This window comes from Ambystoma mexicanum, chromosome 1p, assembly GCF_040938575.1.
Source record: "Ambystoma mexicanum isolate Mex_15411 chromosome 1p, UKY_AmexF1_1, whole genome shotgun sequence".
In the NCBI taxonomy this organism is placed as follows: Eukaryota; Metazoa; Chordata; class Amphibia; order Caudata; family Ambystomatidae; genus Ambystoma; species Ambystoma mexicanum.
The window spans coordinates 806,899,575-807,043,753 of record NC_090921.1 but is presented as its reverse complement, the minus strand read 5'-3'; the positions used below and the strand labels follow the sequence as shown (position 1 = coordinate 807,043,753).

At 45.9% G+C, this 144,179-nt stretch overlaps 1 long non-coding RNA gene across 1 annotated transcript; it reads left to right on the top strand.

The window, feature by feature from the left end:
- Positions 1-25,732: 25,732 nt before the first annotated feature.
- On the top strand, positions 25,733-104,244 carry LOC138581143 (uncharacterized). The gene is made up of 3 exons (XR_011304452.1): positions 25,733-25,976; positions 27,035-27,104; positions 104,195-104,244. It is a non-coding gene; the product is annotated as an uncharacterized lncRNA (long non-coding RNA).
- The last annotated feature ends 39,935 nt before the right edge of the window (positions 104,245-144,179 follow it).

Below are 144,179 nucleotides of genomic sequence, written 5' to 3'. Positions count from 1 at the left end.
GCATTGAATGAATGATTTTGGTAAGCAAAATGAACGTGGCACCGCCGCCGTAATAATACTGCTTTCAATCCAATTATATGGATTGAAAGCACTATTATTACAGGGTCGGGGGTCGCATTGAGCGCCGTTTCCGGGTCCCGGCCACTTCTACACCCGATTGGCTACCGGCGGCAGCCAATAAGGTGGAGAATATGACAGGACCCGGAAAGAATCTCAAAATTCCTGAGATTCACGGGACTTTTCCGGAGACCCGGAGAAATGCTTAAAATTCCGGAGTCTCCGGAAAAATTCCGGAGGTTAGGCAGGTATGTCCAGGGCACACGAGACACCACTTGATCAGGACATGGCCAACGCCGAGTACCCCAGCTAGTGTACAATAACCACACCATTGCCAACATGCACTGTCATTATGTGTACACCACCTGAGTACCGTACTTCAGGCCACAAGGACAATCAGCATGCTGCTGCTTCCAATGTATAACATGCAGGAGTCATATATTCTTCATACATGCAGTGTACAGGCTACACTCACGACATCACTACAACTACACAGCAACCTGACCTTCACACAATCAGTAATATGCATCCACTCAAAAGAGAAAATTCCTTGCAAGTTAGAGCAATGAAGATAAAAACTAAGTCAGTCTTCAACAATGGGTGACTATGGGATATAGGGGGGTCGCATCCCTGCAAGAGATGGAGTCCCACAAAGAAATGACGTCGTTGAAACAATCAACCTATGGAGAAAGAGTTGCACACTGAGGAATCCTGTTCTAGATGATATACTCAAAGCGACCACAAGATGTCCCTGTAGGTGTAGGCTAAGAAAGTGGCCGCTAGCAGTTACTGGGAGAGCATGAGAGTAGGATGAACATCAAACTATTGAAGTCAATATTCTACGGTGATAAACTTCCCATGTTATTTTGTTTTAACAGCAATACAGTCTTGAATGAATTAATATGCCTTAGTGCCATATATGCACATGGTAAGAAAGGTTGTATGTGATATTATCATTTTTAAAATATTGTGTTTTAGAAATGTTGAAAAAATAAAGAGTGCTTAAGTATTGTGCTCTGATAAAAATGAAGGCTGACGTTTGCTATCATTTGACTGCCACTCGCCCATCTGAACGATTAATGCTAATTTCGTTGTTTAACTGCCCCCTTTTCATGGAAGCCTCCTGCTCAGAGCCAGTCCTGGCAGATATACACAGAGGCTGCATTTCCGGTCTCATTCCTAGATAAGCGCCCGGGCCAGGGGGTCCCTTGCCTCTCCTTGAAGCCATCAAGACACGGGGCGGCCTCTTCACACAATAGGAACGGCGGCTGCCTTTTCTGATATTAACCCTTTGTGCCGATCGCTCGTAGGACATGATGTGAGGAGAGGGGATTCATAGATTACTGAGGCTCTCTTCCCCTTTCCATTCTTAATCACAAAGGCCCTTGTTTCCCCCGTTCACCACGCCCCGGCCGGCGCCCTCCCTGCGGTATTCATTTACACATCCATTAAACACTCAGCAGCCTTTGGCCTGCGGATTACTTAACACTGGGTGGATTTACATGTCCCCCCCACCCCATTCCCCCCACAAGCGACGCCAGTCCCGTCCCACCCACTCGATGCTCCGCCCGTTTAATTAGGAACAGGTCCAACACTGGCAGTCACTGAAAGTAACTCCACACAGGCAGCGAAGACGCTCTGCAGTGTCTCGGGCCTCCACCGAGCATCCCGTGACTCTTATTTGGGGATGGCACCTCGGTCGGGTGTCCCTGCACCCTATTCTAGTGTACAGTCTGATCTCTGACCTTAACTGCACCTTTGCTTTCTCAAGGATCTGCACTCTGTGGCTGGAGCCCAAGACTGACTTTAACCCATTCTCCTGCAAGAGACAACTGCACAAGAAGGCTATGGAAATGTGGGGGCACCATTTAGCCCCCACCCTAAATTAAGCACCGTGAATAAATTGGGCTCTGGAGGACGCACGGAAAAGGAGCCCTTTAAACAATCACACGTATTTATGGGCAACATAGAGTGCAGTCCTCGCCTCACCCGAGATAACCAAACAGGTAAGCAATTAGCACAAAAGGGGCAGGGGTGGAGGGGTGAGGGGGGTTTATGGCTTGACCTGGATAACAATTTAAGAAACATCCAGCCCAAACGAACTCTCCCCAAATACTTGCTCCCATGCAATGCTTGCATTAGTAAAACATGTTAAATCTATTCACTCTGCCTTGAGTGAAATGGTTTATTTGTAAAATGTGTGTAATGTGATAATATCTAATGATATTTCATGGAAATGAAATGGTGTGTGTCTATATATATCTATTTTGATGTATGCGTAAACGTTTTCTAAACTAATGACACAATAAAATAAAAAAATATAAAACATGTCCCATCGTCCCATCGTATCTTTTTCAATAGGAAACAATATTCTGCAGATCAGCATTTCTTCATTTTCATTTTAACCTTTTAGCTCGACCTGCAGCACATTGATGGCGAGAGAGAAATGACCTCACCAGCACCAGCAAGCATGGGGTGCAGTATATCACTCAGGCATGCATAAAGCAACATCTCAAGGCATTGGTGAGCACAGGAAGATACTCCATGCGTGTATTACGCTTGCTCTTCACTCAATCCCATTGCTAGCATGCTCCAAACTTGCCACTCCTAGGCAGGTGCTGATAAAGGCTCAGAATCTCACACACTGGGCCATGGGTGTCAGAGTCCAGAGTAGCTGTGCATAGATATTTCACTCAGTGGACATACTCAATGACCTGCCTTCTTTTTAATGGATGTCCATATGATGCCCCTTCTAGTTCCTCCTAACTGAATGCTGTTGTGTTCCACTGCAATGCTTCTCAGGCTGTCTCCCGGATGATACATTGCCATGTTACTGCACAGCAATATGACACTCGCATAGAACCACTGTTTCAGAAATGTACCTTTTCTTTTATATCTGACACATCCAAATAATGGTAACTATCATCACCACTTCGTAGTAATCTGGGACCGTATTTAGCTCCTGTCTGTATCGCCTCTAATTAATTATTCATGTGATGCACCGAATATGCTTGCTATGCCATCTCTAGAACTGTGTCCATAATGTATTTTGTTATTTCTTTTTTTCCCTGCACTGCATTGGTTCTCTGTCTCCTGTGCTGCAATCACTTCTTACCGGCAGCCAGTGGTATAATCATTCCCCAAAACGTTGTTCACAGAAACAGAGACAACAAAATAAAACAGAAATTGAATAATACTGGTGCATAATGTCGTTCTACATTCTGTTTAAACAAGAATATCGTGGCCACGGGCTGGTGGGGAGGTCTCGAAGGGGAGTGTGGGGTTAAGGAGTGTCACCCTCTAAGGGTTAGTAGACCAGCTGCGTCCTTCCTTTCTGTGAGTGTATGCATAGCTCCCAAATCACATGCTTTTGGCGGGTGTCACCCGCCTTGCAATCTGCTGACTCACCCGTCAAGGCCCTATACGTGCATTCACTTCAATGGGTTTGTTTGTTTTGTTTGACTTATTTATATGTATAGCGCTGGAAACCCAGAGGTAGATGGGCGCTTCGAGGAGACGGTTACATAGTGTGATATATACAATTTTAATATACAACAATTTACAGAGTTCACAAACATAATTACGCAGAAGGAGGTGTACACACATATCTTGGGGGTACGTGTTACTCTTTGTACAGTAGCCAACCGATAACATGTTTCCTGAAGATCTGGAAGGACTAAATGGTTTTAATGTTGAGTGGTAGGGTGTTCCAGAGTTGGGAGGCACGTGCTGTGAAACTTGCACCTCCAGCTCTATTTAAGGAGAATCTAGGCACTGTCAAGCATAAAGTGTTGGAGGATCTAGTGGTTCTAGTGGCTGGTTTCATGGTAAATTTATTGGTGAGATATGGTGGGGCTAGGTGGTTTAGTGCCTTGTATGTGAGGCAAATGGTTTTCAGATCAATTTTTTGTTGTATGGAGAGCCATTTGCACGATTTCCTAGCGGTGGATATGTGCTCTCGCCTGGGGATGTTAAGTGCTGCGCGTAGTGCATTGTTTTGAAGTACCTTTAATTTGTTAATTATAGATTGGTTAGCACCTAGGTACAGGCTATTGCAATAGTCCAGTTTGGATTGTATGAGTACTCTAGCAAGAGTAAGGCAACTATTAGATGATAGGTAGGGTCTACTGCCCCTAATTAGCTTTCCGGTGTAAGCGGAGGCTGAGGCGATCATGTTGGTTTGTTTGGTGAGGTTAGAGTTGGCATCAAGGTAAAAGCAGAGAGTTTTCATGCTTTTAGCAATAGGGATGGTGTGACCGTCAATAATGATGTTGTTGTAGTTAGGATTGAGTTTAGACAGGTTACCGGGAGAGCCGACAAGGAGGAGCTCTGTCTTCTCATCATTCAGGCAAAGGCCATGAGAGGCCATCCACGCCTGAATGATGGAGAAGATTTCATTAATCCTGGTGACGTCCGCATAGTAGTTGCCTGTGATGGTGAGGAGTATCTGGGTGTCATCTGCATAGTTCGTGTAGGTGACACCCAGATGGTCTAGTTGGTCAAATAGTGGCTTCGTAAATATGTTATACAAAGTGGGGGGGACACAGGAGCCTTGTGGGACCCCGCATGTGATAGGGATGGGGTGTGCTGAAGCTGTTGTAGAGAAAACCCGCATGGTTCTGTTCGCCAAAAAGGATTGTATCCATGTGACGGCAGAGGAGGAGAAGTGAGCTGCGGTGGCTAGGTGGCTGCAGAGGATTTTGTGATCGACCAAGTTAAAGGCAGCTGAAAGGTCTACGAGGAGTAGGATAGCAGTATTACCTTTGTCTTTGATATCGTCAATCTGACTTTTGAGATCAACAAGGGCAGTTTCTGTTCCATGTTGAGGTCTGAAGCCAGATTGACGTATTCCTAGCAGTTGGTTGGATTCCAGATATTCCTGAATTTGGAGGTAGGCGACACTGTCCAGAATTTTTAATAGGAATGGGACTGTGGTGATGGGTCTGTAGTTGGTGGGTATGATTGGGTCAAGTGATTGTTTTTTAAGAGCGGGAGAAACCATGAGTGTTTTAGGTTGCTGGGGACAGAGTTATTAATGAATGAGAGGTTGATAAGTTTGGTGATGAAGGGAGATAGATCTCTAGCTGCGTCTTTTATGATCTGGGCGGGACAGCTGTCCGCTTTGCAGTTCGAAGGTTTTAAGGAGGTAATGATTTTTTGAACTTCTATTGTAGTTACTTTCTTGAATGTGAAGACCGATTTGGTATCGATGGGCGTTGGTGAGCTAGGGATGGTAAACTTGTTGTTGGAGAGTTGTTGACGTTTGTCCTCAGGTTTAGTTTGGAGTCCTGTGATTTTGTTGTTAAGGGCGTTTTGGATGCTGGTGCACTAAGGTTTGTCTTTCAAGCAGGTGTCTATGGGTGGAATGGGATTTTCTAGTTCTTTTAGAATTTTAAATAATTCTTTACTGGAGGACCCTGCCTGATCAATCCTGACGTTGTATGCATCTTTTTTGGTGTGAATTATCTCACTTTTATATAAAGCAGATATGTTTGTGAGATTTGATTTATTTTCCGCAGAGGGATTCGTTTTCCATAGGAGTTGTGCCTTAGCTTTCTTTTTTCTGAGTAGCTTGAGTTCGGCGGTCTACCACGAGTTCAGATGAGCTCTTGGCTTATCTTTGTGCAATTTCAGGGGGGCAATGGTATCCATCGCATTGGCCATGGAGTCATTGAAGGTGTCAATCAATAAGTTTAAATCAGCATTGGCTGGCAGTGCGTTGAGGGTGGGTAGGATCAGGGGTAGTAGGGCCTCTGCAGTAATGTTTCGCTTGTTTCCGGTAGGACAGGCTGGTGCCATGGGGCACTTTCTGGGTGCTACATGATTAATGTTAACTTCAAGAAGGCTGAGATATTGATCTGTCCATGCAAGAGGTTGGGGGTCCTTGCAGATTATGTTGCAATTGTAGGTCGCTATCCAGTCGATAATTCTACCTTTCTGGTGGGTGGGGAGGACATTGAGTTGTGCAAAGCTATGTTCTGTTAGGGCATTGGCTAAGGATGCAGCAGAGGCTTCATTGGCGTAGTGGTAACCAAGTTTAAAGTCTCTGAGGATAATAATTTGTGCTGATGGCTTGGAGTTTTCAGCAATGGGCAAGGTGATGTCTTCTTCAAAGACCCCAGGGGGAATGGGGGTCTATAAATGAGGTAAAAGGTAATCGTGCTTGTGGGGGAGTTTTGCAACTTGACTGTGAGTAGCTCGCAGGATTTGTGTGACACTGAGGAGACTGATCTAAAGTCTAAGGAAGATTTGGAGATGATCGCTATGCCTCCTCTCCTAGCGTTGGGTCTATCAGCTCTCAGGATAGAGTAATTATCAGGGATGGCTAGCGATAAGTATGGTCCGGACACTTCATGAAGCCAGGTTTTGGTTAAGGCTAGGAAGTCAAGATCATTAGTTAGAATGATGTTGGTGATTTCTGTGGGGTGGGCAGCAAGGGATCTGACATTAAGTAAGGCTACTTTCAGTGGGAGTAGTTTGGGCTTATTGGGTGCCTTGTGTTTCTTGTTGGTTTTGGTGTTGGGTTTGGCAGTGGACCTGCTGGTTGTAATGGGGAGCCTAGTGCCTAGTCTATAGTTGCGGGCTGTGAGGTTAGGAATGAAAGTGGGGGTAGGTCCTGGAGGTTCGGGTAGTGTGGAGGGCTTGGTGTTCGGTTTGGTGTGGTTAGGCTTAGTAATGGGTGAGGTGCTGCCTGGAACATTGGGTCTAGGGTAGCTGAGGGTTTTTTATCAGCGTTGGCTGCGATGCCGGTGTTTATGGGGGAGGTGGAAGGCGAGTCGTAAGTGGGTGGGAAGGGGGCAGGGGTGGTAGGAAGGGCGTGGGGCAGGGGATAGGGTAGTGTCTTGGACATCCAAGTTTGGCTAGGCCGTCTTTGAAGGCTATGTAATTGTTACCGCTGCAGTGTACGTTATCCAGCGTGACACAGAAGGGGAACATGATCAGAGAGAACCAGGTGATCATGGTCTGGCTACAGGGTTGCTCAGTTCTGGTGGCCTGAGTTGTAGAACTCGTTGGATGAGCAACACAAGCTAGGGCTTGCAGATAGCTAATTTGACCTGGGTAGAGGGCAGGCCTATAGGGCAACACCTAGATTCAAAATAATACACTTGAGCTAAAATGCAGTGGGGCAACACCTAGATTCAAAATAATACACTTAAGTTAAAATGCAGTGGGGCAACACCTAGATTCAAGATAATACACTTAAGCTAGAATGCTTCTGACCCACCTCCCACAAAATGGGGTGTTTTCACCCACCTTGCTGACACAAAAGGCTGAGAGCTATGGTGTATGTATTCCATTTTTTCTGTCATGAAATCTGTACACAATGTTAAAGAATTACTTCACAGTTTAAAGCGCAATGCTGCACGCTTCATTTCACTAGCCTGAAACACTAGTTCATCTAAGCACTCAAAATGAGCTCCATGGTGTGGTAAGGGATCCGGTTTTGGAAATTAAGTTTAAAAGACTGGTAAGCATCGTGGTCAATTGTGTTGGAAAAGGCTTTGAAGAAGTCGTCTGCGATGCCGCCCAGGCCTGGAACTTTATTAGGCCTAAGAGGCTAAATTGGTGTCAACACGACTGGTTCCATAATCGGCATATTCAGGTATGAGCTCATCAAGTTTAGCTGTGCATAGGCACCTACAAAAGCTCCTAAATGCCACCATGTTTGCTGATCTTTTGAACAAATGTGTCCCTGTGCATTCTGGACGTTGCCTACATATTGTGAGGTTTGTGATGTCCATAATCTAGCAGCAAGCAATTCATCAGCCTGGCTTCAGCATTCATAATAGTGCTACCTACATTCTAATGAGGTTGCTTTTGTAAGTATATAGTAAGTTCAATTGTCATAATATCTTTCAATAGTTGAAAATGTTTCCTGGTTGGTTTTGGTTTATGAGGATTTTCTAGACTCTTAAACTCAGTCCTCAGTTCTTACTGTTTTGGTTAATCTCATCTTTCCCCCACCAATGAGATTACTTCCCCATGGACCACTACCTCAAATGTTGCCTATTACTGGATTCCGATGGATTCCCTGGGGGGCTTTTAGAAAAAAAAACAGGCTATACGCCTCCACAGTTCCTCCTTTAGAATCGGGTTCTTTAGCAAGGCAGCATCAAGGTAGCATCAAAAGGCCTGTTTTCAGTGATGTCACACTTACAGGGGGAAAATAGCAAAGATATTAACTGGGCATGGTCTGAGTTTGGAAAGAATGTTCTGGTTTTGTTTCACCGTCCCTATTGATTATTCTGGGGAGAAAAAAATGTGGATGTATACTAATTGGCCGTGGCAGAATTCTTCGTGACAGAATTGACCGTGGTCAATTCGGCCACGAGGACAATTTTGCTGCAGCCAAATCTGGCCAAACTTTAATGATCAAATTGGGTAATTCCAAAAATATAATGTCTCTGTGGGAGTGACGAATATGAGGATAACATGAGTAGTCTGTGTCGTATGCATGGAGGGAGTTCTATATACCAGTGATGCCCAACTGTGTAGATTTGTTTATAAGTGGCTTTGGCTTGGTCTTTGAATGTACATCCTTATCAGATAATGGGCCCCATTACGAGTTTGCCAGTAAAAAAAGGAAATTACTGGCATGCCGGTGCTACCCTGTCCATGTAGCACTGCTTTCAGAATCAACGGTATATTCTGAGTCAGCGTGCAAGCGCATTCCGGCATGCCAGTAGCAGTAGCACCGGCATGCCGCTAATGGCCCCCAAACCCTTGATAGCAGCATTCACGATGCCGCAGGCACCGACACCTACAATGCCGTTATTATCGGTATGACGATCCATTGCAATCCTCAGTCTACAGCAGTACAACAGGAGAACTGAGTAGGCAGCAAGAATCCTGAGGAACATGTCATCCAGGCAAGGCACCGTCTGTCGCCGGAAACCAAGATTCAGTGACATCGAGCTCAACATGTTGGCCGACACACTGGTCAAACATGTGGACGTGGTCTTCTGTGCTGATCTGCGGCAGCCAGCACATCTATGAAAGAAAGACACATGGGAAGAGGTGGCCCGCAAGCTGTCGGCAGTGGGGACAACACTGCGGATTGTCTGCGATTGCCACAAGCGATGGGACGATCATCTGCGAAACCTCCTTGCTGTAAAGCGCAGCTAGGGCATGGCCACAAGAGGCAGACCGCCATGTTCCCTCAAATTGACATCCTGGGAGGAGACCCTTAGCACCGTGATCCACATGGAATGAATTGAGGGTGTCAGAAATGCGAAGATAGGAGTTCCGACAACAGATGATGATGGTGAGTGTCCCTTGCCGTAATACGAAATGCACACCACACACCATCATCCCCAAAGGCAATGGCAAAGTGCAATAGCTAAGTAGACGGCATCAGATTCCTGCAGCATTTGCACCCACCGAAAGCCACCACCCACACAACTGCATTGTCTCTGCCACGAACACATTAAACAAACCCCACTGACACACCGACACATGACCCCTGTATTGCCACACAAGTACCATCTGCATGCACACACACACACACACATCAATGTACAACTGCAGACATCACCACTGTGCCCCCTCACGGCAAGATACACACTTCACCACCACCTGATGCACACCTGTCACACCTACGATGTGCATACGCACAAAGTAAACATGGATGCATCAACGTACTGAATGGGAGCACATCAATCCCATAATGAAACCGCACATGCCATATAGCCCCTGTGGCATGGCCACAACACGCAAGCCACAACATACCTGTACCCCACCCAACAGACACCGTGCAGAACATGGTCGCACCAGAAGAATGCACCCACACTGCATTCCCCCATTCTTGTGTGGACCATGCCAGTCGATCAAAGATGTCCATGAGAACGTGCATGACTCAGAATGTACTAGCATCAATGTATGTCAGATGGATGCACACCCATAACTAATGCCCTTCCTCACTGTCCCCCACAGGAACAGAGAGTGGGGGTGAAAATGCCACAACTCTACAGAGAGCCGCTGCACGTCGGCGTCACGGACAAGACACTACTTCCAGCCAGGAGCCATCTACCTCCACAGCAAGACAGAAGCTTGGCACTACATCCACCAACAGGAAGCACAAGCTGGCCATCAGCCACCATCAACCTCCATCAAGGCCCCACGGCACACACCCACTGCTGCCGGCGTTGCCCCCCATCAAACATCTACACCTGTGCCACAGGAGTCACTTCCAGTGGAAGAGCCAGAATCCCCCGTGGCCTGCGAGCAGGAAGAGGCACTATCTGCAGTGCGTAGTGAGCAGGGTGAGGCTACTCAATCAGCACTGCCCAGTTAGGAAGAGGAGGCAGTGTCCCCAGGCCACAGCAAGCATGAGAAGGCCCACTCAACACCACTCAGGCAGGCAAGCACAGGTGCCACACCTGAAGAAGGCTCTGGTGCACACGGCACAGTGGAGGCCAGTGAGCCAGACACCCACAGCGAAGATGCCGGGTTTAGCCCTGCAAGCACTCACAGCTCACCTCCCCTGTCAGTACCTGGTCTACAGGACATCAGGGACCTCAAGGGGTGACTGTCACGCATGGAAGGGCACCAGCAGGCAATGCAGGCCCTGGTGACACAGTATGTGCCAGACGCTGAACAGACTCGCCAGGCAATGCAAGAAGCCCTGCAAGACACGGCAAGGATGGTCAGCAGAGCCGTCTACCGCATGGCCAGGCGTGTGCGGGAAGGCAATGCTGTGATGTCTGCCATGGCCCAGGCCATCACACGGTTGGCTACCTCCATTGCCGAACAGCGCAACATCACCATAACCTGGACCATCCACCAGCACAACACCAGCCAGCTGGACTTAAACGAGCCTTGTGCGACACAGTAACTCGTTCACCGTACAGAGGCTGAACTCCTTACTCCAAAAAGGGAGCGTGAATAGGACTAGTCACTTGTGCACGTGAGGATGGAGTAGTTGTCGAGGTGTAGTGGGGGAGGGGGTGTTGGGGTATTGGGTGTAGGGGTAGTGGGGGAGGGGGTGTTGGTGTGTTGGGTGTGGGGGTAATGGGGAAGGGGTTGTGGGGTCAAGTAGTGGTAGGTAGTAATGCACATTTGCAAATAGTTATACATTCTTCAATACTGCTGGTGTGAAAAAGAAAAACACATGAGTGGACATTGCTTCTTGAGCGTGGGTCTATTTAATTGTGTACAGTGCCCAGTGTGACGCGTGCCCAGCGCCTTCTCTTTTCCAGTCCATCACATCAGAAGTGGGCAATTAAATCTTGCCGTATCGCACGTCCTTCATTAACATTGTGCCACTGGGGAATTCCACCATCTTCCTCATCATCATCCTCAGGTGGCATCATATCCATGTCAGGGGGCAGGGGGACGTTGCGCTGGATGCACATGTTGTGTAGCATGGCACATACCAACACAATTCTTCCCACCTTCTCAGGCCCGTACATGAAGGCCCCCCCCGACCTGCTGAGGCAGCGGAACTAGGCCTTCAACATGCCAAATGTCTGCTGAATGGTGACACGAGTGTGTACGTGTGCACGGTTGTAGTCCTCTTTGTTCCTGTTCACTGGTTGCCTGATGGGGGTCATGAGCCAACCCTTCAGGGGATACCCGGAATCACCTGCAAAGGAGGAAGAGTATGGATACTTGGGGTTATTTTACTAATCCCATGTTGGCACTGCCTGTACAGTGTTCATCATCAAGAGCTACTAAGGATGCATTACTGTACCTGACATGTCCATTTTTCAATGAGCCAGGTTAAGTGTACTTAGTGGTGAACCATGGGTGGGGGAATAGGTGCATTTGCGGTTCCAAGGACCATTCAATGTGAACCTGCACTCTCACATGTCAATTCCAAATTTCCGGATGGGCTCAGATTTCATTGATGTTTTATCAATGGAAATGGACTGTGCATGTACAGTGGATAATCACGCATTGGCATAATTGGCTTCATGTCACACAGTGGTCTCCCCGGTATGCATTCTACTCAGGCATGTCTCCATTTACATGTCTTTCGACACCCTCCTCCATATGAATAGGTTACATTTACATTTCTGGTATAACCCACGAGTGAAGGGTGAAGGGTTACATTTCTGTGATACGGCTTGGTGGTGTTTGGCATGGTGGAACAAAGGTACTTTGGATGAGTCCTGCTCCTGTCAAACATATATTGGCGGTAGTCAATGATAGCTGGTTGTACTTGGAGGTTTCCCTTAAGGTGAAGTGGTATTACCCAAATTGTTCGTTTACAATTGTTCGAATGAACAATTGACCGAATTTAAAGGGTCACAATTGACCTTTTCACAATTGACCGTATGTATATGTATATATATATATATATCTATATATATAGGGGTTTTGGGGGTTTGGCGTTGGGTTGGGGTTGTGGGGGGTTCCCCCCACATATATGTTACAATTGACCTTCACAATTCAGTCAATTGTGAAAAGGTCAATTGTAATTCGAACAGTTATAAAACGAACAATTTGTATACAACCGGTGAAGTGACGGGCATATGGATCTGGGGTGTACCTGTGGACTGAGTGCTGTGACTGACATTATTCAGTGTGGCAGATGGGTTTCTCTCAGGCAGGGCAGCATGACTCGTGATTCCTCTACTGAAATCATGTAATTCATGCATTGTCATTACAGGGTGGTGCATTGTGGTACATGTGGGTTATGTTTTCTGATGTTTCTGATACATGTACTGGTGTGTGCAATGTATCTGTTCATTGCATGTGCACACAGCTGTGTAGGCCTTGCACATCTGCAAGCATTGGCTGCGATGCACATTGTGTTTAATTTACTGTTGTTGTGCTGGTTGGGAATGTGGAGGTTGCTAGGTCTGATTCCTCATCCGACTTTGCCTTCTATTGCCCGACCCAGTGTCTGGTAATGTTTACGCCTATTTGCAGGAGTGATTATGGATTAGTGCATGCTGTGTGCACTTGTGCTCCTCATGCATGCAATCCTATGCTATGTTCCAATACCCCTCATGTCCCAGCCAGCAGACACGTTCACTATGCTTGGGAATCCCCCCCACCCCAATCAACACTCCTCATGTCCCAGCCAGCAGACACGTTCACTATGCTTGGGAATCCCCCCCACTCAACACCCCGCATGGACCTGTGGTTACACTCACCCAGCAGCCAGGTACGTTTTAAACCAAGTTGTCCCATGTAGCGGGGAAGTGTGGTGTTGCACAGCACCATTGCGCCATGTGTGGAGCCAGGAAATCTTGCAGAGCAATGAGTGATGATTTTGCGTGCATCGCACACCATCTGTAGATTGAGGGAATGGTACAGCTTCCTGTTGCGGTACACTACGTCCACAGCATGCCAGACAACCAGCTCCACATGTGAGCAGTCGAGGGCAACAATTACATTTGGCATGTCTGCCAGTGCATAGAATGCTATTTTGGTTACATTCACCTCCTCCGCAGTCTGTGGTAACTTCATGTGGTTGCTTGCATATTTCAGGAGTGCACCTGTCACCTGCGTCAGCACACAGGAGAAACAGGTTTGCGAGATTCAATGCAGCTGCCCCACTCTGTGCTGATATGTGCCTGTGTCTAAGACGTGTAGCACAGAGACTACTGTCAGCAAGGGGGGGATGGCTGTCCGGATATTGATCAGGCTCACCAGGTCATCCTGAATGAGGTCCACTATTGTGGTGATGGTGTACCTGTCCAGCCGATACAGGGTGTGGATTTGAGCAGGGGTTAGGTTGAATGGGCTGGCCCTAGGCGAGGGATTGGTGGCTGACTGCAGGGAACAACTGCCTGCACAATGGGTATGTGCTGGCTCACCCTCCTTCCCCTCCTGTGCGTCCGCTGCATTCACTGCCTCCACAATGAGTAGCAGTGCAGGCATGTCCTCCAGCTCCAGTACTGCAAGTGCTAATGGTAGCATTGTCTATTCGGGAGGGGTGTGGTGTGTGGGAGTGCTCCTTTTGTGCTGTGCCAGACTCAATTGCTTCCACCTGTGCTCATTGTGTGAATATGTGGCAGGTTTGTACATGCCTGATTGCTGTTAACGCCTGCACCGCGATGCTGGTGTAAACGGCATCATTGAATCCCTTACTACCGGCATTTCCATGACGGTAATTGCATGTCCGTGCACCTCTTAATGTGCACTTCACTGCGGCATGCGGGTGTCACTGGCACGGCTGCCGCTGGTCGACGTTCATAGTGGCAAGGGTGAGGCCAGTCACGGCGGGTCCCTGCCGATGCGGGTGACACCGGCATCGCGGCTCGTAATACTCCGGTCCGGTAAACGATGCCGGTATTACCGTACCGGCATCGATTTTACCGGACAGGCAACCTTGTAATGAGGCCCAATCTCTTATTTTGCTGACCAGAGCATGTGGAAATCCCCTGCTGATATAATTTTCCCTCTTTAAATGCTGCCAGGGAATCCTGACAGTTTGACAGGAAAGGTTCCTGCCAGGCATTCAAGGCATATATTGATGCCACTCTCAAGCTTGAACCATAATATGATCCTTTAACCCTTATAGACCTGCTTGCTGCATCACAGTGAACCCACATTTTCATTCATTTATTTATTGTGCATTTGGAAGGCGCTTATACAACAAGTAAATTGAGTTTCAAAGCGCCCAATGAACTGGAAGGAGCTCTGAAACACCAGTGCAACAATAGCTGTCTTGTTGCTGGCTGGGGACTGCCAAATCAATGGGTAGAGTTTATGTCTAAGTTGGTCTTGTCATTCTACATACGTCTCCTCCATATACTGTATGCCAAGTTGGGTATTCATGGCAGTGGATCAGATCTTTGTCCTCTTGTTCATTGCATTTGAACCCCTCGCGTTCCATGGCATGACCTTTATCATTGTCTGGGTAGTCGATTGTTTATATTGAGTGATCAACAACTATCAAGGCAGCCATTTTTTGAAAAACATTGGGCCTTATTACGAGTTTGCTGGTCTGGATACAACGATACCGGTTAGCTTACCGGTACTGTTGTATCCAGACCAGCAAACTCTGAGTTGTGCTCGCGGGTGCCTTTCATTCTGCCAGGTCTGATCTGGTGGAATGAAAGGCACCTGCGAGCACAGCATTTCGGATGCACAGGCACTGTTGATAAGGCTGTAATGACCCGGTAATTGCCCATTTCTGGGCACTGGAAAAAATGCAACTCCGGAGGCAGCCGTGTCTGTTTTACAGGCACGGTTACGGCCAGGGTTGTAATAAGGCCCATTATGTGGCAAAGAGTGTGAAGAGTCCAACTACTGGGGGAACCCCCAGCAAGGCACCGTGAGTGTAGCATTTCTAAGCACCAAACTGCTAACCTTTAGGAATCTGAAATTGTGATCAATTGTTGGGCCTTGTGACCCATCCGTTAAGGTTTACTCCATAGTGGTGTGATAAATAATACCAAACTATATTACCAAAAGCAGCTACATTTTTTAAGAAATGCATTGTGTGATAAGTGATATTAAGTGTGTCTCTATGGGGTAAATACTCCTGGCAGCAGAAAGTACACTCTGCTACGTAAATTAAACCCACATAGCATCTCCCCGGCCCCATTACTAACACCCCCCTGCAACACTTCCCCTGGGGAAAAGCGTAAGTCAAGACAACATATCCCAATCAATTTTGACCCACACCTAAATAGTTCGATTCTCATAGCCCACTCCACACATCTCTAACATGTTTAACATAACAGTAGCATGGAAGTCTCACTGCAGACTTTTACATTCTGGTCTTCATCTGGGATCATAGGAAACCAGCATATAATGTGGCAAAGAGGAAGAACTATACACATTAAGAACACCCTCTGTGTGCCCAGTAGACTCAACATTGACTGGGCATTACCCAATGACTCTGAACTGGGCTTCGAAACCTCCCCAGAGTTCAACTGCTCTTCCTCATTGAGACCCTCCTTTTTGAGGATAATTTACATTTCCAACACTCTACCAATCCAGTCTATCAGTTGCTGCAGTTGGTTTCCTGGCCCAATTCAAGGTAGAAGATTGTATGAGATTGATTGTCCAGCTAGAACTACGAGCCCCGTTGACACCGCCGTCTGTAGAAAATTAGATACATATTCAACTTTGCATTGATTTCAGACAACTCTCTTCTTTTGATAAGTGTGACTTCGGCCATGTCTTGATAGATTGCAACATGTGACCTGTTGTAACACAATGGTGTGTATCTTCTTGCTTCCACAGATATGCAACCTTCCCATTGAAATGGGCGCAGCTTGCCCACTATGTACCAAATTCCAGCTCTGGCATCCTGTCACAGACACTCCACATGGTGAGCTCTCCCTATTGAAATCTTCTTAGGACTTGGAATGTCCAAGATTTGTCCGCAGAGGTCCTGCAAACATCACATAATACCTGTCTCTTCCAAACCCTATTGGTAGATAATCAGGGAAGGAAGGATTTACAAGATCCACACAGGGCCGGTTCCTGCGAGACACGCGCAAGATCATAAAGTCTCTTGGTGGATTCCTCCTGCTGATTTCTCCATTCCTCAAGGCAGTCTCACTTGTGGACACTCATCAATCGCGTGGATCTATGTGCATTTTTGCGATATCTTTGGTGAGTTTGTAAAGTTGCTTTTGAAAAGATTCAGGCAATGCATCTTGGAATGCCTGCAGGAAATGGTGCAGTTAATCCTTAGGGAGTGCTGCCTTTTGGTGAAGTGAGGAGGACCATTCAGGGTGGCTGTGAACTCCAGTCAGGTGCTATAGCCAAAGGGGTACTGCTGATTGAATTTTCAGACTAACGGCACCCTTCTGTAAAGGATGCAGAACTTCCATTGCAATCAGTGCACCTCACAGACGTACCCCTAGAGAACTGGGGTTTAATTAAACAAATCCACCCTTGTTTGGTGTACTTGGAACTGTAGGTTCCTTTACACACCTGGTTTGCCGCGAGGCGTCATGCATTGATAGACTGTGTGGACCGGTCCATATGGAAGAGAGCCTGCGGACCCAGGCTGCTGCCCCCGGCTGATGGTGAGAGCAACGAGGGGCGCAGCAGCAGATTCGATGAGTGAGCACCAAGAAGGAAGCGGACGGGCCACCACTTGACCCCTGCTGTTTGAAGCCTTGTACCTCAGATGTGAAGCCCTCTTCCCATGACACCTTAACCAATGCAGCTTTAGTCTATGTGTGATGTGATGTGCTGGACCCTGGCCTTTGCATGTGTTGGGTTAACACATGGGTGCGCTTCTGTGCATGCAGTTCCCTTCATGCAATTTTGATTCTTTTTCTCAGTGGACGTCAATGTAACATGAAATTCCAGGTGAACTCAGGTTTCCGTGTGACATTTAAATTTGTATCAAAATGGATCGTAAATTCCTCCCTCCATGTGAGGCACAGGAATGCAGTGATTATGAATCTCATACATGATGATTTGTGTGGGATAAAAGCTAAGTAACATAGCATAAGATAAAATGAATATAGTGAATACAACTCTAAAATAGAACAAATGAGATGCCCAAAATTAGCCCCTCCCTATCAGCAAAGTGTACAAGTGAGGAATGACACCTTAAAGTGTGATTTGGGGACGTTTGGAATGTGCATTAAAAGCTGAGAAGCTGGGTAATGTAACATAACATAAATCTCACATACTTTTCTAAAGGTAGACATTTAAGGGCCCCAAAAGTAGGCCCTCACTATCAGAGGAGTGTATCAATGAGGGATCACACCTTAAAAGTGTGATTCGGCAATGTATGGGAGTCCCGTTGAAAACTGTGCAAAGTGATACGCATAACACACACAATTCTGTAAGATGCCATTTGAGAGATCCAAAAATGAACCCCCCACTTATGAGAGAAGAATACTAATGGGAAGTTGAAGATTAAATGTGTGATTCGAGATATTTAAAAATTCGCAAAAAGCCCCAATACATAATGTTATGTCACATGACATAAAACCACACAGCACAACATAACATAAGTACAGCATTAAGCACTGCAAGATGACATTTAAGACTTCCAAAATGTAGCCTCTCAATATCAGCGAAGTATACCAACAAAGAATGTCACTCAGTGACCCCTTGGACATCCCCCCAGCAGGCTCCACACTGCAGGCTCTCTCCCAGCTGCCATCTTGGGCTGATAGCACCCGGGTGTTGCAACCTTTTCATGTGGAGGGACTCCAAGAAGACACTTGGTTAATAGGTATTCAGGGTCCTGTTTTGTTTGTGCTGCTTATGTTTTGGGGACAGTGTGTTCCTTGAGTCTAGCAGTGTTTCTTCTTTAAGTTTCTAAGAAGCCTTCCAAGACGTTTCCCTCCATTCTGTCCAGTAGTTATAGCCACAACACGTGGATTCACTGCTTCTGTGAGAGCAACAGGAAGGGTGGAAGAATCTTGATGGTTTGAGCTCGGGTCAGGGGAGAACAGGAAGGACCATTGGGAATAGGGGAATAAGGGGAGCACGTGAATGAATTGAGAGTGCTCTCTAATGCTCTACCATACTGTCCTTTCTGTTATTTAGGGCATATTTAGATATGCGACAAGGCGACAATGTCTCTATCTTAGCTGTGTGTAGGCACCTAAAAAAGGTCCTAAATGCCACCAATGGTTGTTGGTCTATTGAACAAATGTGTCCCTGTGCATTCTGGACGTTGCCTACATATTGTGAGGTTTGTGATGTCCATAATCTAGCAGCAAGCAATTCATCAGCCTGGCTTCAGCATTAATAATAGTGCTGCCTACATTCTAATGACGTATATAGTATGAGGTATATGAAGTATATAGTAAGTTCAATTGTTCTAATATCTTTTAATTGTTGAACATTTTTCCGGGTTGGTTTTTATGTGTGAGGTTTTTCTAGACTCTTAAGCTCAGTCCTCAGTTTTTGCTGTGTTTGTTTTGGTTAATCTCGTCTATGCCCCACCACAGAGATCACTACGCCATAGATCACTTCCTTGAATGCTGCCTATTACTGGATTCCGATGGATCCCCTGGGGGGCTTTCAGAAAAAGCAGGCTATACGCCCCCACAGTTCCTCCTTTAGAACCGGGTTTTGCAGCAAGGTAGCATCAAAAGATCTGTTTCCAGTGGTCTCACACTTACAGGGGGAAAGTAACAAAGATAATAACTGGGCGTGGTCTGAGATTGGAAAGAATCTTCTGGTTTCGTTTCCCTGTCCCTAGTGATTATTCTGGGGCCACAGCAATATAAAGTCTCTCTGGGAGGGACGAATATGAGAATAAATGAGCGCTCAGCAAGCATTTATTAACGGAAAGTGAAACATCATAAATGGTTAAACTAGTGGAGCACTCAGAGTTGAGCACTTTCACTAAACCAGTGCTCAACAAACCCTCAATTCGTCATGTTGAGAACTTGTTGAGTATGCAAATGACTTCTTTTGCATCAGTATAGTTGAGCTTTGGATGAGTGCTTACAAATTGTAGACGGAATTGAGCACAGGTTGAGTGTAACTCTACATTTTCAGTTGAGGGTTTGTTCAGTATTTAAATGTTTTAGTTAATTTGTGGTTTTTAAGAGTGTTGTTGAGCACTGACTGAACGTTTTCCAAAAATAAGTTGAGCACAGATTGATGTTGAAAAATGCTGCTCCTCTCCAACCTTCATAACACTTCACATTTTCACTATGAGCACCAGCCAACTCCATCCAGGTGAGGCTCACGGGAGTCAGCGGGAGCTCGTGATGGACAGCAGGTGGAAGTCAGAACTATCACACCAAGAAATGTTGCAGGACCACAGTGCTGAGTTCTGCCCATATTGGCCCCTCACTGCTTGTGAAACAAATCCCCTTTGTAAATCAGTATGGCTCTATCTGCTTTTTAATGCCCACCTAAGGTCTCACTTGCCCTTCAGTGCTGATTTCTGCCCCCATTTGCCCTTCAATAACCACTCCCGACTCAATGTTTTAGTTTGGGTCCATGTGCCAATTAGTGCCAATTTCTAGTCCAATTTTTGATTCAGTATTTTTTTCTCACTTACCTCGGAGTATATATTTCAATTCACATGTTCACCTCAGTTGCCAGATGTGCTCAGTGCCCCTTTCTAGTGCTATTTGTCACTTTAACCCCTTCTGTTCATATTGCCCTCCAGTTGACAGTAGTTTTCCCAGTTTCCACTCATTGCCAGATTCTACCACATTTGTCCCTGAGCATCCATGTGTAGTCACATTTGCCCCATAGTACCATTTTGTCCCTCAATGTCTATTTTGGGTCCCATTTTCCTCTGAGTACCAATTTATTGGAGCATATGTGCTTCGGTGCCCAGATGCAGTTCATTTGCCTCCTCCCAGTGCCAGCACCCAGTTCAACATTTGACAGTTAAGAATGTGATTCTGCAGCAGAATAGCTGAGGCTTTTCCCCTTTCCAATCCAATGTATGCAGAAGAAACTTTAAAAACATATAATGATATAAATATAAAGAGTTTAGGGAGTCTCCTGCAAAAGTCAGGATTGTTGGATGGTATGGTGCCAGATCCTGACGCTATGTTCCCCATAGCAAACATGTCCTCTCCCATTTGCATTCCAGTAGCCGTTTTTGGTCCCACATGTCACTGTGCCATTCTCTGGTTCCAATTGCCATCATGATTCAATTTTGGTCCTAATATCATCTTGGTGGCTGGTTAAACACCTATTTGCATCGCACTGCCTATTTCTGGTCTTATTTTCTCTTTCTTTTTCCATTTCTGACCCATTGGCCTATCAATGATCAGCTTTGACCGCATTATCTCAATCTGTAGCTCCAAAAAATTCTGGTTCAACTTGACACTCATTATCCGGAGTTCATCATCTGTGCCTCTCAATGGCCAGCTCTGGACCTATTTGTACCTCAGGACAAGGTGTTGCACCTTTGTACAGCAACCCCCATTTCTGGTCGCATTTGCAGCTCAGTGCCTGATAATGGTCCTACCTGCCCCTCAGTATCCAAATGCACCACCTGTGCCTCTCAGTACCCATTCATGGTCACATTTACTCCCTATGTCCTTGTCCTTTTTGCCCATCATTACACTGTATCAATCCTGGGTAACAATTGAGCGCCCTTTGGCAGTCCCATTTGACTCTGAATTCTCGGGTCTGGTCTCATTTGCTCCTCAGATCCCATTTAGGTCGAATTTGTTCCTCAGTTACTATTTCAGATTCCAATTGCCCTCATTGGCCACTTCTACTCCATTTGCATTTTCAAAGCACTGTGACATATGCAGAGATGCTCAATCTTTGTTACCAGCCCCATAACCAATCATATATCATCGTCTCTCCTCTCCTGGTTGGTGGGTTGAGTATCCCCTACTTATCAATGTATCCACTGTCATTCGTCCACCCACGCATACCACGGCATTAATCCATCTATAAAACCATAGTCAACCACTTATACATTCGACCATGTTTACCCATTCTTCCATTACTGCTACCCCATTCAGCCATATTCATCAACTTATCCATTCATCCTCAAGTCATGTTAATTCATCATTAATTCATCCTTTCAATATTCATCCACTCATCCAACCACACAACTGCACGCGCCTACATTGCCAGCCAATGATATTCACCCTCCTATCTATACAACCATATTCTGTTATTTATTCATCCACAGATCTTCACACAAGCACCCGTCCATGCATCTGTAAAACCAAATGTACCCACTAATTGATGCATCTGATAAACCATCACCCTCTCATCTGTATACATATTCCACCTTAACCATCCACCCACACTTCCACATTCACCCACTCAAACACCCGTAGAACCATATTTATCCATCCATAAACCCAGGCATCACCTACCCCAAAAACCATGTTAACCCACTCACCTACTTGTGCTTACAAAAAATTCCAGACCTACTGGCTTTGCCAATGCGTATTTGCTGTGTTCAATCGTGATCTGTTTGTGGTCTCTCTCTTTCATAATCTGCTCTGTTTGCTGTCCCTCAAGGCCTTTGCGCCCCATCCCCTGTGAAACAATTTTTAACTCCATGTCCATCTCTGTCCCTCACCCAATCTCTGCCCTCAACCCCACATAACCTGTATGTTTTCCCCTCTACAACATCTCTCCCTGCTTTCCTATTTTTCACTCAGGGCACTGCACTTTATTTACATATAGACGTGTTTCCCATCATTTCGGGAGTTAAATCCCACACCCACCATAAAAATGCATTTATTTAAAAAATGTATGCCATGATATGTTACTAAACGATCTGCCCCAGAAAAATTGCATGTTTTCTGTTCTTATGGAGACCCTAGGCACTGAAACAGTATGGGCTGCACTCGAAACATCTCCTCCTAAAGTTTGCTGGCGAGAGAAAAAGAGAAATAAAAAAAAGTGGAAAGTGTAGAAAAAAGGGTAAAACAGGATGGAGAGCAAGATGGGGTAATGTAGGCACAAAATTAAATGAAGAGATAAAATGAATTGAACAGGAATAAAGCCATCAGAGCACCTCTGCCAACCCTCTCAGTTCACTTCTGCACATGGAGCTGCCTTGACGAAAGACAGATGCGGTTTCAACTCTACATATATAAATCGTGCTCAGTGGCAACTTTTCAGAGCGAACGCTGTGAGACCAAACAAGACAACTTGAATTTTAGCATTTCACTGGCACTGGGCTGATTGGCAGTATCATCTCCCGGCATGCCCTAGGCACCATGCTACGTGATGACGACAGCCTCCAGCCTGCACTTCACCATTGTGGAATGAGTCCGCACCTCGAAACCGGCATGGCAAAGCTTAAATTACTTTAAAAAGTGTGCTCTTTTCTGTTGAGGGGTGTTTTTTTTACGAGCTGCACTTCACCATTGTGGAATGAGTCCGCACCTCGAAACCGGCATGGCAAAGCTTAAATTACTTTAAAAAGTGTGCTCTTTTCTGTTGAGGGGTGTTTTTTTACGAGCTGCAGAATGCATCCTTGTCACTGGGCAGACCAAGCCATTTCCACGCAGCATACAAAACGGCTTGACCTTTATCTTTCAGAGGCTCGTGCATCGTGAACGTTTTTGAAATCATGTTAAGGAGTTGTTGCCAGTGCCTTAAGTGGGCAGTCTCCAGAAAGCGGGGCTGAGCCCTGGCCCTGCCAGTGCCCCCATTCCCGCCACGCTATGGCGGGACATTTTATCCTGTCACGGCTGTAGCTGCGTCTGGAAGATGCACCCGCCATTTTAAAGTCTGACAGCTGTGTGATTGACAGAAGTGGCAGCCAGCCACAGCATCCCTGAAACTGCAGTTTCAGCGATGCTGTGGCTGGCTGGCACTTCTGTCAGTCACTGTCACTTCCTCTTGTGACCTCTCACACGAGGGGTCACACGAGGAAGTTATGGCCTCTTTGTTTCCCCTCTCTAAGTCACCGACCCTCGGCGATCGTGGGGGCCGCGTGATCTAATCTGCAGATTAGATCACGAAGCCCCCTGTTTTGCAGAGGGCCAAAGACACCTCGGGCTCATTGATCGCAGTGTAGAGCACAGATCACTGAGTCGTCTTTGTCCATTGGCAAAGCTTTATAAAAGATGGCTTGAATTGTGTATGTTTCAAGCCATCTTTTATAAACATAGAAATATGTTGCATATTTCTATGTTTATAAAAGATAGCTTGAAAAGAACACAAACCATAGTAAGTCACGCATGCACATATATAAATGCTTACATACATTTATATATTTGTTTGCGCACCTTACTATGGTTTGTGAACTTTTGAGGCCACGACCACTTGGAAGCTATGCCCCCAAATGAGGCCCCCCCCCTCAATTTCTTACCCCACTTAAAGCACTGGTTGTTGCAAGGTTATGGAGCGAGTTCAGGCATTAGGCTGTCTGATACAGAGCACAAGGTAAGAACATTAGGAACATTCATGGGGGCTGATGAGATTGAGGAGTACGAGCTGAGAGTGATGTAGGGTTGATTGGAGATGAACTGTGGTTGAGTCTTGGAAGATTCGGGTGAGTGTGATATAGAGAACATGGGGGTTAAATTGACAGCTGTGAGTGTGTGTGATGGGGCTAATGGGAGTAAGAGTGATGTAGGTGAGATGAATGATGGATGGGGGTGCGAGTGATATGGGGTGAGGGTAATGAGGAAGAGGGCTGGTCTAGTGATGTGATGGGGAGAGTGAAGTGATGGGGGAGGGAGAGTGAAGTGATCGGGAGAGTGGTGTGATGGGGAGAGTGAAGTGATGGGGAGTGTGAAGTGATTTGGGAGAGCAAAGTGATGGGGAGAGGGAGAGCGTGAAGTGATGGCGAGAGCATGAAGTGATGGGTAGAGTGTATAGTGATGGGGAGAGCAAAGTTATGGGGAGAGCAGTGTTGTGATTGGTGTTAGAGGGGTGTGATCGGGGTATCTGATGTAAATGGACGGGAGAGGGATGGGAGTTGAATGGGCGGGCGAGAGATGTGATGGGGAGAGGGATGTGCTGTGACTCCAATCACACCTAGTTACATTTGAAAACATTGCTGTCATGGGTGTGAAATTGAATCCTGCTGTGCACTTAACTTGCTTCTAGTGTAAATAACACATACAATATTTTTTGTGATACAGGTTTGATGTGCAAAAAGCAAGTAGGCACAGTATCAGTGCAGTGATCACCAAAATGAGGCTGTTGAACATGAAATGGCCTGACCGGTCTAGATGTACCCATATCGGGCAATGCATTTCAGGGTGACCAGCAAGTGATCAGTGAACAGTTAAGTAAATCAGGCTGTGTGATCAATGAATGGGGCTAGTTTTCTGGACGAGGGACAATGAGTTTACTCTGAGTGTTGAACCGGGGAGACTCTGTGAATGCTGAACCGGGGAGACTCTCCAAGTGCTCAGCTGGGAAGGCTCAATGAAAGCTCAACTTATTGAGCATTGGTTCAAGTTGATCAAACTCATTTGCATGTGAAAATCTCTACAAGCACTCAATTGAAGTTCAACTAAATGCAACTGGCTCAGTTAAGGCTCAACTTTAGTGAGCACTGGTTGAAGTTAAGCAATCTAATTTGCATGTGAAAATCTCTACCAGCGCTCATGATGAGGCTCAATTTCGCTTCAATTGAGCACTAGTTTAAAGCTCCTGGTTGAGCTCTCTCTACATTTTTTGGTAGGGATAGTCTGTGTCTTTTCTATGGAGGGAATTCTACATATCAGTGATGCCCAACTGAGTAAATGTGTTTGAGTTACTTAGGCATGGCGTTTGAATGCACACCCTTATCAGATAATCTGTCTTTTCTTTCTGACAAGGCCCTGCTGAAATCCCCAGCTAATATAATTTCGCCTCTTTAAATGTTGCCAGGGAATCCCGAAGGTTCGACAAGAAAGGTTCAGGCAATGCATCTTGGAATGCCTGCAGGAATTGGTGCAGATCCTCCTTAGGAAGTGCTGCCTTTTCTTAGACTGAGGAAGACAGGATCATTTCCGTAACTGCCGTTGGTCTGCCTGTTCTCTGTTGTTAATGCCCTTGGTGCCTTTTGGCCAACATTTTATAAGCACCAGCTGCTTGTGGGGTTTTTGGTGCCTCCTCACAGGATGGCTGTGAACTCCAGTCAGGTGCTATAGCCAGAGGGGTATTGTTGATTGAATTTTCAGACTGCAGGCACCCCATACCTGCCTAACCTCTGGATTTTTCCCGGAGACTCCGGAATTTTAAGCATTTCTCCGGGTGTCTGGGAAAGACCCTGGAATCTCAGGAATTTTGTTGCCTTTTCCGGGTCCCATCTTATTCTCCACCTGGTTGGCTGACGCCGGTAGTCAATCGGGTGGAGGTGTGGGCGGAACCCGGAAACGGCGCAAAATGTTCGTGCCTGCACCAGTATATGAGGCCGCTGCTGGCGGCTTGCTTTTACTGACTTTCCCGACCCCAGTGTGTCCTGGCCAAAGTGGTTCCAGTCAGACCATCCGTCACTGTCAGCGACGCAGCAGAAGAGCAGAGGGAGCTGCCGTGAGCTCACCGAGCCTGCCTGCAGTGCTGCAGCCTGCCATCTGTGTGCCGGGACGTGCCAACTGCCTGAGACTGTGAGCGAGGATCGGGATCCTCAAATTGAAGTAAGTGGCAGTGCTGGCAGTGCTAGTATTTCATTTTTGGTTTGGATTGAAAGCAGTATTATTACAGCAGCGGTGCCGCATTCATTTTGCCTAAGCAAAATGAACGCGCCGCCGCCGTAATAATGCTACTTTCAATTCCGTGTCATTGGATTGAAAACAGCATCATTACGGCGGCGCGTTCCTTTTGCTTACTATAGCATTGAATGAATGATTTTCAATGCTATAGTAACCAAAATGAACGCAGCACCACCGCTGTAATAATAGTGCTTTCAATCCAATGACACGGATTGAAAGTAGTGTTCACCATATATGCATCAGTTATATATTTCTTATTTGCGCACTGTGACCTGGGAAGATGTAAACTATTCATAGAAGGCCACTGTTGGAAATTGGGATTTATAACAAATTATTTCTAACTATCAGCATTCCGTACTTCCCAAAAAGACTTTTTTTTTTAAAAGTATGATGTCATCATGTTGCACGCAGTACCCCCACTAGGAACCACCACGACAACATTGGGCCTGGACAATCAGTATTCTGAAACAGCAAGAACGCAATCCTTTTCCTTACATTGGATTTGCACCATTGATCGTGCTAAGATTCTATTTTTGAACCTCAACCCCCTGCTAAAAAATATAAACATTTGATGCACTGATATCGCAACTGGGGTTATTATTATTTATTTATTTCAATTTCTAATGCACACAATCCGTGCCATTGGATTGAAAGCTGTATTATTACCATTTTGCTGCTTCATCCATACATTGTCATGTAGCACACGTAGTTGTACATTGGTGTGGCAGCCAACAGTGGTAAAGGTGGAACTGGAAGCTGGAAGTGACAAGCACTGGCAATTTCGGGACTGCAAGTTCCAGGGAAAACCTTTGTATTGGTTCTTGGAGTTTAAAACCTGCACACATGTTAACGTTACCTGATGGTGGTTCTTCAGTTTGATGGGTCTTTTTGGTTTATGATTGCCTGGAAGTAATTCTATATTTTCAAGCTTTCTGGTGTTCCATGTCTCACAAGAGGTTTACTTTCGCGTCTTTCCTCAACAGACAATGCATCAGTGCATCAACTCAGCCCCAGATCATTGTCCCCGCCTATAGAAGCACAGAACATTGTACGGTAGGTGACAGGGGTATGGTTGCCTGGCATTAATGAAAACCACAAATCTGTTCCTTTGCAATGCTGCTGCAAGCCGTTTCCCTAGTGCAGGAAGGGGGCATGCAGCAGCACTGTAGAGCTGTATATTTTGTTTACTAATCATTCTCCCACACTTGTATATTGGTTGGCTTGTTTTTATTTGGCTATTATTTGCAACCTGGGAAGGGGCTTGGCAACCTGTGGATTTCCGGTTGATTTGGTCTGCAACTCTCACACCTTCACCATTTTCTATTGTGGGTAGCCTGGTAGGGGTTGTGGACCCAAAATATATGGAGCGCAAAAGGTTGGAAACTCTTATGTACTGAATGTTAAGGGGCGTAATCCGCTGGATTTTGTACAGTAAGCTGGCACACAAGGATCACAAGGGAGTGTGCTTTGCCGAAATGGGACGCTGCTATAAATCTTTATTTGACTTCCATTAACAGGCATAAAGAGCAGAGGGCACAAGATCTTTACGCCAGCAAAAGTTTAATCCTAAACTATGGAGGCAGGGCAAGGAGTCGCAGCAATCGGCCATATTAAGAAAAAGATTAAATATTCGTGCAAGTGGTCGGAACTCTATGCACAAACGTATTCGGCCTTCACGGCCTCTCGCAAGGGCTCAGTTTGCATACTGCAAAGTTTGCACCTGCGATGTGTCACTGCGACATAAAGGCCTTGGGGACTGTACCACACATGTACACTCTATTAAGCATGTGGCTGCTATGAAGGCAGCAAACGATCCATGCCAGCGCCACCTGTTTGCAGGTACACTCAGTCAAGGTGGTGTAGATGAAGCAGTTACGAATGCGGAGGCCCTTTTTACGGCTTTTATTTTGGAGCACATCCTCCCCATTGCCACCGGTGATAATGCTGGCCCCCTCTTCCGTCGTATGTTCCCACAGTGCGCTGTTCCTAAAAATATTCATGTGGCAGGAGCAAAACCACTGCCATTATCAAAAAGCGTTGGCCCCAGACACTGTGACATCTTTGCTGCAGTCCCTGGTATGTCAGCCATTCACACTGGCCATCGATGGTGGCAATGACACTGATGACAAATTGTTTCCCCTGCTGCTCAGGCGCTTTGACTCTTCTTGTGGCCAAGTTGTGGTCAGCATATTGGATATACCGATATGCAACATTGCCACAGCAGATGCGGTTTTCCAAGCCATTGAGACCTCATTCAAAAAATACAAGATTAGCTCGGACTGGCTGTATGGGTTGTCTGTGGACAACACCTCCATGAACATGGGGACGTATCACTCCTTGAGGACTCTAACTTTTCCAAAAAGTCCTCAGGTATTTGTACTTGGGTGCCTATGCCCTCTTCTCCACTTGGCAGCAAAAAAAAGGTTCTTCCGCACACAGTGTGGATGTTGATCATGTTATTAACTCTATATATATATATATATATATATATATGTACTTTGCATGCAGCTCTAAAAGGAAGGAAATGCTGAAATGCTTTGAGCTAGCAGGTGTAGAGTACAGGGAAATTATAAAACATGTCCCCACACGATGGTTGTCTTTGGGAAAAGCCCTAGATCGCATCCCCCAAGAGGTGCCACTGTTTATCATTCTTTGGTTCTGAAGACTGTGAGAAAAGTAAAGGGGCAGAACAATTGTGTGATAAGATTTCTGATCCGAAAACTGAACTTTATTTAGCTTTTGTGGCCTCATACTGTCCCCTTTTTGAAAATATGAACACTCTCTTGCAATCAGAACATCCAGTGTTGCACAGATTATACCCTGCAAGGGAGAGTTTGCTGAGAGAGCTACTTTCTAGGTTTGTTAAACTGCCCATAATAGCAGAAAGTAGAAGTCTCTTGAATGTGGACTATGAATGCGAAGGCAATCTGCTGGAAAACAACAAGACTGTCATTGGGTTTGCCACAAAGCAATTCATTAGGCAGTATGAGGATGAGCTGCTGCCAAGTACACTGCAAAGGTTTTATGCAGATGTAGGGATGTGTTATATTCAGTGAGTCACCTACATTAGGAAAAAGCTTCCATGGGAGGACCAAATAATGAAGTGCGCTGTCTTCCTAAATCCCATTCAGAGGCAAAGCTGTGATGGAGACTGCCTTGAAGACATGATGAGGCACTTATCAAACCTTTTGAAGGCTAGTGAGGTAGACCAGCTAGGTGCAGAGTTCAGAGAGTACCAGCTAATGCAGCTCCCAGATGAGCAATTGCAAAGTGATAGATTAGACATTTTTTGGGACTGAATTTCAAAATTGGAAAGCCGTGTGACTGGCAAATATCAATTCCCACTGCTCAGCAAAATTGCCAAGGCAGTGCTAAATTATATCACACAGCAATGCAGACTCTGAGAGGATTTTCTGCATGGTTAAGAAAAACAAGACTGAATTCCGTGCCTCTCTTGCTGCCGATAGAACTCTTGGAAACATTATCAAATGCAAGGTGAATATGTTAAGTGGCAAGCACTGTAATGACATAGATTTTACAAAGCCATTGCTCAGAAAGGTGCAATCTGCATATACTGTGGAGATTCATGGTGAGAAGACATAATGTTCTTGTCTTCATAGTTGAACAAGCAATTAATTGTTAATCGAGGGAAATGTTGCCAAGAAGCATAAACTTAGTGCTGCAATACATTTGATATTGCCTGTCTTTGGACATTGACATTTATTGCATTCCACTGTAAAGGGCAAACTGCAAAAATGTTTCTAATGACAGCTACAACAACCGAGTTTACCTTTTTGACTGGATGGGGCGTGTGGGCAGAGCCGTGTGGAAATGGGCAGAGTCTTGGGTGGCTGTGGGCGGGGCATAAATCTCAGGAATTTTGATGTAGGCAGGTATGTTAAATGTTCAAGGTATTTGTACCGCGCACCGTCACCAACAGAGTTGGTCCCCAGGCGCTCTGGCGGATCTGTAAATGATAAAGGTGGGATGGGTTAGTAAGGTGAAGAGGGAGTAGGATAGTGAGAGGAGTGGTGTTCTGTTGGCAGCTTCAACTCGGTAGACACCAGGTGCTGAGCTTTGGTGCAGGTATTGGATCGGTGTCAGTCCACGTGTGCTGTTGCTTCGGCTTATGTGTTGTTGCAGTGTTGTGAAGTGCGTGCGGCTTGTGGTGCGAGAGATGGTTGTGTGAGTTTTTGGGTGAGATAGGTATGCAGAGTTTGAGGTTATATTGGTTAGTGGGTTACCTGACCTTTAGCATGCTAACAGTCACAGTTTTGTCTAAGTGTGGCACTTGTTGGCCTTCGCAATCCTGTCTAGATGCAGCGCCGGCTGGTGTTCACAGTTCTAAGTGTGGCACATGTTAACATTCAACATCCACACAGGTATGGGGCACCCTTCTGTAAAATACGGGGAGCCTCTATTTTAATCAGTGCAACTCACAGACGTTCCCCTAGAGAACTGGGGTTTAATTAAACAAATCCACCCTTGTTTGGTGTACTTGGAACTGTAGGTTCCTTTACACACCTGGTTTGCTGCGAGGCGTCATGCATTTATAGACTGTGTGGACCGGTCCATATGGAAGAGAGCCTGCGGACCCAGGCTGCTGCCCCCGGCTGATGGTGAGAGCAACGAGGGGCGCAGCAGCAGATTCGACGAGTGAGCAACAAGAAGGAAGCGGACGGGCCACCACTTGACCCCTGCTGTTTGAAGCCTTGTACCTCAGATGTGAAGCCCTCTTCCCATGACACCTTAACCAATGCAGCTTTAGTCTATGTGTGATGTGATGTGCTGGACCCTGGCCTTTGCATGTGTTGGGTTAACACATGGGTGCGCTTCTGTGCATGCAGTTCCCTTCATGCAATTTTGATTCTTTTTCTCAGTGGACGTCAATGTAACATGAAATTCCAGGTGAACTCAGGTTTCCGTGTGACATTTAAATTTGTATCAAAATGGATCGTAAATTCCTCCCTCCATGTGAGGCACAGGAATGCAGTGATTATGAATCTCATACATGATGATTTGTGTGGGATAAAAGCTAAGTAACATAGCCTATGGAGAAGGAGTTGCAAAACGGAGGATTCCTGGTCTAGATGATATACTCAAAATCACCACCAGGTGTCCCTTCAGGCTAAGAAAGTGACCGCTAGCAGTTACTGGGAGAGCATGTTAGAGGGATAACCATCAAACTACTGAAGTCAATATTCTACAGTGATTAACTTGCCATGATGTTTGCAAAGCAATACAATCTTGCATCAATGAATATACATTAGTGCCATATATACAGATGGTAAGAAAGTTTGTATGTGATATTATCATGTTTTAAATATCGTATTGTAGAAATGTTGAAAAAATTAATCGTGCTTACGTATTGTGCTCTGATAAAAAGGAAGGCTATCATTTGACTGCCAATGCTAATTTAGGAGCTTGGTCCATTTCGTTGTTTAACTGCCCCATGAACGGGCTTGCCCCCTTTTCATGGAAGCCTCCTGCTCAGAGCCAGCCCTAGCAGATATACACAGAGCTGCATTTCCGGTCTCATTCCTAGATCAGCGCCCGGGCCAGGGGGTCCCTTGCCTCTCCTTGAAGCCATCAAGACACGGGGCGGCCTCTTCACACAATAGGAACAGCGGCTGCCTTTTCGGATATTTACCCTTTGTGCCGATCGCTCGTAGGACATGATGTGAGGAGAGGGGATTCATAGATTACAGAGGCTCTCTTCCCCTTTCCATTCTTAATCACAAAGGCCCTTGTTTCCCCCCTTCGGCACGCCCTGGCGCCCTCCCTGCGGTATTCATTTACACATCCATTAAACGCTCAGCAGCCTTTGGCCTGCGGATTACTTAACACCGGGTGGATTTACATGTCCCCCCACCCCCCACCCCACACCCCATTCCCCCAACAAGCGACGCCAGTCCCGTCCCACCCACTCGATGCTCCGCCCGTTTAATTAGGAGCAGGTCCAACACTGGGAGTCACTGAAACTCCACACAGGCAGCGAAGGGCACACGCTCTGCAGTGTCTCGGGCCTCCACCGAGGCTCCCGTGACTTATGCAATGAAATGGTATGTGTGTATATCTATTTTGTGTCCACATTTTGATAAACGTGTTAACGTTTTCTAAACTAATGACACAATAAAATAAAAAAATAAAAAATGTTTGTTCCCATTACATCTATTTCCATAGAAACAACATATTCTGCAGATCAGAAGCTCTCTTCTTGTTTTCATTTTAACATTTGCATTCAGCTGACTCACCCGCCAAGGCCCTGTACGCTCATTCACTTCAATGGGTTCTCACCCGCCCCTCGCAAAAAAGGGGGTGTTTTCTCCCACCTTGCTGGCACATAAGGCTGAGCGCTATGGCGCATGTATTCCATTCCATTTCTTCTGTCATGACATCTGTACACAATGTTAAAGAATGACTTCGCAGTTTAAAGCGCAATGCTGCACGCTTCATTTCACTAGCAGGAAACTCTGTATTTCATGCACGATAACCACTTCTTTCCTTTGGAAATGGGGCTGTAAAGCAGGCCTCTGCGATTGAAAATCTCTTCCACACTTTGCACAGGATGAAGCAGCGCGATTCTTACCTCGCTGGTAAGCAGTGACACATTTCCGCACGGCTTTCAGCTGCGCTGCTTGGTTAATCACTGCATGACATTTCTCCGTTCATTTCAATGAAGGCCTTAACAAAATGACCAATATTTGATTTCCCCATCTCCAGCACATGGATGATTCCCAAAGATTTTAGGAGCGATATTTTAAAATCTGCCATTGTTTTTTTTATTAGACCACAATATTAAAGCACTCCTTTTTTTTTCAATGACATTTCTGCAACACAGTGTTTTAAAAACGATAATACCACATACAAACATAAAAAGTAAGATGGTGCCTAGAGGGATAAGGACTGTCGTAAGTTATGGTGAGCTCTATATAGCTTGACACCAACCTTGGCCAATAATGGCCTGAGAAGGCGAGGAATATAGGATAACGTGTTAATAGTCTCAAGAAATTGGGTCTCTTGTATATGAAACTTCATTGCTCATTGTGACAACAAAAGAATGAGTACATTAGGGAGAGCAAACCCCAAACTTAATATACCTTTCAGGTGTTGCGAGATTGGAATGATGCCACAGGTGATCAGGCTTGCCAAAGATCACACAGTGTGGCTAAAAACTGATACAAATGCCAGTGCCGTGAAATATTTTCTCCTCTGTAGCCACTCTCCCCACAGAGAGTTTATTCTAAAATGAAATCTCTGGGAGGCAAATTACTCTCTTGCCAGATGTGAAATTAAGTCGTCCCCTCTTTTGCGTGATACACTATGCATTTTTAAAGAAACTAAAGCAGCATGCTGGGGGATTACTCTGCTAGAGAGTCTCTCCCTTCAAAGGGGAGATTTTATTCTGATACATACTCCCCCATTAAGGGAGCAAGTTTATTCTGCTACAGAGTCTTTCCCTGCAAGGGCTAGAGTTGATATTGCCTGAGAGTCTCCCCATCAAGTAGGAGAATGTATTATGCTACAGAGTTTCCCACATCAAGGTGGAGCATTTATTCTGTTACAGGGTCCCCCCTTAAATGATGGGGAGGCTCAACAATATTTCAATGCAGAGTGCTCCCTTTGCTGACAGGACGTTTCCAGGACCCTGCTCAGAAGTGTGGAGACTTGGTTTTTAAAATGCCAGATGGTGGAGGATTTAACATGGGGGGAAATTAATTTCTTTTCATGGGTAGAACGTAGTTAAAATGAGGAGTTTCCCTGTCAGAAAAAGTTCTCCCTGGGAGAATTTATTTCAAGGTAAAGTTTCCTGGGGGAGACCTTGTTACAAGGGAGGGTTTATTTCGTGACACTGGCTGTTTACCAAAATGAACAACGTCCTGCTAGAGTACATGTATCTATGTCGGTAGGTAGTTATTACATTATAACATATCAAGCAATGGTTTCATAGGTTGCAGTCTTCAGAAGGATTGCTATACATTTGCTGCTATTTGTTTTTCTGTAGTTAATAGATAAGAGTAAAAATGTAAAGGTCAGACATGCAGAGTCAGGGGAAAGCTGATCTGCAGGGATGGAGATATTTTATCATGTCCCCTGGCAAAGGGATGTATACTAATTGACCTTTTCACAACTGGCCTCGGGAGAATTGACCTAATTTAAAAGGAATATTAGGACATATATGCGGGGGGAAACCCCTGCATCTCCCACCCAATCTAAAATCCCCTGCAACTCCTTAGCCAATCCCCTTATATTATTTATAATCCAAAACCAACCCAATACACAACTAAAATAATATACAGGTCAATTGTGCAGAAGGTCAATTAGGACCACTATAATTGGGTCAATTAGGACAAAAGGTCAAGTGTAAAAGGTCAATTTGGGTAATACTGTGGCATGCATGGTGTTAGTAGGTTAGCTCTGCAATGCAATAATAGAACTGTGTGCATATTTTCCTTACCACCTTTAGTGTTTGCAGGTTGATGGAATACATATTGCAATTGATGTCCATCCCAAACCACTTCCCGAGAGAGGGCTCTGAGGAAAGGGCGGAGATATGTGACAATTTCACCAGCCTCTGGGTATGTGAGATGGGATGCTCACAGGGGCCAGGTTGCACCACCCGCAGCGGTGATGCTGCAATCAGAGGTGGCAGATGGGGGATTCCTGGACCACTCTGACATTGCTCCATCGCTGTTGCAGAAAGCTGACCTGTGAAGTCTAAGGGATGCCTCGACTTATCACTGAAGTTGCTGGTTTATTGCCCAGTGTACTACTTATACAACTCCTAATCAATCCAGTGTGCTGGCGGCCAGGCTACAATTTACTGTAGCAGCGGAAAATAGGATCCATGCGATTACCGCACGTAACAAATACTGACTGCAAAAACAATGATTTCTTTTCGATTCAAGCAATTATATGCAGGGGAGACGCCCGCAGCGCCCTCCCCATACCTCCCATACATCATTGATTACCCTTACCCACACCCCCATGTATAATTGCTGCGAAAATCGGGAAAAAAACCAGAGGCATTTTTGCATTCAGTATTTTTGCACTCGCAGTAAACGAGTGATACCAGGAAAATACTGTGCTTATTTCAGCAATGTGAAATGCATCACAGACTCTGCATCAGCCGGATTGTGTAATGCTGCACGAGGGTCATACTCCTGCCGGTATTTGAATCATTATGTATGTCTAATCCAGGATGGGAGATGGGCGTTCTGAGAGCTCTGTCTGAACTAGTCCCGGCCCATACTATACATACATATTTTCCACAGGTGCAATCGCTCCCAGTAAGCACGGGCGAGGGGGGCAACACGAGCACAATAAAAGCTACAAACACCTTAGCTTTGGTACAGGTATTTAGGAGTGGACAGGAGAGACACAGAGACTGTGCGAGAAAGGAGGTTTGCAAGATCAGAGAAATGGAGCAGAAGCGTGATTAAAGGAGGATGGCTGGAGAAAGGGAAAGAAAGCTAGGAGAGAGTACTGGGAGGAAGGCTGGGAAGAGAATGTATATAGATATTAGAGAGGTGGCGGGCTGGAGTTTTGAGGAATGTGGAGGAAGGAACATCACAGAGGAGGTTGGAAGGAGTTGTCAGAAAGGATAGAGAGTGAGCATTGCAGAGGAGGTTGGAAGGTGTTTTCAGAAGAAGGTGAGATGCGTAATCAGGGGGAGGCTGAAGGAAACTGTAAGGCGGTAGATGGAGAGAATATTAAGGAGGCGGCTGGGCGTACCATCAAAGCAGCTGTTGCCGGTAGGGCCAAGAAGGAACTGTAGGAGGCACAAGAAAGTAGAGAGGAGGAGAAACACAGGATTTCTAATCATTAAGGACAAAGATGCGGCCAGGGTTTCCAGGCCAGGAATACAGCCCGGGATAGGGAGGTGGGAAACAACATAGAATAGACATGGCGAGATTATTGATCCTGTGGCCGAAGCTCTGAGGGAGGGTTTGTCAGTCATTATGAAATCCCAGCTTCTGCCCTTGCCAGATTTAGAGTGCAGACCCACATGGGCACCACGATCCCTGGGAGGGACCTCCCAACATATCAAGGGCAGGGCAGCAGAGGACTGGATCACACAGACCTAAGAGACCAGAAAGAAGTGTTTGGGGGAATAAAATAAAAAAACAGGCTGCGAATGAACTCGGAACTGATTACATTCAAGGAGGGAGGCTGGACCGAGATTTACAAATCTGATAACTTCTAAGTCATCTTTTCTTTATTGCTGAATCACTTAGGTTGAGCTCAAGAATCCAAGGCGCTGTTATTTTTAAACCAGGATGGATTCAAGTTGCCTATCGTTGCTTATTTGTCCCACCCTGTAAATATCCTTAATAAGCCCTTCTTTAAGTATACCCCTATGGGCTTCATTACAGGTTTGTTCGTATCGCGGCTGTAAATTCGCAGAAATATCACCAAATGGATTTACTGATACCTTCGCTTGGTCTGACGGAATTACCACCAGATTACAAGTGGCAGTATGACCGTGTTAGTCCCCATTTATGGAGTCCATAGGACTTCATGGGGATTTCAGCAGAATTACCACCAGCGGTAATTCAGCCAAAATTGTCATTTTTGGGCAGTAAGGTGACACATTTTCTCCAGCGTTTTGCTGGAGGTCTCGCCTCCATCTTACCTCCAAAACTATAGTTCAGCAATGTGATAATGCTGTGGTAATGCAGTGGTAACTTTTTTACCACTGCATTACTGCCTCTTTTTGGCCACACCACCAAACTCACAAGGATGCCAATTTGTCTGCCTGTTGTTGATCTTGCTCGGTTTTGGAACCGGACACATAAATCAGCCTAATCATCGGCACCGAGTGGCACTCTACTGGGGCTGGGTGATATTCTCCAAATGATTGATGAAGGGTGTGCCATTATTATGGTATTGGGAGGTATTTCAGAACCATTACTGGTGTATGGTTTTGGAAAGCCAATCTTGTATGCCTGCAAAGGTTTTTCACACTATGCTGTAGCCAAACTCTCACTTTGCAATGAGACTTCAATTTATGCCATCAAGGATTTGGTGTAAAGTACAATTAACAACAACAGAGATTGACAAGTACTAGAATGTCCAAACAAATGAATGTATATGGGATGCATCGCCCACTACAGTATGTTATTTGGATATCAGAGGGCACTGAGGAGTTCTGTGGCACGGAATTTCAGGGTGAATTACAATATTCTTTTTTAAAATATAGTAGGTGATATATCCTTTATAATACATAGCCACATGCTGTCATCCACCTTTAAAACCCGGTCAATTTCTTAATGTAATCTAATCTAGGTGATCTTCCAGTTGTTGACAATTGCAATCAATGTAGAATCTGTTTGGATTACAAAAACACTAATATGCCACTTCTAATACCTTAATTAATGGCATCTAAAAAAACCTTTGTGCATTGAAATAAATGATAACATGCAGAAATATTCGGGTTCACTTGTGTTAAAATCCAGCAGTGCACAACATGAACATACTACAATTAACAGTTCCTTATCAATCCATGGTTGCAAGAAGAAAGTAATTGGGCAAGCTGACCACTGCTTTATTTAAGTGCTGCATTGACAGGTGGATTTGTGCCCTGTTCTGACTCAACCAGCTGGCATTGTAACGTTATGACTAAACAGAAATAAGTTATTACAGTGCATGAATGTCCTTTTCTTATTACAGTTCAGAAGTATTTAAAGGCTGGATATTGCAGGCTGTTATGTACTATAAGCAGATACTATTCATCACAAACGCACGTGTGTTAAGATCAAGACAATTCAAACCAAGCAAACAATAGCTACACATAGAAAAAACTGTTTCGGTAACGCCATTATTGATGCAGTTTTCAGGGCAACACTGTCAAAGTATTCGAAAGTGGAGAAAAGGATGTTAACCACTAATCACAGCACTTATAGCATTACATTGCCGCACAAACTACATTATTACAGTGTTCACAATGTGACGGGTGAGTAACCCTACCCTCTAGGTTATTTGTAGGGCAGTTCAAACAGTGCCTTTGGCTTGACCGGCTTGGCCGTAGGAAAACACAGGCTTGAAGGTGCCCTAAAAAGCAGAGAGTATTTATCTTGAGGTCAATCCAAATCATGAAAAAGTTATGCCAACCTAGTGTTCCTGCAGGGAAGAGGCAGACTACCAAGACTATATTTCTAAAGGGGGGCCTCCAGACTGGAATCCTTTACCCAGGCCCCACCACCCAAGGCAAGAAAAGCTGCAGATGGATTTCAAGTCCTATGTATTTCAATGGGAACATGGGAACTAACGGACCTATAAGCAACTCACCCCCTGAGCTCCGAATGGAAGAACCAACAGCCCAAGCAACAGAGCATTGTTGGGGACAACATGGCTCACCAGTTGGTTCTACAGTAGGAGACTCACTGGTCACGGTTGCACGGCTTCTTCCAACAGTCAGGTCGGACAACACCAGGCACCTTTGGATGGGGTTAAGGCAGCGTGACTTTGATTGGCACAAGGCAGACAGACCCCACAGAAGCCGCAGGTGGTATAAGTGAATAATTCAACCCCTCGCAGGGCCATGGGGCACTCAGCAGGGGGACAGTTGGATTTCGGTTGTAGGCATGACCCTTTTCATGTTGAAGAGCAGTAGCATCAAGGAGGTTAGGTCCTAGTTGTGCAGAGAATATGCTTGAAGAGTTCGCAGCTCCAAGGCCCAGTCCATTTGTCCTGTAAAGCTCTTAGCCCAATAAGATCCATGATTGGTACTACTTTGTCTAGAGGTTAAATCAATCTGAGAGTCCTTCTGGTTATACTATGATACCAGTGCTTGTCCACAGCTTGTACTGCCCCCATGTTGGACTTTACATCTGCTATCACGTGAGTGCCTTTCTTCTCCTGATGCCTAATAGATAGTCCACCATGTTTTAGGTGGGTGTAGGGATGGTGGTTTCCAAATCATCCTTCACCAGAACCAAAGGGCCTCTCACTTAATGGCCATAGATGAACTCAAAGAGGATGAAAATGATGCCCTCTTGAGACAGTGCTCTGTACGCAAATAAGGGACATGGCAGAATAAGATCTCATTTCAAGGGCTGTTCCAAAGCACTTATCATGTTCTTACGGGTTATGTTGAATCTTTCAACTAAGCCATTGGCTTGTGGGTGGCATATAATTGAAAACCTGTAGGTATTACTGCATTAGTTCTACGTAGCATTCATGTGGTTGGACATGAAGTTGGTTCCCCTATCAGATATAAATTCTTTTGGAAAGCCAACTCTAATAAAAATACCAAGAAGAGCCTTAGCAAATGACTTGGTAGTAACACTTTGCAGTGGAATGAGGGTATCTGTTGACGTGGTCAACCACTAATATAAATTATTCCCTGAGGAAGTAGGAGTGTCAGTGGGACCAACAACGTTGATCTCTATCTTCTCAAAAAGAATACATACAACAGGGAGGGCCACAAATGTTTCATGGATCTTGGAGCAAGTCTTGCCTGATAACCGACAAGTGGCGCAACGTCTGCAGTGGCCTTCCACTTGAACCCCCTTCTTAGGGTAGGTAGTAGAAGTAAAGAGACATGCTCGTTTTAGTCTTCTTTGAAAGCCAGATTTATTGAACGTTGTGCTTCTTTATTCCTTGAATAACAACTCTGTAGAGTGCATTTTGTTGGGTCTAATACAGAAAATGGAACAGGAGAAGACGAAGCCTCCTCTGTTTCCTATATTGGAAACTTTGGAACCGGGAAACTAGGGCTCAAATACACATTTTCCACATTTCCTACATTAAGTGATCCTGAGTAAATCACTTTTCATCACTGTGCCTTATTTTCCTTAACTATCTGTAGTGAATGTGTCAATCATATGGGTTTATAATCTGTAGTGTTGCTTCATAAATAGTTATCATATTAACCATGTATTTAATGCATACTGGTAGGGAGGCAGAATGCCAAGTGAGTTTTTGTTGTTGTAGAATGGAGGGTGGAGGGGTGCTAGGTATGGATTTTGTATAGTGTAGAGGCAGGACCAGGTATGGGCTTAGGCCCGGCATGGGTCCTTTGCCATGCCAGCCCATGTTTGGCTCTTAAAAGAAAGCCAGACCCCTTTACTCCGCTATGGCTCAGCTCTATAAATGAAGTCTCCAGCTTTCCTACCTCATTACATTGCTATAAATGTATGGGATGGGAGGAGATGTATACCGCTGCCAAATTACAAACTAGGGCATGCAGAACCCTGGGCTCAAAACCCAGTTCTGTAAACTAAGGTAGGGTTAACCCCTTCTTCCAATTGTGGCTGGGGTAAGGTACTTGTACAACAAAAAGAGTTGCACCATTTGGGCATTCATAGTTTTACATTTTTGTAATTTAATTTCTATAAAGTCGTGTATCTACACCTGATATCCCACTCAACATGACTGGCGTGACCACCTAAAAAGCACAAAGTTAGTTCAGACAGTCCTTAATAAATAGAAACTGTATTTATCTACATGATCTGCTAAGAACATATGTAACAACGTACAACATCAATTTAACACATTCAATTAAGTATAACCCAGGGACAGCACCTGGGGTGGTTTAGATAGTATTACATCCAAATAGAAAGTCCACAGTCTCGGATGGTATCCCTTAGTGCCAAGGTAAGTGTCAAAATGAGTAAGAAGAAATAATAAGTGAAAAGACAACGAAACCACCCAGTATGAGGTAAATAAAGAATCTAGGAGCTTGGTTCCTCTTTCTCACTGATTCCATCCATAGAATATATCCAATTTTAATCAATCATAGGTTTATCTTTGAGTTCACCTCCAATTTCTAAAAAACATACTTCCTTTCTGCAATCAGTAAGTGGGATAAGCCATAGAAAAATATAATATACAATCCAATTTCTCAATTCAATATGTGTATTGTTCTACAATTGTTTTTTGCACCCCTAAATGTCTTGCATATGCTATTCTACAGTTTCTAGGGTTCATTTGTGTATAACAGGGTCCTCCAAAAGTGCTTGTAACAGGTTTGTAGCATCAAGATGGTCTGAGTGGAATCGGCGATCAATAATGTGAATAAAGTCGCCTTCGTCAGGTCTTCATGGACTTTGTAAATATATACATATATGTGTGTTTTAGCGGCATGCAAGTGTTTGACCAAACATCATTTGAGAAGCCATTTTTTCACCCTGGTTCACATATCTTAAATATGAGGAAAGGGGGTACTCAGGCAGCTACACCTTACTCGGTCAGATAGTGGCAACAGCAAAGCTGGCACTGCACTTGATGTGTGGTGACAGGAACTAGTCCTGCAGTCTATAGATCCCCCATTATTTTCAATGAAAGGGTGGTCTCTGTTATCTAGAGGCAAGATAAAATGACAACATAATGTAAGGGAATGCTGTGTGCTGTTAGGGGGGAGTGAGTAAAAAACCAATATCCGGTGCAAGGTCTCACATGGTGCCACGGGATTGGGATATTACACCTCTTTGGGTACTACTGACCCCATGTGTGGGCGGTGAGGCATTGTGGATGGCATGCGTTAGCATCGTGGTGCGTTAGTATACAGCGGATCAGGGTATGAGTACTATTGAAGTGTAGCTTGAAGGTAGTAGTCCAAGCCCCTGTCCATACCCGTATACGTTGAAACATGTCATATCATTTCAGCAGAGGACTTCAATAAGTGGATTCGGCGTGCAGCGCTCCCATTCGGTCAATGGCAATCTGGAGGTAGAGAGAGCATAACGAAGTATAAGGACAGTATGGATAGTGAGCGTGCGCATCTTAGTGCATTAGTGTAGGGGAACTGATCTGGGTATGAGTACTAACGGAGAGTTACTAGAGCGTAGTGAGTCAAACCCTTGTTCACACCAATGCCAGCATGCCATTTCATTTGCAGAGGAGGACTTCAATAAATAGATTAGGCCTGGAGCACTCCTGTTCGGTCAGTGACAATCTAGAGGTAGAGAAGGCATTATGCTGAGTGAGGTACTCAATGTATTGTTTCGCATAGTGAAAATTAATTATCTACATGGGCACACCTTCAGTGACAAGCTGCATGATTACCTGTTGGTGTTGTCTTGTCTTGCAATTCCGTGGCGGCTTACTGTGAACCAGAGGCATCGCTATCCACGTTGTTATGGAAGAGGGTAAGAATGATTGGCCCAGCAGGTCTGGTGTTAACCAGGTATTGATGTGACCTGCAGGTTTGGCCTTGCACAGGGCCAGTGGGGGTACAATGTTCACTGCCTTAGAGAGCGTAGTTGTGTAAATGTTTGCATGGATGTTAGGGTCATCTGAGTGAATGTGTTTAGGTTATAGTTGCGAGAGGAGGGGCGAGATGGAATATTTGGTCATCTTGCGTGTGCTGCAGGCCCATGTGGGAGGGGCAAGGGTGGGGCGTGTGGAGAGCGGGAAGGTGAATGCCAGTATATGATGGTCTGACCAGGGAAATAGGGTATAAAGGGGGAGTTGCTCTTCTCCTCCTTCTGTACCTCTCTGCTGCTTTTGATCCGGTGGATCATGATTGTGGTTGAGAGGCTCCAGAAAGGTGTGAATTTCTCTCCTGAGGTGGCAGCCTGATCTCGCTCCTTCCTGTCAGGCCGGTTGGGCTGGATCATCAGCTATGATGGTACTGCTGATCCAGTGGAAATAAAGTGTAGGGTGCCACTGGGCTTTTGTCTCTCATCCACCTTATAGAATCTTTTACCAAACCCTTGTTGGACCTCCTGGATGAGAAAGGCATTATGTACACAAACTATGCGGATGATACGAAATTTGTTTTTCCTATTTTAGGCAACTATGCAATAGATGTAGCTTTGATCAACCCAACATACACACTCATCCAAGGCTGGATGGTGATAGCTATCTTTTCAGAAAAAAAGAACTTCTTTAAGTCTAGGATTCAGAAAGCTTGCAATGATTCAGCTGAATTATTTACAATTCTGAGACAGCTCGAGAGCCCGCAGTATCAATACAAAAGGATTCTGATTGGTTTAATAGCATCCAAGACACCCTTATTGTCAAACTGGATATTAAATTATGCCTCCTAGTGTAAACGATTGTATGTATATTGGCCTACGCCAAGTCGCATAAAACTGTACGCAAATAACTCTCTACAGCAAGGTCTTGACCTTAGAAATTGATGTAAGTCGCCATCTTGAATCAAACCGCCATTTTAGGTTCTCTTGCTGTTTAAGAGTAACCCTGAACATCAAAATGGTGGACGATGCCATTTCGAACATAATCTGGTCGGCATGACCTCCGTAAAGCTAATGTATAACTTGCCTGCAGGCCACTTGTTAGGGTCGTGAACTGAGACCTTGTCGTTCTGTTGACCTGCATGTAAATGGGTTACCTGTATCAACGGAACTGATCTATGCACATATAAATGAATAAATAAGAGTTGACCTGCCAGAGACCCTAGACCTGTTACACATTCATGGAATGGTTAACCCGTGAAGGGGTTGGACAACAGGCTGAAGAAATGTATAAAAGCCTGAATGTCCCAATGTACACTCTCTCACTGAATACTTCGAACCCCGTTGAAGTTCGTTGTGTTACACTGAGGGCCGATAGCTATCTGACCTGTCATTTGACTTTGTTATTGCCTGACCTTAAAATAAAGTACTTCGTATGTTCTTTTGTAACCAGTGTTTGGTGTGTTTCCTTTGGGTTTCCCGGCCTCATATTATTTTTTCTCTTTTCACAGTTGGCACCCGAATAGGGACCCTCAAGATTGATGCCGGAACATTGAAGGTTGAAGCATACTATCGGACCGGGATCGGACAGTGTGATACTACGGGCCTGATTGAACGAGACGCAGCACCTCTACAGCGCTGCACGATCCGATCCCTGGACGATAGCCGTGCAGTCTGAGACGGCATCTTGACGAGGGTCCACTTTTGAGGCGGGCAGATTTGCCGAAATCACCAAACACAAGGTAAAATTCGTTAGGTAAGTTCTTTGATAAACCGTACGGTCCTCCTCAGGTTTGGTCAGGTGAGTGGTGACCCGACTCTTAATTTAACCCCGACAATTTGAATTTGGCGCATTGTATCTGCAGACACAATTATTGACCAGGTAACACCAAGTTTTTGAGAAATGCCTGGGAAATTGTCTAGCTGCTTTAGGGCATTTTTCCGTAGCGATCGACAATCTTTGGAATTTAGCCGCCCGGCACCACAGGAGGGGTCGCCGGCATTTACTTTGTATTGTAAACATGGCATTGGAAGTGTAGTATTTAATATTTGGCACAGACAAACCAGACATGCCTCCGAACTTCAGTGGCCAATCAACGGTAATTTTGAGATCCCTCGTATTGAATACTTAGAGTCGGTCTTTTTAAAGAAAAAGGCCAGACCACAGCATTTGATGTTCTGCAGAATTGGAAAAAAGAAGCGTTGCAGCAGCTTAAGAGTAGGGAAAAACATGCGCGCCGTCATAAAACGAACGCTGAAAAGGCGTTGCTGTATGATCAGGACAAACAGTCTGAGTCAGTTAAGAATATGGATAGGGCTTTCTCACTCGGTATTCAGAAAATGTATCCTTCTAAAGACCTTCATGTTTCTGACGAGTTTCTCAATAAATTGTTAAATGAGCGAAGGCCTGGTGCCTCTGCACCACCTCCGTATGATCTTCTTCCTGTTGCTTTGCCTCTTCCTGCTGTTATTCCTGCTCTCCCTGCTTAACCTGTTGTTCCTATTATTCCGGCTGTTGTTCCTCCGCCTGCTCTACTACCTCTTCCCATTGCACCAGTAATAACACCTCCATTGAATCTGCCTGCACCTCCACTTCCGAGTGGTTCTGTACCGACTATAGTTGATCGGGGTGCGGGGTCGAAGGTTGTTACTCGTAATACTGTCCCGACAGATAAAAAGCGGGATTTGCTTGCATGGGCTAAGCATTCTATGGAGAGAGATGACCGAGCTAATGTTTTTGCCACACTGTCTAATATGGATAATTTTCCTGAGAAAAATGTTTTTATTGAAGGTTTAGGGATTCATTTGTGTGTAATGTGGGGTAAATTAAATAATGTGGATCTCCCACAAGGGCTGAGGGATCTGAATACTTTAGCACTATCCAGAGATACTGTGGAGAAAGCACATGAGCATGTTGAGAGGTTGTTTGAGTATAGGAGAGATTTGGAGAAGTTACGGAATGAGGGTGATGAAGAAGAGAGTATGTATATACAGAAACGATTTCTTCCGTGTCGTAAATGGGCATCTGAGGAAGCACAAATTTGTACAAGAGATGCGATTAGATGGATTTCGGATTTATCAATAACTCCGGTTGAGGTATATGACACATATAGTCAATACACGCTAGAAATGCAGAGAAAGGTGATTCAGGTAATGGTAGAGTACCTGCAGGATGAATGAGTGAGGAAGAAGGTTAGTTGTCCCACAGAGATACTAGGTATTTATAAGAGAGCTTTTTCGCTTGACACTTCTTCGACTGCCTTTGCGCTGGACTTAGCTCTGTTGCTTAGTAAGTGTTCGGAGTTGCCTATATCTCAGTTGCCTATGAGAGAGGTGTCTCTGACATTTGTCCCAAAAGTTGAGATTGCCGCTAATGCTGCAGCAGGTATACCTGCTGTGGACATTCCTGCACATTATGTATCACAGTTTGTTCACGTCCCATTTTCGCGACAAGAAGTGAACACTATTAGGCAATCTATTCCCGATATTAGGAAAAATCCGACAGGATTCTATAAAGAGATAGAGTCCGTTTTACAGTCCTCAGTGTTCACCCTGGGCGATATTGATTTGTTATTCCCTGTACTCCTGCCCGTAGATTTGTGGAAACAGATTAGAACAATAGATGATGCACTTGGGTTGGGAGATACGTGGGCTAATATAACTAGGCTTGACGGGGAAAGGCCAGCTGGTGAGAGACCGCCTCAGGTGATGCTCACTTTGCCTGACAGAATCATTGGGAAATTAAAAACTATAATTCCCGAAAAAATACTTATTTGGGACAAGCTTACAGCCTGTGTCCAAGGAAAATCTGAGGGTGCCACCGAGTTCTTGAATCGGTTTGAACAAGTATTCTTGGACTTCAGTGGACAGGATTTAGGCACAGAATCTGGGAAAAGGTTATTTGTGGACAAATTTGTGCATGGATTGCTGCCTGGCATCCAGTCACAGATTATGTCTTCCGAGAGCGCTTGGCAGGCGAAATCCCAATCAGAAGTACTGCACATGGCTCAGTACTATGAGAATCGTGTCGATAATGAAAAAGATAGAGTAGAAAAGAGAAAAGGATACTTAAAGACTAAAGTATTGTTACAACAAATTGTTAGAGGCCCCAGAGGGGGTAATTCGCAGATTAGAGGTCAGTATGTTCCACAAGGGAATGTGCCCTTGGGTCCTGTGAACATTAACCAGTGTGCCTATTGTCGCCAGGATAGTCATTGGCGTGCACAATGCCCCGTCCTTCGACAGAGGTCGAATAACACACTTGGGAGTATGGGTAGACGACCCAGAGGTCGCCCTGGGGTGGGGGGCCCTGGTAGAGGTCAGTTTTCACAGGATCCCCAGCAACCTTTTTCACAGGACAATCAGACTTCGAGTGTGGATACTAGAAACATATTCGATCACCCTTCTGCTGCTTACCTCTCTGAGGAGCTTCCTTCTGATGATATTTTGTTTCGTTAGGATTGCCCGAAGCAGGGTTTGGAATCTACACCTATTCCCGTTAGTCAGAAAGGTCCCTACATTGAAATGGTAGTGGGAAATAGGAAACATCAGTTCTTGATAGATACTGGAGCACAAAAGTGCTCCATTGATCATTCTCGGGTTCCAAACATTCCATTGTCAGGGCAAACCAATGTTTCCATAGGGTTTTCTGGCACACCAGTCATTTGTCCAGTTTCTTCGCCGGTACCTATTTCTTTTGGTCCCTTTACAGACCATTGTCCCTTTCATTTGACTTCAAATTGTGGAGAGAATTTGTTGGGGTGTAATCTGTTGAAGGAATTAAATGCAGTAATTTACTGTTCACCTGATGGAGTGCGTTTGACAATTTCACCACAACAGTTTTCTGTTTCACAATTCTTGACTAGACCTTTGCCACCAGAATTTAGTAATGTCCCGGAGTGTTTGTGGGTGGCTGACAACAATGATGTCGGTGTTCTACAGATTGAGCCTGTTAGAATTGTCTTGAAACATGGTATTAAGCTGACACGTATTCCGCAGTATAAGATCTCGGTTGAAGGTGAGCGAGCTTTGCAGAGCATTGTTTCCGTGCATCGTGGGGTGATTGAGGAGATTACGGGAAGTTTGTGCAATAGTCCGATCCTACCCATGTACAAAAAAGGCGATAATGCTATTCCGTTTCGTTTTATAATTGATTTGTGTGCCATCAATAGAGTTGTCGCTCCACAATTTCCAATTGTGCCTGATGTGACGACGATATTAACTATGATTCCAGCTATGGCTACTTAATTCAGTGTTGTGGACCTGATGAATGCCTTCTTCAGTATTCCTATACACAAGGACAGTAGATATTCGTTCGCGTTCACATTTACTCGTGCACCTCAAGGTTACACACGAGAGTCCTAGCATTTACAGTAGGGCCTTGAAAGAACAGCTTGATACTCTTGAATTACCCCCCTACTTGTACGCTGCTTCAGTACGTTGACGACTTGCTTTTAGCAGCAGATTCTGAGAGCTCTTGTAAAGAGGGCTCGGTATTGTTGCTCATCCATCTAGCTAAGAATGGTCACAAAAATTCGCTTAAAAAGTTTCAATATTGTTGCCAGGAGGTCGCCTATTTAGGCTACCTCCTGTCAAAGGAGGGAAGAAGATTGACACCTGAAAGAATAAAACACATTTCTGGCATGTCTGTCCCAAATACACAGAAGGAAGTCAGAGCCTTAACAGGTAAGGCCTCTTACTGTAGGCTATGGATCCCGAACTTTTCACTAGTGATAAAACCGATGTTGGCTTTGACAAAGAAGGGCATTTCTTCGCCAGTGCCATGGAAATCGGAACATCAACGATCATTTGAGCTTCTCAAGACTGCATTATACTCTGCACCAGTTTTGGGTACACCAAATTATAGCAAGGCCTTTGTGTTGTTTGAGCATGAATGTGATGGATGTGCTTTGGCTGTATTAACGCAGGAACATGGAGGGAAGAATAGGCCGTGCGGCTACTACTCTTCCGCCCTTGATCCTGTCGCATGCGCTTTGCCAAGATGTTTGCGAGCTGTCGCTGCTGCTGCCGCGTCTGTACACAGAGTGAGGGAATGGTCCTAGGCCATGATCTAACCCTGATGGTACCTCACTCTGTAGATGTTCTATTGAACAAAACCCAAATGCAACACCTCACTTCCACACGATTGACGAGATATGAGTTAATTTTATTTGCTCCCCACATACAAATTAGGAGTAGTTGTGTTCTTAATCCGTCTGAACTCCTACCTTTCCCGCAAAATACTGTTTGTGGTGATGATGAGTCACATGACTGCCTGTATACTACTGAACAAGAAACGAAGGGCAGAATTGATCTTAAGGACACTCCTTTGGATAATGCGCAAGGAGAGCTATTTTGTGATGGCTCCTGTTTCAAACTTCCAGATGGTACATCCACAGCTGCTTATGCAGTCACCACATTGAGTACGCTTGTAGAGACTAAGCGAATTACACATAACTCCGCGCAGGCCGCAGAGATTGTAGCATTAACCCGAGCTTGTGAGCTTTCCGAAGGGCTAACAGTGAATATATATTCTGACAGTCAGTATGCCTTTGGGGTGGCTCACAACTTTGGGAGACTTTGGTCAGAAAGAGGGTTTCTAACTTCACATGGGACCAAGATTCAACACGGCCCCCTGATAGTACAAATGCTCTTGGCGCTCGCGCTCCCTAGTCAGTTAGCGATCATGAAATGCGCAGCGCATCGCAAGATCACAGACGAAGTAGGAAAAGGGAATGCTTTCGCTGATCAGATAGCCAGACAAACTGCCACAGATCTTCGCACAGAAATGTATGCTCTAAGAGAAACTAGGGATGTCTATGTAATGGACGAGGATATTGGGTCTGTGCGGGATATCCAAGCTGATGCCACAATGGAAGAATCTAAGAAATGGGCTGAAGGCTTGGGGAAATTAGATGATGACTGGTGTTGGGTGAACACAGTTGAAGGGAAATGGTTACTTCCTAATGCCTACATAGTTATGATGGTTACTATGGCACACGGTCCCACACGTGTGTGCTCAACAGATTACGAAAATGTTAGAGAAAGTCTGAGTAAATGATAAGATCTCGTAAATTGCTCAGCATTATGTCCAAAATTGTATGATTTGCCTACAGCACAATGTGGGGAAGGGGACGGTAACTCCAAGGGGTAGCTTTGGGCCTCCTTCTGTCCCGTTTGAGGTGATACATTTTGATTTTATTGATATGGAGCGGTGCAATAGTTCAAAATATGTCCTTGTGGTCATTTGTGCCTTCAGTAAATGGGTTGAGGCTTTCCCTGTCGAAGATGCCACAGCCATGACCACTGCAAAAAGTATGGTAAAAGAATATTTCCCGCGGTTTGGGTTGCCAAGAGTCATCTGGTCGGACAATGGTCCACATTTTGTTGCTGCTGTAATTTTACAGATATGTACGGCACTACATATTGATAAACGATTTCATTCGGCTAGACATCCTCAAAGTGCCGGGTTGGTGGAGAGACATAACGGTATCCTAAAGAACAAACTCGCTAAAACGAGTGCCGGTACCAAACTAAAATGGCCGGACGCTGTACCGATCGTGTTATTAGCCATGCGCACTACCCCTCAAACTAAGGCTGGGCTCTCTCCATTTGAGGTGGTGATGGGGAGACCTGCCAATATTTGGGGTCTTCCGAAACCTAAAGCACTGAGAAATGTTGAGAATGTATTGCTTTCAGACTACTGTAAGCAGTTGACTAAAAATCTGTATTTCATTTATCATCAGGTACGATCAGCTTTACCTGTACGTTTCGAAGGCCCAGGACACAACATTCGGCCTGGAAGCTGGGTCCTGGTGAGAGCATATGAATGGTCCTCTTGCCTCGCGCCTCGCTGGCGGGGACCATTTCAGGTTTTGTTGGTCACCCAAACGGCAGTGCGGGTGGCTGGAAAGAAGAACTGGATACATGCGACGCATGTCAAGAAACTTCCTCACCCGACGCCGCACGCTACAGAAGAAACAGAACCCCTCGCTAACGCTGCAATCAATAATCCTGGAGCAGCAAATAGCACTGTGAGTGAATTGGAGAATCTTTCTGAGCCCGTGGGGCTTGGGGAACCGTCCATTTTGTCTCCACACTCTTTGGAAAAGTCATTTCCGGAAACCATTGCTTCGAATTCTGCAACTTCCGTTGCCTCTGATACGTTGCTTCCCTCAGGGAGTGACGTTACCTTATTTTCGGATCAAACATTACCGGGAACCTCCAGATATAATCTTCGACGGAGATAGACCCACAGCACGGTTTGACTGTGCATTCGAAAGAAGGAAAGAATCGTCAAGGGCTTGCCTTTTTGCCCAAATCTGAGAAAGGGGGGTTCTGACGGCTAGGGTTGGGGAAGGACTAGGAAGCCGCGCGACCGGGGGGTCGCCAGCAATGAACAGTGGGGTTTCCATCCGAAGACCGCGATGCCTGCCACCGCTACTGCCAGTATTGGACTTGTAAATAAGGGGGTGACCAACTTGGACAATGAACAATGTGCCTGGGCCCCGAAAACGTATTGCTGTGTCTTGATGTTAATAATTGGGATTTTTGTAGTAACTGCTTTAGGATTCTGGTACGTCGAGGAGATTTATCGTCTAGAGCCTCTTTTGCCAACTGAAATTGCACCTACTGTTTTTGCTCCTTTTGTACACCTGCATACTCTGTCACCTAGGGACTCTCAGCATAGACAGAAGTATCACAATAATATTATGATGTTAATAATGAATTCAACACATGCCATTTTTAACAAAACCAATTGTTGGGTCTGTTCACATTTACCGCAACATGGGGATAAGGGGCTAGGTTGGTATATTCATCCCTTACCTTTGACGACTGCTTGTTATGCCTCTCTCAGAGCACTGTTCTTTGGCCGATGGAATGATAGCATCTCGGGGAACTTCGATGGAACTAATTTGAATGATTTTGAGAAATGTGTTCTGACTCCCCTGGGATGCTCGCTTTTCGCAAATAGGAGCAAACCCAACGTTGCTTCTATTAGGCCTTCTGATAGACTATCTCGTCCTTTCCAATCTTTAGTTTCCTTTAAAATGGCTCCGATAGGCAATAAGGATGCCATGCCTCCTTCTTACTCTGATAACCATAGCCCCGTTTCAGTTTCTTTCTGCATACAGAGGAATGGTACCCGGTCAATGGGAGATTTTAAAGGCTGTGCCAACGTTGCAAATTTGACTGGGGAAGACAGACCTTTGTATGTGGGCGAACCTGTCTATTTCGTTTGCTGTAATGTAGCATTTCCATGGTTACACAGAGATTGGCAGGGAACCTGTTATTTAGGGATCCTGTTACCTGGGGTATTCATAGCAAGTACTTTGGAAGTTTCAAAGGCTCGTCCACGACGGGACGAGAATGGTGATACCCCCGCACAAGTGATGGGAGATATAGCAAAATCAGTTGTGCCATTTTGGGGGCAGATAGCAAATTCCGAAGACATCAGGAGACTAGCGAGAGTACTGGAGAGAACCATCAACCGGACCACATATATACTCTATAACATGACATTAGAGCAGAAAGCGATAAGATTAGTAGCACTCCAGAACCGGATGGCATTAGATGTCATTCTGGCTGAACGTGGTGGAGTATGTGAATTAGTGGGGTCCGCTTGCTGTGTTTTTGTACCAGACTCCTCCCCAACTATTTTTAAAGCAATTCAGAATCTGCATGTCCTTAGCTCAGAAGTGCATGTTCCCGAAGGGAACTGCAATCTTAGTGCTTGGTTTTGGGATTTCTTGCGATCTTGGGGTTGGAAGATACTTTCAGTCTTGTTGATCATTTTGGGAGTTCTGCTATTCCTTTGTTGTTGTATCCAATGTCTGCCTAGTATATGTTCGATGCTAGGGGGATGTTGTGTTCAGGCGATAGGTATGATAGGACACAAAGTATATGCCCCGGATAAAACTTCCAAGGAGTATGTGTTTAAAAGAGATTTTAGTGAACGACCTGATGGCCATAGATATCTCTGACAGCGATCCAGGGTGTATGGACGATGACGTATGGAGTTACTTGCAAGGAGATCAGAAGTAGTCTTAGCACTTGGCATAGGCCAAAAGGAGGGTTTGTCAAACTGGATATTAAATTATGCCTCCTAGTGTAAACGATTGTATGTATATTGGCCTACGCCAAGTCGCATAAAACTGTACGCGAATAACTCTCTACGGCAAGGTCTTGACCTTAGAAATTGATGTACGTCGCCATCTTGAATCAAACTGCCATTTTAGGTTCTCTTGCTGTTTAAGAGTCACCCTGAACATCAAAATGGTGGACGATGCCATTTCGAACATAATCTGGTCGGCATGACCTCCGTACAGCTAATGTATAAGTTGCCTGCAGGCCACTTGTTAGGGTCGTGAACTGAGACCTTGTCCTTCTGTTGACCTGCATGTAAATGGGTTACCTGTATCAACGGAACTAATCTATGCACATACAAATGAATAAATTAGAGTTGACCTGGCAGAGACCCTAGACCTGTTACACATTCATGGAATGGTTAACCCGTGAAGGGGTTGGACAACAGGCTGAAGACATGTATAAAAGCCTGAATGTCCCAATGTACACTCTCTCACTGAATACATCGAACCCTGTTGAAGTTCGTTGTGTTACGCTGAGGGCCGATAGCTATCTGACCTGTCATTTGACTTTGTTATTGCTTGACCTTAAAATAAAGTACTTTGTATGTTCTTCTGTAACCAGTGTTTGGTGTGTTTCCTTTGGGTTTCCCGGCCTCATATTATTTTTTCTCTTTTCACAGTATGGGTACAATTCTTAAGTTGCAATCTGGCATGCTTTGTCATGCCCTCCAGCTATTCCATTGCCTTGTAATGTCTCTAGTGAGTCTTTTACCTTCTCCCCAGGGACAGAGGAGGAAGTGGCAGAGATAATAGCAGCTCTTAAACCCACTGCATGTAAAGTTGACTGCTGTCCAGCAGCAATTGTTAAAGATTGTGCTGCTGCTCTTATTCCACTGCCTACCAAATATATGAATTCTTCCTTCAGCTCTGGGAATGTTCTACGCTTGATTAAAAAGGCTTGGATAACGCCTTTGCTGAAAAAGCCATCCCTGGAAAAATCAGTACCCACAAATTTTAGGCCAACTACTAATGCGCCTTTTCTGCTTTAGATCCTGGATAGAGTAGCGTATTTGCAGTTACACAAACATCTTGAGAAATTTGGCTTGCTGGGAAAAAGGCAGCCTGGCTTCAGATCTGCACATGGAACTGAAACTGCATTGAGGTTGGCCAGGATCTTCAGCAATGAGGGTACTGCTGATCCGGTGGAAATAAGGTGTGAGGTGCAACAGGGCTCTTGTCTCTCACTCACCTTATAGAATCTTTTCACCAAACCCTTGTTCGAACTCCTGGATGAGAAAGACATTATGTACACAAACTAGGCAGATGGTACGAAAGTCGCTCTTCCTATTTCAGGGAACTATGCCACAGATTTAGCTTCGATCAACCCAACATACACACTCATCCAAGGCTGGATGGTGTATAGCTCTCTGGCATTGAATGACGCAAAAACGATGGTGCTTCCAGTGGGGACTTCCTTCCATCTGAAAAAACTTGATTACAATACATTTGATATTTCTGCTACTTGCACTGGGATGCCTGATCAAGTTAAAACTTGGGGGGGGGAGGGGGTTTACCTATATGCACACTTGACTATGAAGACTTATGTCAGCAGCATTGTTTCCAGTTGCTCTTATTACCTGAGACTGCTTGGCCAGATTTGTCCTTTTCTAAGCAGACTTGTGCCGTGATTGCCAAGGCAATTATTGGCTCAAAACTTTACTATGGCTGTAGCTTGCTGCAGGGTGTCTGTCAAAAAAACATAACTAGACTGCAGAGTCTACAAAATGGAGGTGTTCGAGTCGTACAGGGTCTGGCTTGCAAAGATCAAGTCTCTGAGGCACAGAGACAGATCCACTGGTTCCCAGTTAGATCTTGTATTCTTTTTAGGACTCTGGTTATGACTCATAAATGCCATCTATGGGGCCAGTCTGAAGTATCTGAATTTTTGCTACCAGAATGCAGGACTTTGAGGTCAAATAATTCTTGTCTGTTGCTTGCTCCACTTTTCAGTTTGCAGCAGGTTGGCCATACGGCCATTGAGTACTCAGCCCCAGTAATGTGAAATAAACTGCCTCCTGACTGAAGATGTACTAAATCATTGGAACAGTTTAAATCCCTGCTGAAAACACATCTTTTCTCATAGTTCTATTCTTGTGGTCTCTGTTGCATATGTTCTGTTTAAATTGATCTTGGTTGTGTGTTTGCCCTGTCATTTTTTTTGAATTATGTATTTGTGTATATGTGGGCCTCTATGCCTATGGGCCGTCTCGGCACATTGTAAATTAATGAATAAAAATATGACAAACCTTGGTATCATGTGAGTACCAACCATCACAGATCGACTCAAGCCCTCTCTGTCCCTCATAGAAACCAGGATGTGAAGTGCCTACCTGAATCCCCCCTACAAAGACTGAACAAATGTTCCTAAGACACCCTTGCAAGCATGCCCCAAGCTCAGAATTGGTTAACAGACATTAAGCTTAATGGGTTCACACCTCAACTCTCACCCACAGCAAAATCGCTCAGCTTTGCCAATAAACTTGACCTCACAATCAGAACACATATCGCCTAAAGACACAGACAGCAAGGACCCTACGTTCCTCCACAAAGTCAAGCTTTTCATCCCATTCCCGATTTTAGAACAGTTGCCCAAGCCCTGATTAACTCCCACCTTGACAGTGGCAAACACCAATTCGCAGGATCCCAAATATCCCCTTGATCCAACTGAAAGCAATCCAGCAAGCTGCGGCATGCTTCACCACAGTCCTAAGAAAATTAAAATGTACCACCGTCATCCTGGCTACCCCTTTAAGTATGCATCATATTCAAGACAGCTCGCATCACCGGCAAAGCACTTACCATCAAAACACCATTCTAGCTGCCAGAGGCATTCATCTTCACGGGAGGCTAGCACACTACCAACATCTATGACCTGGCCAGACTGGAAAAAATAAGACTGCAAAAGGGAAAAACCAGGCATTTTCTTCCACGCACCCCCTCTCTGAAACATGTACCAATGGAGTTAAGACTAGTCCTCTCCATCCTACAATTCAGAAATGAGCTGAAGTCCCTTCTCTTCACAGAACATCTCAGCAAGTGCTAATCCCCCCTCAACCCTACTTCTTTCCCCCAGAGCGTCTTCCTCCCCTATTCCACGATTGATCGATCTTATTCCCAATTCTTGAGTTATTAGCAGCACAAGCAATCGAGCGTGGTACAAGGTTCATTGGTGCTCACAGTGTGGCCTGCTGCTTGTTATGTTGAGTAGGCTGGTGTCGCTGGGCAATAACATGGATATGAGGATGGAGATGGACTACTGTTATGGAGGCAGGTCAATGGAATCCAGCACGAGTGAGGTGGTCTGCAATCTCTTTGCGAGTAACTTGTAAGCTGTGGTTAAGTCATTAAACAATTAAGCTGCAAACTAATGATTAACACAGCATTTCTGGGTATTTCTGCTTTGTGCAAACAACTTCACTGCTCAAGCTGGACACTTGTCCTTTTGAAAAGTGGTCAGATTGTGAAAGCAAAAGAGGGGAAAAATCAAAGGGCCAATGTTACTCTCTTGGCATTTGTTAGACTCATGAGAGCATACCGTGCATTACGAGTGGTTGTTGTTTTAGTCCCAATTTATTTGGAGTCCATAGAACTTCATGGGGCGTTTCGGCAAAATTACAGCAGTAATTCCGCCATTGGTAATTCCACTGAAATCAGGAAGAAAGTTGGCAGATTTACCTCTAGCTCGTAGCGGTGATGTGGCTGTATACGGTAATATTGCCGCTTTCAATCCACAATGCCCAACTCTCAATGAGGCCGATAGTCTTGTCTGGCACAATAGCTGTTCTGTAGCCATTTAGCTACACATTTGACATAAGCTTTTGCCTTTATCTGGCTTATGATCTAGTAATGCATTACACCAAAGAGTTCATTGGAAACACAATTGAAGGCACCCAATGTAACAGCACTCATGTAGAAACACCTTTTGTTGGTAAAAGTGTAACTCAGCAAGATATCACTGACCTTATTCAAAATGCCTGGAAAGGGCCATAGTAAGGGTTCTGTGTGATCAGTTTCGCCACTGGAAAACTCACCCAATGAAAAAACAAATTCTTACACAGAGAAGCCTGTCTACACTTCATGGTCAATGCATAGAGAACCGCAAAGTGAAATATCTGATTTTGATGGAATGACTTCTGCTCTGCAGGAGTATAAGGATCAGTAGTGGCTAAACTGCCTACTCGGCCCCCAAACCTTTACAAACCAACAGTGATCCCAATCATAAAGGTAATATAGGCACAGCCTTCTTCGCCTTTCGAAAGGAAAGCTATACTTGAGAAGGGCTGTAAATGTGATCCCTTAGCAACCCAAAAAGCAAAATGAAGGAATGTCCAATCAAGGTTCTATAAAAAAATATATGCACTTCAACTAAACACACCAATGTACTAATAACTATTAAACACACTATGTAAAAGCTGACCCCCATAGAGAGAACACAGAATATGCAAAAGTTAGAAAGATGTAGCACTCTGGGTAAGGAAGCAGGGGTGAAAAGGCAATCAGCAACCAAAATTAATGTTAAAAGATATGTCTGTAGCCACAAAAGGGATCAAGGGGGACCTAACCAGTCTCTCGGTTCCAATGAGGTACCGGGGTAAGGTATGAGTCAATAGTACCTTCTTGCTGTTCTTAGGTGGTTCGACAGCATCAAAGCAGACTTCAAGTTGTGCTTCAGTGTGGGTCGAACCCAGTTCAGGTGCCGCAACTTGTGCTGGATTTAGCGGCATCAAATCACTTTGAATTGGGATTTCAGTGCGGTTCGATGGTGGCGTTCCAGTCAGGCACTTCGAATGGCTCTTCGGGGTCGGATAAGGAGACGAGACAGGTTGAGGCATTGGTAACCAATGAATTGTGTCACTGTGTGATGCGATGCTCCAGCAGTTCGAGTCGAGTTCCGTTGGTTTGATACTTTGACCATGGAGCTCTGATGCTGGGTTCGTAGAGGCTCCGGGTGAGTTTGGTCCGCATGGGCGAGCAGATAGTTTAAGCCGCACAGGTAACTTTCTCTGCTTGGCACAATGCTGCTGTGAGCAGGTTTGAAGCAGCGGTAGTTCAAAGTTTAATGGAGTGCCAAAAGTAGCACCAGCAAGTCTCTCTGGGTCAGGTGTTGTGAACACCTATTGAACACCTTCCGACTGGTTTGATGCAGCAGAACAGGAAGATTTGGCTAGTCTGGTCCTCCAGGTGCAGTGAGACCCACTCCTGGGGCTTTAGGACAGGATGAGACCTTTCACGTTCCACTATCTCAACATAGGGAGGTCTGGTGGAAAGTGACAGGTCCTGGTTCTCCTTTACAAGAGGGAAAAGCTTTACACTCAAAAAGCATCTAGGAGACAAATGAGCATTTTGTGTCTAAGGGCCTGATTCTCAGCAAGAGAAACCACTAACGTGCCCTGGGTGTAGGTAGGGAGCAGTAGGGAGCAGAATTCATTTGGACCTCCCAAAAGTGAATCAAAGAAGGAGTGGGCTACCCCCCGTTTTAAAGGCAAAAGTCTACAAGTAATTAGACTAAAGCAATCCTGCTTTAAGTGGTCCAATCCCTGCTCTTGGGATAAATAGTATTTGTTTGCATGTTTCATACCCAAAGTGATTTGTGCTAAAATTAGTAGAGGGGACATGAAGGAAAGAGATACAGAGAAAAAGCCGGAACCCTCCTTCAATTATATGTCTTCACTAACCATACCCCATTCCCTTGTCCACAACATCAAAGGACCTTTTGTATGCAGAACCCTTGTGTGAGGCTAGCCCTTTTGTGTAGGGAATGCACTTTGATTACATTTTCCCAGGACAGCTCCTGCTGATGGGCTGTCCTGCTGGAGAGAGTTGATCTTACAAAGGAGCAAAGGCGAGGCATCTCCTGCTGGCTTCTGTCCTGCTGTGTGCAACAAGACAGCTAGGCCATGGAGGATACTGTGATGAATCTAGGGATTTCATCACTTCCTCTCCAGGAACCTCTATTCACATGTGGCCAGGGAAGGGCAGCCGCTACCTGATCCCGACACTGGGGGTGGCTGTTCGAGGGAGGGGACACCTGTGGGAGTGAAGATTCACTGGTAGAAACATGGTATCCCCTTTTACACCCAGGATATGACATCCCCCATGTTCACAAACCTTTATGGCCTATTGTTTTACAAATCCAGTCCAAACCGTCTATACTGAGAACAGGGCTCTTTTTGACAACTTGTGACAAATCACTGAGAGGAGAAAGACCCAGAGAGTAATGCAGAGTGCAAAAGCCTTCGAACTAGAAATGCGTTCTAGTGGTTGGAAGCAGCTGATAGGTGCTGGGATATTTAAAATCCTGGCACCGCAAGGAAGATGGAGATCCACAGTACCCAATGCGGGTCAGGAAGCGAGAAGCAGACCAGCTAGAGCAGGGAACAGAAGGGCTCCTATTGGTGCCATCACAAGAGGTCTAGAGGGGAAGAGTTTGCCGCACACAGACTTGCAGCAAGTGAGGCTGACGAGAGGAGGTGCTGGTATGGTGAACACTAGAGGACAGACGGGACCCCAGCAGAAGGAGGAAGTGCCCCGCTGGAGAAGCCAAGAGCTGAGGAGAACGCTGAAGCCACCAGAGAACACCGGTGAGCCCAGAGAGGGGAAGTGATACAACGGGGTGCTTTGAGACGTATACTGCATGTCGAGGAAAGGCAGAGACACTCATAGGGCAAACCAGGCGAGGGAGCTGGGGTGCCTAGTACATTTATAAGGGAGACAAATAAAAGGGGGTCAAAGACCCATTACCTGGAAGAACTGAATTGTAACATTTGGAAGAAGTTCTGGAAGGAGAGTAAACCAGGCAGCTGGTTGCGAGTCTGGGTCCTGTCCCCCGAAGTGAATAAGTCCTGTCACAATGGAATTGGGAGAAAAACCAATCTGACGAGAATAAGGCAACTTGGTAGGGGTTGTGGTCTGGCCCCTGTATGACTCGGAAGGGACCAGGTCCCAGTGGCAGTGGGACGTTAGCATGGGAGCGGGAGAGGGAAGGAAGAGGAGAAGAGGAAGGTCTTGAGAAGTTTCTGGAAATTAAGATCTGGCTCAAGTCTGAGGGGGGCAAGGAAGCTGTTCTAGAGGGAGGAACCTGCTGAGGAAAGGTATCTACCCCTACTCTCTGCTTGAGAAATGTTTGACCAGCAGCGAGTTTGAGCCAGAGGACCGAAGAACTCTAGCAGGGAGGTGTTTGGAGAGGGAAAGCTGGGTGTAGAGAGGTCCCAGGCCCCAGACAGCCTTGTGGATGATGCAAAGGATCTTGAATTTTATCCTTGCGGTCTAGGGCTGGAGAGATATGGTCCCTGGGTTTGAGGCCTAAGATAAATCTTGCAGTCCTATTCTGGATTAGTTGAAGGGGGCGAAGGGAGGAAAGAGGCTGATTGAGGAAGAGGCTGTTGCAGTAGTCCAGCCTACAGAGAACCAGGGCTCTGCAGACGTTGAGCTTCTGGGGAAGGTGAGAAAAGGTAGAATGCCTCTGAGGAGGTGGAGTTGAAAGTTGGACTTCTTGGCAAGGTCTGCGATGTGCAGAGAGAAAGAGAGAGATGAGCCAAAGATAACCCCAATGTTTTTTGCCTCACAGGAGGATGAGGGGAGAGGGCCTGAGGAGAGTGGCCAGAGAGTGGGGGGGAAACAAGGAGCAGGCATCCCAATGAGAAGGATCTTTGTCTTACTGTCATTAAGGCAGCGATCATTGGCAGAGAACCATGACTGAATAGCTGTCAAGCAGTCAGGTATGAGAGAGGAAGGAGAGGAGGAAGAGGATGGCAGCTTAAAGGAGAGCTGTGTGTCGTCTGCATAACTCTGGAAATGAGGGGTGAAGGTGGAGATAAGGTGGGCCCGAGGGGCCAAATAGATGTTGAAGAGCCATGGATATAGGATAGAGCCCTGAGGGATGCCACGGGTAGAGAGTGAGGTAGAGGAGAGAAAAGGACCCATTTGTACTTGGGAGAGTCTGTTTGAAAGGAAGGAGGTCAGCCATGCCAGTGCCCTGTCCGTGATGCCTAAGGTATCATGGAGACGGTTTATGAGGATGAGTGGTTGACTGTGTGAAAGGCAAAAGAAAGATCAAGGAGGATCAGAACGGAGGGAGTGTTAGAGTCCAGGTTAGAGAGCAGGGCTTCACAGGTGTTCAGGAGAGCGCTTTTCGTGCCTCTGGATGCCCTGAAAATGGACTGTTCGTCATGGAGGCTGCCAGGCATTTCAGCGTGGAGGGTCAGTTGGGAGATGACCAGTTTCTTCATGAGTTTTCCCACGAAAGGGGTGATAGTGATAGGACAGTAGTTAGGGCAAGAAGGGTCAGCAGATGGCTTTTTTAGGAGGGGGTGCACAAGATAGTGCTTAAGGTGTTGTGGGAAGGAGCCAGTGACACATGAGTGGTTGTAGAGGTCAGTCAAGGCTGGTGGGAGAGAGACAATGATGTCCTTGGTGATTCTGGAGGAGCAAGGCCTGCTCCTCTAAACACCTGTTCAGAGGAAACTTTCATAAAGCGGACAACTCTAGAGATCTCGTCAGGTGCAATGGGAGAGAAGATAAGGGGATGGGTGGGAAGATAAGGGGATGGGTGGGAGCAGATGACAGAGAGAACAGGACGTCCAGTGTTTTGTAGGAGAAGTGGGTGGCCAGTGCAGTGCAGAGGGCCTGGGTGGGAGGAGGAGAGGATGAGACTGCAGTAGGATTGGCAAGTTCCTTACAGATTTTAAAGAGCTCAGCCGTGTTATTGGTGGCATAAGAGATGCAGGCTTGGACATGAGCCCTCTTCTTGGGAGAGATGATGAGACAGTATTGCCTTTGGAGTAGGCGGCAGGCCAGTTTATCAGAGGATGAGCTGAATGCCTGCCACATCCACTCTGCAGCCTTGCACTTGTGTTTCAGAGCTGCCAAGTCGGAATCATACCAAGAGTTGCATTTGGAGGCAGGCTTCATGAAGATTCTCATGATGGGGGCAAGGATGTCTAGGGTGTTAGAGATAAAGAGATGCAGGTTAGTAAGAACAGAGTCAGATGGAGAGTCCAAAGAATGGGGAGGATGAAAGAAGGGGCAAATGCAGCAAATTACATGTGCTACAATGGTTGAATGATGGAGAAGGAGACTGGCAGTGCGGGTGGAGGCATCATCAGGGGACAAGGGAGGTCAAAGCGGGAAGAGAGGAGAGAGTGGTCAGACCAGGAGACAGGGTTGGAGAGTGGGATGTCTGTTGAGATGAGAGCATCCAAGGTGTGTCCGGCAGACTGGGTTGGGCCAGAGGGAAGGATAGCGAGGGAAAGAGTGTTGCAGAGGTCGCGAAAAAGTACAGAAGCCACACCCAGAGAGTCAAGATGGATGTTAAAGTCCCCTAGGAAGATAGGTTTGGGGGAGGAAGCAAGAAGAGAGGTGGACAGGTCCGCCCATTCTGAAAGGAAGAGGGAAGTTGGTCCGGGGGAAAGGGCTGTAGATGGTAGCAAGAGTAATAGAGAAGGTAGGAGAGACAGAAAGCCTGCAGACTAGGCTTTCAAAGGGTTGAGTAGGTTTGAGTGGGAATGACGAAGACAGGCACCCACTCAGGGAAGATCAGGGCCACTCTGCCGCCAGGCCCTCAGCCCTCAGGAAGAAGAGTGTCAAAAGCAGTGATGGAACTGGCCTTGAACCACATCTCAGTGGGAACAAGGACGTGAAGGTCAAGGTCTTCAAGGAGGGGACAGATGTCCGAGGCATGCTTGACAGCGGAGCAAGTGTTGAGGGTACCTAAGTTAAGCTGGTTGCCCCCTTCAAATGTTTTCCGAGGGGGGGCACAGCGGTGGGGTGCCACCACTGGAGAGAGAGGGGAGAGAGGTTGAAGAGAGATGGAAGACAACTGTCAAGAAAGAGAAGGTTGGGCTGGGATCCCTGGGCCATGATAGTGCCATTGTGATAGACATTAAGGGTGCATTTGGAAGATGCAAAGTGAGCCAAGAGCATTCCCATCTTGTGCCGCCGGTACTGGTACAGGGAGAGAAAGGGGAGAGGACAGAAGCCATACGTGGAGTCCATAGGTCAGAGGAAGGAACAGCAAAGAGAATGTCAGTGATAGTCTGTCTGGAGGAAGCATTGATGTAGGTGTCTGCAGTGGGCAGACCGCAGTTGGAATTCATGAGTGCCTTTTTAAATGTCTTCCTTCCAGACTTGGTGAGAGAGGGGGATAGGTAATGGAGAAGCAATTAGAATAGATAGGAGAGATGGAGAGCACCATGATATGATATGATATGATATGGCATTTGTAACGTGCCTATACACAAGTGTTTCATGAGGGAGGAGAGGGGGGGGATAGCAGGGGAGAGAATTGGGGGCACTATGCGACAGTAAAATATCACCAGGCGGCCAATGCAAGAAGAAAAATCAATGAACACACTAGAAATGCACCAGATTAAAAGATCATTCGCAAATGGAGGCACACCTAGAATCAAATTTGGCAGAACACACTAAAAGGCAGTACAAAAAGGAGGGTGCACAGTTGGAAAACACACCTAGATTCGATTTTCACTGAAAAACCTAAATGCAGCAGAAAGTGGAGGATGCACAGTTGGAAAAACACACCTAGATTCGATTTTCACAGAAAAACCTAAATGCAGCTGAAAGCGGAGGGTGCACAGTTGGAAAAACACACCTAGATTCGATTTTCACAGAAATGCAGCAGAAAGTGGAGGGTGAACAGTTGGATAAAACACTTTGGAGAAAAAGCAAACAGCAGATCAACATGCGATGAAAGAGAGAGGCCTCTACATTAGAGTAACAGGCCAGCAGAAAAAGTAAGCATGTGAAGATAAATGCAAAGGAGAGTGAGAAAGCAGGGATTAAAAGAGAAAATGTCTTTGGTGTCTTTGTTTCATGATTGCATGGCCAGGTGGTCATTAGAAAAAAGGGGCAGGGGAGGCCAGCCAATCGAGACCTGCCAATCGAGGCCTGCATGGAAGTGAGTCATCTGGAGAGGGCCTTAGTGGGTGTGCACATTTGTGAGGAGCATCTAGGGAGGATTGTAGTATGGTACGACACGCCTTTGGTAACAGAATCACTACTGTCTGTGATAGAATCTCGAACTCCCGGAATAATGACACTCATTGGGAAATCCAGCTTCTGGGAAGTAAAGAAGACTTAGGTCTTTTCTTCAAACAAATAACTGAAGGGGAGATGTGCACACTTCTCAAATCCATGCACCCTACCTCTCGTCCGGGGCGAGATTACTCCCTCTACATGTGTCCTGTGTAATCCTATAATCTTTGTTACTTTCTTGGTATGCTTTGTTAATGCCTCCTTTAGTCATGGCTCCGTCCCTGATACCATCAAACAGGTTGTGGTTACACCTCTGCCAAACAGCCTGGCCTGAACTCGAGAAATCGAAACAACCTGCGCCCCATCACAAACACTCTGTTTCTTTTGAGAATCATTGATATGTTAGCTACCTTCCAGCTTCAATGACATCTTTAAGGCTCTGGCATTTTCCACCTGAAATAATCTGGTTTTCGAGCTAATCATGAAACAAAAAGTTCTTTATTAGACGGCCAGACACCTATTCTTGAGGTCCTAGAAGAAAGAGCGTCTTTTGACCCTCTATGATACACTGGCTACCATCATGGAGTGCTCCAGAGAGGCTACAAATTGGATCTGATCCTTTCTGAGTAATAGGCAATCACGGGTGTGCTGGGGTGACGCTTCCTCAATTGTTGAGCAGATAAGTTGTGAAGTCCCGCAGGGTGCATGCTTGTCTCCAACATTGTTTAATCTCTATATAAAGCCGCTCTGTGATCTAATAACCATCTTGGGAATACATTTTACAAACTATGTCGATGACACCCAACTTTTGATGGAATTAAGTGGAAGCTATAAGGTTGACTCTGCTAGATTCGACTACATCTAAGGCTCTGAAAAAAGTTGGATGTCCAGCAATTGGATATGTTTGAACAGTGCCAAGACTGAACTAATGATCTTTGGCTCTACGAAGGCCAGGGCCAAGCTAGGCTCGGAATACACTCATACGAACATTGAAGGGAACCACATAAACATTATGGACAAAGTTAAGCTTGGTGTTCATACTGAAGCTTCTCTCGGTTTCGACGCACATGTTGATGACATGGTTGCCAGTTCGCAGTAGCATTTGAAGGTGTTGAGACATGCTAAACCACTTCTATCCTTCAAAAATCGGGAAATCCTGGTTAGAGCAATTGTTATTCCACGTCTAGATTATTGTAATGCCCTTCTGGTTGGGGCTAGCAAAAATGGCATAAGCAGACTCTAAATGCTTCAAAATGAGCCTGTCCAAATGATTTGTGACATCCCAAAGAAGGAACATATCTCTCAAGCTATGAAGAATCTCCATCGGCTGACTGTGTCAGCAAGAATACGTTTTAAGGCCCTCTCTGGTCCACAAATGTGTCAATTGTGATGCACCTGTCTGTCTTGAGTGAAATGAAATCTTACGCAGCTTCCAGACTACTTCCGATCCAGCACTAGTGGGCAGCTGTTCGTTCCCAGATGTAAAAGAGCTAGAGGTTCTTGCCGTTCTTTTCCCGTCCTTGCCGCTCAAGCATGGAACGAGTTGTCCATGGAGTCAAACTTGGAAACACGCCACTTGCCATTTCGGAAACGTCTAAAAACATTCTTGTTCATATATTTTCACTGTTATATGCATCTGACCGACCTGTGAATCACATTTCTTGAAAATGAGCTTAGCCATCTATGTTTTGTCCTGTAATTTTGAAGTCCTCTTGTGTTTATGCATGCACCCTGATGCTTGTGGGCTTTGGCGCTTTATAAATATTAAAAGAAAGGAAGAAAAGATACAAGGCAATGTGACTGCGAGTCAGGAGACCGGAACCCAAGAGAATGAGAACATTAATAAAGCCCTAGCAGGAGACTACACCAGGCAATGTGATTGAAAGTCAGGAGACCCGCACCCAGAGAGAAAGAGAACATTTAGAAAGCCCTAGCAGGAGACTACACCAGGCAATGTTACTGTGAGTTCAGAGATCGGCACCCAGTTACAAATAAGAGGCTTACAAATAAGAGGTGCAAGAAGAGGAGACATCCTCTTGAAAGTGTGTGAAACCCAGGGGAAGGAACCAAACCCCCTTGGGCTGGAAAGGTGATTAAACTGTGGAGAGCCAAGCGAGTCAAGGGGAGGAAAAGAACCCTTGAGTGGGTAAAGACTAGGGGAAGGGAACCACACCCACTGGATTGGATAATTGCATATTTCTGGGAATGAGAATTGGGGTTAAAAACAGAGAGGAAGCTGAGAGACTCAGGGGAAGAGAATCCCCTCATGAGGATTGTGAAACCTTGTTGAACTTTGATTATTTATCTATTTGCGCACCTTTTGAACTTTCTGTTGGAGCATTGGAAAGCCTACAGATGGCCAGGTGAAAGACTTTGCCCCTTTGCACATTTCTTTTCAGGATATGATTTTGGACACTGGACGGAGAACTCTTTATTTTTGGACATTCTGACACTGGCATCCTTTGTTTCACTGAGGCAGGGAAACCTCTCATAATGGTAGGGCTTTAATAAAAGTCTATTGCATTCATCACAATGCCTCTTTGTTCGAGTCTTATAGGAGCTCATTATGAGTTCCTTTTACCACACTGCTGAATTAGGGGATGGTGCTAATTCCGTCGACAGAATTACCATTGGTGCTAATTCTGCTGGCGGAATTACTGTCAAGATGAAAAATCATATTTCCGCAATATCAGAAGTTGAAATACCGCCAAAATACTGCCCAAAATGGCCAGTAATTACGCTGAAAACACAGTGCAGTTACCTCCACCTAGGTGGAGGTAAGCATACAGGTGATGTAAAACAAGTCACAGGTGGTCCCAATCCACTCTAAAAGACTATATAAGGTCTGCACCTGACCCAAACACACTTTCCAACAGCATGCTGCCACAAGCTGTCGCTAACTGGGACATGCTCCTGCTCCACAATGAGCTGTAGAGGCAGGAACAGTAGCACAGAGTACAAGGCGCAGAGAGGAGGAGATGCCACGCAAGGCGAGCACGCATTCCCCGGGTCAGGCCCTCACCCTGGATTTAACTGATATCCAACCTATTACCCTGTACAGGGAGAACATTGTAGAGTTACTCTTCCTGATCCATGTATGCCTTGATGCCTCAGGGGGTTAGCGCGCTATACACATGTAAAAAGATAAATAAATACAGAGCAGAATTAACATAAGAACTGCATTACCCACGCTGCTGAAGTTTGTCTCAGTCCTTCATTTCCTTGCAACTGGTACCTACCAGCACACTGTGTGCATGCTGCATGCCATGTCTCAGCCCATGTTTTCATTTGTGCTTCGGCAGGTGCTGGAAGCACTCCTGCACCATGCCTTCTGGCACATCTCCCTGCCCACCACCCTGGCAAAGATTAACAATACAAAGGCAGATTTCTACACAGCAGCTCACCTACCCAACGTATTTGCAGCTCTGCACTGCACCCATATGGCGTTGATCGCCTCCCAGGTATCCGAAGAGGCATAACACAACAGTAAGCAGTATCACTCCATGAATGTCCAGATTACCTGCTATGCTGACCTCGTGTTCACACACTGCTGTGCTCGCTTCCCTGGTTCCACACACAATGCTATGGTCCTGTGGAACAGCATAATGCCTGCATATATAGAGGGCCACAGAGGCCAATGGACATGGATACTGGGTGAGTACAAGTGCCATGACACAAACTAATATAGCAGCACTAGTGAAATCCTATGTGAAAGAGGATGGGGGACATTACCACAACTGATCAATGCATGCCCTGTCATGGCCCTGTACATGCAAGACCTGCCCTCTAACCCTGCACATGACAGCCACCAACCCACAGCACTAGGCCATACAGGACAATGCAGTAGTATGTTGGCGATGGATTTTGCCCCAGCAAGTAAGTAATACACACACAGAGGACTGCAGGAACCACAATGCAAGGGAACACATACCTACACCTCCAATGTCACAGTTCAATATTGCAAAAAGACAAGGCAACACTGGCAGAAAGTGATGGCATGTAATCTGGATACCATGTATGTGAAGCCATAATGGAAGGAACACAGACAGCGCACATAAGCACAAGAACAACTAATCACCTGTCAGGGCACATACGTGCTAGCAACGCCCAGGCCCAACACAGGTAACATGCACTCTGCAATGCCAATCACAGACCATGAATTTGACGACTGCTGGTTGTGAGCTATGTGCATGGTTCACCACAACAATGCATATGCGCCCACATAGTATATGACACTACATTCAATTGTTGGAATGGAAAACCATGTTGTACAACAATGTAGAAAAAATGCATGAACAGACTGTCCATAAACACGCCTTTAGAAAAGGCAACACATCCACAATGCACTGTGACTGACACCTGTGACCTTTGCCCTTGCAGGTGACTCTGGATACCCCCAGCTACCATGGCTAATGGCACCTGTGCACAAACCATGTACGCCACAGGAGGTGGCTTACAATGAGGCCCACATCAGGACGGTATCTGGTAATATTTTCCCCATATATATGTCTGCCATACATAATGTCGCCCTGAAAAGGTTGTGTCGACATTATATATGATGACCATATATATGAGATCAAGGTGAGCAGGGATTGCGGGGTGTCCCCCGCTTCCCTTGAAAATAAAAAGGTTCTGCGGGTTGCAGGAGTGTCCCCCGCATGTTCAATGTAATAATGTCCCTGCAAAAAACGTCAATTTATTGGCATGCAACATTTTAGCAGGGACATTATTACATGGAACCATCAGGACCAAGCTGTGCATGGAGGGATCCTTTGGCCTTCTGAAAGGTCATTTTTCGCAGTCTACACCGGACCAGAGAGGCCTTGATGTGCAGGCCAAAAAAGATTGGATAAGTCTTGCCTGTGCCATGCTGCACAACATCTGCCCCAGGCGAAATGTCACCCTGCCCCCTGATGAGGACATGCATCCCTCAGAGGACAATTCACTTCCTGTATATGCAGTGCTGCAACACAGCGAGCAGGAGGAGGGAAGGGATGGCCCTCTGGTGCAGCAGAAACGAATTGACATTTATTTCTGAACACATCAATAATCACCTGCTGCTCACCTTAGTATATAGCCATGGGTTTGAATACATCACACGCACACAAAAACGAATGACCTAGCATTGCTTCAAGTGAACTTGTATTTAATAATGAAGTGTGAGAAACATACACCCCCAACACTCATACCCACCCTCCTCCCCATCCTGAGCACCCATACCCATCCACCTCCCCATCCCCAACACCCATATCCACCCACTTCCACCATTGCCAACACCCATACCCACCCACTTACCCACCCCCAAAACCCATAGCCCCCAGCCATGTCCCCTATCCCTAACACCCATACCCTCCCCTGTGCCCAGTGAAATAGTTTAAAGAAGTAACAATGTTATTTTCTTGACCTCTTGCTCTTGCCAATCTGTTCTGGCTGTCGATGGGCCACATTTCCCAAAGAGCAGTGCAGTGGGCTGCCAGTTCATGATCCCTCCATGGGGGCGACTGAGGTTGATACATCAGACTCTGGGCCCCAGATGTGCTAGAGAGCCAGGAGCATGCTGGTGTGCATCGATCCAGCAAATGCTGAGATGCCCTCTATCAGCTCTCTCACCCTCTGGCCCACAACAGTTAGGGCAGCAGTTTCCACTGATCATTTCCATCACTCCCGGTCCAAGGACCTTGCAATCCTCCATGAGGGTCCCTACACCCAGTCTTGGACAGCTGGCAGATGATGCACGTGTGCATCCCCTATGGTCTCCAGATTTATCTGCCATCACTCCTTTGCGTCCAGTTTCCTCCTTGATGGAATGCTTTGCAACGGCCTGTGGGCTATGGGGAGGGCTCAGGCTGAGCCAGGGGACACAAAACCACTATCACCTCAGTCGCATGGTCCACTGGCATCAGTATCACCCTCTGAATCCAGGTTACACTGCACATGTACCAGGTTGTCTTGCACAGGGGATGAGGGGGAGTCATGGGGCAGATGGATGGATGCGGGTGAAGATCCATGGGTACCAGTGGCTGTATCGGACTCCTTCGACACAATCACAGGGGCCGGCTGTGGAATGGCGGTTGCAGCTGCCGGGGGTGCAGTGTCACGACCCACTTCATGAAACCCCCCCGGCAGACCCATGGGCCAGGAGGGGTCTCAGTTCGGGCCCCCACCAAGCTTAGGCATCCTTTGCCTAGGCCCTCTTGGGGCCAGTCCTGGCGCCTTTGGCGCCAGGCTCATACTTAATGAGGACTTGTGCTTGGGAACTACTTTATTTCAGTGCCAGTCAACATGGAGGCATCCACATAGCTTGGCTCCTGGGAACCAAGCTATGCGGTATAGTGTTTTGGGTGTGGTAGCCTAGGGACTATTTTACCTGGACTACTTTCTTGATGCCATTTAAACCACACCCGACTTGAAGAACACGCTTCGCGTTACTTTGCAATCCTGCAACGTGACGCTCATCGTTTTCAGCTGCATCTGCGAACCTCAGAAGAACAGCATCTGAAAAACAAAAGGACATCGTTAATAGCAGCAGCTTACCTGCGATTCCACCACTAGCTGCCATCCGCTCCTGCAATCAGCTTCCAAAGAACAGCGAGCCTCCCAGACCGTCGGATCTGCAAAAGGAAAGAAACAGGACATTAGACATTTTACAATTGTGCCGGCACCTTATCTCACGGGTTGCCCATCGACCAGCATCCCCTTGGGACTTCTTGCTCCGGGTGAGCACCGCAACCTACGGGAACAAAAGACAACAGGTTAGCAAAGGCAAGGCATCATAGCGCTGCACATAGCGCCTACTTACCGCATCAAGGCGCTTTCGAAGCACCATCACCTGCCGGTGAGTCCCAATTCAGCCAACGTTCCACAGCGAACTTCCGCGCACCTAAGGGGAGAGAAAAGACATTATTTAAATCCAAGAAAGGCATACAGTATAACAGTAATAAGACCTACCTGAAAGACTCTAAAGGGCCTGCATCAGTGACGTAACTGGATCGCACTCGCCCACAAAGGACAACGCGCCCCTGCCAAGAAGGCAGGACGGAGAGCACGCCAAAACCCATAACAAGGTGAGGACAGGTCCGGGGAGGGGCTGCTGGCATACTGGGAGTTGGGAGGCTCTTACCCCAGTTGCCCAGTCTTGAACATTGTCCACCTGTTCTCCAGGCAGAAATTCCCCGCTGATTATACCTGGGAGCGGCTGAGAAGGACACCAGAGTCCCCACAGCTGGGTGGCGTCCCCGTGGATACCAGGTGAACGTAACATGCAGCACCTGCAGCTGTGTGTTGCCATCAGATGCATTGCCAGTAGTGGCATGTGCAATGCTGGTGGTTGTGCCACTTGGCTCACTGGTGGGGACTTAGGCAGTGTCTCCTCTCCACTTCTACCAGCTGGCATGGCGCTGCTGGACTCTGGCCCTAGTGCCTCACTCCTGCCCTTCCTCCTGCTTTTAGATGGATGGAACATAGATGGGCCTGCATCCTCCTCTTGAGTTGACTGTGAACCTATTGGGTGGACATTGACCTTCTGCAAGTCATCATACGTACTTGTGCATGGGCTTGCAAGTCGTTCATGGTACATGATGGAAGGTCATCATACACATATGTGGTCCAATGGGCAGGGTCAATTGCAGGCCACTATATATGGCTAATGCAGGGGGCGGGTAGTGTCTGCTGAGGGTGTGCACCCCAAATGCCTGAGGTCATTGCCTGTTGGGCTGGCGGTGTGACTTGTACATGCAGTTGTGCTAGGAGTTCAATTTTGCCCTTGGCCTTTCCCAGAACAGATGGGTACTTCTCATGATTGCATGGGCTCACATGTAAATTTCTACTACGGTGCAGGGGTATGTGCAGAGTCACCCACCTCCCCTTGCATAGTCATGTGGTGGCATTACCTTATTATGCATTGGCATGTGGTTGCACATTCCCCTGTCCACTGGGCCCATCTATGCTGAGGGACACATGCATGGGATCGTCATTTGGCCAGAGTATCATCATGGGTGCCGCCTCTTGTGGCAGATGTCTCATGCCTGTGTTTCGACAAAAAGCTGCAGACCATGGCCCTGCAGCATTTGCGGCAGTCCTCGCTGTTCCCGTGGGATTGTGACCACTGCCGCAACTTTGTCACGTATGCTGGCCCAGATGACAGCCTTCTTCTGCCCCGATGTCTTCCTGAGCCATTCAGCTCTTCAGCATTGGCCACTACCTCATCTGTTCGAACCTGCAGCTCAACTCAGCTCAGTAATTCCGCCGGCGGAATTTCCACCGGCTGTAATTCCACCTGCGGAATTAGTGCCGTATGTGACAATGGTAACAGTAATTCTGCTGATTTCGGGCTAAATTACTGCCCAAAACTCATTTATGTCGGTAATTCCAATGGACGGAATTACCATTACCACCAATAGTGTGTGCACGCTCCTGACAACTTGTAATACAGCGGTAGTTCCACCGGACATCATGGCGGTAATAGTAATTCCACTGAGCCAAGGCAGAAATTACCACCCAACTCGTAATGAGCCCTAAAATGTGTGTTTAGACTCAGAGAGAGATTTATTGTTCTCCAAGAGAGAAAGGAAGTGGAGCCCACAGCCTAGCATACATATCAAAAGATCACTAAAATGTACCGTTAAAACAATCTTAAATTAGTCAATAATATGCAATACAATTTAATATTAACAGCCATTGCACTCTAGAAGAGACAAGGCCACGAGAAAAATCTTAATATAACTTCTTCTTTATAGAACTTTAGTGGAAGGCCTACTGGATTGAACTCTGCAGTCTTTATGGCCATTAGGGCTTAAATGTGCAGAACACCTGATGTGTCTTATTTGAATAAATATTAGGGATTGTTTTCCTATATCTTGTGTCTCTTTGTCTACCTTGATATTTTCCTTTCTGCTGCTTTTCTCCACTGTTCATCTCTTCCACACTTATTATGGTTTCCTTTATGTTTTTTTAAATATGTGAATGAGACTGCTTAGCAGCTTCCTTCGATGGTTGCTATGAAATGTTTCGTTTGCTCAATTGATCTTATTATCAGCCCTTTTCTATTAGTTATACAAAGTGTTTCAGTTATTTTGACATGTTTTCCTCCTCTTACCCCAAAGCCCTCTTTTTCATTCTCTTCCTCCCTCAGCTACTCTCTATTGTTGTCTTTTTCCTATACCTATTTTGCAGTTTACCTTTGTTTCAAAAATAAGTGTATTGATATTTGTTTTAGACAAGAAATCATGCCAAAGACACACCCAACAACGTCTGTAATGCTTTTGAAACTAAATAAGCGTAAATAAATTAACAAGAAAAACAAAAACCTTTAGTCAAGCCTCCTAGAACCCCCCCAACGAACTGCGGAAAAGGTATAAACATTTCTTAATAAGAAAAAACATTTTTCATTAAGGTTCACAGCCCTGCCCTAAGGATATGCCACAGTACAAGATACATGTGTGCAAGCAAAGTAAGAGTGAGAGCCCATCCGAGAGAGACTTAAGTGATGTTTAGATCAGCTTTTGGGGATCCCTAATGCGGTGACGACTGCACAACAAGCCATGATTTCCGCATTTGTAACGGCACGCTGCTCAATATTGAAGAAGGAATTAAGTGAGCTCTCCTTGGCTGGTAAGGCAAGAATATGACCAAGGTGTTGGTACCTGCCCAGCATTATTATGAAAAGGCAGAGACAGAAAGAAACTATTGCGGCTTGATCCATGACATTACACATTCTGCAATGGCAGCTTTTGCAAGGAAGGCCAGTGCACTGAGCAGAACCCAACTCCCTGGGAACAGGAACAGGAACAGGAAGAAGAAGAAGAAGAAGAAGAGGAAGCGGAAGAGGAGTCCCAGTTAACTTAGGACAAGCAGGAGCTCACAAAAGACAGACGCTGAATGCGTACATTGATCAGTGCAATTATTGTAAGGACTTTGGACACTCGAGGTCTGAATGTCCAAATCGACCAGCTCAGCAGGCAGCACATCCAATGCAGCACCCTCTTTTTCGCAATAGTTTACACCACCTCCACTGTCTGCTACATTAATTACATAATAAGACAAACGTGGTGGCTGTGATATTGTCACGCCACTGATTCTGCTTGATCTTTCGGCTCCCTATGCAAACAGAGCTGTTAGTGGGAAGGAAGCTCGTGTCTGGTTGATACTGGAGTGTCATGTTCAGCTTTCATAGCCTCTAAATTCCCACATATCCCCTGTTCAGACGAGGTGGTAACAGCAGTGGGCATTGGAGACAGGCTGATACCTCATCTGGTTACACACCCCCTGACTGTCACTTTGAACCCCATCTCCGAGCATCATGCTTTTCTATTGAGCCCTTCTATGCCAGTGAATTTATTAGGATCAGATATATTATGTACATTTGGTTGCACTATCTGTCGATGCTCTGACAGTATTTATTTAGATTTTTGGATCAAGGTTCTGCTCAGTTATGGTCGCTGCATGCAAATGGGGATGGACAAATAGTGAAACTGGAACCAGTATGCATTACTCTGGACTCAGACAAACCTCTTCCATGCTCGCCACAGTACCCGATTTCCAAAGAAGTGGAAGAGGGTCTAAAACGTATCTTTAAGGCATTGCTCAATGAAGGAATGATTGTGTCTACCCTTAGTCCTTGCAATATTTTGCCAGTAAAGAAAGCTAGGAAAGGAACATTCTGATTTGTGCTAGACCTTCCAGCTGTTTCTTCAGCGTTTCTTTTCCCGTGCTTCCCAATCCAGCCTTCTTGTATTCCTGCAACTGCAACCCATTTTACAGTAGTAGATCTGCTTTCTGCCTTCTTTTATATACCTGTATATCCCGCCAGCCAATATCTATTTATCTTTACTTATAAATCCTTTCTCTGATTTTTTTAATAAACTTTGTTTTTTTATTTATCTAATAAATATAAAATATGGCAAGATTAGCAATATTAACAACCACCAATCAAGCAAGGCCACTTGGCAAATAACATAATCCTGTAACAAGCATATAACAAGTAGTACGATTTTACAGCTGAATAGTCATAACTCTGGTACATATTTCCTAGCCAAATGCATAAAGAGTAATCTAAACAGATTCCATCCCATTCCATTTGCTCCTCCAGCTTATTTGTTAGTCAAAGAAGAGGAAAATATGTATTGAGAGAGGTTTAGAATACCATCTGTGAATAATCTTTGTAAAAGGAAATGAGTGGGTATCATAACTGTACCTACTTTTGGAAACGGAACACGTGCGAGCCGTAATTTTTTCATTGGCCAATCTCTCCCACACCTTGGACCACCACATGTTCAGGGGTGGGTCAGAACTAGGACAAAACCTGTCAGCTTCATAGGAGGAATATGGTGGTTATTCATAGCAGACAGGAGGGGAAAAAGAAAAAAGGGAAGCTAGTGAACAGTATGGAAGGAATGGCAGAGGAGCACAGGCAGAGAGAGGTGGTGGAGGATACAAATTGCAAGAATAACAGGAGGTGAGTGGGTGTTAGGGGAAAATGAGATGGAGAACAGAGGAGGGGTAGGAGGTAGAATGGGGATGAGATTAAGAGTGGAGAAGGTAGGAAAAGAAGAAATGTAGTAGATGTGGTTCTGAAGGAAGCACTTGTTGCAAGGAAAAGAGTAAAGAAGAAGGTGGAATGGACAAAAGGAGCGACAGAAGAAGCCAAGGAGGGAGATAGACACATTACAGCAAGAGAATAGCCAGTTAGAGAGAAGTGTGGTAGTGAGGGGGGTAAGAGAGAATACAAAGGAGAAAAGATGGTCAGCTCAATATCATTGTGCAGAAAGAACTGGACAGGAGGAAGAGGCTGAAAAAGAGAGAGTGGATGAAGGAGAAAGCTGAACAACAGGAGGTGGGGTAAAAATGGCCAGATCATTGTAGGGAAGCGTGAGAAGGTAAAACAGTAGGGAAGATAGGAAATGGGGCAAGGGGATAGTGGAGGTGCCCAGTGGTATCCCATGGAAATGCCACCTGTCAACCCAGAATCTGCCACCAGTACCATGGGGCATGTGCCACACCATGCCCAGGCCTATATAGGTCTGGTGCCACCTTTCCCAGCCATGGAAAAGGTATCAGTGTCATAGGGCCCCCGGGCGACGTCAAAGCGAACACCCAGCCAACACAAGAAAGAAGTGCAAGGGACACTTAAAACCCCACAGCCTGTGAGTGACTTTCATTTGACTGCCTGGAGGCGGAGCCAAATGAAAAAGAGAGATGGACTGCTGAACCTTTGGTTTTATTGATTGTCCCTCTTTTGTACAATGAGTCCACCTTAAACCTTGGCATACTTGGGATGAATTGCCATCTGACAAGCAAGGACATCATTTCACCAAAATGCCAGGGGTAGTGGAAGTAACATCACATGGCCCTTGACCTCTGATGACATCACAGGAAGTGATGCCATTTGACCCCGCCCCAAGTGACATCAGGGGAAGTAATGGCACACGACCTTCAGATACGTCTAACACTCGTGTTTCCAGGCACTCACATTTCAGCCAGATATAAGAACTGAGGCATAAAGGGAGGTGAGATTTGTCCACGATCACACATTTGGAAAATGTCATTTTCTAGATTCGACGTTGAGCTTTTATGTAAAACATTAATAATGCAGTACTTATAACAGGGTAAACAAAATCTCTAACGCAGGCTACAGCTAGTGTATGAAACATCTATAGATCAATGGACACAAAAGTACTCGTTATATGTGCCATTGATGTGTTAAACAAGCCAAAAAAGCACTAACTGGGGAGGCTTGCACAAAATTCCCTGGTTATAAATGTATCTATGAGTCAGCTACCACTACGATAGAAGAAACCTATTGTGCGGGTGTAAGCTGAGGCCATTCGTCTTTGTGTGCATTTATCTTTAAGTTTTGTGACAAGCAACCTCGCAGGGGGGACAAGCAACCACATGTTGTCCTCCGCAACCCTGGGCGACGCGTGGGCGCCTTCATCATTTCCGCCAGTGAGGAGACCGCATCAGCTGTTTTGAAGCTGATGTTGGCTTGCCTGATTGGCTGGCCTCCGCATCTCTACCCTTGAGCCCACGGAGCCGGAAGGCGATGGCCGGCCCCCTCAAAGGGCCATACTATAAAGCTGGGCTGCATCGGTGGCTGAGCCCTTTTCTTCACTCCTTCTTGGGGATTAACATCAGTGGCTGCACCTTTGAAAATCTGGGCCGCTTGGGCCCTTTCATCACGGCCGCCAGTTGAGGCGGCCGCATCAGCTGTTTTGAAGCTGACGTTGGCTTGCCTGATTGGCTGGTCTTTGCATCTCTACCCATGAGCCCATGGAGACGGAAGGCAAACGCCACCCCCCCTGAAAGGGCCTCTTCCAAGGGCCAAGACCTCTCCTTCCTGGCCCTGTCCGGTGCTCGAGGGTGCCCCCCCTTATTGTCACACCTGTGATCTGTGCAGCACTGCTCTAAGAACCTGAAGTTGCTACCCACTTTTCATGAGCAAGAACAATGTTCCACCATCCCAAAATGGGAAGCGTACCGAATCTCCAACCCTGGCCATAACTCTCGAACTAGTTGTCCACTGACCTTCTTCCCCGAGCTCACCGTCTCACTGCGTACTGTGTCCCCCTCTAACCGGAACTGGCTACCTACTGGTCTTCTCTTTTACATTTCTTTTGGCTCTTACATGAAGATGTTCGTGCCATTGGATGTATCCATCCATCCTGCAATACTGGCCGAAGCGGTGCCCCATGGGCCATGAGGGGTTTCTGCCTGGCAACCTCCCTCACTCCATCATGGCCGCTGGCACCTTTGTTCTCCAGGCACCGGAGTGCCTTTGTGTTACTTGCACTGCGGCCATGCTGATTGGCCCACTCCGAGAATATCTGGCCAATCAGCAAGACTGCAGGCGGGTCAGCCGGTCCATCGACCTAAGACCCTCACCAAAGGCCCCTGTCAAGGCCTGGCTGCACTGTTTGTCACCCCTTCCTCCATCCTCCACCGCAGCACATCTTTGAAGTCACCTGGTTGGGGGCTGTCTATGACCCCTCACGCCTGGCACACCAGACCTCAAGGCACCCTGCACATTTAATTGTAAGTAGGCAGCTCACCTAATTCGATTCACCTTGACATTACATCTTCAGCCACATTTCGTTTTCATGTGTTTAGCTTGCCTTGCTTAAAATCGAATGTAGGCGTTTTTACATTGCAGCCACTTTTTCATTTAGTGTGGCTCTCCCTTCCCCCTATCACCTCCCCTCCTTTTCTTTTTTGTGTCTCTTGCACTTATTTGCTCTGTTCATCTTACCCTACACCACCTCCCTCCCCTCTCTCCTTCTTCATGTATAGCTCTTGCATTATTGTAACGACCATCAGGCACGTGCAATATTTCTTTTCATATGTTGTAACAGTTTGTATTCCTTCTGTCCTATGTTGTACTACTAAATGCATAGCACTTGCTCATTATGAATATACCAATGCCTATTAAGAATGTTAATCTTTGTTGAGCCTCTCACCCTCCCTGTGTTGGAACGCTTTGAAATGCTTGTTAAGTGTATAGATGCTATATAAATGACCAATTCTTCAAACTTGTTTAACGGGGTGAGGTGTGGGTGAGGGGGGCGCTGCACTCCCCTCAAAAGTGGGGCTCAATGCATCTACGATTTTCAGAGCTCTAAGTTTGAGGTGCGTTTTTCAGTGACCCTCCCCCCCCCCCCAAGGACCGGCCCATGAATGAAGCTTTCACAAAGCCCTTTCCAAGAAGGAGTTAGAGTCGGAACGGGATGGTTACTCCAAGGCTCCCTCACTTCAGAGACCCTGCGTCCAACGCTTATTTTCTTAAACATTGTTGTACCAGAGCAGTGTCCAGGTCGAGTTTGCGGCCCCTCTCAAACATTAGACACACACTTGAATGCATTCAAGGTGAGCAGAGCCCGATCAGTGGTGTAGCTGAAAACATGGGGGCCCCCTTGCGAGCCATTCTGAGGGCCCTCTACCTCAAGCTCCTTAACAAACCACAGGGCATGCCACAGCCCGGGCTGGGCTGGACCACCACGTATGCGCAATGTCCATGATGATTATGCTGCTGTAGGGGCATGCACTACTCCAAGTGTAAGAAGTAAATATGTTTTTTAATCAAAGCTTAAATGTTTAACTGAGTGTACAAAGAAGGGAGCAGTGCATGGTCCCAAAATTTACCAGCGACCAGTGGTGACTGGTGAGTTGTTTTATTAGAGGGTGTAAATATTTGACACAAATATGCGATTGCAACCAAGCACAGCGAGGGGGCCTGAACTAATGAAAATGGGTTGAGGTGGGGGTTAAGGCATTTCTGCCCCCTGTGAGAAACCTGAAGGTGCCTCACCCACTAGTCCCTGGGGATCTGTCATCCAGGTGGCCAGGACACAGCCATCGTTATTGGATCCAGTTCCTGGGGGTGGACCAGTGCGAGAGGATCACCTGGATGCGAGGTCCTCGGAGAGTGGAAGTGGGACACTGATGGGTGAGACACGGTACCCCCTTCCTTATAACACCTTTTCCCCATCCTACTCCATAGGATACTTAGATGTTCTAACCCCCCACCCCCCTTCCTCACAAAAACACTTTCTTACACCACGAAAGACAATGGACTAACACCAAGGCCATTTACCTGACATGTCCCAACACAAGGGTCAGGCAAAGTTAGGCACACACAGAGAAAAGGTGGAGTATGAGAGCACACTTTGGGCAAGGCAGACCGTGCGATGAGGCTGCTGTTCCAGGATGGCAGTTCAAGAGGAGGAGAAAGGTGGTGAGAACCGAAAGGACAACAACGAGGGATGAGCCCTTGCCCTTGTCGACCAAGACCCGCGAAACCTCTGAGAAAGGAATCGCGAGGCTGCAAACAACAGCCAGCGTGTGGTGTAGCAGGTGTCAGTGGTGCACGGAACCCTCCTTCACTGATGACTGAGACAGGGCGACACACTTGTTACTGGCCTACCGCCCTTGACTCCAGAGTCCAGAAATACCAAGTGGTTTATCACAGCCGATGAGTCGGTGGGAGAACCAATAGTGAATGGAACTGTGATTGAGCAAAGGTTGCAAGTGGCAACGCAATGTGAAACAAGGAACAAAGACTTTGTGTATTACAGAACTGTTAAGAAAACCCATGTAGAAGCCAGGTGCAGAGTGGTCTGGTGCCATGGAGGCGCTCATTCGAAAGACTGACCGGTCCCCTTTTGTTGTTGAAACTACCGATATCAGAAGGCCCTAGTAGGGCCAACGCAAGAGGTCAAAGTGGTCATCAAGGGTCGAGTAAAACTCCTTGTATACTTGAAAGTCTTTGACCGGTAACCAAGAGAAAAGTGAAGGGAAGTAAATCCTGCATTGTGTAAAGTAAAGTGATCTGTATTTGTGGCAAATGTGATTGGAGGGATGCCTGCGGAACGGGGTGAAGTACGATAACCCCTTTGACATTGTGTTGACAAGAGTGAACCCTGCTGTGGGATGTCCACAGTGGAAGATTGTTTTAAAAAGACATTGAGACTTCTGCATAGAACAAGTGAAATAGTCTGAGGAAAAGGCCATAGTGAACCCGACGGAGGGAGGCTTACATTGGAAAATGATCTGAGCTCGTAAGAGGGGGATCCCAGGGTGAAGAGTCATCATGCAACATAAATATAGAAAGGAACTTTGTTTTGTTATTTTGGATACATTAGGCCTTCAGAGGCAAGAGACTTTTGCAGAAAGAGACATAACCACCGAAGGTCCTGATATCACTGAAAGGAACTGTGCCTAATGTTGGAAAAGCCCATGAGTTTGCTGTGCTCAAGGGTCCCACCTTGTCCCGTGCTAAAAATGTGGGGAAGGGAGACCCCGGCTATAACATCCTGATTTTATCATTTGTGAAAACCTCTTTCTTTTCTTGTTAACACTATCCCACACTCTTTTGTAACTTAGCAGTAAGGATTGGCAATCGTTTTTTTTAGTATGGGCCCTTTTATTTGACAAGACGCCACTAGGATTTCCTTATTATTATTTGATGGTCGTAGCTTGCTCCCATCTTAGATTTAGGTTTAGATGAGGAATTTGTCTCACCCATTTCCACAGTTTAATAAACACCCTTGAACTCTGATAACTTTTGTTTTTCTTTTCTGTTGCCACCATGAGTTACATACATATGGTGTCAGGCAGGGGCGTTGCTAGGGGGTGGCTAAGGGGGCTATAGCCCCTGATCTTTTGGTTGTAGCCTCGGATAGAATCTCAGGAGCTACAGCCAAAACACCAGCTAGCCCCCAGTTCCAACAGTTCCGACATCAGCTTTGCCCCGGGTCTTTTCCAGACCTAGCAACTCCCCTGGTGTCAGGGTTGGGATGTGATTCAATTGAAACTAATTTGGGAACCCTACAATTTCAAAAACGTAGTCAGAGAGCTTCTAACCCTTGCGTTGCCACCAAGGAATCAATAGGTTTTGATACCTTTAGCAGTAGAGAAGCTATTATTGCCCCCTGAGAAAAGAGAAATGATTCCTACAGATATGTCTTGATACCCCTTCCAGGGTACTACATAAGATTGGCCCCAAAATCTGGCCTAGCGTGGAAGTTCAGGATAGATGTCTTAGCGGGTGTCATTGATCCCGACCTCCGAGGAGAAGTAAAGGCTCTCTTACAGAATCATGATGAGATCCCTTTTGAAGTACTTTGTGGAAATCAAAATGCTCAAGGAATTTTGGAAAGGGCTCTATTTCCTCAGTTTAAAGAAAGTGAACCAGACAAGACAGAAAGAGATCAACTTAGAAACCAGTGGAAGCCTGAGGGGGTTTCCTTACTGCAAATAGTGCCCAGGGGACCGATCCCCTGGGCAATATTTGCAGTAAGGAAACCCCCTCAGGCCTCCATGGGTTTCTCTCTGTTTGAACTGCTCTAGGGTAGAGAGCCTAGATATGTCCTGGACATCCTCCGGGAAACCTGGGAAGAACAAGAAGAGGCACCTATTCTTATCTCGCAAACTGCCACCAGAACAAACACACACTTTCACATACCCACTAATTCACCCACCACTCACTGACCCATACACCTTCTATTGCGTCAACTCACACTGCATTCTCCACACAGGCACGTACCCATCCAGAACACTGACAAAACACTATCACATTCAGTCACTCACTCAGACACCTTCTTTTACATCCACTCTCACTGCATTATCTACACAGGCACACCCCCACCCACGTAGATTATTCAAACACACACACTATCACAATTCATCTAATTCACCCACCACTCACTGACCCATAGCACATACATACATCTGACACGCACTTCACACATGAAAAATACATATCACATTTTTTTTAAAAGCCTTCTTACCTGTTTTTGCAGCTTCGGTCTGTCACTCCAGGCCACCCTCGGCTCGTCTGTGCTGCTCACAAACAGGAACCAGGAAGCTGCGAGAGCTTCCTGGTTCCTATATATGAGCAGGGGAAGAAACGGAGGAGAACGGGTTGGAGATGAGCATGGCATGTGACACGTGGCACGGTCAGCTCCAAACCTTACTGAGCACTTTCTTCTCTTCCGCAGCAAGCCCCGGCCCGTCCTTCACCCTGGTGGATGAAGACTGTGGTGGGGCACCTCGGGGTACCCTCTGCAGCAAAGCCCCCGCAGGCCAACGGTGCAGTGTTATATGCCGCAGGTCTGCAGAGCACACTGCCCAATCAACATTCTACTCTACATTCTACGCCACATTCAACGCTTGCTACGATAAAACCCATGCACACGACCCTCTGCAGCAAAGCCCCTGCAGGCAAAGGGCACAGTGTTGTGTGCTGCAGGTCCACAGAGTAGGCTGCCCAATAAACGTTCTATTCTACGTTCTGCATCACGTTCAATGCTCACTATGATAAAACCCACGCACCAGACCCTCTGCAGCAAAGCCCGTGCAGGACAAGGGCGTGGTGTTGAGCGCTGCAAGTCCACAGAGCACGCTACCCGATCAACGTTCTACTCTACGTTCTATGCCACGTACAATGTTCGCTATGATAAAACCCACGCACCTGACACTCTGCGGCAAAGCCTGCGCAGGCCAAGTGCACAGTGTTGTGCACTGCAGGTGTTAGGCTCTGCACAATGGTGCCACAGATCTCGCCCACTACGCTACCCCAACAAAAGCCCAAGGACACAGCCAGCCCCAACAAGATAGCTGCCACCACCCCTGCATCGAAGCCCCACATTACCATGGAAGCCAAATGCCTCTGGAGGAAGTCCCACCCCCCTACTGCCTGTATTTTGGAAGCCTGAAACTGCACCATGCTTGACACCATTAGTTGTGACCATACCTGACACGCTCACCTGGTCTCTGCAGGGGCGTTGGGGCACGGTTGGAGCTCTCCCTGGAGTTGGCTCCCTCAGGTCGCTTCTCTCCCCCAACTGCTGTCTTTCCGTGGGTCCGGGAGGCTGGACCTGTTCCTGTGATAAGATGAGAGGCAGTGAGTAAAGTGTGGTGGTGTCGTAGTTCCCCTCTGCCCTTTCGCGCCAAAATGAAGTGCGTAGAAGTTTACCCATGCAAGCTCACCTGTTTGTACGTAAGGATGAGCTCTCCGTCCTGCTTTCCTTCAGCAGGGGCGTATTCTTGTAACAATACTGTCCCAAAGAATATTGTTCGTAACAGTATATTGGTCTCTCTCCCCTTTAGTGATGAAGATGACCCAGGAGCTTGTGATGGAGAAAAGAGTCTGCTCCGGATGCCCCCACCACTGGTAAGTAGGCAGTTTCAGAAGCTTTACCAAGTTCGTGAGAAGTTCCGCTTTAGCGAGTTAAAGTCTATGTGACCGCTCACCTTGTGTCTCTTATTCTCTTTGCAGGCATGGCAGGTCAGCGATGGCGTTGCCTCAGGTATGTTGTACGCAGTGACTGCAGAGTGGAAGGTGTTGGCGGTGCTTCCGGTGATGGTGTGGCTTCAGGTAACGTGTTCGCAGCGACTGCAGAATGTGAAGCAGATGGCGGTGTTTCCTGCGATGGTGTGGCTAATTCCAGGTAAAATGGTCAAGGTATCCGGAGACTGGAGATGCACGTGTTGAGCCAGGTAGGTGCTGGAGGATTCCAGAGACTGAAGGCGCACGTGCTGAATCAGGTAAGAGTCTTCTGAACGGCGGTAAGTGTTACGCTGCACTCAGCAAACTAACACGAGATGCCAGTATGCGGGTGGGTTTATATAGCCTGGCCCCAGCCACTCCCCTTAGGCCCCGCCTTGTGGCCCACCTTGCTCCTCCTTCGGTCTTCTGTACGTGCCTCCCCTGTGATAATAGGGCCCTGCCCGGCCTTGCTGCACGTGCCTTCGGTGTTCTGTGTGCTATGCACACTTTGAAATGAGCTTGGTGCCATAGGCACCGAGACTGGGTCCATTGGGACCCTGCATGAAGTGAAGCACTGGGCTCCTGCCCAGTGGCCATGACAGCACTCCCCCTCAAGGACCCTCTCACGGTGGGTCTCCTCTCTGGTCCTGGTTTGGTGGAGTTGTTCCGGTGGAATTGTCTGATGAGTCGTGGGGCATGGACGAATTCAGCGGTTTCCCATGTACGATCCTGGGGGCCGTAGCCCTCCCAATCGATGAGATAGTAGAGTTTTGAATGTATTTTCTTAGAGTCCAGGATGTTCTTTACTTCATATTCAAGTTCACCGGCGATGATCTTCGGTTCTGGTGGTGTTGGAATTCGAGTGTCCTGTTCCACTGGCTTTAGAAGGGAGACCTGAAAAACTGAATGGATTTGCATGTTGGGTGGTAAATCCAATTTCATGGCCGCAGGATTTATGACAACCTTAAGAGAATATGGTCCCAAGTATCGTGGCCCAAAGGCACAAGCTCCTTTTAAAGGAATATTTTTGGACGCCAACCATACCTTATCCTCGACATGATATTGTGGAGCCTCCCTCCTGTGCCGGTCTGCAAATTTCTTTTGCTGCTCCTTGGGTCGCCTTAGGTTTTCACTGGCTTCTTTAAGAGATTGAGTAATTCTTTTATGCAATGATGTAACAGTCGGCATCTCTAACTTGTCCAGGGGGTCAAAGGAAGATGTACTTGGGTGCTGACCGTTCATTGTGTAAAATGGGGTCTGCCCAGTGCTGGTGTGAATTGAGTTGTTGTAGGTGAACTCACTTAACCAGAGAATGTTTTTCCAGGAGTCTCCTGTTTGTTCTAACATGCATCTCAGATATTGTTTTGAGCGTCTGATGCGTCCTCTCCCTTTGACCGTCGGTTTGGGGATGGTGACTCGTAGAAAGCCGAAGGTCAATTTGAGGTAGTTTACAACACCTTCTCCAAAAGGCTGAAACAAACTGGAATCCCCTGTCAGAGACCAGTACGAATGGGAAACCATGCAGTTGGACGATCTGTTCTAAAAATACTGTGGCCAAAGTAGCTGCGGTGGGAAGTCCCTTCAGTGGGATAAAATGTGCCATTTTGGAGAACAGGTCTACCACAACCAGGATAGTATTAAACCCCTTGCAGGGTGGTAGATCGGTGATGAAGTCCATAGATAATGTATGCCACAGTGTTGATGGCACCTCCAGAGGTCTCAACAGCCCTGCAGGATTTTGTTTTTGCGATTTATTCTGTGCACAGACACCGCACGTGGTAATGAACTGGGCGACATCCTTCCTCCAAGAGGGCCACCAATAATTCTTATGGATCTTGGCTTGGTGATCCCTGGGTGTCCTTCCACCAATGACTCATGGTAATTCGCTATAAACTTAGTATGTAATTCCTTGTCCTGAACATATAATCTTCCCTGGAAGTACGGCAGGTTATTTCTAATGGATTATTGTTCTCCCTTACTTAACCACTCCTTTTGGGTGGTCGGGTCCATCTGAGCTTGGAGGTCAGTTTTTAATTCTTCCCAGCAGGTAGTAACGACTATCTGGTGTTGAATCCGTTCCTCTGGGATAATGGCTATGGGGTCGGAGGGGTTGAAGGCGTCCTGGTCCTCTCCCATTTTTGATAGAGTGTCAGCTTTTCCGTTGCGCACTCCAGACCGGTAGGTTATTACAAAATCATATTCAGCAAAGAATAGCACCCAACAGAGTTGGCGTGAGGATTGTGCCTTGGCTGTTTTCAAATATTGTAGATTACCGTAATAGGTAATAACAGTAACCGTGTGTTTAGCTCCCAAAAGGTAATGTCTCCAAATCTTGAAGGCTCCTTTGATTGCCAGGAGCTCCTTGTCTGTTATTGCGTAATTTTGTTTAGGTGCAGAAAACCTGCGGGACCAGAATGCTATAGGATGAAGCTGCCCCGTTTCAGGGTCCCTTTGTGATAACACTGCCCCCATGGCAATACTGGAGGCATCAGTTTCAACCACATAAAGTAGATCAGGCCGAGGGTGCCGAAGTATAGGCACTGAGGTGAAGGCTTGTTTCAATTCCTGGAAGGCATGTTCAGCCTCCGCTGACCAAAATAATGTCTTGTTCTTTTTTTAGAAGAGACATGATCGGATGGACGATTTGCGAGAATTGTGGTATGAATCGTCTATAAAAATTAGCAAAGCCCAGTACACTTTGTACCCCTTTGGTAGATGTTGGGGAAGGCCATCGAAGAATAGCTTCAACCTTGCGTGTGCCCATATGAACTCCTCGTGGAGTACGTATGAAGCCCAAAAACTCAACCTCTGTGACGTGGAAGGAACATTTTTCTAGTTTAGCAAACAATCAGTGCTGACAGAGCTTTTCCAACACCGCTCTTACGTGACCAACATGTTCTTCCTTGGACTGCGAATAGATTAAGATATTGTCAATGTAAACAAGAACACAGACATCCAGTAGTTCATGGAGCACATTGTTCATAAAGAACTGGAATGCCGCTGGTGCAATGCATAGCCCAAAGGGCATCACCTGATATTCGAAGAGTCCGTATTGGGTCCGGAATGCTGTTTTCCACTCGTCACCACTTTTAACTCGTACGAGGTGGTAGGCCCCCCCGTAGGTCCAGTTTTGTGTAGATTTTAGTTCTCTTTACCTGGTCGAGTAATTCTGGGATGAGTGGCAGAGGGAATCTGTTCTTAACCGTTATTTGGTTCAATGCCCTCTAGTCGATGCACGTTCTGAGGTCACCTTCCTTCTTGTGTACAAAGAAGAGCGCAGAGGAAGCAGGGGACTTAGATGGGTGAATAAACCCGTTGGCTAGGTACTGGTCTAGATAGGATCGCAAATGTTGATTTTCTTGTTCCGTCAAGGCATATATTTGACTGCATGGGATTTGAGCTCCGGGTATCAGGTCGATCTGGCAGTCATAGGGCCTATGTGGAGGCAGGGTATTTGCCTGTTCTTTCTGAAATACATCTTGATAGTCCAAATATTCCGGGGGCAGGGCACCAGCAAGGGCCAGAAGAGGTTTTGCCTACCTTTGGATTGTTGCAGATGACAAGTTTTGGCGCATTCTTGCGGAAAGATCAGCACTCGTGTATTCCAGTCAATTCTGGGATTATGGGCATCTAGCCATGGCCTTCCTAAGATAATTTGGAACTGTGGTGCCCCGATAAAATCAAAAGAGATGTCTTCCCGATGGCCATCCTGACAAATCAGCATACGCTTTTCGGTGTGATGTGTTACTGGCCCAGATGATAATTGTGAGCCATCCACTGCAGTTACGTTCTCCACCTGTGGTTTATGCTGAAGAGGAAGGCCTATTCGTCCTGCTAGGGCCTGATCAATATAGTTACCAACTGCTCCATTGTCTATATACGCCTCTAAGGCATGTACCTTTGATGGTTGCTGGTGGTGAACTATGAGTACTGGAATGACTAGATGTGAGGTCTGAACAACTTTCTGGTTTTTGCTCGACAAGGGGACACCTACCCTTGTCGGGCACTGGATTTTTCCAGAGCTTTATCTTGTTCCTTCTCTGTATTTTCCGTCGCACCCACAGTTTTCCTGGGCGGTTTAGTCGGGCAATCTCGAAGAAAATGCCCTGCCTTGCCACAGTATAAGCATAGTTGATCCTGTCTCCGTTTTTCTCTCTCTGCCTTAGATATAGTGGCCATAATTCCCCGATTTACATAGGTTCAGTGGTTTCGTGGGTCTTGCCTGGATTGCCCCTGGATCTCATATAGACTGATCTCCCTTCTGCCCTTGTGCGATCCATCTTTCTGTCTTGTAACCTGTGATTCAGTTGCAACGTTAGGTTGATGTATTCTGCACAGGCTTCGAGAGGGTTGACCGTCTGAGCTAACACGCCCTTTAGTTCCCCACGTAACCCTCAATAAAATAATGTGGTCCTTTTCTTCTCAGGCCAGTTGGTTTGTGCAATCAGGTGATTGAAAGTGGCTATGTATGTCAATAAATCCTGATTCCCCTGTCTTAGAGACAACAGTTCGTTATCCAGGGCCTGTCCTTGGATGTGCTTCGCAAACAGCTTCTCCAATTCACGTTGGAATGCCCCAAAATTGTGCAGCACAGGGTCATCCTGGTTGACCAAGGGTATTGACCAGTCCGCTGCTCTGCTTGCTAGATATGAAAGTACAAAAGCCACCCTAGAACTATCATTCGGGAATGCACCTGGGTGGCACAGAAAGGGCAGGCGACACTGATTCATAAATATAGCAAATTTGTTGGGGACACCAGTAAACCATTCTGGTGGAGCCAGCGGCACAGCCCCTGGAAGTACCACTTGAACTGGTGGTGATTGTGGTACAGGGGTTGGCACGATTCCAGGTAACGGGACCTGCCCTGCATGAGATTGAAGCACCTGTCTTGCCAGGTCGTTGGTTTGTTCTCGAGCAATGATTAACTCCCTTCTTAAAGAGTTTGTCTCTTGTCTGGAGGCATGCACTTCAGCCTGTAAATCCCCCAGCAATTGGGCCAACTGGTCAGTCTCAGAGGCAGAGGCATAATGCCTAGGAAGAGATTCGGAGAGTCTTCGCATTCTGTTACGCTCACCTGGTCTCTGCAGGGGTGTTGAGGCACGGTTGGAGCTCTCCCCGGATTTGGCTCCCTCAGGTCGCTTCTCTCCCCCAACTGCTGTCTTTCCGTGGGTCCGGGAGGCTGGACCTGTTCCTTTGATAAGATGAGAGGCAGTGAGGAAAGCGTGGTGGTGTCGTAGTTCCCCTCTGCCCTTTCGTGCCAAAATGTAGTGCGTAGATGTTTACCCATGCAAGCTCACTTGTTTGTACATAAGGATGAGCTCTCCGTCCTGCTTTCCTTCAGCAGGGGTGCTGCGGATGGACCTAGTTGCGTCACTGGTCCGAATTGCGGAGGTCCAGACCGGCTGCGACCATTCCGTCTTGACGGTAAGTCTTTCATGATTATGATTGTTGTTCGTATTCTTGTAACAATACTGTCCCAAGGAATATTGTTCATAACAGTATATTGTTCTCGCTCCCCTGTAGTGTTGAAGATGACCTAGGAGCTCGTGATGGAGAAAAGAGTCTGCTCTGGATGCCCCAACCACTGGTAAGTAGGCAGTTTCAGAAGCAGCACCAAGTTCATGAGAAGTGCTGCTTTAGCGAGTTAAAGTCTATGTGACCGCTCACCTTGTGTCTCTTATTCTCTTTGCAGGCATGGCAGGTCAGCGATGGCGTTGCCTCAGGTACGGCGTACACAGCGACTGCAGAGTGGAAGCTGATGGCGGTACTTGTGGCTTCAGGTAAGGCATGCGCAGTGACTGCAGAGTGTGAAGCAGATGGCAGTGTTTACTGCAATGGTGTGGCTAATTCCAGGTAAGATGGTTGAGGTATCCGGAGACTGGAGATGTACCTGTGGAGCCAGGTAGGTGCTGGAGGTTTCTGGAGACTGAAGGCACACGTGCTGCATCAGGTAAGAGTCTTCTGAACGTTGGTAAGCGTTACGCTGCACTCAGCAAACTAACGCGAAGCGCCAGTATGCGGGTGGGTCTGGCTTATATAGCCTGGCCCCAGCCACTCCCCTTAGGCCCTGCCTTGTGGTCCCACCTTGCTCCTCCTTCGGTCTTCTGCATGTGCCTCCCCTGTGATAAAAGGGCCCTGCCCGGCCTTGCTGCACGTGCCTTCGGTGTTCTGTGTGCTATGCACACTTTGAAATGAGCTTGGTGCCAAAGGCACCAAGACTGGGTCCATTGGGACCCTGCATGAAGAGAAGCACTGGGCTCCTGCCCAGTGGCCATGACAATACCGCAACGAGTATTCGAGAAAAGGTATTCATTAAGAAAGCAAAACCATATGTATGCCCGAAGAGATGACAATCTCGTGCAAGAGGCCCGCAAAGGAATATGAAAACAAGAGAAAGAGAAGCTGGTGATGTCACAAGAAGTGAGAGTGACACACTAAGAAGATAAGATATATGGACATTATAGAAACTGATGACAAAATAAGGAAATTAGTGAACATCCTTATGCAGAAAAGAAGATTGCATGTGTGTGTGTGTATGACACACACTGGAGAAAATGCAAACTGTTCAATGAATGTACAGACGCAGCAAAGCAAGTAGATTAAGTAATCATAGAAGCTCGCTTTACGTAATGAACAGACTGCAGGCGAAGCTGCCATTGTATAGTGTCTGGACATCGGTGTCACCGGTGTCACAAATTTTAGTAAGTTCAAACCCACGGAGAAAGAAGGATCGAGAGCTGTGTGTTGCAGCAAAGAATTAGCTGGAGATCGCGGACTTGAAGGGTGAAGCTGTTTGGCTTTGTATCAAAGCTGCAGCAAGCCAAGGACGGTTATCTATCCATGAAGAACAGAAACAATGAGACGCTGAATCATCCCGCGTTAAGGTGCAAAGAAAGAACACCATGAGTGTCAAGTTTATTAATTCAAGACAATTCATTACTGCAAAAAGGACCAAATTGCAGTCTCCTGTCACGTGAGCCAAAGATGGAAACAGGAGTTGGGCATGTAGACCAGAACTGTGAAAATCATGTGCCTGCACTCCATTTTATTTCCAAGAGAAGAGAATCTACTGCAAGGCCAAGTTCAAAGACAGTCTTCATGGCAGAAGGCATGGGCGATGAGAGATGTTGCGCTAATTGGGTGGGTATGAGCTTACATGTTGCTAAAGAGCCAAATGTTCCAGACATGGCACGAGCATGCCAACCAGTTATAGAGGGCCGTATAACGATGGGCCTTAGAGTTTAAGAGCCAATAGTATTCTGTGTACTTAATAAGTGTTGAGGATGACTTGCAATAGAGGCAAGCTTAAGTTGTTCACCTGACAGTAGAGGTCCTATCACAACCCGACCCTGTATAGAAAGTATACTTAGATGTTGCCCTTGAGCCAACCACAATCCCTCATAGGTTTTTCTTATTTGTCACGTAGTATGATGTCACTTATGATGAATATTTAGTACTTAAGTGTGTCGAATATTTAGTACTTAAGTGTGTCTTTATGTAAAATGTATTGAGAGCTCGAGCGAACATCCGTCGATGTCTGCTGTAACTCCCTTTTTTAGACAATTGATATTAAAACAGTCAAATTTAACTTTGCCAACTTCCTGAGTCAGTCTGATTATTTGGTGTAAGAGTTACTCTGCATCCCATCCTTTGCATGACATGTTACTGATTAAGGACCTTATCTTCAGTCCTATTCTACAGCTTCAGTGACATGCCCCCAGGCAGAAGGTAAGCTTGCTGTACCAATGTGTACTGCCGGCATCTATCTGACTATGCGCGATGGTCCTACATGCCAACGCTGCCTGAGATACTCTCCCACCACCTGCCGGACAAGGTTCCTACAACCCGGCATCACTTTTGGCTCTGCTAGCAGCACCCAATTCCCAGTGAGCACCCGTGCCACTGCCACACTGTATCCCATGTCGGAACCCAGGGTTGAACCAAACCGGCCCAGTGTGTGCTTGCTTAACGCGACTCCAGGTGCACGCCGACCCATCATTAAACTAAGTCTGCCCCTTCTAGAGATCTGCCCACCTCTGCAGCCTCTCAAGATACAGCCCTTCCTCCCTTCAGGCCCCATACAGACTCCCCCCCCCACCACAACGCTCATGCAGCTCTCCAAGACCAGTCCCATTGAGGCATGCGAGCTCCAGTTGAACACCATCTGCATTAGCCCCGAACAAGCCCACCCACAGAGATAGCACCCACCCAACTATTAATGGGCCTTGCATAGAGCACCAGGCCACCAAAGCACACAGCACTATGCAAGCTCTATGCTACCACCACCTCCTCACACAGGCTGTATTCACCCCCAGACCAATCCCTCGAGCCAGCATTACTAACCCTAGGGAACTGCATAGATTCACACCTGCTCCCATCCCTGATAGGAATGCTTGACTACGCTCTAGGCCATCCAGAGTGACCCCTGCCACTTCCCAGCCTCCACCTTGAGAAGAAACACTCATCTTAGTACCAGAACCCTGTCGTGTAATACCAAGTGCCATATTTGCAGATTAGGGCCTTAGATGGCTGAATTAACAGCTAAGACTAATAGCTTATTCAAAGTATGTGCTAAATGCTAAAAGTAATGTGTTGGTAGTGCCCACATTACGCATTAGTGAGCTACAAGGAATATGCAGGCCTAGGTGGGGTGGAAGGTTACATTATGCATTGTGCATAGAGAGGCCCCAGTTCAGTAGCTAATAGAGACATGTATTTGAGTGTTTGGAGCATTATGACACGTATATAGCGCTTAGATAATCTTTGAAGCACTATAGACACTAGCTAGCAGAATGCAGGCCTGATGAAGCTTGGTCACTAAGGGTTAATTGATTTCAGCTTCTCCTAGAATATTCTGTCTTTGCAACTGTGGCTTTGCATGGCTTTGTAAACAAATCCCATTTCGCATGAGAAGGCCTGGTACTGCCGCGTACTCACTGATAACAAACATTCCTGAGCTTTAGGAGATGCGCTCCAAGTAAGGAGGGGCTGAGAAGGGAGCACGTTGGACATTTACTGAGCTGGGTTTTTTCCAAAAGTAAACTTGTTTTCTACATGATAGAATGTGCGGGGATAGAGCGTCATGTTGACTGACAGCACGAGATTACAAAAATGCATACCCACATGACCCAGGTGGGAGATTCATACGCAGACCGAGTGTGCCCGGAACATGCTCTTTGTGGCACCTTGCAGCGCTGTTATCTGAAGGAGCGGGGCTGGCAGCAGTTAGCTTAAGATGACAAGGATATCCTAGCGCTGATTAACCATCTCAAGGGGCATAAGACTTGGTTTCTCTAAGTTTTGTGATCTCTCTAGCAGACATTTCCATCATTGCTAAATTGCTGCTATATTTTTGTTATATTATGCTATATCTCTAACAAATGCTAGATTTATACTGAAGGTGTCATTTATCTAGCATGAGTTCATTGCTTGGCATGAGCGAACCTGTAATTGGGCGGAATTGGGTAATTTATGCTAATAAGGGCTGGTCCCTGGGAAGAGATACCCCTTTTCAAGACATTTGGTGGCAGCTTGGGGATCGTGCAGAGCCGTGCCATGCTGGGGAAATGACAATTGGGTGAGAGAACACAGTGCAGATTGAGGGGTAAGCTGTCGCATTTCCATTGTTGCTTCACTGCAGGTCTGAGTCAACAAAATGACAGCAATTGTGTGTCGGTCTGCCGCGACCGATAGCTTGTGTGGTTAAGATTTTTCCCTTCAGTAAATCAGTCGTGGCTGACTTGCTGCTTGGGAATGAAGCCAGGGAGCAGAAAGCAATGAGCAAAGTTGGGGAATGGCTCTGTTCGATGCTCTCCGAAGAATGGTGAGGAAAGATTTATTGTTTAATTAGGAAAGAATCTTTCATGCGGTTTTCCCTGGAAAAGTTGTAATTTGGATTGCACAGTGAAACAAAGTTCTCGCTCTATTTTGGCATGAGGGCCAAAAGAAAGTAGTGAATATTTGACATCCAAATTGTGAATGGTGATTCGACCATTGTTAGTCAGCCCCAGCGAGTGTGGGGGGCTGAAATGTAAACTGGCGGAGATTCGCCTTTTGAAACTGATGCTTTTAAGTGTTGACATTCCTGAATACATCATGGGAATGAGTCGAGTTGTTAGTAGAAAAAGTAACATTGGTGTTATGAGACTTGAAAGGGTTTGTTTTTGGCAACTGTAAATTCCATGTGCTGGTGGCGCATTCTGTTTAATGGGACACACTAAATTGGCTTCATTGCATTTAGCTGTGCCAGCCGTGCTTACAATGGGTGAGAGACTCACTAAATAAAGTGAGTGAATGGCATTTGACATTGCTTTGGAATTGCAGAATCAGTTTGCAATGGTTTGGGGGGGAAAGACAATTTATATTTTCTAAATTGCCCCAAGAGTATTTGAATGTTCCCCCTCTATGCCCTGGATTTGCTACTAAAGACAAAGAAATGTTGCTATTAAGTGATGTATGTTTTACACTTTATAGTGAAATGTTGACTGTGATACATGGTGAAAAAGTTGTTGACACATTGATAGCCCACGAGCAGAACAGAGTGTGGTTAATTCATGCAGGAAATGTGCAGGGACTGCACTAAAAGTGACATTTTTAAGTGCAATATGTTTGCAGAAAATAATTGGTTATATTCTGGTAATGGTACCACAGAATGAAAGATCTGTGCGTGATAAGGTAGCACAAAGATTCAGTGGCTTGAGGGTTCTTTTGATAGATCACACACTGCATCGGAGTTTGATTGTAAAGCCAAACTACAAGGTTACGTTGAAAAAATATGCTTTTGAATGGGACATTGATCAGCAGCCTGACGCTTTGCAGAATTACATTGAGTTGAATCTAATGACAAAAAGTGCCTCTTTTGAAAATGAAAGTTCGTGTCGGCAGCTTGTGGCTTGAGGACAAATTGCACAGACATTCCTGTCATGGGCTGGGTGTGTGAAATAGCTAGGAGGAAGAAGTGAGAAAAGCAAAGAATGCCGCGCATTGTCCAGTATAGTGGTGTTTGCAACAGTGCACAGAGGGTGGCGGTATGTTTTTTTTTCTGAATTGCTGGAGCAGAGCTGAAAGCAGTAAATCTAGACGAATTGTCTGAAACGAGTGCCTCCATTCAAAGTCGCACCAGCTTATGAGTTATGGGCATAAGAGCGAAGAAACAGGCTTGATCTGCGCACGGTGCTGCCATGCACAGGAAAGATAACCAGTGGCTAGCAGTTGCATTCCATTCATATCGAGGAAACTCTGTCAGTGAGCAAAGAAGGAGGTGAGAGGGTGCAAACCAGAATGCTGAAACTGAAAGCGGTATCTGCCGTGATTGAGAAGGTGAAAAAGAGCACAATTTACCTTGCGCAGGCCAATGCACGTATGCTTTCTGACATTGGCATGCAATAATGGAGCTGATCAGATGGCAAAGGATTCGCCCAGTATCAACACTGGAAGAAAAAGAAATGCTGCGTGCAAATGGCAGGCTGGGCGCATCACACATTTGAACATTTTGGGAAACTGTGCACCTGTGAATGGGCTAAGAAAAGACAGCTGCCCATTACAAGAGACATTGCCATGCAAGCTGTATCCCAGTGCCCCATGTGAAGTGAAGTAAAGGGCTGTGCACTGGAGAAGAAACCTCTAGGCACTTTGAGAAGTGAAAAAACACAGCCAGCAAAATGCAAGCTATATTGCCAGGGCTGGAGTAACTGATGAGACATTTTGGCGTTCCAGATGGAATCAAAACTGATAAAGTTAGCCATTTTGCAAGAGACAACATTCAGAACTGGGCTTTGGAGTATAACATGAACACTGCACATTAGCCATGTTCCAGAAGCCTCACAGCTTAGTGCAGGAATGAATGATTTGCTGAAGCAAATAAAGGAACTGACTAACGCTCTCAAGGGGTGGCCCAAGAAATCAGCAGACACCCTTTGGGAAACGGACAAATGTGAAAACCAGAGGCGTTAAAGACACTAGCTGTATGGAGAACTGGAAAAAAAAATAAACGAGGCTGCTTGTGCAAGCAAATGCAAGCAGTATTGCACTAAAAGACTTTACCTTTGAAAATGGAGTGATGCCAGCAGGGCAAACCAAATCGAGATCATGAGACACGGGAAGCAAGTTGGCGCCTAGCATTCGTGAAAGCTTTGGTGAAAAAGGAAAACATTGAGCCATTGAGAAGTGTGATCTGGGTACTTATTGTATTGCTTTTGCAACAATCACAGATCAGTCTGAGGTACCATTGACCAACTATGATCGCATTGCACAAATGGGTTTGTGATTAGGCCTTTACACCCCATATGTTTGAAGGCAAATAAGCCCCCAGTACCACACAGAAGGGTAGAAAATAATTGTGGTAGCAATTATATGAACGTGTGTAGTCACTTGATAAGACTTCTGAAGGAGCGGGGGTGGTATTAATGAAAGGGGTGGATAACACTAAATTGTACCTTTGTGAAATCCTAACATTTTCTGTTTGTTTTTTGCCTAGACAAAACCCAAGAAAGTAGTGTGCCATGATTAGGGTTAGACGTGTGCAATTTTCGGGCACTACTGATCAGTCAAGCAGACGCATTCTCAGAGAAAGTGAGTCACTGCGGGGTGTCATGTGAACATGGAACATTTCCTGCACCACACAAGGCTACTGATGTGCGTGAGGACATTTGTTCTGCAACCTGTCAGAAGTGCCCAACAGAGTAATAACTTTTACAGAACTGCCACTGAGCTGATTTGGCATATTGTCAGACACTTGATGCTACACATTCTCAAATGAGTCAGTTGATGGTTTTAATATTGAGCATTGGTTGATATGTTTTGCCTTTCTTGTCTAAGGGACTGTGGAGAACGCAACCGGAAAGGGTTGTGGACTATAACGTCATATGACACAAACAGCTCTGTGAAACAGCACTTGAATGCCAACATGCTACAAAATGGTTTTAAATGCATTTTGACGTGAATTTGTGAAAAACGAAATGTTCTGCTCTTCCAACTCAATTGCTTTAACCAGAGTTTTTTTTTTTTAAAAGCAATTACTACGTTGCACGTGACCAGGAGAGTGAGTTATGAATTGTGGGGGCATCAGGGTTGTGGGAGCAGGAGAGTAATATATTTTGAGATAAAATGAGTGCGCACAAAAGTTCTGTGTGTATGTGAAGGTTTTTGCGTTGAAGAAATGCTGCCAAGTGTATGAGCTCTAATTAGAGATGGTAACATTTGAGACACAAGGATATTTTTACAGCCTTAGGGCGGGTAAATGAAACCATGACTGACTGGATACACATTTTATGACACGGTTGTTGTCAAACCAACAAGTTTTATGTTTCTGTGGGGACGGCTGTCTCCAGCACACTGATACAAAGAGTTACATTTTATTGTAGACATTTAGAGTGATCCATTTTTTTTATTGTTGTTAGTGCAATATTGAGTTTTGATGCAAATTAGTAGAATTTCTTTTTTAGAAATCCTGGTGCCCATGGGTTAATCTTGCTCATGAAATTAGATGGTTTTTGGTTGGGTTCCAATAACCTGGAGGAAGTGTCTACTCGCACAGCCCATAGTCACGTTTGTATGCCCTGGGAACAGGGGGGTGGGTAGGCCCTTAGAGTGGAAAGATGCCAGGTTAAGAGTTGGTAACCATACATAAATGCAATAGTGCATTGTAGATTAGGCAACACCAGATTGTCCTGCTATATTAATCACATGCTGCTTTTTAACTGATGATCAGTTATATGATATTTTTTTAGATATTTTTGTGCAGGCCAGATTTTGGCTAGAGTAAATGTCACTGTCGGTGTAGGGTTTTTTATTTACCTTGCATGCCACGCTGACTAACAGCTAGAAGATAGTTTTCTCAAACCTCTTGCAAAGCCCCAAGTTCTTTAACTACCTAATTTATCGCTGCACCACATACCACATTGATAGATATAAACCAGCATTGTCGCCCAAACTTTGAAAAGAGGTGGAATGTCGTGTAATACCAAGTGCCATATTTGCAGATTAGGGCCTTAGATGGCTGCATTAACAACTAAGAATAATAGCTTATTCAAAGTATGTGCTAAATGCTGAAAGTAATGTGTTGGTAGTGCCCACATTACGCATTCGTGAGCAACAAGGAATGTGCAGGCCTAGGTGGGGCGGAAGGTTACATTATGCATTGTGCATAGAGAGGCCCCAGTTCAGTAGCTAATAGAGACCTGTATTTGAGTGTTTGGGGGCATTATGACAGCTATATAGTGCTTAGATAGCCAATCTTTGAAGCACTATAGACACTAGCTAGCAGAGTGCAGGCCTGGTGAAGCTTGCTCACTAGGGGTTAATTGATTTCAGCTTCTCCTAGAATATTCTGTCTTTGCAACTGTGGCTCTGCATGACTTTGTAAACAAATCCTATTTCGCATGAGAAGGCCTGGTACTGCTGCATATTCACTGATAACAAACATTCCTGAGCTTTCGCAGATGGGCTCCAAGTAGGGGGGGCAGAGAAGGGAGCACACTGGAAATTTACTGAGCTCGTTTTTTTCCATAAGTAAACTTGTTTTCTACATGATAGAATGTGCAGGGATAGTGCGTCACTTTGCCTCCAGCACGCGATTACGAAAATGCATGTCCACATGACCCAGGTGAGTGATTCATCCGTGGACCGAGTGTGCCCGGAACATGCTCTTTGCGGCACCTTGCAGCGCTGTTATCTGAAGGAGCGGGGCTGGCAGCAGTTAGCTTAAGATGACCAGGATCTCCTAGCGCTGATTAACCATCTCAAGGGGCGTAAGACTGTGTTTCTCTAAGTTTTGTGATCTCTCTAACAGACATTTCCATCATTGCTAAATTGCTGCTATATTTATGTTATATTATGCTATATGTCTAATAAATGCTAAATTTATACTAAAGGTCTCATTTCTCTAGCATGAGTTCATTGCTTGGCACGAGCGAACCTGTAATTGGGTGGAATTGGGTAACTTATGCTAATAAGGGCTGGTCCCTGGGACGCGATCACCCTTTTCAAGACAAACCCACACTAGTCACTCCACCATAACTACAAAGTCGGGCAAAGACTTTAACAAACAAGCCGGAAAAATAATTGCTTGCCCTATGCCTCCTAACCATGTCAATCACAGCCGGAACTCACCACAGAACCCTGCCTCCACCGCTCACTGCCTCCACATTGAGAACATCAGCAGGCCTTGTGTCGAGCAACCCATAGAACATGACATTATACTAGGGCACGTCACAAAGCACTGCCCCTGAAGCCCTCAACCCCTTTGTTGTGCACCGCTATGACCCTTCCCCGGAGCGCAAACTACTTCCCATTTTACTCGGAGCCCTCAATAACACCAGGTCACTCCTGGCTTATTCTCCGGATATCCATGACCTGATAACCATGCACAATCTAGACGTATTGGCCATCACTGACATTTGGCTTCACCAAGCCCCTGGCCCAGCACTCTCTCTAGCCATCCCAATGGATTCTCCATTCTGAGGTGCAATAGACCCCTTACCTGAGGCAGAGGTGTCACTCTCATCTACAGAGACTCCCTCCAAATCAAACCCTGCGGTATATCCACAGAGGGTCACTGCAAGCATTTCTCAATTAAATTGGCAACTACCACCACTGACTCCATCACCATACTAATCCTCTATCGCCAGCCATGCCCATCCGCCACCCTCGAGGAAGACCTTGTCCATACCATAGGCAACAACATTAAGCCCACGTCCAGAGTTATACTATTGGGTGACCTCAATCTAGACCTCCATGACCCCCTAGATACGGCAGGCACCACAGTAGCCAATTCCCTCACAGACCTCGGCTTCATACACTGTGTTGCCTCACCCACCCACAACAAAGGCAGAACCCTGGATTGGATAGCTGATCTTAATAGCCAGATACTCATGACCTCTAACACCCACTGCCCTTGGTCAGACCACCACATACAGAGCTTCTCTCCTCCTGCACGGATACTACCATTAACATCCCTACCCATGTTACCACCCACATTAGCCCGAGCTCCCACAAACTCACCAAAGAGTCAATTGTACCCGCCCTCTCGCCACTTAGTCTGGAACACCTTAACGATACTATCCCTCAAAGCCTAGCAGACATTTATGTCAACACATTGACCAATGCAGTAAACCTGGTGGCCCCACTCCTCCCAAGAAAATCCAAACCGACCTGCCACCTCAACCCTTGGTTCATGACTGACCTCCAAGCCATGCGCTATCAGAAGAGGTAGGCGGAAGCCACTTGGGAAAAAAAATACATCGGACCACCATAAAATGAGATCGAATAAGATTGCTAAAGAATACAAACAAGCCATTTTGGCAGCCAAAGCTGAAGTCTACAATACAGAATTGCTAATGCCAGCTCCAACTCAAAAGAATTATTCAGAATACTCACAGAACTATAATCTCCTGTCCTAGCCACTAACAGCATCAACAAAGATGAAACTAATATTTAGAATGCAATGCGTACCAAAATATGCATGCATACTAAAAAATAGCAAACCAGCATTAATCACCCTCCCAACTCACTGCCCATCAATAAAAAACTCCCCACACCTCCATTCCACTTTAGAGATATTTCAGAACTAGAAACAGACAATATTCTCAGAAACCTCAAACTGTCCAAATGTAAAGAGTCATCTGCCCGGCATCTATCATCAAAGATTGCTCCGAAGCCCTAGCCCCTTCATCACTAAATTCATCAACGCCTCACTCCCAGACACCCTGGTCCCGACCAGCCTAAGAAAATCTTGGGTTCTCCCCCTACTGAAAAACAAATCTCTGTCCCGGAGGCACCCACAAACCCGATTACAACAGTACCCTTCCTACATAAGATCTTGGATAGAGCAGCCTACATTTAGATCCAACATTACTTGGAAACTAATCACATCCTAGGGATTCAGCAATCAGGCTTCCGACCAGGTCACGGCACCAGATCAGTTCTATTGGATCTAAAAATCCAACTGGATGATTCAATTGTCACCACCTCACCGTCTCTGCTAACCTCTCTCACAAGGCCACCACATGGATACAGGGCTGATCCATGAGAGTCTTCCCAGACATTGCGAGTGCCATGCCTATCCCCATACCTTGTGGCGTCCCTCAAGGCTCTTGCGTCTCTCCCTCCCTGTACAACATATTCACCAAACCCCTATTTGACCTACTGGACGACATCGGCATATCCTAAACCAACTATGCTGATGACACCCAAGTACTCCTTCCCCTGTCAGGCCCCTACGATGAAGACTCCCTCAGGCTCAACAAAGTGTTCACAACTATCCAGACCTGGATGGCTTCAAACCTCTTATGTCTGAATGATGGCAAGACAGAGAGCTTACTGGCAGGCTCTCCTGCTATGTGGCAGAAGCTCAGCCCCCAGTACACTGCCTTCAGGATAGATGGAATCTAGATCCTGGTATCAATGGCGTCTATCTGGATGCCTCCCTATCACTCACCAAACAAGTGAGTGCAGTGCCCTCCTCTGCAGCTTACACCGCCAAACTTATCAACTCACTGAGACAGTTCCTGTCCCCCGAGAGCTGCCTAACTATTGCGAGAGCAATCACGGTGGCAAGACTGGATTATTGCAAAATCCTCTTTGCCGGGACCTCCAAACGATACATCAATAAGTTACAGATAATCCAAATCAACTCTCTCTGAGCAGCCCAAAAACACCCCCAAAAGAGATCACATCAATGCTGCCGGAAAAAAAGGCGCACTGGCTCCCTATTAGGGAAAGGATTATTTTCAAAACATTGGGCCTCATTACGAGGTTGGAGGTAGCCTTGCCGGTGAAACCGGCAAGGCTACCTTCAAACTCGCAACCGGGTGCGGCAACCATGATTGGGCAATTACTGGGATATTCTGGCCCCGCCGGACCCAGTAATTGCCCTTTCGCGGGTTCCGGAAGCAGTACATCCCCATTCCCATTCGAGTCGCATTGGGAATGGGGACGTCTGATGCACTGGCACCGTTTACAACGGTGCCGGTGCATCTGACTTGTGCTCGTGGGTGCCGCTCTCCCTGCCAGGTCAGACCTGGCGGGCTGACAGGCACCCGCGAGCACAGCTCTTAGTATGGCGGTAACGGTAGCAACGGTGCCGGTAATGATACCAGCATTGTTGTTACCTTACTGCCATACTTATAATGAGGCCCATTGTCCATTACCCACAGATGCCTGAGCAACACCGCCTCGCTATAGCTTGCTAAGAAAATGGTAAAATCAAAGTGCAGCAGGCCGGTTAGGTCTCTCCCAGCCCAAATTGAAAAGAGCCAACGCAGGTGGGGTGAGCTTCCCGTCGGTGGCCGCGAATCAATGGAACGACGTCCCCCCTAAAGTAAGAGCAGAGAACTCCTACTGGGCGTTCCGTAAAGCCCTGAAAACTCGGCTATTTGCCTAGCGGTCCTCCTTAAAGCCGTCAGAGAACAATGAGTCACTACTGCAATGAACTGTATTGTTACCTTGTCTGTGTGTCGTGGGCAGGATGACACACTTCTGTTGAAGCTTTTGTATCATGTGACTGGTTCACAACAGCGCCCTGACTGATGCCTCTGGGTTTCGGCGCTTTACAAATATACAAATAAATAAATACATGTATGGGATGTGTATGCAACAGACATAGAAAGCAACAGAGCTCTTTACTAAGTAAAGCTTGTATGGCAATAGCATGTTGGCAGATAGCCTACAGCTTTTGGAAGGCAGAGGGGATATGGGACATGGAAATGTTAATCCCATTCCATAAACCCTCTAACTCCCACTCCAAAATGCACTGCAAAGCCTTAGTTTGTAGCCAAATGAAATGGGTTGAGGCTGGGGTTACACGTTTAGCTGTCTTTGGAACCTTTCGCAGCACTATCCCAAATGTAATCTTTATGCACAGCTGCAATGAATGGACAGGTCATCAATCATTCCATTTTCTTTTCTCCCATCTATCTGCACAGGCCTTGATGCAGACACTTAAAGGACCACTTCTTCCGCGTGCCTTCGCCTGCCCTCCACCAGCTCTGTGTTATCAAAGAAACAGTTCACATGGTTGAGGGCATAGTATTGAGAGGGGCTTGTGGGTATTTCAAAGCTAATGACAGATAAGCTGTCCGACACCTCTGCTGTACACCATGGAAGGACAGTGCGTATTATGCGGATAAGTGACGGCATGATTTGGTTTGATGGCCATCCAGCTATTTCACATGTACTTTCCCATCCTACAGTAAACACTTAACCTCTTGTAGGGTCTGGGACAAGGACACAGTGCATGTCACCACTTTGAAAATCACACGTGCCTTCATTTCTACACCCATGGACTGCAGAAGCAGATCATACATACACATGGCTAATGTGCAGGCAGCAGGGTCAGCACATGTGCTGCTTTGCCTGTGTGATATTTTGTTGTCTGGGTTCAATGCATGTGGGCCATTTGACACAATGGACATTGCTGGCAATACTATCTGCTCTGAATCCCTTGCAGCATGTGATGCATTAGTGAGTACAGGCTTTGTTTTCCTGCATTTTCCCCCCTGCGGATTTTATGTGATTCAATAGAAGTGACTCTCACTTTGAATATCTGAACTGTACCCGATGCAGCAGTATACATGCTGGGCACTGAGGCCACATGCAGACATTTCACTGACATTCATGGTCATGCACTCTTTGCTTTATGCAGATTGGCTCTGCTCACACTGTGTTTTTTGTTGCATGTGTCTGATCGCCCTCAACGTACACAGGAACCATTGGCACTGCATGATGAGCGTGGAGGGGTGTACATGCAAAGAGGGTACGGTTCAGTAGTGCCTCCATGCCCTTGTGGAGGTTGTACAGGGAGGAAGGCCAGAGGTATGCCTTTGGTCTGGAGATGACTCCTTTGGTGGCATGTTAAGTGACAACAGTTGTTTTTGTTATGCCTGCCCCATGCATGTGGTGAACTCACCTTCTGCCCCAGTCTCGATTCCTTCAGTCCCCTCAAGGATGCTGACATCCACCACCATCAGTGCTTGCTCCTTCCATAGCAGCAGATCCAGAGTTGATGATGGTGTGCCATCTCCTGAGACCATGCACTGCCTATGATCCCTACTTCTAGACGTTCCTCTTCAGGTCCTGCTAGTGCTTCATGATCTGGGCCACCCGGCAAGATGTTTTTGCAATGGCATTTACGTTTTGCAGGATGGACTTCCAGAGTTTGCTGGGCTGGCATTGCTAAATCTCCAGACAGTTCGGACTTAAAGGCACACCGCAGCCTTCACAGCTCCATCCACCAGAGCCTTCAGCTCCTCGTCCGAGAACTTTGTGTAGTGTTACTGTGGTCTGATCCTGCTCTGTGCAGGGAAGGAGGCATGGCTTTTTGCCAGGGAGTCGGCCTATGCCAGTAGCCACAGGAGCAGGGGGTTGTGCAATAGACATGAGGATTGAGGGGAGACAAAGGATGTGTATGCAGCACTTCTGGTGCAAGCTAGGGAGGCTGGAGGCACCAGTTGCTGGATGATGGTGCCAGGAGGAGGGCTTGGGGTGTATGCAAAGATGAGGGGATACAGCAGTCAGGGTTGCACGGCGGGTCAAAAGGGCACACCATACGGTGTAATCTGCCTGGGTGCACCCCGAGGGCCAAACACGGGGTGTCAAATGTCCTGGGGTCGTCACAGGGACACAGACAGGGGGTGACACCTGTCTGGGTGGTTACAAGAACCAAATAAGGGGTTCCACCTGTCCAGCCAGGGCAGCAGCAAATCAGGAGTGTCATGAGCCTTTACAAATCAGGAGAGGAGGGGGCTCCCGTGGGGGCAGGGAGCTACAGAAATCAGGGCTTAAATCAAGGGAGTTCGGGATGCACAAATCGGGGACAGTGGGGAGTGGGCTACAGGAATAAGGAGTCCAGGGGGCTGCACAGAACAGGGGCTGGGGATCAGGGACCAGGGATTTTGAGCCTGCTCCGGAGTATGCCTCTTCTGCTCTCGAACTCCAAATTTTTTATGCGTGGAGCAATATTGTGCCACGGCCTAATTGCGTGGTGTAAACGCAAATTATGCATGCCCTGCTTTTATGCAGCACTCCTTCTTTCTGAAGGAGGCATACATGCTTTGCTTTTAGGCTGGCACAAGCGTAAAAGTAATCCTGGGTATATTTTTTATGCAGGAATGAAAATGAACCTAACAGAAGATGGAACAAAGTGACAAGGTAAGTGGCTAGTAGTTTGCAAACTGAGGGTGTTTTTACCATACAATTCAAAGCTCCCAAGGCCTCATTTGTCTGAATGAAGATGTCAGATATTTTGAATATTGCTGCTTCCTGATTAGCAGATGATGACTAAAATAACTGAAGACATCTCACATTTCACCATGGTTACCGTAACAAGCCACAGAAGACACCTCCACATGAGTTGTACTACTACCTTCCATTAAAGCATCACTCCACAATGCAGCTGATACCCTAACATTTGAAACTGATAAGTAGACCATGTGACATATCACCCGTGCCCTGGAGAGAACAAAATAGTGAGCTACCTTACAACGGATGTTTCTGCAACCTTTTCAATTTAGTAACAGGTCCATAGTGGCTTCACCAAACACAGAAAGTGTAACAGGCAAAATCCAACAAGGCTGACTGGGTTTCTATCGCCGACCTTCCCTGGTCATGTGACAGACGACACAGAGCAGACGACACAGAGCATAGTTTCATGAGAAAAGGGGCTGAGCTGGAAACCCCCTACTAATCTGCACTGAAGTCAAGTAGTTCAAGAAGAGAAAGATTGCTGGAAGGAGTGACTTGTCATCTGGAGGAGCAATCATTGAGCTAGTGTACTAAGGCTGGCAGAGACAACCTCTGACACCTAGCACCTGGCTGCCATGTGGAGAGACTGATTTTTGAAGGACCTCAGAGACCCTGGAAGCATCTAGAACCAGAGGGGTGCTGATAAACCTGAATAGTACCTAGAGCGCAAGGATGCAGGGAACCCAGATAGTGCCTAGAACATTTGAAAGGGTGCTGAGAATGCAGAAAGGGCTGTATACCTGAGAGGTGGACGGAGAACCTTATAAACTGCCTAGCACCTGACACTGGAACTTAGAATCCTTAAAATACCTAGAACGTAAGAAGGGGACTGAGAACTCTTAAACATATTCATGACCTGAGAGGGGCAGTGAGAACCCTGAAAACTACTAGAAAGTCAGAGGCAGACCATGAAAAGCATTTTTGTTTATTTTGTATTGGTTATTTCTAAGGCGCCTTTACAACAAATGGTGTTTCAAGGCGCCACAAGGCAAAAAAGGGGGGGACAAGGGAGAAAGATAACAATAATCGTCCTACTAGGCCTTGTGACATTCGGATCGTGCAAGTGCAGTAACAAGAAGTATCAAGGGATGGGAGTGACGGTCTGTGCAAAATTCGAAGTGGAAGGGTGAGAAGGCAAGGGCAGGGTAAAGAGGAGAGAGTGCAAGTGTAAAAAGGGGGTGGAGGGGAGAAGAGGGCCAGAGGGGCTAGGCGAGTGCTAAAGGGAGGCGAGGAGGGCAAGTGTAATGTAATGGTTTATTTGTAGAGCGCTTATACACACATGAAGTGCTTCAAAGCACTTCAAGGCAGGAAGCAAACAGAGTACAGTTGCCATGCTTAGGCCTTTAAGATTCCGAATGATTTACAATAGCTAGCATGCTAGGCCAGAGGCATATGTACAAGTGAAGTGCTTGACACAGAGTGAGGGAGCAAGGGTGTGGGGGAGAGGAGCATACAAGTCAATAGAGCAGTACCAACCTGGCCAACATTTCGGGATTGCTTGGTAGTTGGTCATCAATGCACCTATGCATGACTAATTCAAGCAAGACCCAGCTAGGGAGGGGAGACAGAAGGAGGACCGGACAGACATACTTGCACGGCCTAGGAACATCCAAGGTTAAGGAATGTGCAAGTGCGCAAAACAGCAAGTGTGAGGGAGGGGAAGGGGGACAAGTGCCCCCCATCTAGGAGGGGCCCGGGTTAAGTGCATAGTGGGTGCCGCTCTCATGGAGCATATTGCAGTAGTGCCTGGCTACGTGCGGAGTCCCAGAGGCAAGTGCAGGAGTGGCGGGGGAGCCTGGGACCTGTGAGGCTCTGGAGGTGCACCAGGCGACAAGTCAACCAACTGAGCAGGTTGGGGAAGCGAAGGAGGGAGGGAAGGAAGCAATGAGAATGGAGGTTAGCAGTGGAGAGGGAGAGAGAAGGAGGAGAATAGGTAGGTCTTAAGGAGGAGGTCGGGCTCAAGATGGAGAGAGGTAGGTAGGCTGTTCCAGAGAGAGGCACCTGCAGAGGATAAGGATCTACCCCAAATCTCTGTTTGAAGAATTGGCTCATCTGCAGAGAGTTGGAGGAGGAAGTGCAGAGGGCTCTAGAAGGAGTCTATTTAGGAAGAGAGCGTTGTAGATAGTAAGGGCCCCAACCCCAGAAAGCCTTGTGTACTATGCAGAGGGACTTGAACGTGATCCTTGCAGCCACGGGGAGCCAGTGGAGTGATTTCAGCACTGGAGAGATGCTGTCCCTGGGCTTGAGGCCAAGGATAAGTCTTGTGGTACTTTTCTGGATAAGTTGCAGAGGTCAGAGAGTAGAAGTAGGAAGACTGAAAAAAGTGATAGGGATAGCATGAGGTGCAGGGGGTGAGGATCCACATGCTAAGTGCAAGGAGGGTGGGTGGACAGGATGGGAGTGGCTGGTACCCTGTAGAACTCAGAGGGAACCAGGCAGCCAGTCACTGCGGCAGACAGGGGTGTTAACTGGAGAGGGGGAGAGGAAAGGAAGAAGAGAAAAGGAGGGTCTTGAGGAGCTTCCAGAACTTATGTAGATCTGGCTCAAGCCTGAGAGGAAAGAGAAAAGGTGGGGCAAGGAAATGCCTTCTTTTTTGTTGGAGGGGGGCTTGACTCAAAAAGGCAATTGTACGTAGAAAAGAAAAAGAAGAGTCATCAGCTACCCCTTTTCAACCATGTTAGGGAAGTAGGCCTAAAGGAAGCAGATAGCTAGTTTTTACAAATACTGGCTATGGAAGGTCACAGACTGATTTCGAGAGAATTTTATGATAATTCAATGTATTCAAAAATTCAGACACACATCTAAAATCTGTAGGTTCACAATGCTCGCATATGCGCTGCCGTATTTCTCTCTTACTTTTCCTGATGTATAGTAACTTGCACGGGCATTGGATTGCGTATACTGTCCATTTGCTTTTGCAATTGGTGAAGGTGTTAAAGTTCCAGGTTTTGCCATTTAACTCAATGGATTTCATATCTTTGGTTAGACAACATGCTGAGCAGGACCCGCATTTGTAGTGGCCTTTAACAGGTGGTAGGTTCCACAAAGTGTTCTGTCGTTCGGGAGGTCTGATAGATTCAGTGTAGGTGTAAACTAAGCGGTCTCTCAGATTCCTACTGCGCTTGAAGGCAAAACGCAGTTTGGTTGGTTTGAACGATTCCGTGTGGAGGATATTCCAGTGTCGTAGGATGCTTTTCTTGATTTGATTGGGAGAGAAGGTAGTGACACAGGTGATTTTTCTTTGCAAACTTCCCGTGGGGTAGGTGAAAGACATAATTCTCTGCTTCTGTTCTTTTCTCTTTTTCTAGCTCGATGGACGATGTGACTGGGGTAGCCTCTTTCTTTGAGTCTTGTCGAGAGGTCTCTGCTGGTTATGTTGGACCAGAAACACCAACATAACTATTTGTCGACAACAATAATATACTACTAGTCTAAAAGTAGTATTGAAATCCGCACTATATACTTATGTTACTAACCCTCACTCACTCAACTGTGGTGTATAAAACAGATGTTTAAAGGTAAAATTGTTTTTCTTTGTGAACCTACAGATTTTAGATGTGTACTAATTTCTACAGTGCCACTAATTTCAGCAGAAACAGTGTGCTCCAGTTTCAACTGATGCTAACATTGGAGCACGTGCTGTGTGTGTGATTTGGTATTTTAGTACTAATGTATAGAGTAAAGCAAGGGGTCGGTTGTATCAGTAGTAACTGAAATGGGGTGATTTTCAAGGGATTCTGCAGGCATTAACATATTAACATTACATCATGTGCATGGACACCTTTGCCTGCTTAAAACAACTTTGTTTTCGTAGGGTTGGATTCAGAAAATAAAAGCAGAAAAACAGACAATTAAAGGGTGAACAGCCTGCTCTGAGCGGTGTAACAAAATGACAGGCCTTGGAGATAAACACAGGTGTTGTTCAGTCAGATGCACAGGAAGAGGATGGCATATTTCATTTTCTTCCGAGCACAGGAAGAGACGGTCGAAGGGGCATGCAGGTTGCCAAAAGCCAGAGGGGCTGCGATGGGTGCTAGAAGGCTCTGGAATACTCCTGAAGGCCCTGTCACATGTACGTGGGGAGTGACATAAGGGGCTGGAGTGAAGGAGTGACATGGCCAGAGAGGTGGATAGAAATTTGCAGAATCTATAAATCCTGGGCTGGGTTCTGAGACACGCATATAATGGACTGTGAGCTGGGGGCAGCACTTCTTGCAGGTGACTTTTTGCAAGACATTTTGCAGTCTTTTGTCTGGGCTTCAGCATGTGGGTTTCGGCAGAGCTCCTTGCTGAATGAGAAGAATGCTCTGGGCTTGTGTCGGTGGAGACATTAAAACGGAGCAAGATTTAACAAATTCTGATTTCAGGTAAAGACCTGGGGCTGCATTTCTTTGTATTTGGAAAGTGATCCGTGTGTGTGGCAGCCAGGCTGCAGTGCTGCCCTAGTATAAAGGCATTTTGCCAAGCCTCACTGGGCCTTCAAGGCTTCAGTGAGCGGAGCTGTTATCAGTGTGCCTGGCAGCACGACAAGGCAATGCGAGCTGAGATCCTGAGCTGGAAAGAACTGAGGCTGCTGTGAGTTGGTGTGGGGACAAGTGCTGAAACTGTAGACAGACCGGAGGAGCTGGGGATTGCAAAGGGTCTCAGGTGAAGTTAAAGTGAGTATCAATAGGGAACAAAAGAATTTGGATTTCTTGCAAGGGGTGATTTGTTCAGGTCAAACTGACCTAAAGGGCAACTCCCTCTTTCGCCATGGTACCCAGAGACCAAAGGACGTTTCCAGAAGCTAAATTGGTTATGGGAATAATTCTGCTATGCAAGTGAGTTCAGTATCTCTAACCTCAGATTAACCCGATTTTAGTCAAGGGTTGAGGCCGTTTATAAAATGCATTTCCTTTCATAAACCAACTAAGGTGCTTGCCAGGGTGTATCGTAATTTCTTACCCAATCTACTAATAGTAAACAAGGGGGAAATAGCAAAGGATGTCAATCCATGGTAAACACATCATCAATGAGTGCTTATTATGTTTTTTATAACCCAAAGAAAACTGTTAGCATAAAATTGCATGTTCTCCTTTTTCTCTAATAACATGCATGGTTGAATTTATGTTTTGCTGATTGATTTGGGAATATGACTTTGAACATGTTACATTTCCTTCCTGTCTATAATCAATGCAGATGGGATGAATGCCCATTACATTGTTGTTTGAGCTGAGAAATCTTCATATAAAGTATATGGAATTGTATGCCTGTATGGTAGTATGTAATTGTGTGGCCTAGTTAATTTACAATCTACAGTGTGAAATTTTAGTGGGTGTCTAGTGCGGTACTAAGCCTTCTGATTCATAGCCAAAGGACCCACAATTCTATATATCGGTATGAACAGAAAGTGACAAGGAAATATTTCTTAGAAGATGTACAGTGAAGCAGAACAGCAATAGCAAGAGATTTTGGGACAAACCAGAAGAAATTCAGTAAAGATGTAAAATGTATATCTGATGTTCAGGCCATTTGTAGCACCTGAAGACCATGAGAATGGCCGTGAGGCTCAGTATAAATCAACTTAACATAAAATGTGTACACATACTGCCTCAGCTGAAACAGGCAAACCTGTACATTAAAATGCATTCCAGCAATCACACCTTGTGTTTTCATGGCTTTTTAACAAGGAACACTAAAATAGAATAGTAAGATCTTGAAGAGAGTACTTTTTTATAAAGTCATGATAATGTATTTTTCAGAGTGAGAAAGGGAGGTTCACAATTTACCGTATTATGAATGAACGTATTGAATGGAATGATGTCATAATCTAGAAAGCAAAAATAAAAAAAGGGTGAGTTTGTATTTTTCATATCAAATGATTGTTATAAAACATGTTAAAAACAGTTTATGCAAAATAATTGTTAAAAAGCAACTGGATGTCGCAAGAAGTGGCTATGGACATGCTCTTCCCAAATATGCAGTGCTAGATATAAACTGTGTGATTGAACATTTTGTAGCCAGTTTTCAGTAACTTTTGCTTCTGGGTCATTTCTCCACTAGCCCAAGTTCCCATTGTCATTTATGGTGTTTTGGATGGTCACCTGTATAGAGGAGGGGAAAGCATCTTCTTTGCAATGCAGAGTGATGAACAACAAAGCACCTAGATATCTCTCACAAAAAATACTAAGAAAGCAGTCTTTCTGACCCATCCAATCAATCCACTCGAACTGACTAACCATCCCGCCCTATAAATTGTGAAAAGAGCTGGGGGTGCCAGCTTCCCCACCCTCGGTGCACAACAGTGGAACAATCGCCCACACATACTCAGAGCAGAACCATCACATGGGATCTACTGCAAGCAGCTCAAAACCTTCCTGTTTGCTCAGGACACCATAGCCTAATCAGACCTAAACACTAGCTTCCACCCTCATGTCTCGCTCTCTGCGACTCCAGCACCACCCCCTCTCTCGTCCTACCCATAGATATCCCCTCATGTACCAGTTTCTCTGTATGTATTTCTCTCTACACTTATGTATCTCTGTAACTGTATTGCTGTAATTTTGTATCTCTGTAACACCCTCTCTCTCTCTCTCTCTCTCTCTCCACATGCTATCCATGTTTCCAGCGCTCTGATGCCTCAGGGCTTGGCGTGCAATACAAATGTTAAATAAATAAAAATAAATAAATGACTTAAATATGTGGTATATTTTATATGTTGAAGGACAAATATTTTCCCTGAGTTAGTATCAGTGCAGCAAGTGACCTGAACCATTAAGCAGTGTTTGGGGGGAGAGAGCAGGGGTTCCCCCATGAACAGATGTTTAAAATGGGAGTTGACGAGGTGCATTTTACAGCTCAATTTTGTTTGAAATTATAAGCATCCTCAAGATTACCATTTGTAGAAATAGGTATTAAGAGTGCTTCTGTCCAAGAGGGCGGTATGTAAGACGTCTGTATTATCTTTCCAAATAGGCGAACAAAAACATCTGACCATAATTCTGCTGAATGTTTTAACACTATATTCATCAGACCATCTGGCCCAGTGCATGCAACGCTTTAAGTCTAATTATGATGTTACATCAGTGTTTCTTTTCAGAAACCTGTATTTCCAAAAAGAGCCACATGGAATTGCCTCCCTGATGTTTTGTTCAACGCCTATAGGAGCATACATCTGGATTAAATAAACTATCCATTCCCAGTCCGAAATGGGATTAATCTGTTTAAGGTTTTGCTCCCTACTCTCTCTCTCTCTTAACCAAATTTCTAACCTGTTTAGTGTCGCTGTTCTTTTTATTTGGGATAAGCCCTTTTTTATAACTGTGCTTACTTTTTATTTTCTCAAACCTCTTATCCTGTTCCAAAAATGTGCTCTCTCCCATCAATGTCCTCAACTCACACCTCATTTGTCTTTTCCTATCTCTTATAGCCAGAGCAAACGGTTTAAGAGGACACACTCTTATTGATGGGGCCACTTCAATATCATTTAACATTGAACATTGAATCAGTTTCTCAACTAAGGCTGCAAAACTATATGAAGCCATACACACGATTCCCCATTCTTCCTAATATTAGCTTCATACCATTTCAAATAGTTCCTTTGCTTGTTTACTATTAAAGGGTCTACTTCCAAGCTCATAATACTCTTGCTAACAAACTACGGCATTCTCAATTGAATTGGATAATGATCACTTGCACTAGTATACATAACATGTAAACTCAGTATTCTTTGCAACAACGAGCTTGAAACAGAAACGTAGTCTATGATATAGGCAACCATTCCATTTGTTCTGGTTGGCTTAGCTGGAAAGTTGACACAGTTCTCACATTAATCATAATATTCGTGCACACATTCTTCCCACTTATCCTCTACTTTATGTAGAGAATGCTCAGTCATAACAGCTTCATAACACAACAGAATGGGTCAACTCCTCATTGGCAGCACTAGCAACAGCAGCAGCATATTTATTGTGGATAAAATCCATAAAATGTAGCCATTCCTAAAGCAACATTAAAAAACATTGCACTATAACAATAAACCATTAAACAATTTCTTCTTAAATTTAAATTTAAAATCATATGGTACAAAAAGGATTTTGATTTCCAAATCATTTCAACAATCTCATTTATAAAAACATTGTGAACATTTTAAAAGGTTGATTTTTTATAATTTTATGATTATAAAGTCATGCTATATTACATTTTAATTACATATGCAAAGTTAATAATCAATTGTGAACATTAAAATCAAGGGTATATTAACATAAAAGTGGACTACAGTTATTTTAGCAGTTTTTATTTATTTGAGTTCTACATTGCACCAACCGCAAACAATGATGCTTCGTAGCACATCAAAAGCAGGGGAGATATTGAATTGATGCTTTAACAGACTTTGGGGATATTCTAAATATTTTGTGCAAAACAGTGGCGTGAGGACAAGTGCAACATAGTGGAGACATGATAAAAATAAGCATTGGCAATGCCACTAGTTTGGGCGTTTACTGATGTTGTTTGCATGTTGCTTTTATAGGCACCTGGGTGCAAGGAAGAAAGTGCAAAGTTACAAAGGAGGATGTGATAAGGGGTGCAGCATGATAAGGGGAATGGAGCAAGCGAGGAAGCCATTGATAGAGGGTGCCAATGATGATGAGCAAGAGGAAATACGAACGAGAATGGGTCTGTGTGAGAGGGTAAGAAATAATGAGAGCGTGTGAGAGGTAGGATGAGAGGGTATATGGAAAGGGGGTAATGTGGATGGGGTAATAGAGGGGACAGAGCGGTGTAAGGTGGGTGGGGGGAATAAAGGGCGTAGGGTGGGTGGAGCCAGAGAGAGGGGGTAAGGTGCATGGTGGAGTAAAGAGAGAAGGGGCAGGCTTCAGTAGAGAAAGAGGGGTAGGGTGGTTGGTGGTGCAGAGAGGGGGGCATATTTTGCAGGGATTTCTGGGACATGTAGTTTTTCTGAATTTCAAACGGGAAATAAAAAACAAGTCCAGGATCGAAATGAAAAAAAAAAAACAGGACTGGGTGGCCTCTCACTTGGGAGCTCTGTGTAGACTGCTGAGCTGGGACTGAGGAATACTTTCTTAAACATTTCTTTTCGAACTAAGGCCCTTCATATAAGGGTCTGCAGCGCTACATTATGTAGGAAGCATCTGAGCGCTGCACAAACATTGGGCTGCAACAGAGCAGGACGGTGTGGACACAACAGTGACAGGGGAGTTATGACCAGTGGCTGAGTCTGCCTGCTTGCATGCGCTACCCTTTTAAGTGAAACAGTGTAGTGTAAGCAGCACACGTGCACATCGTGTAAACGCTGACAGCAGGCAGTCTTTAATCCACTGAGCTCCACAATGTCTTGCCACAATAACAATTAGAAATGACAATATTCAAATTAGGTGTAAAAACCACGTGGGTGAGGCGTATCCATGGTATACACCTGATTTAGCGCTTTGGTTGTAGGAGTGGGTTGCACTGAACAACATTATTAGGCGCGGGCAAGTGGCAAACCAATAGGACGACTGAATCTTGGTTGTCTGCATTATTTGTCGGTCCACTCAACATTACACTTCAACAGCACATTATATGCTATTAGCACATACCATTTCCGCTCCACCCATCCACTCTGCGTGCAAAATGAAATGTTTTTTACGCCAGCTTCAGATTGTGTTGCTGGTGTGATGCAAATGTATTGGACCCCTATGGAATCTGCCAGCCGTTAGCATTAAGGCACCTGCTAAAAGCTGCTGGATTCCCTCGGAATCCATGTTAAGTGTCCTTCATGTCTGTACATGGCCGTGAGGCATTTAAGCTTCTTTGCTCCACAAAGTGCTAATAACGCCGATAAACACAGATAAGCCCGAATTTATGTGCATCATGTGCACTTGGTAGTGCAATTAAACAATACAAATGTCATGAAGCGTGCTCCAGTGCTGGTAAGTGCACACCTAGGCGTGACCCCAGCACACAGTTGAAAATGAGCTCCACAGTCAGTTTCCACAAAATCAACGTATACTCAGTCATTTTGGCAGTGTCCACAAAGTTAAAGCAAACCACATTGCCATTTTCCAGTAAGCACCAGTTAGGCACACGTTGCTTTTTTCCCCGGCATTCCACAGTAAGTGCACATTGTTGCTAGTTTGCAGTATGGCCCATTAATGCACTTCTTGATTTCTCTAGAGCTGCAATAAGTGCACATTTCCAATGTGTACAATTCCCAAGGCATTGCCACTTTTAATAATGGCACAGTATGGGTACATTGCCAGGTTCTACACACAGAGCTACGTATAAAGGCAATGGAAGCAAAGGAAGGGGCACTTGGACACACACAGGCCTGGACACTCTCTCAGACTGCTAAACTGACAGAAAGACAGAGGCAGTGAGTCACTTGTATTATAAAGCCCACTTGTCAGTCACAAACCCAAGTGCACAATGGAACAAGGTAGACACAGGCACAATCACCTGTGCAGATATAGACGCACTCAGGATAACCCCAGTGACACAAGAATTAGGATAATGAGGCAGAGACAACAAAGGCAGACAGAGGCACACACGCGGACATGCGTGCACGCACACACACTCACACAGACCTTTGGCTAGGCAGCAGAGCGGGGGTCTCACTCTCAAAACAATGGGGGTCATTCCGACTATGGGGGTAGCCATGCTGCTATTTGCGGCATTGCTACCCCCATACTTGGTCCGGGTTCCATGAATGGGGAAATACTGGACCATTCTAACCTTGTAGGGCCCGGTATTTCCCCATTCAGGGAACCCGGACGCTGTACATCCCCATTCCCATTGAGCCCTAATAGGGCTCAATGGGAATGGGGAGGATGCAAACAACGGGCCCGTTGTTTGCTTCCTGGTCTGCTCGCAGGACCCGCTAAGGACACCTGGTTTTACCGTAATGAGGCGGTAGGGTTTAACGAAGCCGGCAGCTCTACCGGCCCCGTTAACCCACTACCGCCAGGGTCGTAATGACCCCCAATGTATGTGGAATGTGGGTAAACTATGCACACCAGAATTAGCCACTGTAATCGTTATTCTACTCTTGTCAGTAAGGTCACACTAATAGTTTCGATTTTGAACACTTCAATAAACGTACATCTGCTATTGTTATATTGCAAATGGCTGGGTTTCAAGCATGAATATTTTAAAAACACATCTCAAAATCACTTCTCGATTGTGGGCACTTTGTTTGCTGGAAGGAACCCGATGCACCCTAATTTAGCAATGCAAGTACTTGAAAATATTTTGTGTAGCAGACAGTTTTAACTGTCAATTGATTTTTGTAAACCCATTTTCATATGTACAAAATAAAGTTGGCGAAAAACTGACAACCTGCTCTGTTCCTTATCACAAAGGTAGCTGCGATCATTGTGCAGGAGATTTTACCTCAAGTCCGCCTGTTTAATCTAACCGCAGCACACATTCTAGGAGTCACTGCCCATTGATTGCTCACCATTGCACGCTCCACCTCGTCCAACAACGGAATATTGAGTGAGTCTGGAGAGATCTCCAAGTAATTAATGCAGAGCATCGAGGGAACAATTAAGAGCTGAGTTATTAAAGTTGATTTATCCTATCCTCTGCTGGACTGACTTCTGGACGCCATAGGGCTTTGACGCTATAGAAATATATTAACATAACATAACATCAGGCGATCATACGCGCAGAATCTCCCTTGTTAGGAAATTAATGGCTCGCTCTTTGCTTATATATCACTGTTGCATTGCTCCCATGATAAGCCCACCGTTGGGAGCAGCCTTGCGAGATTCCGAGTGCGCATGTGAAGGAGGCGCGGCGAGCGTGCCAAGGAGAGAGGGAGCAATGAGAGCCCCGGGAGTAAGCAGGACTCCCCAGCGCTCCTCCTTATCAACGGACTCAGCCTGCCAAGCCCCAGCAGGTCAGAGTATAAAGACTAATTGCATTACTCTGGTTGCAGCAGTGAAGAAACTGCTGTGTGACATCCAGGGATCTCACCCATTCCATATTAGCCACTTCTTTGATAAATACGTATCCTCAATAAAACCTTCCATCTAGAAAATGTGTCCAGTCATCTGTACACCACTACATAATTGACGACGAGAACCCGGGAAGGAGCCTGAAGCAGCGAACTTGCAGGGTGCCTGCCACCCCCAGCGTTTCTACAGTCCCCAGGCAGGCCTGTGATACCATGGTAGCAGTGGGAAACCTTTGTTTGCAATGTATCTGGAAGCCATGCAGCAGGAAGGAAGAAAGCCTTGTTTCTCAATGCAATGGGTGTAGAAGGGCAGAGGATATTTGCAGGCCTCAAACCAGAGCCGGTGGGTGATGACGATGATGATGTGTTCAAGGAGGCATAGCATTGTGAGAAGGTTCTATAAGAAAGAGAATGTTGTACTTCACATATTAAAATGTTACACAAGAAAACAGAAAAATTGAGAGCCAGTAGACAAATACATCATCCGCATGAGGGAACTGGCAGTACAGTGTGGGTTTATCGACAATGTTGAGAATGTAATCTGTGACATGCTAGTTGTGCACACCAACTGCAGGCAAGTGCAAGATAAATGTATTCTTGAAAAATAGTTGAATTTAGACAACGCCGTTCAGATTGCTTGCACAGAGGAAGAAACCTAATGTAGGCGGAGAGAAATGGTGGGAACCGTGCCATCCATCGAAGTGTCAGCTGTACAGTGGAGAGGGCAGCGTGATAAGCCCAAGAGGCATGCTGCTGATGACAAAGGGTTGAAGAGAAGAGAAGCACCAGAGAAGAGAAGCACCAAAATGTTTCAGGTGTACCAGCATGAAACATCTGGCCAATGACAAAGACTGCCCTGCGAGGAGCAAGGAGTGTTCAAACTGCAGGATGTTCGGCAACATTGCATTAGCCTGCAGATGGAAATCGAAGAAAGTCACAATGATATAAGGTGAAAGGGGTGCAAGTGAAGATGAGCACAACGGTGACAGACCGATGGTCATCATGGTGACTGTTCACGAGCAAGAAGGGAAAAACACCATTACCTAATAGAAATAGACAGGAATGAGACCTGTGTGATGGCTAATTCGGGCTCTGACTTATCCTGCCTATACAGATTTACAGGTGCATGGTGGGACGCCAGGCGGTTGAAGTCAGAAGAACCAGACACAAACCAACTGTCTTTGGGTGAGCCATGGTGAATCTTTTGTGATACATCAATGGCAAAGTAGAGTTCAAAGGCAGACAGACCATGACCAAAGTTTACTTCTCTGAAGAAGGTCCAGCGGTTTTGGGGTGAGATGATCAACACAAGCTTAAAATGAGACAGGACCCCCAGTACCGCTGATCAAGTACTAATGGTCAATACAGGAGGTGCATCAGGGGTGAAAAACAGATTTCCTGCCCTGTTTTCCAAAGAACCTGGGAAACTCAAAGACTATGTCGACAAGATTCGTCGCAAGCCTGACGCAATACCAGTCGAGCACAAAGTGAGGCTGGTGCAGGCCACTGCAAGAACGCATTACAGGACCAGCTGAACAAGATGGTCAAGGAAGGCACAATCGAGACCGTGGAGTCATCTGAGTTGCTCAGCCCAATTGTACTGATCAAACAGCAACACACAAAGGACATAAGGGTATGCATCGATCTCTGTATTTTAAACATGGAAGTGATAACAGATAGCTAACCCCTTCCCAGCATTAATGAACTGATACTCATGATGAAAGAAGCCAAGTACTTTTCAAAACTGGACATGTGTGATGCTTACCAGCAGATAAGTCTACACAATGATTCCCGACTACTCAAACTTTTCATTACCCTGTTCGGCATGTACCAGTACACCTGCATGCTGTTCGGTCTGTCGTGAGCTGCTTCGGCGTTCCAAAGAATGGGGGACTCCTTGTTGCGTAACATAGGAAATGTGTTGTATTTCCAGGATGATATCCTTATCTATGCCAATGAAACCGAAACACAGGACAAAGTGCTGACAACAGTGCTGGAGAATCGCCAAGGAGTGGGGGTAAGGCTGATATATGAAACATGTGTATTGGGAAGGAAGTAAAATACCTAGGGTACTGGATCTCAAAAGATGCCGTAAGACCCAAGAATGACCTCCTGCAGGCCATAGTCAAAGCTCCCAGCCCGGCATCTAAAAAAGAGTTTGTTTCTTCCTGGGACTTGCGGAGTACTACACAAAGTTTGCACCCAGGCTCTCAGAGACAACGGGCCTGTTAAGAGAACTATTGAGGAAAGGAGCAGAGTACAAGTAGGGTCAACAATAAATGACCAACTCTGAAGTAGTGAAAACAAAGATAATCATCGCCCCATGTCTCAAGCCGTTCAATCCCACATGGGAAACATACATCACCACTGACACACGTGCATATGGACTAGGAGCCACGCTTACTCAAAAGAAAGGGGGTGCAGAACACATAGCCGCATCAAAAGCCCTTTCCAATGCAGAAAATAACTACTCCAGTGTCAAAAAAAAGATCCTCACGCGTGCCTGGGCTGTGGAGTACTTTCAGTCATATGCTTGGGGCACAAAGTTCCGGTTGGTCATCGACCACAAACCCCTAGTTCACATGTTAAGTCTAGGGGGCACAAAGACTTTGACACCGAGACTGGCTAGGATAGCAGCCAAGATTTAGTATACATATGATAAACTGCACATAACAAGTGGAAGACGTGCAAGCTGACTACATGTCTAGGCTACTAAAAAGGGGAACACATGCAATCTTGTTACTACAGCACAAATGCGTGGTAGCATCTGCCAGCAATTTTAGAAGCCAAGAGTTCCTAGAAATGAGTGAGTCTCACTGGAGAAGAGATTGTCAAAGATGAAACGTTACAGAAAGTAGCAAATTGGCATTAAAAAGGATGGCCTGATGAAAGAGCTGTACCAGAGGAGTGCAGCCTTACTGGAAAGTGAAGGGAGACATTTTCATAACCAATGGCATGGTAATGAGGGGATCAGGTAATACCACCAGTGGGAATGCGAAAAGTGATTTTGTGCACAGCACATGCAGGCCATCTAGGCGGCAACATGAACAGGCACAGAGAGCGAGAAACCTACTGGTGGCCGTGCATGGACCAGGATGTCAAAGTCATGATGGAAAGATGCCACGAGTGTATGAGCAGCGACAAAAGGCTCATAATATGGCAGGCACCAATGATCCTCACACAGAAATCCTGTCAGGAGTATGGGACATGTTGGGCCTTGACTTATAGGTCCACTGGACACCATGTCGCTGACTGCAGATATGGCGTAGTCATCGTGGATTACTTGTCAAAATGGGTAGAGGCAGAGTTTATACCCGACATCACCACAGCCACTGTGGTTGAGGTGTTGAATACCATATTTCAGAGGGAGGGCCTACCTCGAGAATTGGTCACGGACAATGGCGTCCAGCTTGTGTCCAAAGAAATTGAAGAGTTCCTACGTAGAAACAACGTTAGGCAAATGAGGGCTAGTTTGCATCACCCACAAGCCAACAGGACTAATAGATTCAACGAGGGAGAGCTGCAACCAGCTAGTGCTGCAGGGATGGATCCCTATAAAACAGTAAAAGAGGCCATAGCATCCCACCGGTTAACTGCCAACACGATCACTGTGGTGTCGCCCTTCCAAATGCTGAGGGGAAGGAGGGCTGCATCCATGTTGGTACAGCCATCATTTTCCAGAGTAAGACCGGGTGACATTGTAGACATGGAGAAAATGGTTTGGAGGATCTAGAAGAACAAGGAGCGAATGAAAGAACGCAGCGACATTTGCAGCGCAGCTAGGAGAACAGAGGTAAACGAAAGAGGCATAGTGAAAATAAAACTACCTCACAAGGATCAAATAACAGGATCCAAGTACAGTCAGCCAGTGGAAGTTGAAAAGAAAGGAACCGACCACATTTACACCAGAGACGGGAAGAGATGGAATTTGGATAGAGTTGCATTGTTCAAAAGACGTCCCATGGTGAGAGGGGAATCCTCAGAAGAGGGGACAACGGCAGAGTATATCAAGAACCATGTGAGGAATCAGAAACGAGAGAAACAGAGAACAGGTTAGAGGAGTGCAAAGAAGGGAGCAGTGAGGGAAGTGTCAATAGAGGAGAACATGACCAACAGGAGGAGAGAACCAAGTCACTGCAGATCCGAGGGAACAAGAGAACTAGAGAGCTCACCTACCAGAGAGTCACTCAGTGGGAATCATCCCCAGCGAGAGAGGCTAGGACCAATCAGGTATAGAGACTTTGAGATCGAGTAGGACCACACTACTTGTCAAAAGGAGGTATGTCGGGAGCAGCCTCGTGAAATCCCCGGACCCACCGGATCTCACGAGAGTCGGAGTGCGTAAGTGACAGAGGTATGGAAGGTGCACCAAGTAGAGAGGGAGCGATGCGAGCACTGGGAAAAAGCAGGACTCCCCGGCGCTCCTCCTGATCACGGGCCTCAGCCAGCCAAGTCCCACCAGGCTAGACTGTAAAGACTAATTGCATTTCTCTGGTTGCAGCACTGAAGAAACTGCTGTGCAACATCCAGGGATCTCCTCCATTCCATATTAGCCACATCATTGATAAATACTTATCCTAAATAAAAACCTTCCATCCAGAACCTGTGTCCAGTCATCTGTACACCACTACGGCTGCCCCTCCTCCTTCTGGTTTACAGTCACTCAAAGAATATTTGAGCCCAAACAGTTTATTTATGCCAGTGTGTATGTTTGAGGGGCCCCAGTACAACCTGGCCAGCTGCTGTGCAGGCTGCTGGCTGCTTTACACTGTGAGACACTTTCGAATGTTGACCTGCAGCAGAGTGAGTCGGTCGACGGGCCTGCCCTGGCCTCCCTTTAAGCCGAGTATGCTGTGGAGCACCTTTCTGCTGGCCTTCCTCCCTGCTGGCTGGCAGTTGCAAGCAGACTGGTGACTGGTCATGTCAATGCCTGCTACGCCCTGGCGTCCAGGCCCAGACCCAGCAGCACTGCATTTCTCGGCTTGTACACCTAGCCTTTGAATGTAAATTCCAAGCGCAAGGAAACTAAACCAAGACTGCGACGTGCTTTGGTGGATGTCTGATAGGACCATGAGGGGCCATGGTGTCGGCGGGGTGGGGGGAGCCGATCACATGGCTGGGCAGTGGGCATGGCCTATTTGAATAACAAAATAACAACAGACCCAGTGGCCTTGCCCCACTGCATGTTGATGTGATGTCAGATGTGATGTCAGATTGCCAGCAGTCCAGTCAGTAAAAAACAAATGTTAAGACATCAGAGGGTAACACGTAGGCCAGCAGTCAGACCTGGCAGTTGAGTTTGGGGAAATTATAAGTTGATGTGCATTTTTCTTTGGCCCCCAGTGCTGGTGAGGCTGACACAGACAACCTTCTTAGGCAGGGTGCTCCAGCACCCTTATGAATGTTCGACGTCCCATGATCAGCTAGCGCCTGATGCAGAAGGGAGGCCTTCTAAGTCTCCATCTCGAAAATAGATCACTCAGCGGTTACAGCGCTGAAAGTCACACAGACACGTGACATGTGACAGTGTTCCTAATTGTGAGAAAATATGTTAAATTAGCCACTATTGGATTACATCTACGTAGTACAACTGAAATTAACACTTGGTGCATTGGCAATATATGCCACAACATTTCCAGTTGTCATGCCAACCACAAAGACTGCTTCTTGGAACCCCTTTCTTTACTGTAGCAATGGTGTTGCCGATATTTTGGTAGCTATGCCACCAACATATTGCCAACGCCATTGCTATGCCAACAGAATGCATCAAAATCAGTGAAGGGTAAGTGTTGTAGTACAAAAACGTGGGTGTAGTAATTGCAATTGATAGTGTGAATTAAATAAATTACAAGCATAAGTGCGTAGAGGGTACAGGCAAGACAATCAGAGGTAAATGTCAGTGATGAGGGGAATAATCAGGATTCTCATGAGGAAATGATGCACTCTGGAGTTATGTATTGAGTTTTTCCTGGAATTGTAGGTGGTTTTCTAACGGAATTAATGGAACGATGGAGTGTATTCCAGAGGTATGGTCCAGCAGATTCCAGAATACAGCCTCCAAGTACTCTGGAATCGGCACCCAACATGGATATAGAGCTTGATGATCTTTGGAGACTAGGAGGAGTGTATCTTTTAATCTTTTGCCACCTGAGATAGATCAGACCAGTGTACCAGAAATTTCTGTGGGTGAGGCAGGGAGTTTTGAATTTGATGCATGCCGCCCCAGGGAGCGTGTGGAGGAATAGAAGTGTAGGTGCGATGTGACCACAAGGTTTTAGGTTAAGAAACATCCTATTTGCTTTTTTAGACTATCAGGAGATTTTAGATAAGGTTTTCTGGAAAACCCAGGAGGAGACTAATGCAATAATCAAGGCAGGAGAGAACCATTGCAGAGGTGACTGGTATTCTTTGGGTCATAGGTTGTGATTTCACGAATATAATGAAAGAAGGTACAGAAGCTGCCAAAGATTACTCCATGTTTTTGCATGAGAGGTGAGGGGAGAGCCTAAAGAAGAAGGTCAGGAGACAGGCCAGGAGAAAGGCAAGGACTGTGCAATTATGAGCATATTAAGGAGGAAGCTGTTGCCACCCTTAAGTCCTGAGGGACAGTGGAGGATCCCCAGTGATTAAACCCTATCTTTGTTTTGTCGACATAGTTTTGAAAAGTGTCAGCCAAGTGGTTAATAATTTCAGCCCTACTTTTTAGGTAGGCATTAAAGAGCCAAGGAGACAGGGTACATGCATGGCTACAGCAATTAAGTGCGGCAGGCTTTGGAAAGAAAGGGCGAGATCTAACCTGTAGCATCCTGTCCGACAGAAAGATGGAAACAAACTTTAAGGTTGAACTTACAATGCCGAAGGAAGTTTCAAGTCGAAAAGATCAATAAGAAAGAGAATAGGAGGCTCACTGGCATTCAAGACCTTCAGGATTCATCTCTGATGAAAAAAGAAGAGCCCATTCCATCCCTCTGGCTTGCTTTAACCCAGATCCATGATCATGTAGGACATTTTGAGATATTTAGAGTCTTTCGGAAAAGCGGTAGAGAGTGAACTATTCTCTGAATAATAGGTAGGGAATACCAAAGGCAAGGGCTAAAAATTGAAAAAATCACCTGTTACATTGGTCCAAATAATGCTGGAAAAATAGGTCATCCGGTTGCGTCTTTCTGCTGCGATCTGTGCATGATCTGTAGGTCTTATGTTTAAATCTAGGCAAGCCCAATTTAGCCTTTCAGCCTTACAAGGTCGATAAATGAGTAATAACTTCATGCAATAATAGTATATAAATGTTCTGTGTCTAGTGCGTTGGCAAAAGCGCTATATAAATAACAAAACATTATTAGAATGGAATCTGGTTACAACTAGCAGGGATCGATTTGGATGATAAAGTTGAATGTTAGAAGCTAAGTAAGCTGGGGCTAGGCTGCTGATGCATTTGAAAACCAGGCAAATAACCTTAAACAGGATTCTCTGCTTCACCGGGATCCAATAAAGAGACGTGTGGAATACGCTGAGACTTGATGAATGCGCTAAAGCGAGTTTATAGAGTTATTAAAATGCATGCCGATCTGTGTAACATCTGGTAAGAGTGCTAATGGAGATTGAATTTTGAAAAGTTTGCCTGAGAGTCTCAATATATATGTTGAAAATTAGTGGGGATAAGGAGGAGCCCTTGGGTACAGGTGACTGCAATTGGATCAGAGAAGTAATTTCCAAGCTTAACTTGTTGAGCTCTGTCAGCGCAGAACCGTATCTGTTTGATGCCATTATGGCCACCTGCCCAGGTGTGGGAAGGGTAAATGAACAGTGGGAGGGCACTCAGGCTTATAAATGATACTCTCCCCTAATTAATGACTCCAGCAGGCCGATATGTCACTGGCCCGAGCATTTATTATTTTTCTTTTAAAACCTAGCTAGCTTTGGTTGAGAGTTTCCCTGTGAACTATTGACTGGCAGTAGTGCTTCTGAATAACTTTACAAACTGGGCATGAACCATTAAGAGTGCTGAGCCTAGCAAATTTGATACTGCTAAGATAATTGAGTGAAGGTTGTTTAGCCGTGATGTTCGTAATATGCTGGTCTTAGTCGGTTCGGGCAATAGGACATTTATTAGGAGCCAGGAGATTGTCAGTGGTTGGAGGACTTACGTTGTTTCTCTGAATAGGACGGGACTGGAAGATGACGCATCAACTGAGCTGAACCGGAAGAGCTTTATCACATGATGTCCAGGGGGTGTGAAGATAAACAACGGATTTCTGCAATAAAACACAGGTGCTCTCTGTCTTTGGGAGGTGGAACAACATACTGGAAGATCTACATAGGGCCTTTGAATCTATTTTCGACAGACTTTTTCAAAATACCATCATAAGGCGAGCAAGATCAAGGGATACTGCATTAAGGTTAGTTATGCAGTTAGTTATAAAATGAGAGTCAATGAAAAGAAGTGCTACCTCGATTATAGTATTATAAATAAGATACATTTAATTAATCATTGCAGTTCAGCACTTATTCTGAAGAAGGACTTTCAGGCTGAAATGCGTAGATATTGGAGCTGAGCAAAAATGAAAAGCTCCCCAGATATTTGATCTGTTGAAATAAGCCAAAAGAAATTGAAGAATCATGGTATTGCAGAGCCTCACTTGATCAACCATTTTTTAACAATTGATGTTACAATAAAATGTAAATAAGTCAAATAAAAATGCTAGTTCTCGAATAAGGAAGATTGATTATATAACAATTAAGGATATAGATATAATAAATAAATTGATGAAGAAATGTATGTAATGCATACCCGGTTGACTATTGCTGGATGTGTAATTGAAAGAATACGTTGTTATACATTCAAGGGAAAGTTTTCTTTCTCCTCGATTAGAGTGCATCTTGGGATTCCATAGTGAATACAGGCCAGTAGTAATGTGAAAGAGAGGAAACCCCGTAAGTGAGGAAATAAAATTCCCCACTATAAATCACCCTGTCCAATTCAAGACCATGGGAAACTGCTGTGGAGACACTTCAAGCTCTGGGATTCTCACCTCTTGGAGGGAGCGGATGTGAAGAGACTGATGAACATTGATAGATGCTAGGCATCCACTAGAACACAACAACCTAACCTCAGCGGAAGACAACCGACAACCTGCTCCTGAACAGGAAACACTGAACCTGTAACATTAATTTTGGTTTTACATCACAATGAAGTCAAATGTTAATCGGGGGAATGGGAAGATGGATAAAGGTACCTGGTACTGTGGCTTGATCTCTATCCCCGGCTGTAGTGAACTACTGGTGCCCTCTGACCTGTAGGGGACTTACCAGGTAGCTTGCAGGCATAGGTTACAGAAATTGAGTCCATGCTCTGCGTTCATAGAACAGATTGTGTTTTTTGTTATGTTGGCTATTATCGTTAATGAGGAGGGAGCACGGGAGGTTGGAAGGGAATTGTTGACTTTTTTTATTGTCACTGTATTTGGGAATGTATATGGTACAGTAAGAGTTGTCACCCTCCTCTACCTTTACCCATAAATGGAGGAACACAAATAGGTGGGTTGGGTAAAGCGAATCAATGGGTAGAGTCAAATTGTTGTCCTGGAATGTCAGGGGGATGGGTATTGGTCTGAAAGAAGGAAACGTGGGAAATATCTGAAACGATGTAGTATAGAAAGAGCTCTCCAAGAAACCCACTCGATGCAACCTGAGCTGGATACTTTTGGGACTCACCGGGGTGGGGAAATATATGGATCTAGATACTCTGCGTACACATGAAGTGTGCTAATATGGATATCCACGGGCACCAGATTACAAATCTACAAACAAGTCATAGATACGGAGGGTAGGATGATAGAGTTAGTGGGATCGTTAGATGGTAAAAACATATGCCTGACCAACTCTATCCTCCAAACACATCCTCCTGCTATCTATGAGAGAAGCAATAATAATATTGCTACTGAAATCAGACAAAGATCTTAAAAAATGTGTCTTACCACAGAAGTTCCCCGATTAACATAAATGCTAAGATCCTGGCCAAGTTAATAGCTGCCAGGCTGTTAAAAGTAATGCCTGCCCTGGTTCAGCCAGACCAATGTGACTTCATTTGTGGTAGGAACATGATAATGAACCTTTGCCGCCTCCACCATGTGATGCATGGGATAATAACATTGCAGGAGGTGGTATCCTCAGATGAGATTAAAGCATTTGATTCTTTGGAGTGGCAATGGTTATCTAAAGCACTTGAAGGTTATGGACTAATGGTGAACATAGTAAAATGGATTTGTCTATTATATAATGCTCCTCTGGCAAGAGTCAACACAGGGGAAGTATTTTCTCCAAGTTGCAGGGTGAACAGAGGTACAAGACTAGGCTGCCCACTTTCCCCAATCGTATTTGCCCTTGCATTGGGAACTTTAGCTACAATAGTCAGAAGATATGTAGAGGAGGCAGGGATTACGGTGGATGGACGTTCTCACGTAATTTCTTTAAACACAGATATCTTAATATATAGGAGAAATCCACTTCATAATATTCCTTTGCTGTTGGAAGTGCTCGGCAATTTTGGCACACTGACAGGGATAAAAATGTAATAAGAGAAATCAAGTATTTTTCCACTGGCCGGTCTCTAGACAAAGTCTAAAGAATTCTTACTAGATCTAGGTATAAACTGGGAATAGGACTCCCTCAGATATTTAGGCGTTCATATTCTACCCTCACCAGCGGAGACATTTGTGTATAACACAGGCAGGGAATTTACTGGAATAGGAGCCTCTATACAGTTCTGGAAAGAATTCCTGCTATCATTAATGGACAAAATCACATTATGTAAAATTGTCATATTTCCCAAACTATTATACTTGCTTGTAAACATATAACATATGATAAGACGTCCCTTATTTAAAATGCTAGATATCAGAATAGCTGAACTCCTGTGACTCAGATGAGGATGAGAGAGTAGGGATGAGAGCTGAGAGACTAGGGGTAGAGACTCTACAGGTCTGCAGCCTTTAGCTCTCCAGATGTTTTGAACTACAACTCCCATAACCCATTGTCAGCATACTCAATTGTAAAGGATCATGGGAGGCTTAGTCCAAAACATCTGAAGGGTCTGAGGTTGCAGACCCCTGGGCTATGACAATGGACAACAAGAACAAGTGACTAGGGCTGGGTTAATGGACTAGGATGAGGGATAAGGACTAGGAGGAGGGATTTGGAAAAGAGATTAGAATGAGTGTCTAGGAATGGATAAGGGACTAAGAGGAGTGACTAGGACAAGAGAATGGCAATGGAATGGGAGACTACGTTGTATAGACTAGGAGTGAAGAGAGACTAAGAGAGAGACAAGGATAAAGGACTAGGACTAGAAACTTGGATGAGAAACTATGATTTCGATGAGAGTCTGGGGCTAGGATGAGGGACTAACATGAGGAACTATGACTAGAATGAGAGATTAGCATGTTCTACACAAAGCAGGGACTTTGCTGTGCATGCACGCGAACGCGTTCAGCATCAGCAGAGTCCGAGGATTCTCAGTGAAACTAAGTTAATACGAGTATGAATGGTGCAGTAGAAGACGATCTCTTTAAGAAAGTAAATCGGTATGAGAAATGTTCGCTCAATGAACACGGTTAACTTTTGTAGACACAGAAGCCGACCGCTCAGGAGTCACGCGGCTTTTATCGCCAGTGGAACTCTAAGTTTGTCACAACAGGAGCGCTATTCACAGGCTAGTGATGCAGCCATAGTCAGTTGTTTGGAGATAAAATTAATCTCATATGATAGATTAACTGAAATGAGAGACTATGCACTGCATTCATTTTATTTGTACATTTTTTCTTTCTTTTCCTTTTCATTTTCGTGATTTGTGTTACACACGTTACATGACTGGAAACTGGGTAATGTATACCATCATGTGAATGATTTTATACACGTGCTTTTACGTCTGTGCTATGCACTATATGGATATGTTTTGGAATTGTGAATGCCGCAAAATCAATGCAGCTGCACTGTATGGTTGCTTTACCATTTTTGGATATCTTTGCTGATGACAATTATGTTTTGCATTTATACTGTTGATAATGTGACCAATGAACATATGAACATGTATAATCACAGGCCCCGAAGAAGGGTTTTTACCCGAAATGCATAGGACATAAATGTGATATTTCTGCCACAAGAAGCAACTATTGAAGTTGATTGAAGGCAAACATATTTTTCAATTACGTTGAATTAAAATCTTTGAAAAAGACACGTATTTTTGAGCAACTGTAATTATTGAATTACACCACTTAATTGTGGTTTGAGGGCGTGCAGCCCGCACCGCTGGCCTCACGGCCAAGATCTTTCTTTCTCTAGATTAGGACAAGTGTTTCAGACTAGTAAGGGAGACTAGTCTGGGGTCAGGAAGAGGTACTAGGAATAGAGGCCTGAATTAAAAACAAGTGACACGGACACAGGATTGGGATGAGGAGAAGTGCCTAGGATGAGAGAGACAAGGAGCTAGGCAAGGGACTGTGACAAGGACGAGAGAGTATGGATGGGAGATTAGGGACTAAGTGTGAGCTAAGTGTCTTACAGCCTGCAGTCCCTGCTGCAGGTATTTCTTCATTTGCTGTTTTCTTCTGGAGCTCCTCCCACACACTGCGGCATAACTACTGCCTTTCCCGCTAAGCGGATCTCGAAGTGTGGGCTAAGTGTCTTACAGTCTGCAGTCCGCCGGCAGTGGGCTGAGGCACGGCGCTATGCTTATGTTTCTATTTACTGACATCATCACATCAACACATCAGTGAGAGCTGCCGGCCAATATACAGATTACCACAAGGCTCCCGCTCAGTGGACGTGGAGCGAGGGACAGGGGAAAAGCCGGTGAGATAACAAGCACGATCGCTACACTGTATCAGCTTTAAATCAAGCCATGAATTAATGTTGCTCATGTGGTTTAGAATAATGAAGTTGACAAAAAACTGAATTCTAGTGTACAGCGGTTTCTATTAACCCAAGACTTTTTGGTTTCTATGAGAGCAAGCTCTTTATCTTTGAATATAATGCAGGCGCACATCCTTGTACATTTGTGTCTGGATGACACGAGCAGTTTACAGCCTCTATTTTCAAGCACACTGCTCGCAGCAGCGCTGTTAACCTTTCTGAATATTGAATTAGTTAATCATTAACCAGAGCAAATTGACATGAATGGCTAAGTCCCCTGTTGCTGCAAAACATTGACACCGGCCAATTAGTTCTTCTGTGGAGCCCTAAATACCTCACCTTTCACATCTACTCCAACTCTGTGACTGAGGCCCCTGGGCCTTTCAACCGGTTGGCAGTTTGGACTTATCATCAACTCTGTGACTGCAGGCCTGTGTGCTTTTGAGCCAGTTGGCAGTTTGGACCTGTCCCCAACTTGGTGACTGTGGGCCTGTGTGCCTTTGAGCTGGGGGGATTTAGCCCTAATTCCTACTTGGTGACTGTGGGCAGTGAGCCTTTGAGCCAGTAGGAGAAGCAAGAGCACACACTTTAAGCAGTTAAGAAAGTAATTTTGCGCCGTAAAGCTTTCACGTTTCTTTTCTGCAAAGACTCAAAAAATGTCTCAAATATACTACCTGAGGAGTTAGCTACTAGATGATGACCTAAGAGTCCCCGAAATTGATGGTCCGATGGAGTCATGTAAATTGGCAGAAAAAAGGCCCAGTGCTAGGGTCAAAAGTACACATTCTTCACAAAGGGATACTTTGTCCGAGCAGTCCTATCCTTCAATAGTTGAGGGAACGAAGGTCATCAGTCAAGAAAAAGACTCAGATTCTGCACCCAATACTTCCAGCCTAAAATTACCATTAATGAAGGGCTTTGAATTTACTTTAACTGCCAGTACTGTGAAAAGAACCGTTCAAAACTTCTTCCCAACAAGAAAATGTAGACGTGTGGGAGATGCTGATTTGTGTGAGAGAGAGGACCTTATGGGTAATTCTGATTTGGCTAGACAAGTAACTGAAAATAGTAGCAGCTCTCCAAAGATAGGACACAGAAAAGATAAACATCAAACAACCAAATACACCCCCTTAGCATCAGGCCTAGATTTCAGTCCAATGCAGATGCTAGATGGGGAGCAGGGCTGTAGTACAGCCCCCGCAAACGGGAATAGACTATTATTGGGTGGGGAGGCGATTGAAGAACAACAACAAAGCAGGGTAAATGAAACCACCCTACCAGCTTTAAATTTTGTCCTAAAATCTTTAGTGACTGTCTTTGAGCTGCTAAGAGGGGAAGTGCAAACTCACGTGGGGCTCTTGCTAGAATTTACGAGGGAAGTAGGAGCATGTGAAAGTTCAATGGTGGGACGTAAATCAGCCATAAATGAGAACCTGTTCACTCAGCTAGCAGATTTAAAACTGGATATTCTGCAACAGTCAAAGGGCATAGAGGATTTACAGGTGAAATGGTTGAACACACAAGATTCGATTGGAAAATTCTGCGCCACTGTAACCTGAGTGCTGGAAGAAGTTCATAGTAGGCAAAGTACAGAGGCAAGGTCAGGGTTGAATAATCAGGAGAGGGCACTCTCTGAATTTAATGATACGCCACTTTCAGAGTCAGTGATGGAGGAATTTTTCCCATGGCACAATCCTGCGACCTCCAAGATGGGAAAAATGAGACAAATCCACCTCCTATAAATTTAACGAAAAAGAAGTTACTAAAGAGCAGATTTCAAAGCCTAATAAGATCAATGGGGAATCCAATAAAAGAAAACGAAAAGAACGCTTGAGTGGGACATTCAGGAACCTCAGATTATAGAGCAGAGACAAAAAAATAAAAATTAGAAAACCCCAAGGAGGCCAAATTCTGCCACTGTGCAGTTTTTTCTGTCCATTACTATTCCTAAGAACTCAACTAGGATCAACGAGCCTACAAATAAGACTAAAACACCTAATAGTGTCACTCTTTCTGACAATGGCAATATCTGTTTAAAATAGGCTTTTGGGTTGTCAACAAGGGGTAAGGATATCAGTTTGAGAAAAGACTCACAGAGCTCAGCGAATGACCCTACTAAATCAACTATAGGAGTGCAAATTATGACGCTGTTAAAACCATTAAGGAAAGCCTCAATAGTCCTTAAAAGGAAGAGAGACAGCAAGAACACTAGTGCACAGGCATCCTCCAGTGTATTGGAGGCAGAAGGACTTCCAAAGGCTGATTGTTAAACAATATAGGGACTAAACCAAGGGCCCTAGAAACAAAAATTATAGTGCCCAGAACTGATGCACAAGCCACCATACAGGGTATTGGAGAGAGTGCTCTAATCGAGCCTTCTGCCAAGTCAGATTGTAATGTTGGAGAGGATCTAGGCCTGGCTTCAAATCCATTTACAATCTCGAAAATCTGGATTAAACGAATGGATGTTAAGCAAGAGACAAGATCATTAAACCTTTCGTCGGGTCGATGAATTATTACTCTTCTCCTCATACGACATTAAATATGTAAAATTCCTGGATATAAGAAATTATAACATCTCGGAATTGGGGCAGAAATCAAAACTAGGAGCCAAAGCAATATTAGCAGCAGCTCTAGTATTAAGAACTTTAGGCATAGAAGCCTCAGCTGACCCTTTTAGTGAGCAGGGGGGTTCCCCAAATGACACACGTGCGGCCCTGGAGCCTAAGGTGACTAAAGTAGGCTTAACATCTATGAATAAAACACCTAATAGTATGAATTACAGACCATCTTCCTCAAATACTAGCAAATACTCCTAATCCTTGGTCTCTAGTACCAGAAATAATTCACAAGTCCTTCAGAAGATGGGACTGGCTGAAGAATCGCTTTAGTTAAGAAGGAACTAAAGTGGTTGGGCTGGAACACGAGGGGCTCCAGCTCGTTTAGAAATAAAGATAGCAGAAATTAGATTTTTGGTGAATACGATATAGTAGTCCTACAGGAAACCTGTCTAAAGAAACCGCTACAGCTAGATGGGTTCACTATAATAGAACAGTTGGCGATGCACCAAGGCAAAGATAGACCAGCAGGAGGCTTGTTAATTGCATTGAGGAATTCAATTTCTCGGGTTCCATAATAACAAGCAATGAAATTCCAGGGGTTCTTGCTATAAAAACCGAATTTAGGGATCCTATAGCCATGGTGCTTTGGGTGATTAACAGCTATTGGAATCCTAGTACCGCACCCCTCATCCTCTTCCTGAACAATTTGGTACACATTTTGACCCAACTAAGCATCCTACACAGAGCTGGCAGTATCATCTTGATTGGTGACTTCAATTCCCAGTGCATTAGATCTCGAATAAATGAAGCTGAATGGAAGGATGCTATGCCTAATGGTAATCAGTGGCTAACATAAAAAGAAAAAATGAAATCTCAGAGTAGATGTACCTGCATCTGCCACTTGGTCAAGGTGCATGCAGGGCTATACTATAGACTATACATTCCTAACAAAAGATCTCTTTGATATATGTAAGCATTGTAAGATTGAGAAGACAGGTTGGAGTGATCATAATAAGTTGACAGGATCACTTTATTTAGCCAAGGTAGAAATGTGAAGGGAGTTATCTATCCATCCTGGATACAAATACAAGTGGCAATAGGCTTGTAAAATGTGTACCCGGGAATTATCAAGAAGATGCAAGACTATGTCAAAACAGGAACTCAATGTACTCTATAATCCATCAACATTCATAGACTATGGGATGCACATAGGCCGAAATCTGCTAGGGAACTGCCTTGGCGCAACAATCATCACTCCTTTGATGAAGAAACATTTGTTTAAAAAAAGGGAGCTAAGGAAGGAACTGCGTGGGTTAAATAACGAAGTTCTGAATAAAGAGGAGCTGAAATCAGAAGAAGATAGGGTCAAAAATGTAACTATTGGTCAAAGTCTCACAGACATATCCACCTCCAAAATGATGGAGAAGCAATACTAAGATCCCTGGGAAACCATAATTCTAGGAGTTCTTGGGCTATTGTGAACAGGAGAGAACAGAGACAAGTAATCACCCAAAGTAAGGCAATACCAGAGTCAGTATGGGTGAAGTATTTTTCAGCCCTTTATGGTTTAGCGGAGGGGATCCGAGAGAGAGTATTGGAAAGGGGAAGGTGGAACTTGACCCTGAGTATGGAAGTAGTAGAGGAAGCCAATACGAAATCTTCTAGATCTAGGGCCTCAGGCCCTAATGGACTCAGTAATCAATTTCTAAAATCTAATAGTACCTTATGGTCAAACATCATTTTAAATCTCTTTCGGGAGATAGTCATCTCAAAGACCCTACCAGAATCTTGGAGGGAAGCCATTGGTATACCGATATACAAGAAGGGAGACTGGGCAGATCCTACAAACTATCACCCGATCTCCCTCCTGGACGCGGATAGAAAAATATTTGCAGGACTAGTTCTGAGGGATCTTGAACGCTGGGTTAAAAACAACATGGAATCCTGTTGAAAAATCAAACGGGGTTTGGGTCGGGACTGTCGACCACACTAAATGGCCTGGTCCTGAGCACAACAGCAAGTAAAGGTTTTATAAAGGGTGGACCGACTCTGTTCGGGCCTGGGTAGATTTGTCCCAGGCTTTCGACATAGTTAACAGAGAATGGTTATGGCTGAAATTAAGACAATGGGGACTGCCTGAATCACTCCTATCAATAATTATAGAACTCCACAATATGTCCTATCTGAGGATAAGGCTGGATGCTAGAGGAAATGTATAATTTCTCATACAGACCCATAAGGGTGCGAGACAGGGATGCATGGCTGCCCCGTGCCCCTTTAATCTGTATTTGGCAGATCTGGCTAATAGCCTCAGGGGGAAAGGCCCCTCTAGTCCAGTTGTGGGGAAAGATAGGTTGAACTGGATAGCATACACAGACGATAACCGGGGAGAGTTTGGAAGTGTTAACAATTTAAGGATAAATCCAGCCAAATCTAAAATAATTGCTTTCAAACAACCTTTCACAAGGGACCCCACTTTTACATGGCAATTGTTAGGCCAGGTAATTCCGATAAGTAAATAGGTTCTGTATTTGGGCTTTAATATTCACTCATTTCCCTCAAAGGGTTATAGAGGGTATTATGGAAGAAAAGCTGATTCATCTAGGAAGTCAGATGAAGAAACTGAGCTCCAATTTTTGCAAGTTCTCTATAATGTCCCAAATAAAATATTATGTGAGCAAGGTAACCGCCATTTTGACCTATGGTGTCGAAGTTATCCCTGCAACTGCAACTATAAATTGGGAGAGGCTGAAGGGTTCTCTATGGAAAAATGTGCTTAACCTCCCCCAATCTCTTCCGATTTCATCATTGAGATATGAATTAGGCCTCCTCTCTCTCCACTCCTATATACAGTGGAGAATATTGTCTGTTTACAGGCTAATCAAGGTACCCCATGCAAACACCCTGTACGAAGATCTTAAAATAGAGCTTCCGAAGAAGGATAATACTTTTCTGTTAGGCTTGTCGATCTATGCGCAGGATATCCTGGGTTCTTGTGAATGTGAAGTGAGCGATCTCTGCGATAATCCTATGTATGTCAAAAAACAACTGAAAAGAAGGGATTGGATCAATACGATAGAAGAAATTAGGTCAAAAGAATTGTCCCATTCTCACTCTGCGCATGATAAACCACAGGGCCATCTAGCTGGTCATCTAAGGCGCTTCCCGAATGCTAGAGGATGGAATTACCTTTTAAGATTTAGGGGGTAATTCATGGAATAAATGTGTGCCGAAATTAGTAGCAAGAAAGATGTATAGAACCTCAAGGCACACCTATTTATGATATAAATCTCATCAAATTAGTCAAAGGAAGTAAGGAGATTGACGATGAATTTGAGGTGGTGGGGAGAAAGACTCAACCTTGGCATCTAGGTTGGATACATAAAATAGAAAGGTATGGTTGTTCCCAAAGATTCCTTGGGAACGCCCGACCCCTGCACACTATCAAATATCTGGAAAACCAGATAAAAAACTAAAAAGAGTTTTAGTTGTTTAGTAAACTGTTATAGGCAAAATTTGGCAAACAATAATTTTGACAAACACTTTTCATGGTACATAAACCATTTTTCTTAATCAGGTATGAAGAATTTTGAAGAATTTTGAAGAGGGCAAATGGCACCCTTTTTTCAATTTTTTCTACAAAGTGAAAAGAGGACATAGGTCATATTTGAAAAAAATTGTCCATTTGCCCCTGAAGAAGAGTTGTTAAACTCGAAACGCGTTGGGCACCACCATGTACTATGTACAATAAAGAAAAGAATACTTGCACTGAAATCTTTGTTCCTTCAAAATTCTTCAAAATTCTTCATACCTGATTAAGAAAAATGGTTTATGTACCATGAAAAGTGTTTATCAAAATGATTGCCAAATTTTGCCTATAACAGTTTACTAAACAACTAAAACTCTTTTTAGTTTTTGATCTGGTTTTCCAGATATTCGTTAGTGTGCAGGGGACGGGAGTTCCCAAGGAATCTTTGGGAACAACCATACCTTCTGAAATTAGTGGCGCAAGCTGGCGCAAGCGTGAAAAAGCCGGCGCACGCGTGCAAATCACACGCGTGCGATTCACGGAAGACCCTCCACATGTTTTCCCCGGGATGTGCACGAAATCCACGGGTGGCGCACACGTCATTGCAACATCTAGAACGCTGTGCGCGATGTGCACAGCGAACCCGCACAACGTTAGCGCACATGCCATAAAGGGGGCTGAACACGGGGCGGTACATGCTGAATGGGGAACAACGTGTGAAAATAAGGGTGTAACTGGGGAAGTAATGATGGGAAGTACATGGAACGCCCACACGCACGCGAACCACATGCATTCATGGAATCGACTAGGGGAAACCTGCGCACGGCCAAAGACACACACAGGCGTAAACACGTCCGCCACAAGAAGGCAGGTGGTAGCGTCCCTGTGCATTACAAAAGTGCTCGCAAACAACAAACACGTATATACAGCTATGATGAATGTCCCATTCTGTGGCCCCCTAGGAGAAATGAGGTGTCACGCAATGCTCAGGCATCCCAAAAAAGCATGAAAAAGAGATACGCGACCCCAGTAGCCCACGTGCGTGTAAAAAACACATGCAGTACGCTGTGGCAGCCAGTAACACAAACAATGCGTACGTGATCAACACGCATGCTAGTATGCCTGAAGAAAAGGGGTACGCGACTAACAGGGGCACCTGCAGTAGGAAAAATAGCATGTGCGACTCACTGTCTGCCTTGCGTGTAGAAGTAGAATGCATAGCCAAAACCCACGGCAAAAGAAGAAGTATGCACTGTAGCCGCTGTGAAGTAATCACGTGTGAACCCCAACGTCTGGAAAACACATGCACCGCTTCCCACGAAGAGCACGTATAGAGCGATGGAAACCCACGTGGGACCTTCAACCCGTGGCGAGGGAAACACCCGCATGCACGTTACGTCACCTACGCACTTACACGCTAAGGGCCTTTCCTCGGAATTCACACAAATGTGCTGTTTTTCACGTGCCAAATCACTCCGTATCAAGCTGGCCATGCGACAACACACGGAAGACCACGCTCCTGCCCAGAAGGCCGAATTACTGCCCCCCAGAGCCCCAAGCAGCCTCCCACGAGCCATCCACTTCTGCCTGCCTGCTTGCTGCCACCGTGCCCTGCCATCTGCCATCTGCAGGGGTCCAGTTGCTGTGACCACCCCTGCTGGAACAGAAGACTCCCTACTGAAGTTACATCACTCCACAGCCCAGCCCTAGGACCCAGTTGCCCACCCACACCTGCCTTGGGGGTTGCCATGTCCGACACAACACCTTCCGGCACCAGTGGCAACCCCCCAGCATAGAGGCAGAGGGCTACCAGCTTCAGTGAAAAGGAAGTTGGTATCCTGGTTGAGCAAGTTCCGGGACATTATGATGCCCTTTTCACACCATCGTGCGCCAACAAGTAAGGATGGAAGAGGCTTTGGAAGGACATAGTGGGTGCCATCAACGCGGAGGGGGGTGGCACCCCGTGACATCAAACACGTCCAGAAGCGCTGGGAGGACTACAAGTACAGGGCCCTCAAGAAGGCCCGGCGCCTCTTGGAATTAGCGGATGCAGTGGGTTGCCGGGTCCAGGTTACCACCCAGCAGATGAGGGTCCTGGAGTGCATTCGCCCAGTGCTTCACACCAGATCCTCAGGACGCAGGCCCGTCTGGAGTCGAGCGGTAAGTGACCATGCATTCACGTTTAAAACAGGGCATGTTGCAGTGTGCTGGTAGTTAGCTACTTGGCTGCATGTGTGACATGGGTCATGTTTCGATGTGTGTGCGCAGGGACATGATGGTGCTGCATGTGTGTCCAGTCAGGCGTGACCCACATGGATGGTGTATATGTTACAATGCATCATGCGGAGCAGCATGCGGAACGCACACATGTATGCATGCCTGTGTCTGTACTTTGACATGTTTGGGGTGTGAGAGATGTGTGCTGCTGTCATGGACATGCATGATGTATATGTCCGTGTGTCTGAGTAGTGTGTGCGCCATGGATGCATGACACATGTCCGTGACGATGTGTTGATTCACTGATACAGCCTAGTCATCCTTGTATCCACTGTTCTGGGGGTATACCGGGCCAGATGCATGACCCTCCGGTGATGTGTGTGCATGTGACCAGCATGTCCCATGATGCATGTGAGTATCAGCCCACCATTGGATGCAACTACGGTGCCTTGGACATGGATGCCAATGTATGTTGCATGTGCCATGCCTGTTCCTGCATGTGTGTTGCCTGCACTGACCCATGTGTTGTGGAGGGACATGATGGCAGTGACGTTTGACAGTGCCACTCATGTGCTATTGCTTTGTGTCTAGGGGACTATAGTTCAGTACTCTGATGCTTGTGTTCAATGTCTCCCTTTACACAGCGGCGAGTGAAGAAGAGGGTGGAGACGGCGCTGTGGAGGAAAGCGGCAGGGATGCCTCCACCAGCTGGCGATGTAATGCCCAGTCACCCTCCCAGGAAATTGCATCATCCGGGAGCGAGGGGACTGGTGCCGCATCTGCCACTATGGCTGCAGCGGAAGGGGCGTATGAGCCCCTACAGGGGCTTGCAACAGCGGAAGACGGTGCAGAGCCATCCAGGTTGGTGGTGTGTATAGAGGAGGAAGAGGCCGCTACAGAGCCGCACATGGGGCTTGGTGGGGGTGGTACCACTGGTGCAAGTGGTGCAGTCCAGGGGCAGGAGGCAGCACAGGTCACCGCAGAGGTGCCTGTGCATGTCTCTGTCCCTGACACTGTGACTGCATTACCATGCAACAGCAGGGATGCCCCGTCCCCGGCCCGTCTGCAGGTAGGGAGGAGGTCCACGTCATCTGGTACTCCTCTACCTGCAGACGAGGGGACCCGTGACCGGATTGAGTCTGTCCTGATTGGTGTCACGTTGTGCACATGTGACATTCGTGATGGCGTGCATGCTTCCTGGGGGGACCACGCACGTCATCATGAAGAGCTGTGTGCTAACGTGGCCCAGTTGGGAGGGACCATGGTCGGGGGTTTCCTCCATGTGTCTGCCAGTATTGCGGCCCTCTCCTCCTCTGTGCACACTATACGCCAGTCGTTCTCCGTGCCGTTTTCTGGCCAGATGCCACCTGAGCCCCCTGTGGATCTGCCCCAACCAACGCAGCCAGCCTGGTGGAGATCCCATCCCTCCCACAGTCGGGAGTCAGAGGTCCAGCAGGGGTGGCCACTCCACCAACTGGACCCCAGCAGATGGAGGATGTGCCGGCATCATCGGGCAGGGCACGTGCACGACGGCGCCGGTGGATTCCATCGGCCCGGATGCCATCGTGGTGGCAGAAGCAGTTGCGTCAGTGGCAGCAGCAGGCTCAGCGTGGGAGGCATCATGGCTCGGGGCCATCAACATCACAGGGGCAGGCATTGGCTGGAGGGCAGGAGGGCCATGGATTGGGAGTGTCTTCCATGTGGCAGCGGTTGGGCCAGCAGATAGATGCAGAGTGGCGGCGGGCGGAGGAGGCACGGCTCACTATGGTCAGGGCGGAGAACTCCATCCGCAGGGCATTGAGGCAAGCTGAGTGCCTCGAGGCAACTTGCAGGGAGTTGGAGGAGGGCATAGCTGCATCCATGCGAGACCTCTAGGCCAGGGAAGAGGCCCGCCTCCGGGACGTTGAAGAGGAGTTCGATGACGCCCTGGCCCGGAACATCAAAGAGTGAGCCGTAGGACTTGCCCGCTGCCTTTGTACATAGCTGTTTAGGGTTAGGTTTCCTTTGTTTTATATTTTTATTTGGAGTTCATGGACATTGCTCCACTTTATGTATATAGTTTTTTATTCATAGGACTGTTTTGTAGGTTTCCTTTTGTTTGTGGATCATGAAACCTTTGGACTTCCATTGTGTATATAGTCAGACATGTACATACTTTCTTTCTTTGGACATTCAATGGAGCAATGGTTTTTATTTTTTTTAATATACTTTATATGGACAATGGCAATGTACCACTTTTCTAGTTTCCTGTTGTGGATTTTTGTTTTACATTGGAATTCTTTCATTTCATTTTTTTCCTTTCATTATTCCTTGATTTGCACATTTGATTTTTCGTTTTGTTATTTCATTACGTTTTTCAATACATTTCATATTCCTTCATTATTGGTGTGGTGTACTCTCATTGGTTTTGTGCATGTTTTTATGAGCATTGCCTCAGTCATGTGTTGCCACTGTGTGGCTCTGTTTTACACTCATGCAAGGCCATGCTGGTTCTTTTGAGACTCTCATGGCATGGCTAATTTGGGAGTGGGTACAGTGGATGGTTGTGTGCTGGTACTGGGGGGCAGGGAGGATTTGGGTTGGCATTAGGGCCATGGGGCTGTTTTGTTATGACATGTTGTTTGGTGGGCCATGTGTTGGGGCCTGCTGGCAAGTGCCCATCACTGGTGGGCGGGTGCGTGGGGCACATGAGTCGGGGCCTGCTGGCAGGTGCCTGTCACTCTGGGGGACATGAGTCGGGGCCTTCTTGCAGGTGCCCGTCAATGGTGGGGAGACATGTATTGGGGCTCACAAGTGTATGGTGTCTTTTGGGCTGCCTGCAGGGCATGGTCAGGGGTTTAGGGTAGTCCCCTGTGGTGTGGGCTGCCTGCGGGGCATGCCCAGGGTGGATGGGCTGCTTGCAGGGTATGGCCAGGGGTGTAGGGTAGTCTCCTGTGGTGTGGGCTGCCTGCGGGGCATGCCCAGGGTGGATGGGCTGCCTGCAGGGCATGGTCAGGGGTGTAGGGCAGTCCCCTGTGGTGGCGGCTGCCTGCGGGGCATGCCTAGGGTGGATGGGCTGCTTGCAGGGCATGGTCAGGGGTGTAGGGTAGTCCCCTGTGGTGTGGGCTGCCTGCAGGGCATGGGGAGGGGGGAAAGGTCACACCAGGGAGGGCCCACACTGCCAAATCACATGTAAAACTCCCTATGCACCCCCGGAATACATGCACCCCGCTCGCGCTAGCGAAATCGCGTGTGAAACTCCACGCGCACCCCCGTAATACTCGCAGGCAGCCCATCCACCCTCCCCATGCCCTACAGGCAGCCCATCCACCCTCCCCATGCCCCACAGGCAGCCCACACCACAGGGGGGACTTTTTCCACGCATTTTAACTGATGTGAGCGGCGTACGTGTATTCCGGGGGTGCGCATGGACTTTTACACGCGTTTTCGCTAGTGCGAGCGGGGTACATGTATTCCGGGGGTTCGCGTGGACTTTTACACGCGTTTCCACTAGCGCGAGCTGGGTACGTGTATTCTGGGGGTGCGCGTGGACTTTTACATGCGTTTTCGCTAGCGCGAGCGGGGTACGTGTATTCCGAGGGGTGCGTGGGGAGTTTTCCATGCATTTTCGTGGTTGGGGGGCTGTATGCTGGTCCACTGGCCTTTGCGCCATGTAGGGGATTTGTGCGATGTTTTTGGTGCACGGGAGGGGGTTGGGGCGTAACTGGAGCTGCTGCAGGGTCGCTGAGCCACTCTGCGCCACGGCTGGTTATGGGTGTTGAAACCCATGAATACGCTGTGCGCTGAACTGGGTTTTGGCACATGCGGCTGGCGCAGACTGCATGCGCCACTTGTGCGCCGAATTCTATGAATTACCCCCTTAATCTTAACATTCTACCAATAAGGGAAATTCTTTTCTCAAGGCAAAAAGATTTGCACAGTTATAGTGCATGCCAAAGATGTAACAATGAAAGCACAGAGACACTGAGACATGTCATGACAGAATGTCCTGGTACACATGCCATATTGTAAAGTTTGCAAAGTTTGTGGACAAAGAATGGTGGCTAGATTCCCAACTCTTCTGGGACTACGGTCACAAAAGTCTTTTGACACGGGCAGTTGTATTATTTCTATGTGATCTGAATTTTCTAAAATGAAACTGTAATTGAAAATATGTTTGTTTTTAACTGCACTTGTCTTTTAGCTTTCTTTTATGTGAAAAAATGTAATTTTAATCAATTGTAATTGCTAAAAATAATTCTGTAATTTAGTGAAAAGTCGAATATTTTCTTTTTTTGTACTAAAACACAATGCATTTTTTAAAATTATGAGGGACTAGGAGTAGGCACTACGCAAGTTTGCAACCTTTGTGCCTCCATATGTTTTAGACTACAACTCATATATCCTTTTGCCAGGATACTCAATTGTGAGGGATCCTGGGACGTGTAGTCCAAAACACCTGGGGAGCCACAGTTTGTGGACCCCTTGGTTAGGAGGATACTAGAAAAGAACAAGTAAGTAGGACTAGGTTAATGGACTCAGACGAGAGATAAGGACTAGGGTGAGTGACTTGGAAGAGGGACTAGGACAACTAGGAATAGAATGAGATAGCAGGATGATAGACTGTGACTGAAGAGAGACTAGCAGAGCGACAAGGATGTAGTGTTAGGACCAAGGGCTAGAATGAAATAAGAGTGTTTAGGATTAGTGACTAGGATGAAGGATTAGGGCAAAGGACTAGGAGGAGAGACTAGGACTAGAATGAGAGAGTAGGATAAGATGCTAGGGCAAGGATGATAAACCAGAACGAGAGACTTGGATGAGGGACTAGGACTAGGATGAAGAAATGGGGGAAACAGACTAGGATCAGGGACTATCATGAGGGCAAAACACTTACAGGAAGAGATGAGGTACTAGAACATGGGATGAGGACTAAGAGGATGGGGAACAAGGGCAAAGGACTAGGTGTAGAATGGAGTACTAGGAAGTGGAAATAGGATGAGGAAGTAGGACAAGGATGAGGGAATCAGAAGAGGGACTAGACTGAGGAACTACGACAGGATGAGGGTCTAGGACAAGGGACATGAAGAGAGACTAGGATGAGGGACTAGGGACTATGGCAAGGACAACTGACTAGGGTAAGGGACTAGAAATGAGGGACCAGAGATGGGAGATAAGGAACTAGGATGGAGGACTCAGAGGTAGCACTAGGAGGATGAGAGACAAGAACAATGACTGGGTTGATGATGAGAAACTAGAGACAAGAGATGAGGGACTGTAGCAAAAGACTAGGAGGAGAGGTGACCAGGACAAGGGACTAGGTCAGGATGTGCGTCTAGGCCAAGGGATAAGTAGGAGGGTCTAGAGCTAGGGACTGATGATGAAATGCAACTCTAGGGACGAGAGACTAGGGATCACAAAATAGAACAAGACTACAGGTGAGAGATGAGGGACAAGGGACTATCATGAGGCTGAGAATGAGAGACTAGGGTGCACAATTGTCAAGGACAAGGATGATAGTATGACTAGGAGGAAAAAGCACATGGATAAAAGACTAGGGCTAGGATGATGGACAGGGACATGAGACAAGCAAGGACTAGCACAATGGACTAAAACAAGGGACAAGGATGAGGGACATGGATCAGTATGAGGGATTAGGACAAGAGAATAGGAGGAGGGATTATGTTTAGGATGGGTGACTAGAATGGGAGGAGTAGGAGGCAATACGACTCAAATGAGGGACTAGGATTAGGAAGAGGGAGTAGAAGGGAGAAGTAGAACGCAACACTAAAATTAGAGTCTAGGAATAGGATGAGAGATTTAGAGGCCTAGAATTGGGGACTAGGATGAGAGACTAGGACAAAAGGCTAGGATGAGAGAAAAGGGCTAGGACTAGAATTAGGGACTATGGATATGATAAAGGACTAAAGCCAGGATAATGGACTAGACTGAGGAACTAGGATATAAGACTAAGGCTACGAAGGGGGATGAGAAGGAGGCACTAGGATGATGGACTGGGATTAGAACAATGGATCAGAACGAGGAACTCAGACTAGGATGAAAGTCTGGGAAGAGAGTCTAAGACTAGGATAAGGTACTAACATGAGGGACTTGTAAGAGAAACTAGGAATCGGATGAGAGACTAGGAAGCAAGACTAGGACTAGGATAAGAGATAAGGACTATAATAAGTGAAAAAAACATCTAAACAGAATAAGAGACAAGTACATGACTGGGGCTGGGATGAGAAACAAAGGCAAGACACTATGGGCCTCATTACACGGATGGCGGTGGACCAAGGTGCTATTGGCACCTTGGTCCATGCCGGTAAAATACCGGCACCGCCTTGGTGGAAAGGGGAATTACCGCCCTATTCCAAGGTTGGTGGGGCGGTAATTCCCCCTTTCCCCATTGCCCTTCCCCATTCCCATTTTTGCCCTATAGGGCTCTATGGGAATGGGGAAGGCGCTAATTACGGTACCGCAAATTGCGGTACCGTAATTAGTTCCCTGGTCCCTTTGCGGGTTGGTTTTTAACGCCTGCAAAAAGCAGGCGTTAAATTCCCCAACCCGCAAAGGGACTTCGTAGTAAGGCGGTAAGGGTTTACCGGTACCGGTTAAATACCGGTACCGGTAAACCCTTACCGCCTACTGTGTAATGAGGCCCTATGACTAGGATTAGTGTTAAGAAGGATTTTCAAATTCAACTTTGGGGGAGAA